The sequence below is a fragment of the Scaptodrosophila lebanonensis genome, unplaced genomic scaffold (genome assembly GCF_003285725.1).
Source record: "Scaptodrosophila lebanonensis strain 11010-0011.00,11010-0021.00 unplaced genomic scaffold, SlebRS2 tig00000053-arrow-pilon, whole genome shotgun sequence".
NCBI classification, from domain to species: Eukaryota; Metazoa; Arthropoda; class Insecta; order Diptera; family Drosophilidae; genus Scaptodrosophila; species Scaptodrosophila lebanonensis.
In genome coordinates, this window is record NW_022060548.1 from 4,322,073 (window position 1) to 4,466,251 (window position 144,179).

The 144,179-nt window shown below is 37.2% G+C and overlaps 2 protein-coding genes and 1 long non-coding RNA gene across 3 annotated transcripts; 2 read left to right on the forward strand and 1 right to left on the reverse strand.

The window, feature by feature from the left end:
• The first annotated feature begins 19,056 nt into the window (after positions 1-19,056).
• On the forward strand, positions 19,057-20,348 carry LOC115624154 (solute carrier family 25 member 40). Its single transcript, XM_030518751.1, has one exon. It carries the CDS (start codon positions 19,087-19,089, stop codon positions 20,281-20,283), a length of 1,197 nt encoding a protein of 398 aa, XP_030374611.1. The 5' UTR covers positions 19,057-19,086; the 3' UTR covers positions 20,284-20,348.
• A 13,329-nt stretch (positions 20,349-33,677) lies between these two features.
• Positions 33,678-34,123, forward strand: LOC115624296. The gene is made up of 2 exons (XR_003995448.1): positions 33,678-33,788; positions 33,855-34,123. It is a non-coding gene; the product is annotated as an uncharacterized LOC115624296 (long non-coding RNA).
• An 18,797-nt stretch (positions 34,124-52,920) lies between these two features.
• LOC115623821 lies at positions 52,921-114,733 on the reverse strand. Its single transcript, XM_030518365.1, has 14 exons — positions 114,655-114,733; positions 113,603-114,286; positions 106,585-106,782; positions 106,359-106,511; positions 106,112-106,300; positions 105,861-106,038; positions 95,773-95,904; positions 91,814-91,981; positions 67,185-67,374; positions 58,370-58,521; positions 55,822-55,937; positions 55,538-55,652; positions 54,673-55,435; positions 52,921-54,588 (listed from the first exon to the last, which is right to left on the reverse strand). Exons 1-14 carry the CDS (start codon positions 114,731-114,733, stop codon positions 53,107-53,109), a joined length of 4,599 nt encoding a protein of 1,532 aa, XP_030374225.1. The 3' UTR covers positions 52,921-53,106.
• Positions 114,734-144,179: the final 29,446 nt, after the last annotated feature.

Sequence of the window (144,179 nt, forward strand, 5' to 3'; positions counted from 1 at the left end):
AATGTGGGGAGATTTAGCAGGAATATTTACCCATTCAATTTGCCGCTCCACACAAAACTTGTCTATTGTATCTATCTGAATTTGGTCTTTGAATAATTTATATATTTCATTCAGACTATTTGCTGCGCCTATAAAATTCGTTCCATTATCGCAGTAAATTTTTTGTGGACAGCTCCTTCTACCTACAAATCTTTTCAGAGCCCCTATGAAGGCTGCAGAAGTCATATCTGACACAACTTCTAAATGCACTGCCTTCGTAGCAAAACAAACAAATACACACACATAGGCTTTGTCAACTCGTTTTCCTCTGATTTTATGATGAATGGCTATGGGCCCGAGAAAATCTATTCCAATATTCAAAAACGGACGTGTTCGAATTACTCGATCTTCGGGCAGGTTTCCCATAAACTGATGTATCTGTCTTGGGTGTGCCTTAAAACAGCGGATACAATTTTTTGTAATTTTGCTGACTATTTGCTTCCCTCTCAAGGGCCAAAACCGCTGCCTGATTATTGCAAGTAACCCTTGAGGTCCTATGTGCAAATGTTTTTTATGAAGTTTAGTTCCTAGGAGCTCCACCCATTTATCTGCATACGGCAAAAGAACTGGATGCTTGGCTTCAAAACACAACTGCGAATTTTGAATTCGTCCCCCTACTCTTATTATCCCTTTGTTATCTACGAATGGAGCCAAGGACTTGATATTTGACTTTCCTGGCAACTCCTTTTTATTCTGCAGAAGAGATAACTCCTTTGGAAAGTGGTTTTTCTGCACAATTTTAATTATTAGTGTTAGCGCTTCCTTTTTATAGCTTATCCATGTTTTTACTTCTGTTTTTCTGCACTTCTCTGTAAACATTATTATCATTGCCAGCACATTTTGTAAAAAATCAAAGTTGTTTTTGTGGTTGATCTCATGAAATATGGATCCTGTTTTAACAAGTAACGCATTATATGTAATTTTTTTTATTTCCGGGATTTCCTTTAATGTAACTGAATTATGTCGAACCTGGTGATTATTACTTTTTAAAAATAATGGCCCTTGAAACCACAGCTGGTTTCCTATTAACTCCGATGGGTATTTACCTCTAGCCACGATGTCCGCTGGATTCTGCTCTGACTCAACAAACTGCCAACATGCAATTTTTGTTTCTGTTTGAATAAAGTTAACTCTATTTGCCACAAATGTTTTTAATGACGCTGGGTCAAGTTTTAACCAGCTAAGCACAATCTGTGAATCGCTGTAGTAGAAAATTTTGCTGAATTTGATTTTCAAACTATCTCTAACCTTTTTCGTTAACTCAACTAAAAGTACTGCGGCGCATAATTCAAGCCTTGGTATTGTTAAAAGTTTAATTGGCGCTACTCTGGATTTGGACGCGGCTATGTTAATTCTAATTTTATTGTTACAATCTATTGATTTAATATAGATTACTGCACCATATGCTTTCTCAGATGCATCACCGAAACCATGCAACTCTATTGTTTTGGCGTTGTTTCCAATTAACATTCTGGGTATTTTCATTTCATTTAGTATTGGGAGTTCTTTTTTTATTTTTTCCCATGCCTTTACACTTTCTTCTGAAGGCGCTTGGTCCCAGTCTAACTTGGATTTCCATAGATCTTGCATCAGAATTTTCGTTGTCACTGTCACTGGACTTATTAAACCTAAGGGATCAAATATTTTCGAAATGTCTGACAGAATGCTGCGTTTGGTTACCTTACTATCACATTCCCAGTTGCATTTAATCGAGAAGTCATCCGTTTCTGGTAACCAGGCAACTCCTAATGCTTTAATGGGATTAGCTTGCTCTATATTAAATTCTACTTTCATCCCTCTATCTGCTACTGACATTGATTTTAAAAGGTCTACGCTATTTGAACACCATTTCCTTAAATGAAATCCATCTTTTTTAAGAGTGCCAGTTATTTGTTTTTGTACTTCTTTTAGTTCTTTTATTGTATTTGCCCCAGTCATTAAATCGTCCATGTAGAAGTCATTTTCAATTGCTTCAGCCGCCTTAGCCCATTTATTTTTTATTTTTTCTGCGGATTTTTTCAAACATTTTACTGCTAAATATGGCGCAGCTTTTGTTCCATACGTTACTGTTTGCAAAGCGTATGTATTTAAAGGCATTCCCTGTTCCCATCTCCAATATATAAGCTGATACTTTTGATCCTCTGGCTTAATCCAAATTTGTCTATACATTTTTTCTATGTCTGCTGTAATGACATAAGTGTGTTTTCGGAACCGAAGTAATATGTTAAACAAATCTTCCTGCAGTCTTGGACCTGCATGCAATACGTCGTTTAATGCTATACCATTAGACGTTTTGCATGATGCATCAAACACGACTCTCAGCTTGGTAGTAGTGCTTTCCGGCCGTAAAATAGCGTGATGAGGGAGATAATATTTTGATTCCAACTTTTCCGCATTTGCAATTATCTTCATATGCCCTAATTCGATATATTCTTTTATGAAATTTGTGTATTGTTCCTTTAGGCTTGGGTCTTTATTGAATTTTCTTTCTAATGCCGAAAAACGTCTTTTTGCTTGAGATTCAGAATATCCTAAGTTTTTCGGTGTATTTTTAAATGGCAGAGCAACAATATATCGTCCATCCGCTCCTCTTGACACATTTTGTTCAAATTCCTGTTCACATTCTACCTCCTCCTTTGATAATGTAATGTTTTCTGTCATTTTTTCTTCAATTTCCCAAAACCTTTTAAGTTGATGTTCAATTCCAACTCCAGAATAGGTCACTACTCGACCTTCTTTTGAAGGACTCTCTAACTCTATTTTACCGTAAGCAGCCCAACCAAAAAGCGTTTCTCGTAAACGCAATCTTCCTTCGTTCAATTGAATCTTTCCGGATTTTTCCGTTTCATGCACCAGATCTATACCGAGAAGCATATCAATACCTTGTGGAATGTTGAACTGTGGATCCGCTAACTCTATGTGATGTTGAATATTTCCAATTTCAAACCTTTTCTTTGGCATATTAGATACAATTTTTTTACTAATTAATACCTCAATTTCGGTGTTGAATTCTGTGGTTTTTGATCTAATCTGAACACTCATACCTTCGTTTATTTGAGAAAAGTTATCTGAAAACCCTTCAATTGTTTCCTGTACCTTTTCTGCCTTTAATTTTAATTTTCGCTTAAACTCTGTAGTGATGAAATTTACTTCTGAGCCACTGTCTAATAATACTCTACAGTTTTGCCATTTGCCTTCTCCATCTAATACTTCAACGACTGCTGTTGATAGCAAAACACATTTTTTCTCCTTTTTGAAACATTTTGAGCTAGTCACTACTGAATTGTCTATGTGTAAAAGCATATGATGTGGACCGCTGCATGTGCGACAAACCCAATTACAGGTAGCAAAGGAATGTCCCATCTGCAAGCATTTTCCACAAATTTGGTTCTTTTTTATTATTTGCCATCTTTCTCTTATTGTTAGTTTTTTAAATTTCTGACACTTATATACGGGGTGACTATAATTGCATTCCAAAACACAAGTCTTTTTTTCTATTTTGTGATATAAACTTGGCTTTTCATTTTTATTCTTCTGCGCATTGCTGTTACCATCCATTTGGCAAGCTTCTAATGCAGAACATTCATGCTCTAAGAATTTTAACAGGGGGTCAATTTTTTGAACAGTTTTAGGGTTTTCCAGGGATTTTTCATATCTAGTTCTAAGATTTTCGTTCATTTTTTTTGTTAGTAATGTGTTAAAAAGGCTTTGTAGGATGAGTTCTTCAGACAACTTCATTGCTTTTATAGCCTGAATATTTTTGTTAATTATGCATAAAAATTGCTTTACGCTGTTTACGGACTCACTAACCGAGGGAGCTTCAATTATGTTGTTCAAATAAATAGCCAATGTTGCTCTAGGGTTGGTAAACTTGCTATCTAACAGGGACCATGCTAAATCAAAATTGTTCTCTGTTGACGGCAAATTTTCTATTGTTGCTGCAGCATCGCCCTTTACTTTGGTTTTCAAGGCACACATTTTTTGTGTGTTCGAAATGTTTGCTGAGCCAATCAACTGCATAAAAAGTTCCTTGAACGTATTCCACTCTGTATAGCTTCCATAAAAACACGGTATTTCAATTTTTGGCAAGTCGAAGTTCATATTCTCCTTTTTTAATTCCGGATTCATATCCAATTCGTAATATTGGTCTGTTAACCTCTCAAACTTTTCTTCTAACTCTCCTATACCCCATTCATTTGAATATTGATAATAAAGATCATCTGCACGGGTTTTAGCTGTTTTGATTTCACTTAAATCTTTTCCATCATATCTTTTTAAGGACATCTTAAAACATTTTAATGCATGTTCTATCTTTCTAACAGCCGTACTTTTTGTATTATCTGGGCCTACTAATGACTGCGATTCTAGCAAATCAGCATTCCTATTTATCTGTTTATTCATTTGCCCCAATAATGAGTAAGTAACTGTAAAAAGTTCACTTACCTTTTCTCCAAATTTTTCTTTAAAATATGGTGATTTCAATATTGTCGCTGAAGGATTTTGCAGTCCGATTTTATTTGCCTCGAACTGGATCCTCAGCTCTTCTACCTTGCGGTTCCACTGGTCCAGCTGCTGACCCGATCCATCCCACTTTGCCGCTGCATTGTAAATGGCCTCCAAAACTCTTCCAATGCCCTCTTGCTCTTTTATTATTTGGGCTTCGTTTGCCATATTGATTTTTAGTGCAGTACTTTTAAATTTCCGCACAATATTTAATAATTTTATATTGGTATAAATGATTTTATTATTATTTTTATATATATATTTGGTTGCTGTTGGTACGGGTGCTGGGTGTTTAAGTCCACTATTTACTTTCTAGGGACACACGGCAGCACAACACAACACTTTTTAATTTTTTGGCTGAAATTCGCACGGGTGCTGGGCTTATAAGTCCTTCTTTTGATTTTTAAGGACAATATAAATACACACCGCACAACACAACACAACACTTTTTAATTTTCTTTGAGAGCTGGATGTTTTAGTCCACTATTTTAATTTTTAGGGACACAACGCAGCACAACACAACATAACACTTTTTAATTTTCTTTGAGAGCTGGATGTTTTAGTCCACTATTTTTATTTTTAGGGACACAACGCAGCACTTCTTACACTTGTGTCCTTTTTATTTTTTAAGGACAATATATTAACACAGCACAACACAACACTATTTAACTCGCGTGTACTTTTCGAGGGGTCACCAATGTATTGAGCGGAGCAGGATTGGTGGGAGGATAATAATACGCGACAAAGTTTTGTGGATGAATGAACAACGTCGATAGCTCGACTGCTTTATTTATATATAAATTCTTATCCTAGTTCTTATGCTATCGCCTACATACTATCATCGATTCCTTATCTTCTACCATGTGTGCGTACTTTATCAGGTAGCTCATGTTAGCCAGCCGCAGCATGCTCATCCAGCGCGGTGGCGAGCCTGAGCTAATGATTTGTGTACTTACACATCCTTATCTATTAAGCTGGCGCCTGCCAGCTACGAAAATGTTGGTGTTATGTTCGGCATCTAAGGCCGAACTCATTATTATCTGTATAAGAGAGCATGTCTGTTTATCGAGGTTTTATCTATAACAATATGATAATGTACCATTTGTGGTCTAGACAGAGCAAATCTAGCTTATCAATTAATTTACATTTACTTAGGATTTCGTTAGAATTGAACAATCATGAATAATATTTAATTAATTTTGATATACAAAAGCTCACGATGTTAATTTTTTTAAAAGAAAGAGTCTATTGCGGGTCTGTATCGATACTTAGAAAAAGTTTCTTGCCCGATCTAAGCAGCATTTAAAGTTGTCATGAAGCGCTGTACCTAAATACTTTCCACCCATTGGAATGCTATGAGCTGCTCGACCGCAAGGACCCACAATTGTTAAGCATTTTGCATCCCTGATATGAAAAAACAAATACATAAGTATATATAAACACAGCAGAGCATAGCATGGCTAGTTGTCTGCCCTTCTAAATGTCCGACTATCCGACTGGTACGTTTAATGAAATTGTTTTACACTCAATTGAGTTGCCCAACATTCGCAATGGGAAAAGAAAACATTTGAAAAAGAATGACAGCCGCCAACTAAATGAAAATCAAAATTACAGCAAGGCAGGCTATTGTTGTTGTCGCTCTCAATGCTTTTGTTGTTGCTTGTCAAAAGCCGTTGGCAATTTTCATGGCCTTCAACGCCAGCTAGCGACCCACATTCGAGTTGAAGTTAATCTTTTTTAATACAAAATGGCCGATTCGCTGATAACAAGCAACGAAGGCTGAGTTTAGAGGATTGGGGGCTTCCTCTGAGTTTATGCAAAGCAGTCACAGTTGATAGCGCCTGGCCTCTAAACAAGAGATGGGTGCGTGAAAAAAAAACTTATCACGCAAAGCAAACTGTAAGAAATGAGCATTAAAGTTTTGTGGAAGGCATTTACTATTGTGAAAATCTTAAATATTAGTAATCAAAAATTGTAGTTATAATTTGAAAGTCCACAAAATAAATAGAATTATTTCCTCATACTTCAATATAAGTACACCTCCTAAATTTGTTTTAATAACAATATAAAAAATAATTTAAAAAAAAACCATTTAAGCCCAGAAGGAACCTTAATCTGTACGGATCCCATTTGCCTTACTCAATACATTTATTTAATTATTTGTTGTCTTATGTAGGAATACGAAAATTATGACGAAAAATCGAACCAATTTGAAAAATATATAAATTAAAATGAATTTAATTTTGTTCATTTGATTCCGTAACTAAATTTAAATATAAAACAAATCTATTTCATACTAATAAAACATCTAAGAGTTTAGGGACTTTTTAATTTAATGTCAATGACCTAAATCGGCTGGAGCTCACTTTTTTTACACTACTAATGGTAAGAGTTGAACGGCTTGTTATTGAAAAGAAAGTACAAAAAAAAATGTAAACAAAAGAAAAATTTTTGAAAAAAGTTGTTAGCGGTTCTGGGAATTGTCTGGATTTTACTTTTATTTAAATTTAAGATTCATCTCATCCATCTCTATTCCTCACGGACCCGAAATTCCCTTTGCGTTTGGCTGACATTCGCCTTAAAACCCCTAAATGTTGCAATCTAGCATTGAGCTTAGCTTTGACTTTTACGATTATGCTGCCTTTGTTGGGGGCGCATAAGCTTCTTCTATTACATTTGCTTATCTGCATATGCGGCACATATGTGGGGGTGGCTCCACGTGTGTGTGTGTGTGTGTGTGAGTAGAAGTGTGTATGTGTGTGTCATTGTAATGCAGTAATAATCATTTGTTCGTTAGTGAAATTACTCTGGTGACCTTGTTTGGCAGGCAGCATCTACACAATAATTGGTTAGATTATTTTGAATTGGTTTCTCGCCTGACATTTGACGCATAAAACGCCAGAGAAACCGGCAATGCATATACGAGCTGGTGTGTGTGTGTGCGTGCTGACCTTGTTTGCAACAAAGTTATAAAGCGAAAATTGCTTGTCATACAAAATCGCACATTCAATTCGCCACACAAACACACCCACACACAAAGTGAAAATTATAAACTTTTTTGCAAGCGTTCATATGCAAATTCAATTTGAGTGACAATTTCTAGATAAAAAGGCAAAATGTATGTCTAAATGTGTGTGGGTTTGGTGGGTGTGCGCGTGCTGGGTGTCTATTTGACAAAGGTCAACGAAAATAAACCAAATATTTACCCAACATTCGTTTATTCAAATTGAAAAGATGCCGTCACTTGGGTCTCTTGTGCATATTTGATGTTCTTTGTGGCTGTCGTTTTGTAAAGCAGACATAAAAAATCTCAGAACCTAACGACGGACTGACGGACTGACGGACAGAGGACAGACCTACAGACCTATGTAGAGACTAGCGACTGACAGATAAATATCCGTGGCGTCGATTGCATTACGAATACGAGACGTTGGTAATAAATTTGCCTTTGAGCAAATGAAATGTGATAAAGCAGTGAAAACCGACAAAAGTGGCCCATGTCATAACAAAGTTCTGGTTGCGGCTGTCAATTGGGCGTGCCGAGAATTGAAACTCAAAGGAAAGTGGGCAAAACTTAGTTAACTGGAACAGAAATAAAACGGGCCAAGTGCCGGCTCCGAGCAATCCTGCCCATTAGCAATACAATTTATTTAATTTCAGTGTGAATGACACCCTCAGCTAACTTTTAAATTAAAGCGACAAAGCTTTAATTTGATTTAATTTTAAAGTTTAAAGCAATCGGGATGTCTTGAAAGCTAAAAGCTACCAATGGTGTTCCCATCCGTATAATCGCTTCATCTAATTGAGCTTCACTTCAATCGAGCAAAGCTAATTAAATGTAACAGCGCATACCTGATTGCAGTTTACTAAAAGGCGGGCATCAGGGTAATGGAGCATTGGGACAATCTTACCAATTATTTTTTTTTTTTGTAATGAATACTGTTTTATAGAAACACAAGCATCAAAGAAACAGCTTTACAGCTAATTCGCACAAAAACTATTTCTCATATTCCAATGAATACCGTTTTATAGAAACAGGAGCATCAAAGAAACAAGCGAAAGATCAATTGAAGATAGTTTACTTATTTGCAGCTAATTCTGCTAATTTGCACAAAAACTATACAATTATTTCTTAGATCCTAATTACTTTGCACTAAGTGCATTATAAACACTGTAGAAAGTGTAAACATACAGTGAATTGATAAGATTGCAAGTGACTTCAATGGACAAATAACTGTAGTATTAAGCCAACAATAGGTCGTTTCGATTTTGAAACCCATAAATCATATGACAAGGCATTCAAATAGGATATATTGTATACTTTGCTAATTAGATTTGAATTTGATTTCATATTACTGTCATAATTTAAGGAGGAATCGTCGCTGAGCCGCAGCTAAAGTCTTTTTTCCCCTGAAGTAAGCCCGGTACTTTAAATATGATTTATTATTTAATAATATATGCACTGAAGAATCAGTCATCATCCAGTATACAAAACAGATGGCGTACAAAGTTAACCCCTAACCTGAATTTAATATATGTTAAGATATTCCTGTGCCCTTTTATGGAATAATCTCTTGTTTGCCACTAGAGAACCATTTTACACCAAGCGAAGCGTAACTAACAGTTCGTGATAAGTTATTGAAAGTTGAAGTTGGATATAAGCGTAAATTAAGTTTCTATTTCAAATACTACTATATGTATTTGTATTCCTTGAAGTAACAAAAATCTCAGTTGACGGTTTTATTTGCCTACTCAACTAATTAAATTAATCTTAAGTAGAAAGCTTTGAAATGTTAAGTACAGAATTGAGCCACAATTGTGTTTCTTTTTCCTAGAGAGCAGATCTGTTGTGTGCATTCATCTGTGAATATGCCTTCATCTCCAAAGCCAAAAGGGATTGATTCATAATCTTATTCATACGCGATAAGCTTAAGGAGTCTGCAAACTTTCAGTGGCCCTTTGAGCATAAACTTTGGGAGACAAAACGCATTGGTGGAAATTCTGAAAAATTTACTTTTGTACGTTTTTCCAATCGTTCAAAAGTCCTTTTAATGCTATCGATTCAACAAGGACTGTTCAAAGTTCTCTGGAGACGAGAGAGGGATGTGTCGCCCTTCTAGTAAGCCATGGCCACGTTTCTGCATCATTTGCTCTGTCACGCTAAGCACATTGTAAGCAAGACAGCAATAAGTTTTATTCCAAAGGAATGCTTAAGACACTGGTAAATCGTGTAAAAGCTTTGCTGATGGCTAACAAGTGTCATTCTGTCTTTCATATGGCCAATTTAGTCAATAAGGATTTGCATGGCGATGAAATTGACACTTCGATACCTGAAAGAAAGAAGCGCTGAGGGAATTCCTGTGCTTGGGGATAAACAGAAGCTCAGTTTTAGTTTTGAAAATAGGATTATTGGACAAAAATGTTCCAAAATATTAAGGAATAACCGTTGTTAAAATCTTAATGGTGTTAAGTATTCATTCCTCTAAAACGGGTGCTAAGATTTCCATCAATATCAACTGCTTAAGGCTTAAGTTTACGATGCTCTAAATTTCAATTTGCCATTCCCAACATCCATAATATTGCAAACCATTTAATGCTTACGCTATTCATTGGGCTTTATTGAAATTGACAACCCTTTATATATATTGTGGCCCTGCAATTACACGAAAGCAATTTCGAATTACAAACATCCTCGTGTTTAGCAGTAAGGTCGTCAAGCGGCTCATTGAAAACATCACAAATATCAAAATGCTTGCCCAGCATTTAATTAAACCGATTAAGTGGCTATAAAATGTGGGCTAGATATGCCAACGGGCTCAGTAGAAATGCTGTCCACAGTAAACTGTTTATGAGTTTGTATTTAATTAAACATAATATATTGAGTTGGGTCAGCCAACCCACTGGGCCGGACTCTACAAAGGATTGGAGTGAAAAGCGCACTAAAGGGCTCTTCAAGGCAATGACTCTTTAGTGTACACTGTGCAGTAAAGTAAATGCAAATTATTCATTTATGCATAAGTACTATGGGTACTAGAAGAGAGAAATACATTTTTAATAATTATAGTTGGTTCGAATATATACGAGTTTGTTAAGGGGGGTTGTCGCTTTTGCCTTCCAGTTGAAAGAAGACGCACATATGACAGGGAGAAGAGTAGTAAGAAAGAAGTCGAATTCGACAGACGTGTTCGGTACTTGGTAGGCTGAGCCAAGCCATGCATTTTTGATTTGATGTTAAACTACTTTCAACGATGCAAATAAATTTAATTATATTCATTCACACATTTTCATTTAATAACAAGAAAGGAATGCTGAAGTCGAGCAGGCTCAACTCTTAAATACCCACAAAAAAATAAATAAATTTAATTAATTAATTAATTAAATTAAATATAAAATATTCCATACATGCATACATACATTTACATCAGAATCGTGTCTTAGCGCACAAAACTACTATAATATACCCTTCTACCCTTTGGGTACAGGGTATACAAATTGTATTGTGTTAAACACATCATACATTTTTTTTTTTGTAAACAAGAAGCTGAAAACTTAAAACATCTAGTACATATAAAAGAATAAAATATTTTGAAAGTAATTTAGTAATAAAGATTAAAATATCAGATGTAAGAGATTTACTTCCACCAACTGGAACTCAATTATAATGCCCACAGTTATATCCAGTAAACAATTAATTCTGTTCGATAGTGTAATGAATGCTTTATGATGTGAATGCTATGGTTGCAGCACTAAGAATTGATATAAGTTTCTGATGCAATCAAAACGTTTGCCTCGGGGCCAAGCATTAAGTATGCGGTAAGCCAGAGCGCCTAGGCGTATGCAACGGTTGTAAAGATTGCGAAAACGTAATCAGGAATGGCGAATGTAAATTGAAATGCATAATGTGCTGGCAGAGACGCCAATCTGTTACTTCATGGGGAATTAGCTGCTGTAGCTGCAGTCGAATGCATGTGGAGCCGAAGGAAGTCCAGCAGGATATGGAAATATACGCAGAGAATATCAGATATGTGAATACATTTATATATGTATGTATATGTATATTCACAATTGGTGCATATAGTTTTCCGTATATCTGCTTTTTTGCTTAAATCAACATGCATCGAGGCACGGACAGACAAAGGCAACGACACGATATGAATGGAAAATCTTAAGCCACGCCTGAATTTACACGTTCGCATGCCTGACACATACACAAAGACACACACACACACACACATGCATAAACGTACATATGCGAACAGACATAAATACATACACACACACACATATACACGTATATACACAGAGAAAAAAAGCACGTATGAAATTGTGGAGAACAGCAAAACGGAGCCAGTGAAGAAAATTGGAAAGGAAATGCGACGCTCAATGGCGCTTATGTTGTTGTGGTTGCTGCTGCTCTTGTTGTTGCTGTTGCTATTGTTGTTGTCAGTATAACTTGGCTGCTGCCGCTTTTCCATTTAACGGGATTATTTATTTTATTTCGTTATGCGCTGCAAACAGCTTGTGTAAAGGATTTAAGCGACTGTTGAGAGCGGCACACACTCAAACATATAGGCGAAGGAAAATGTAGGAGAGAAGAAGTGAGGGGGGGGGGGGGGGGGGGGCGAAGGGGAAGTGAGTCGTTGGGCAAATAAAATGAAATACAGAAATTCAACACCGACAACAACAAAAGGTATCTTTTAATATTAAATTCTGGCGTCAGGCACGGAACACTTGCACTCGCCATAGGCGCCAAGGCTCGGTAGCTGGGCCCGGAGATTATAACTGAATTGCCGCTCAGATAACGAGCAAAAGGAGAGCCATACAGTATAGCCCAGTGCTGTACTATACTATATACTATATACTGTATTATACTGTTTTGTACAGTCAGACAAGCAAAGGCGCTTTTAGGATAATAAAATATTATGCAGCTGGGATTTAAAGAAACGCATTGCGTCTTACAATGCTGACAACATAAATGGAGAAAAACTCAACGGCATATGGTCGTGTGGATGGAAATGGGTGTAGTGGGCGGATAAGTATGTGAAGTGAAAGTGCTGTCAAATACCTGTGATGATTGTCAGTCGTTAGCCAGGGGCAAACGAGAATGGCTTCCCTTTAGCTGGAACAAATCATTTTCGGATTGCCTGAAATTGGAAGCAAATTCATATTGTGTGCACACAGCTATGTGAGCAATAAAGCACAAGGTAGAAGATAAATGTGATATTAATGTGCGAGCTGGGAATAGGTATATCGAATTTAATTTGCTAATATCAACGAAGAAAAATACGTGGGTGATGTTCTTTCACTGAGAATGCAGTCCGAAGTCAACGAATTGCTTTAAGACGACCATTAAGATGATGAATCAGAATTTATTAAAGTCCAATTATTCTCAATAAAATATTTTTAGAATTATAAATACAGTGAAAGATGTGTTCAATTTTTGCGTTGACAAATAGTTCTCCAAGTCCAGAAGACCGGAGAATGTTAAACTTAGTTTCGATTTGTTTGTCAGCCTCTCTTCTGCATATTTTTCACAACATCATTTATGCGTTCTATTTGTGTGATTTAAAAGAAAATATTTTAAATCCAAACGATAGAGGCAGAAAGTATTAAATCCATTTAAACTATAATAATACATGATACAGAATCTAACTAGCTGATCAAGTTTTATTTAGTCTTCAGTCAGAATTTTTATGTTGACTTGGCAGTTCAATTGTGTTTTAGGCCGACTTGCTTACTGGAATGTGCATGAACACATTATAAATATATGTATATTATAAGAGAGTTGGTGTCTCAGTAAGCCAGAAACCACATTTGAAACAGCGGTGCAGAGTATCCATCAGTTAGGCTTCTAGTAAGCTAACTAAACCATCAATCTTCAATCAAAAGTAACACTTAATCAGCTTATAATTGTACATTATTAAAGTCTAAATGAATTTTATTTTTAATATCGATTCTTTAAAGTGGATTTTTTAAATCACAAGAATAGATTTTCCGTTCTCAACATCAACATCGACCTTAAATTGTTCAGTAAATCGACAACAAACGTTAAGATATAAGATGAACAGAGAAAGAATTACTGCGTTCGCTTCGAAATTAATTGGAAGATGATTTTCCAAGCTATATAATTTTCTGACTTTGACTTTTTCTTTAGTTTAATTATCATGTATCCGTTGTCGTTTTTTGTTCTTGTTGTGACAATCCAACTTCCCATCAATATCAATAAAGTCCACTTCAAAGGAAATTAATTGATTTTAATTATTGTCTTACCTATCGAGCTTTCAATTATGGAACTCCTATAGGTATATCGAATTTTTCAGCTGAAACTGAAATTTTGAAGCTGTCCGCCTGTAGCTCATTAAGATAAATCAAAAGCCAGAGTTCTGCGAATATTTAAGTCCTTGGATAATAATTAAAATGGTCTCTCAGCTGATTCAAATACGAATGCCGTCACGCATATGTATGCATACACGAGAATACATATGTATGTACATACATATACTCGTAGCATATACATATATCCACATTCACACTTGGCCATTGGCAACTCATTTTCACTTACTTATTGTGGAAAATGCGAGCACTTTATTATAACTGCACTTTGTGTGCTGGCCAGGCCACAGCGTCAACAGCAGTAATAGCAGCAGCAACAACAATGGCCAGGGCACTGGTTGTGGTTTATGGGTGGCACAAGTGAAGCAGAAAATGAACTACAATTTAAGATATTCGAGCACAAGGTAACTGGAGTGCTTAATAATTAATAACCGCTCGAAGTCGAACAGCTCGAAATTGCTGCTCGAGCAATAATTGTAATGATAATGCGAGGCAAGTCAGGCAGGACGATGTCCGTGTCGTTCGGCTTGGCGCACAACACCATGGCATGAATTGAACAATAAAATATTTAAATTTGCAAGCGTGCTCCAGAAATATTTTGCGAGCTCCTCTCTCCCGGCCCTCTATTTTATTATTATTATCATTGTTATTACTGTTTTTACCCAGGACCAACACAAAGAGCGCAGCTGCTGGTTGCGGTTCGTTGCTTGGTTTGTTCGACTCATCCTGTTGTGGCTGCCTTTACTGCCTGCAAAGGAGGTGCGCTGCCAGGATCTCACCTGTTTGGCTTGCCCTCAACAACATGCAATAATGGCAACTGTAAGTGTGGTAGACGAATTGTTGGAGCTGCAGGAGCCAGGCGGGCAAGGACATTGGAAAGTCTGAGGTTGTCTGTTGTGTTGGCCCACTTGTAAGAAATCAATTTGACAGTCTCCTGTGCTGACCTGCACTTTACGAGCAAGCGACAAAGGTTATGAGCAATTCTTTATGTATTGCAGTATATTATATTTAATGGGTAGTTGAAATTCATTATGACAGCCATAAAGCTGTCCAAACAATTCTGACCGGTGGGGATGGCAAACAAAATTGTCAAACAGTTAAATCAACAGTCGCTATCACAATGCCCGGCAGTCTATGATAAAAAACGAATGACCATAGCATGTATTTAATTAGCAAATATGTTGAAAATATTGTACTGAGCAAAAAAATGCAATATTTAAAGCTATTTAAGAGAAAATATTATTAAGAATATTATTATGAAAATATTAAAATAATACTTTAATAGAAGTTTAAACTATTTTCCCACAAGTCTTTCAGGTTTGTATTTAATGTGACTTTAAATGGAATAAAAATATATACTTACTGGGGCTGAAAACGTAAAAGTAACGTAAATAAACAGTTTAATTCTTCATTTAGTTCTATTTACCACTTTCACATTTTTTTATTATTAATCAATAATTTATTTCAGAAATTTTAAATTTGCACAAAAACTCAGCGAATTGTTAAAACCAATTGCAATTGTTTAGATACATTTCTGATATACGTAACTTAATTGCTCAAGTAGGCGATAGAATGTTCAAAAAAGGGCCACTATTTATTATTGACCATTCTGAAATATGCATAATATAATTGCAAACAATTTGATAACATTAAAATAAGAGCTTCGCAAATGTTTTCCAATAAACAATTGCAATTTAAATTCATTCAATGAACTAATACTAATAACAAAGACGAAAGACTTGAATATTTTCCTCTTAGCACAATTACAGTAAAACAGCATCGTGTTGCTTGGACTTTGAATTGCTCAGATATTTAAAATATTCAAATTTTGAAAATAGTTGTTGTGCAGCCTCGAGCATCATCTTGTTGTTTTCAAGCTCTGCACGAAAAATGTTTTCTTTTTGCATATTGTAGTGTGTTTTGAATAGTTGTAGAAAACCCCATGCTGTTACTGTTTTTGTTGCTGCCGGCCACAGGACGAGAAGCAGCCAACCTAAAAGAGGGATGGCACATAACTTTTATGCTCGCAGGCGAGAGTTCCACAAACAAAACATCCCGCAGCAGCAGCAACAACAACAACTTACCAGAGCACAATGGGCTGAAATGAATGCCAGCGGCAACAACAACAACAACAACAACAACAACGACTGCAGGTAGCTTCAACAATAACAAACAAGTAGCACTTACAATTGTAAAATTGCTTTGGTTAACACCTGCAAGTGGTGGTGACCGCCACATTCCCCTCCCCGACCCCTTTTAACCCATCCCTCGCCAACACAACACAACACAACCGACCGTGCAGTGGAAGCAATGCATAAAAATGCTGAAGGGAGCAGCAAAAGAGCTGCAAAATGAAAAGACAAACCATGAAAATTAATTATTTTCTCGCAAAAGTGAAAGAAATGTAAAGGCATTTACTATATACTTGTATGTATGTATGTATGTATGTATGTATGGGAGTGTTTTTGCGTTCAAAAGCGGAAGCGGAAAAGTGAAGTGAAGTGTGGACGACTGACAGATGCAGGCGGAAATTGTGTTGCAGCAGGATTTTATTGTATAAATTCAGAGAACATACGTACGACTATATGTATAGTATAGTAAGTATACTCGTATGTATGCATCTCTCTGTGGAAGTGTTTGTTGTGAAGCTACAGTACTTGGCTTCGGGCTGACGGTCAGGCAGGCAGCTGTTCGCAGCTCCCGTTGTTGTCAAAACTCATGCATTTTCCAGCAGCTAGATCGCAGGGTGCAGGCGGGCAGCAGCAACAACAACACTCAGGATGCCAGGGAACGGCAACAGTTTAACAGTTAATTGCCAGTGACGTGATGGAAATAGCGACACCACTACCACCTCAGCCCTCTCCACCAGCTCCCCACTTCCAGGTCAATGTTCCTAGCACCTTTCGTTCGATACACGCTTTGCTAATTCTGCAATGGATCCAGGCTTCCTTTCACTTTGCTGCCTCCAGTATTGTTTGCATAATTGAACCTTTTTGTGATGGATGCGCCGGGCAGTTGGATTATGTTAAGCAAAGACAGACAGCATGAGCAATTTACTTTGTTACTGTCACTTTTGACGCTCCTCCAGAGAGCCGGAGCCGGAGCGGGACTGGGGATGGGGATGGGGCGGGGGCCGGGACTGGATCCTGCAACAAACTGTCAGCGCGATAAAAGCTGTCACATTGTTTTGATTAAGCTGACATGAAATTGAAAAAGTAAAACAGCATTTTATGAAAAAAATTCTAAAAATTAAATTTTTTTCTTTGAAAATGGGTCAATTGAGGATAACGGGAGTTTTCGTTTTGTTTTCGATGACATGTTTTGATAAACCATTTTTGATTGTAACGGAATTTTTAGTCGAAATAGCAGAATACAAATATATTTCTTTTTTATAGAGAACTGTTCTTTATTTTATTAAATTCCGTTTATTTATAGTCCTTTTGTTGCATTAAAGCAAAATCTATAAACTTAAAGTCGTTCAACTTAGCTAGTTAAATATCGCCCCAGATACAATGAAATGATTCAAAATTTTTCCAAAATATCTATTTCATATAAATCCGTAAAAACCTGTATATATTAATGATGTTATATTTTACGTAAAATACTACAAAGGACTGTTAGTTTCCCTTTAATGAACACAAAACAGTTGGTTTGGAAAAACTGTATTTCTTTAAACATTCGCTGTAATGGCTACTATACCCATCGAATTGATCCATAAAAATGTAAAATGTTTATTCTCCTGCTCACTTTCAATCACTTTTAATTTAAATATAAGGTGTCTGTTAACAACCTTGTTCTCAGTCTCAAGCCTTGATGTAATACAATTACCTAAAGAGCAATTTGCGCCATTGTGTCCTGTTTAAAATGTGACACTATCATTGTTCCCCGCCACTCCTGCGTTAACTGCCACCGATATTGCTTCTGATGGCTCTATAGCTTCTCCCGATGCTGCCTGTCATTGCCATATGCGCGCCAACACGCTGGCGAGTTAATTAAGCCCGGGACGGGCAGTTAGGTGACAGCCATGCCCACATTGTTATTGTGTGTTTATTGTTGTTGTACATGAAGTTGCGCGTGCACTAGTGCCGCCGATATCTGTTGCCTTTGCAATAGCCAATACCGTAATTATCGGAAGGCCAATTTAATTAAGTTTTAAACGCGCAAAATAATCAACTTTATGCCATTGCCAATAAAATTGAATGGGGGGCAGATAGACGGACACCCATGAAGGCTGAAACAAAAACAGACATATAGAGTGATGGACAGACAGACACGCAGACAGACAGGCGGGCGACATCGATTGGCAAAAGTTTCATTAAAGTTTTGCCAGCTTGAAATCACGCGAATGTACCCTTACACGCCAACATAAGTATAAACAACATTTATTTTGTCAACGGATTTTGCCATCACTGAATACTATACTACTTGTATATAGTAAGAACGAATTTATTGTACTCGTATGTATGTATGTGCTGGCAAGTCCTTGGAATATTGAGTAGAGAAAGTTATATCAATAAATAAAACTGCGTTCTTTATGTTGCCGGGTTTTACGGTTATTGTCTACTACTTAGTAATTTGTTTAGTTAATTAAATTGGACATTTCAATACACTTACCTTAGGCCATCATCCACTTCTATGCTTTGCGAACATAACGTCGAGCGCTCATGTTTAATCCAAACACCTCCAGTAACGTCAAACATTTCGTCGAACCGAACAAATTGGGTTAACAAATTCGACTATGGATGTCCTGCCTTACTTAGCAACTGAAAGAATCGTTAAGGCATGAAAAAAGTGTTAATTTTTTTTTATTTCTTGAGGACGCTTTTCCTATTGCATTTCTCAAATCTGAAATGAACATAGATTTGAATAATATAGACTCATACATATATGTTTTATATGCCACAAAAATATATCGGTTTATGAAATGGTTTGCAATTGCTGTTATAGGCCATGTTATATAATGCATTCAAAGAGTATCGATAAACTGCTTTGACAACTAGACAAATGATCGATTATTTAATTCTATTCTCACATAGTTGCCATTTCCACAAATCACGAGAACACACAATTATCTGGCAACGTATAAAACAGAGAAATTTTGACTGCTAAACAAAAATGTGATATATCTTAGTAATTTTAATCGGTTTTCTCCGTATAAACAATCAAATTGAACACAATCAATTGAACACACACCCGCACAGAGCCCTGACTATGAGTATAGCCACCATTCCGCCCATGTTTGCTGTGGGCAGCGGCGATGGTGGCGGCGGCGGTGGAGGTAACAACAATAACCAGAAGCCGCGTCCCAAGAAGCTGCTCAACGATCCGCGCTTCCGAATCCGACCGCTGCAGCAAGTTGCCTCGGCCTGCATGGGTGCCATGATTACGGCCTGCTTTATGACGCCACTCGACGTTATCAAGACGCGGATGCAATCGCAGCAATCGCTGCGGCATAAATGTTTCCTCTATTGCAACGGCCTCATGGATCACCTCTTCTCGTGTGGACCGAACTGTCCCAATACGAAGCCTCCTCCGCAGTACAGCAGCACACTGGACGCTCTTTTCAAAATAAGTCGGACGGAGGGAGTTACGGCGTTGTGGTCGGGTCTGGGACCCACACTTGTGTCGGCTCTGCCCTCGACCATCGTGTATTTTGTTGCCTACGAGCAGTTCAAGGCACGGTTTTATCGCTTATATGTGCAGCACGAGAGAAAGTCGGCAGTGAGATCCTCGCCAGGCCCACAATATATGCCACTATATGTGCCCATGATGGCGGGTGTTACGGCCCGTATTTGCGCCGTCACCTTTGTCAGTCCCATCGAACTGGTGCGCACCAAAATGCAGTCACAACGACTGACATACGCGCAGATCCGAGGCTTTCTGCGCAGCATTATTCAGATGCAGGGCATTCTGGGTCTGTGGCGGGGTCTGCCGCCCACGATTTTGCGAGATGTGCCATTCTCTGGCATCTATTGGCCCATCTATGAGAAGCTGAAGAGTACATTTGGTGATGGCACCCAGCAAGGATCGTTCGGCTTCAATTTCATGGCTGGTGTACTGGCGGGCTCCGTCGCCGCCACAGTGACCACTCCCTTTGACGTCATTAAGACCCACGAGCAGATTGAATTTGGTGAACGCGTTATCTTCACGGACTCGCCTGAGCACGAAGTGACCAAAAAGTCCACATATAATCGCCTGGTGGAGATCTATCGGCTTCATGGACTGCGAGGCCTCTTTGCGGGCCAAGGACCCAGACTCTTTAAAGTGGCGCCCGCCTGTGCCATCATGATCTCGACCTTCGAGTACAGCAAGTCCTTTTTCTTCTACTATAACGTACAGCAACATAATGAAGCGCTACTAATGAGCAATCCAAATGCCAAGCTGGTCAAAGACGATGACATTGAATAGCTGTTGAATGGACGGAGTAATGATTTTTTTTCTTAAATAAACACTGTTCTTGCTACAAAGTGAAAGTCAGCCCGATGTCATTAAAGTTCTTGTGGGCTTAAATTAATTGCCAACAGAAATCAAATGAAATCTGTGTGGCTTAAAGGATACACACTGATATGGCCGTGACTGAGGCGTATCCTCAGCCTGTGCTCGTGCGAATATTGAAGCTTATAGTATGTACAGAAATTAAGTTGATTGCAGTTACATTAAGTTCTGCAATCCTCTGCTCACACTCCCGTTTGCTGTTATGGGATTACGGGATACAAATGTGATTGAGTATGAGACCGAGTGAATGTAACCGAATGAGCCGCAAGGATGCTTTGAATTTTAAGGCGGAATTTTTAACCGCAGTAAAGCAGTTTCAATTATTTGCGGGTTAATTGCTGTTTTCGCATTTGGAAAATATGAGCTAATTAATGGTTCACCGAGAAGATGGATGCACTTATTGAGAAGGCGTTTTTACTCTTAAGTATTCGATTTGGAGAGTTAATTATTGATATTATTTATGCACTACAAATAATGTATTTAGATTGCAATATTAAATTTAAATTTATTTATTATAAATATTAAAATGAATGCTTTATTTTCAATCTGAAATTGCTCAAAAAAAGTCCGATTAAGTACGATATAAAGACAGTTTTCGAATAAATAAACATATTAATTTATTTTTATAATGCTAGCTTAAAATTAAAATCTTAAAATTAACAGAAGAGAAGAGATTATGTTTGCAATGGCTTCTAGGGCCTTCAGCTAACTTCGTATGTACATTTTACAGAATTAAAGAAAAAAATAGGAATACATATGTACGAGGATTGTGCTTAGATTTTGTGGTAAATGCTTGTGGCTTTTAAATATTTTAATATGAGTTTAGAGTTTAGTATTGATGGGCTTGTAATTAAGATGATAGGGTTAATAAATAAACTTATTTCCTATTACTTGTATTACTCAAATGTATGTTAGAAAGTACTTATATTGCAAAACATTTTTATTAATTTATTTTAATATGAATCTGCAATCTGTCCTCAAGGCAATCTCAGCATACCAGTTCATTATTATAAGTTGCAATTGAATGCACTCATTAGTTCTTTTATATTTTTTGAATTCAATATAAGTTTCCCAACACAACCATTCATAACATAAATGACCGATCATCAGTCAGTCATTAAGATACTTTTCGGGCATGCCAGTCTATGAATAATGGAAATGAATGCACTCATGGTGCCATGATATTCTGTCCTTCCTCAAACGAACGCTCACATATGACAAAGTTGTGTGCAATTTAAAATGCCAAAAAAGAGGTTGAAAAACACTGCCGCAGCAGCTAAAGTCATTGATCCTTATTGGGCGCATATTGGACTTGCAATGGCATAGCCTTAAATCAATGCCAGACCAAAGAGCAGGCCTTAAAGCCCCAATTCAATATCAAACAGTTCAGCCCACACAATGTCAATATTTTATGCTGAAGTAAAAGAAACCGAAATCGTAGGAAACATAAATAAATCCTGGCATGTTCGAGTGCCGATGTTTGCGTGCGAGCGTGCGTGTGTGTAACTTTTTTTTTAATGCTACAATTAAATGCAAATAAAACGCAACAAGCAAAATGAAACTGTCTACCCAACTGACAAAAAAACACACACAAGCATAAAAAAACACAAACACACACACACAAAGAACGTCGAGCCAATGTTGAGAGAAAAGTGACAGGACATACAACAGCAGCAGCAACAGCAACAACAACTACAACAGAAACAAAAACAAAGGCACGCTCACATGCTGTTGAGCTCAACTCCCTGTCAACAACTTTTCTTCCATTTTTTTCTGTTTGTTTGTATGTCAGTACAAATATTTTTGAAGTTCGAAAACAAGCAGCACAATGAACACAATGTATTGACTATACAAGCCCTATCCTCTGCCGTCCTGCTGCGCTCATGCATCAGCAGGAGCAGTAACAACAAGAATTGAAAAAAAAAAAAATCATCTGGATACTGACACACGCACGCGGAGATATCCCTTTATCCCCGCATGCCGTTAACGTTAATATAATTTCAATTATTTAAGTGAAGGCATATTTTAATGCGCTTTATTGGCAATTTTTTACCAGCAACAAAAACCAGAGTGTACAAAACAACCAATGCCAAAAATATTTTGGGCATTAAACATTTCTTGCTAGCGACTTTGAGGGCTGAAAGTGGCAGGCCGTGTTTACTTGTTTTTGCTGCTTTGGCAATTTGTGGTTTATATATTGTAGTACAGGCAGGCGGGCAGGCGGGCAGGCAGGCTATTTGTGCTTTTCCATTTTCGACAGGGCACGTTCTGTATATTTTGGCTTTCTTTGCAGTTTGTTGTTTTCCATTTTTTAATTCATATTTTTTCTGCGCAATTTATGGTCAATTTTCCAAACTGCAATATTGTGTTCTTTGTCAGATGTTGCATTATTTTCTGGACTATTTTTCAATCCTCAAACTCAGGCCACAATTTTAATTGCATTTTTAATAGGCCTGCTAGACTGCTGGATGCTGGACTACCCATTTAAAATTAATTATGTTTAGATTCGTTATTCGGCTTCACAGCGCAAACATACTATATTTATGTGCATTCAACCACAAACATGCGGCGCCAAACTTCCATTTGCCTTTTCCGCTCTCATTGCTTGAAATGTTCAGTCAGTGAATAAATTGCATTGAAAAATCCTGCCTCTAACTATATTTAACAGTATATTCAGCATTATCTGAAACAATGCGTTTTAATTTAGAGACATGACAGCATTTGTGTAGCATCAATAGTACAATAATGTTGAAAAAATGTATGAATTTCTACTTTTTGTTTAACATTTCAGTTCCTTCTTTTTTTTTGGAGTACATTGTTAAGTCATTAAGATCTCTTAAGCTAAAGCACAGTATTGTTTGATGTGTGCAAGCCAAGGTCTTTGCATTCACATTATTACAGATTTTCTCAACTTTAGTTCATTAAATGCTGATTTCATGAATTCGTAATGGAAATATATTACCGCTCATTAATAATTTATCAATTTTATTATGTTAATTACTTTATGGGATTAGTCTATTTATATTGCAGCGTCTAAGCGATCGATTGGTTAAATAGCGATCTATGGCGATTTACACAAATATTCGAATATTATAGTCCTATTCAAGAAAACTACAAACCTTTATGAGAAATATACAAATATTTAATATCCCATTTGGAAAAAATCATAATTGTCACCAGCAATTATCACTAAGAAAATTTAACTTATTTGAAAATAAATGAAGCATAGACTTAAGTTTTGATATTAGCTACTTAGTTATTTATCTATTAACAAATGAATTAAGAATACGAATTATGTAAATGAAGCATTTACAAATCAAATGCCAAATTGAAGGATAACATTAGTAAAATATTACACACTCCATTGATCTTGTACGTTTTCAACATAATTTTCATAAATTTTGAGAAACAAAAGGCTGCCTTACCCACAAATAAAACCAAATACTTAATTCATTTCATAAGCAATAAGGCATTTATATAAGGAAGAGATAAAGTCCAATGTTATTTGTAAATGCTTTCAATTTGTTGAATAGATGTGAATTAATACATTTGAATGTATTCATGCATTAATAACTCATATGAACTCCATTGAATTCATTCGTAACACAAGCAATTAATTCTTGTATGGCTTTGCCAAAACTTTATTCGTTTAGAATTCAGTGATCCGACTGTCCCGATTTGCTGCTCAATATGCCACGTGCTGCTGCTTTATTTATTGAAGAACAATTTCCTTAATTGTTGAGTTTTATGCGCTTGCCAAATAGGCGGCAAACTTTATTAAAAGCACAATCCAAATGCCTGAAGCCAGTTTAGATTATCCACAATATATTCTGAAGTTTCGCATTTCACAATACGCACACTTCGTCCATATATACTTGTACAGTTCGTTCCTTAAACATCCGCCAACGTTGCTAGCAGCCGAGCCAAACAATTTCCGCTTGACCTTGTTGGGAGTGTTTAATTAATTTCCAGAAAATTCACGCAAGAAGTCGAGGCGCTGGCAAAAAAAGAGAGCCTGAAAGCAACAACGTTTATTTAAAAATACGGCGCATTTTTTACACAATTTCTACGCAGGCGATTTTTCTTGGGGATTTTCAGGATCTAGAGCGAGTTGTCGTCCATCACTTTGACAGGCGCTGGCGCTAGCGCTGGCGCCAACATTGAAGGCATCGCCTAGGTCTTCAAAGGTGTGTGCGCAATTTTTTAATTAGCGCAGCTTTCCAATCTTTTCTTTTTTTCTCGCTAAGATGGCGACGGCAAGTCTGTTATCCTTTCGCAGACTGCTGACATGCCTTGCACCTGATTGCGTGTATATTTATGTATATATGCGAGTATACCTGTGTGTGTGTGAGAGAGAAGACCTAAAAAGCGTTTTAATTAAAAAACACAAAATTGACAGGCGAAAAGAAAAAATGGCGTGTTTGTTTGTTTGCTCAAGTTACCCGAAAAAAACAAAGGGTAATATGCAACAAGGATACGCGCACTTGAATCCTTCTTAGCCCCCACTCTCTGGCCTTCGGTTTCGGGTTCACATTGAAATGCAGTTGATGGTCGTCGTCAATGTCGTTGGTCGCGCTTTTTGATTTCTAATTTGGTGCGCACTTTTGCTCGACTTTCTCCTTACCGCGTTCTCTTAATTATTCAGCATGGTCAATTTTAACATGGTCATAAATTTTTGCCAGCGTTTACATTTTGCCTTTCATTTTTTCCCATTTCGTAATTTTTTTTTTTTTTTGGTGTGCCGCAAATTACGCGCAACATTTCCTAACATTTTTTTTAAAATGCTCGCCATTTTTTTGAGTGCTGCGCCATTTTATTAAATTTAATTGCGGTTAATTTGCGCGCATTTAAAATGCAGACCTCCTTCCAAAAAAAGGAAGAAAAATAGGGAAATTGAAGTTCAGACTCAGGCGCATAAGTTTGCTCATTTTTCTGGCATTTCAATGGCGCCAGCAAAGCAATTTTCTTGCAATTTTTCTTTCCGCTCGCTGTTCGGCATTTGCCTTTGTTCTGTTCTGTTCTGTTATGTTCTGTTCTGTTCTGATGTGTTAGCCGGCATGCCATTCGTTTTCATTTTATTTTTCCGTATTTTTTGTTCGTTTGGCTTTTTGTTTCGACATTGTCTAAATTATTAAAGCGATAATGGCGCGTAAATGTCATAACTTCGTGGCTGCGAGTTGCGGCAGCACTTGCTTAGGACCAGAAGTTGCTTAGTGAATTAAACATGAGGCTGCCGCTCCGCTCCGCACCACTCCACTCGGCACAGCTCAACTCTCTTGAACGCTTCGGCGAAAACCGTTTTCTGCAGTAACCCAGTAATTGATATCATTTAAAAGGTTCTTGTCAGCTGGTGGCGGCTTAGATTGGAAAATAAGCTGCCTTAAGTGTGCTCGTCATAATTCTATTTTTATTAGGCGCGCAAATGGTATAATGATTAGGTTGAAATTCCACTTCGGGCAATTTCCGATGTACTATTAATAACAAGACAAATTGCTCAACTTTAAATAATTTAATCAGCTTTCTGTGGAAGATGAGCCGGAAGATAGAGTTTGTTTTTCCGCGTAAAAAGACTTAAAGATTTTTGTTTTTCCTCCTGGCGTCTTTTAGCCTGATGCCCTCCTTCATAATGAATAATTCATGAGGTACCTTCATAAAAACGCAAATGTTATAGCAGCTAGTCAAGCGTAAGCTAATAACATATGCGAATAATGTATGCACTACAATTTATATTTTGTAATCCTTTTTGGAACGGCTCTCTTTTGCATTTTCTTTCCAAACTTCTAGATTTCAAATCAAATCGTCTTGTGTTTTGCATTCCTGTTGGTTTCTTTAATTAAGCCCGTTCTGTTCATTGTAAAGTATCAGAAACATTGCTAAAAAAAACTTTTCTATCCAAGTATTGTTTGCAATGTCTCTCACTTTGTTTCTTCGCTTTTAATTGGCATAATAAAAGCCTTTTGGCAGAGCTAGTCTCTAGCAACTGTAAGCCCTAAAAATTAAGCTAAAAGCATTCTCCTAATTACGCAGCTTAATCCACAATAAATATTAATCAGCTTTTTAATGTCATAGCCTTCATAAAAGCGGATGTGGCCAACAGTTAATATGCCATGCCCTTCAAACTTAGCTGAAAAGTTGCTGAGAGCACAGCTTAAAGCGTGCGCCTCTGTGTCAATGTGCCGCCATTTTATCTACATACGCGTCTATGTAATATACAAGTTGTAGGTGGATGGGTGTGGTTGTGTGCGGGATTATGTGTGCTATGCAAAAACTTTCAATATGCGAACGCGAGCATAAACTTTAAAAAACTAAAACAACAAATAAAGTCACACCAAATGCTTTGGAAATTGTAGAAAAATATAAAATTTTTGTGGAGAAAAAAAGCAGAAAAGTTATGTAATTCTGCAACACTCGACATTTTTGCCTGAAATTCCTGGGAAAATTTAAAGTTTTGTTTGTTTTTTAGGTGTCGGTCGACTGCCCAAAGATGGAGAAATTAGTGGAATATTTCGATCGCTTAAACTTAATTTGCATATTAAGCAAATTTTTTTGTTTTTGGAACACAGCAGCAACAAACATATCAGTTCGTGAACTTTTAACCTTGCCCAATCCCAAATGGTTGTGTTTTTATTTTCGTATTTATTTTTATTGTGCACTCTGTCGAAAAAGTTTGCGGCTGCGTTTGTTTAATTTGCATATCAAGTAACGGCCTTGTGTTCTGTCCCTGCCAGGTTGTTGTTTGCATACATTTTTCTCTTCTTCCTGTATCCATACATACATGAAATTTTGTTGATAACTCGCACGTGGTGCACAAATATTTGGTGGCGCAGGTGTGTGTATGTGTGTATATATGTGTGTATGTGTGTGTGTGTGTGTGGGCGTGTATGTATGTTGACCGAAGGTAAAAGGGTTACACACGCCCATAACAGAGCCACAGATCCTAAAATTTTCGCGCCACTTGCTTCATTATGACAAACACCGTTTCATGTGCCTTGATAAACAGTAGAGTGAGCGGAAGTAATTAAATTTGAATGCTGGGGGAGGCTCCACGCACGCCTGGATGGAGGCGATGTTGCTGCGAAAGAAGGCTGCTTTTGAAGACCTCCTTGATTGCTTTCAGGCAATCGAGCTAAAGCCCATTCGCAAGTTGAGCAAAATAAATATAAATAATAATAAAAACTTGATTAACATTATTTAAAAATTAAAAATGTATTATACGGAATTTAATAATAAAACAAATCTAATAATGAGATCAACTGTTCACATTAATCAAATCAAACCGATATATACTCTGCACCAATTGCAGCTGTAGAATAAGCACTGGGTTTAGGTTTACACCTAATGCTAATTAAATTCCTTCTGACATACAAATAATATATAATATTTTGCAATGATGGCGATAGGGTCTAAATATATGTATTCTTACTCCCCTTTCTTGGAATGTGTAAGTCCTTTCGCATTTCCTAGCATTAAATATAAATAAATAATTATATAATCGTGTGCTTCAGTAATTCGACACGATTTCAAAATAATTGAAAAGTGCATCATTAATTTGCGTTTTTTATTTCATAATAATATCCATAAGCCTGGCCTTTGTCATGGCAATGACAAACAGGAACATGTCAATACATATGTAAAATATATAGCATACATATATGTAAACAGTTTTAATGCTGCGCACAAAAGATATGGCAGAGACAATAAGCTGTTATTAAATTTTACTTGCGCATTTTAATTGTATTTTTTTTCGCAGCTGTACTCGTATCATTGCCCTGTGTTCGCCCTCTTCTTGACCAGGCCAACTGTACTGCATGTCAGCACGTACATTTTATTTCATTTCATTGCAGGAGACAATGAAAACGTTCCAGCATAATGCCATATCATTTACCTTGACAACCAGCAATGGCGGCAGCGTCGCAGATGGCGTCGACGCGACGTCGACGTCACATACCATAAAGCAAACCGACAACGCCTCCTCAGACAGTGACATTCATAAAGACGCGCGACCAGGGTGCAGTTTGATGCTGATGAGCCATGACAACGACCAGCATCCAGCATCGAGAATCCAGCATTCAACATCCAGCAGCCAACATCCAACATCCAAGAGACAGTCGACAAGAGACAACAGACGACAGAGGACAGAGGACAGACGGTAGGGGACAGACGACAGACAACAGTCGACAGACGTTGTTGGCATCATGAAAGTGGCTGACAGGCACTTTTTGGGAGCGGGGAAGTGGTAGCGGCAGTCATCAACGCGTTACTTTATGAAATATGTTATGCAAACTTATTAAAAAATGTGGAAGGGCAGCCTGGGATCTGGGAAAGTGCAGGCCAACAAGGGAAGTGCGAAACATAAAGCCTTTATGCACCGACACAAAAATTAATAATAAATGTGACAAATTGAGTTATTTTTTTGTTATTTTTTAAGCGTAAACTCTAAATTTAGGGACTTCAACGTGTGTTAATTTTTCAGTAGAACGGCAGCAATTATTCAAGAGTAATGCCTAACAAAAAACAAAGAAGATTAAATTAGGGTCTCCTTTAATTTGCTTAACTGTCAACTAACTTTACTTTACTGTTTTACTTTAAATGAGAATTTAGCTTAATAGAATGGATTAATTGGCCATCAATTCTATCGAATTCAATAGAAGCAAATAATATTCAAATTCAGGGAATTTTGTCTAAGGCACGATTATTTTCCTTGGAAACTTGATGTCTGTTCTCACTGCCAAACTTAAGTTACACTGATGAAATGAAAGTTAATTTTATTGATTAATAAATTTAAATGTTTAAGTAAGCTTTCAGTCGCAGCTAAAGAAGATTAACTCAAGAATATGAATAAATATGTACGCTCTAGAGAGTGCTGAAGGAAAATAACAAAATAAATAATACAATAACAAAAATCATTAAAGAAACTCTGGCTTCATTCATCGCATAACTTATCATTTTAAATAATTTAATAATTTAATGTAAAAGGCTTTAATAAAAATGGATACGAAGAAAACGTTTTTAATACAATTTTAAAAAATATTACATACTGATATAAAGTGCGGATTTGAAATAAGAATGGTAAAAAAAATCCACTTCAAAATCTTCAAATTCATTTAATTTTGTAAATAAGAACACTCGAAGAACGGGAGCTGAGTTTATTCATGCTCTTGAGCTCCTTTTTAGAAGTGGACAATTAATTGTTGGAATATATTCTTAAACACTTTAAATTAAATCCTAGATTAATATTTACTTAAGAACTTTGACTTAAATCCTAGATGAAATATATAAATTGTTTCATTGTTTTTCAACTGTTCGTTCAGTTGTTGCAGTTGTTGTGGTTTTTCAATGCCCCAAAAAAGCGTAAGCGCCAACACGTTTCGTTCGTTGTTCGTATTTCGTGACGACCATGGGTCTGTTGCAAATGTCGACAATGACGCGGTTTCCTGTCAGTGAAAGTGTGGTATGTGTATGTGTATGTGCTTGTGTGTGTATGTGTGTGTGTGTGTGTGCACTAGACTGAGTTCCGACGACCATGTGCGGCCGCTTGGCGCTGTTAAAGTAGGATTTTGGCTTCAGGTTTTGGTGGCGTGCAAGCTCTAATCTCATATAATGCCTTTTTGCAGGCGTTGTAATTTAGTTGCAATCCCTTTTTCATGAAGCAGACGACGACGATGACGACGATGACGACGATGACGACGCGGACGGCGTTGATGACAACGGCTACAACGATGGTGACGACAACGACTAATGACTTTGAATTTGTTGCCCGGCAGCCAAATGAGCGTGTGAGTGGGTGGGATGGGCGTGCACGTGGGTGGATGCCCAGATGTTGTCGCACTGATCGCCATTAACGCAACACAAACGCTCGCTCCCCAGCCACACAGCGGCAAAAACTGCAACTTAAGTGCAACACCAGCAGAAGCGCATGAGGCAGCCACAAAAATCATTAAGCTGCTGCTGCTGCTACTATGGCAGCTGTTTGTCGCCCACACACATGCTGCCAAAGGAACGCAAATGTATCTTTTTGCCGCCAGACATGACGGATGAGTTACATACGCGTATATAAATTTCATGCCACATCACTCATACGCCACTGTTGCTATAATTGTATGCAAGAAAGGGTGTACTAGGAGAGGTGAGGATGTACGAGCTGGTATGCTTTCATTATGCTGTTGCTTTAAAAATTAATAAAGATTTCATAAAAAATTTTAGTTTGTGAAATCACTACAAATTGAGCAAAATAGAGAAATCTAATATTTCTGATAGATTTTACGTCAGCCACAGCATATAGTTTGAGGGTTAAGCTTCTACGAAATATGTAAACATTAAAGCGACAAAAGATAACATCGAGAACTCTGACAACTAACCACCAAACTAAATAATAGCGCATAAAGTTTAAGGGATAGTATTAATTTTGTTGGCTTAATATGAATAGTTTAAAAATGTCAACTGTTTCCATTACATAAATATTTCCACTTTTATAACTTAATGTTTACTTTTTCCAAGCGAAAATTATACTCAAAATTATATAAATATATAATAAAAGGTAGACTTTAAATATAATGGACTCTTCATCAAATTGCGATTAAATAAAATTGATGATCATTTTCAAAAATCTTGTATTTAAATTTCTCCTATTTTTAAATTGAAACTAAGGTAAAACTTCAACGTTCATTGTATTTGCCATCAACCAATATACTTGTATTAACAAAACTTTCGTAATTAGGATAATATTCAGTTACACATCATTAGGCTTTATTTAAACAAGTTTCTGGTGTTATAATCAGCCTAAAATCTTAGCTTAAGCCTCCTGCTGAGGTCGTATGTCAAACACACACACTTCGTCTTATTACATGCTGTATCTTCATAATTTGGGCTTATGAAACTGTTTACTGAGAGTCTTGCACAAATTCAAGTGAAATTTTGTAACCAATGCACACGCCATACACATATGGGCTTAGAATTTGTACATTTATTATGTTAATTGAGTTTTCCTCAATGAAAATAAACTATAGCAAGGCCATGCAGAACGTAAGCCAAGGTTGCAGTTCCATTATTATTGTGTATACGGTAATTTGCATATTTGTGTATTATATTTGTACAATTTTACATGCAGTGTAAGTTTCTGTCATGCATCAACAATTATGATACATTTGCTCACATTTCCAATTGTGCTGCTAATTTAAATGTGGCTGAAAGGCTTCATAATCAAAATATTACATGTATCGCATAGATTCTCTTTGCGGCGAATACAGAGTTGAAAACAATTCGAAAATAACATAATATTTGAATTGAAGATTGGCAGATATTCTCTTATATTTCCTTAGATTAGTTCTTCAGTAGAAATTAAGTCAGCTTGTACACTTTATTTATTAAATGCTTTAAAGCTTATCTTCTTTTAATGTAATAGTCTTAACTCTGTGAAAAAAAAACTTTCTGTTTGTCAAGACTCACCTCAGCTTTTACGATTCCATTTATTTTTTTGGCAGCTCCCTTTACATTTATCTGGCAAAATAATTAAAAGAGATATGGGTGATTCATAAAATGTCTCACACAGTGATTACAAAAGCGAATAAAAGTTAAATTTCAAGGACTTTAATTTATTTCATATGCTCGACCATAATCACAACAATAAAGCGCAACAACCGCAAACCCACAAAGCCTGAAAAAATAACCACTTTGCTTATTTACAATGCGCATGTAATGAACAACAGACGATGGCAACAATTACGTTGCTTTTAACAACATACAGCATACAATATACAAATAAAACACAGGCACACACTTACCCACACACTCATCCGCTCACGCTCGTACTCACACTCACGATGGCATTCATTTATGACACATTATTATAACACTTTTCACAACACGCGTACACGCGACGCCTAAAAGCAGGCAACAGAAAAAGTGAAGTGAATCGCAAAGCAAGCGCCGTTTGCTGTCCTGGACGATGTTGCTTGTTCTGTTGTTGTTGCTGTTGCTGTTACCGTTACCGTTCATGTTACTTTTGTTGCTCCCATTTGTGCTGACTGATAAATAACGACACAATTGACTCGAAATCGCACACGCGTTAGCATACACGTGCACGCACCTACAGAGATTCGCATTAGGAATGCGTGCGTGACAACAACACATTTTTAAAGCATATAGTGTTATAGACTGTAAACATTTACAATTAGTTGATATTGGAGTCAGAAATACAGCAATTCAATAGAAAGTTCGAATCAGTTGCCAAACCGTTCAACATGGCCGCCTAGGAACCGAAATACGGTTGTTCCACCTGAGATCTATAAGTCGTGCGAATGCAGATTTCTACTACATATTTTCATTTCTACCATTCGTTGTCAATTGTGAAATTGAATGCCCTGAATCCTTTTCAATTTATTTTCATTAACGTAACTAGTTTTTTGAATATATGACCAGCCTTATTTTGGTAAACATTTTGCTAAATTAAATCTCATATGTCTTCAAGACTTTTTTTCTTATCCCGAAGACATTTTCTGGGAAATTGAAGTTCATTCTTGCTATTTTTATTGTTTGTTTGTTTGTTGGAGACATTCGCATTTTTCCAAGAGTTCACGCACATCCTCAATAATACACGCCGGCAGCGATGCTGGTGTGACTTTTATTGTTGTTTTTTCACACACATTTCTGCTTATTTATTGAATTTATGCGCCCGGATCGCTTTTATGTCCTTCTATATTAAAGTTTTTTTTCCACAATAACGATTTTTCTTTTTATCAATATTTGCTTTTTGTATTGCTCCTACGTATTATTCGAGTGTTGATAAAAAAATTTTATTAATGACCAATATGCGCGACTTCCTTTTATGGCGAGTTTCCGCCTTTATTTAGTTTTGCGCGCCCTTCACATTTCTCCATTGTCTGCATTTGAGTTTTTCATGCCTGTTCGCTTTTATTGTCCCAGCGGGCGCATGTTTCTGCATTAAAAATTTCCAATTTAAAAGCTTTTTGTTCAACTTTAAAGTGCAAACGCAATTTTTTCAAAGTATTTTTGTCCGTTGCTGTAGACATATGTAAGCTTTAAATTTATTTGTGTACTTGTTTATTGATTGTAACGCATTTTCTCATGTCCAGCATGGAATTAATTTAAATGATTTATTTTGCTTAAATTATAAAGGAGGTGGGGTGTAGTGGAAAGTTTTGTGCTGGACAGTGGCATGATTGATGGCCCGCAGGCAAACAACACAGATTTAATTTGATTGATATGCCAGGGGCAGGGAATAGAAAATCGATTGGCATTTTGACCGGTCATGGCTGGCCTTGCGTATTTAAAATAATATATAGCAGTAGGCTTTGCTTTGAAGTTCTACCCAGGCCTTTCAAATCTTTTCATACTCAGTGCAGTCTTTTATCAGCCGCCTGTCAGCTCAGATCCTCTCCAACAAAAATATAATTGAAATGGTTCGTAATTTTGTAACCTAATTTCGAATTTTTCAAGTAACGCATATTTTGTCTTTTTCCCAACAGATTCTGCTATAGGTGACTGACATTTGACTCAAATGGCCGCCGTAGCAATAGACTAAATGTGAAATGCACCGGCGGCCTTATGCACACCACAAGCAAAGAACAACAAGGAGCCGAGACCCGAAATAAGGGAGGCACAAATTCTCACATGCCACCCGACTGGAATTATAGCCACGCTCTTACCACCTGTTCAATGATAATGTTATAAGTCTAATAGTCAGAAGGACTAAGGGAGGATTCTCCTTATACAAATAAATGCGAATGCATAAAAATTCGAAGCGTTTTATAAATTGTTCAGGGAATATTTTTGACAGATAGAATATTTTTTGGACGTTGCAATCGGTAATGATAAAACGATAGCCGCTAAGGAATTGCAATTTTCGATATGAAGTTAAAGCTGAACATTAGCTAGAAACGAATTGCGAATAGCAATGAAATGTATATACTTGTATGTAAATGTCTACCAGTTTCTATTTAAAATGGCAAAAAAGGATTTGAAAATAATGCATTCCACAAAAAACGAAATGTTAATCTGCGCTTTCACTCAAACGTTCACTGTACAATGTGCGAATCAAAATGTTAGCCTTAAAATTATGTTAAAATATGGAAAAATTATGTTGAATGTAGGCAATAATTGGGAAGCTATAATGTGGGAATATGGGAATATAAAATGTTGCAACAAATCACAAACAAATATACCAAATGGAAAAAATAATTTTTTTTGCCAGCATTTTGCAAAAGAGTTTCACAAACGTGTCAAAAATGCATAAAGAATAAATATCATTGATAATTATAATTATAAAATGAATCAAATGCTGAATAAAAAATTGACTTTTATAGTACAGAATATACTTGTAAGCAATATTATCGAAGCGAATAAATTATTTTTTAAAATCTGTAACCTTTATTTAAGATCTGTCCAAGGTTGGACAATTATTAAATTTTATGATAACATAGAAATTTGTATCATGCTCCTGTGGTGATGGTTGATTCGAATCCAGTGCCTGCTCAGGAACAACCTCACCTTGTGGGATTCCTTCAAGCTCGTAGAGTTATGCCAGGCCCCCAAAAAGAACTAAAATAAGGAGCCCAGTAATTGCAACACAGTAGGCTTTGCGTCTAGGTTCAATCTGTTACATTTGCAAATTGTGTGACTTCATTCAGTTGTTAACCTCAACCAGCACAGATCAGTTCAAATTCGTGTTAAACAAATCAAATAAACTTTTATTGGAAAAGAAACTTTCACAAACGAAATGATTTGCATACCCTGCTACCTCTTTCCACTTCTCTATCCGATACTATTCATCCTATGCTTCAAGTTGGTTAACAGAGTTCGCAACTGGTACGACGGAGGCAAAGCAAATAAAAATGAGCAAGCTGTAAATATCGAACGGGAGGCCGACAAACGCTCCGGAGACAACAGTGCTAAGCCAAAGGAGAAGAATAAAGGTACAATGACTGATGGAATACTGCACAAGGACCAGTCAATGCAGACAAAGCGTAATAAATAGAACGTACAAGTACTTCGCAACTTTAAATTCAAGCTATATTTGTAAAAAAAAAAGATATACCCCCACACTCAACACACAGCAATTTCCCCGCGCGAAGCGAAGCGAGGCAAAATGAATCGATTTCCCAATAATTAACTCGCATGGGAACTTCAATTATTCAACTACTTAGTTGTCTATTTACTGTAACCCTTGTTATATACAACAAATAAATGCAATGGGTTGTACAGAATGAGTCCGGTTTAGAAACTATTTTGATATCTATATCAGTTAATGAAAAGAAAAGAAAATAAAAGAAAAAGAGTAAGATTTCATAAATAGAATCAAAGCGCGTTGAATATTCACCCTCTACCCTCTCGCAAATATGAAGATATTAAATTATATATTTGTTTCAACAGTCTTAAAGCACTCCAGTTTTAAGCTAAGCACAGTATCTTATGTTGACCGATCATGAATAATTCAATCAGTTAGGTCATTATATAGATAAGGTATACAAAAATCACCAAATATAGAACAATGTATGAAAAACGAACCCATGTTAATGTTCCGCACCCACGCACTCCTTATCTTAAACTTATCAAAGGCTAGGAAGCGTGCTGCGCATTTCATTTATACTCGTATTGCGTTTATCCACACTCTGTATTCGGTATCTACGATATGCAATGCTTTTATGATTCTCTAATCGGTTCTCAGTATTCATTTGAGCTTTGGGTCACGCTTTATGCAATAACATTCGATGTGCGGTTCCCAATAATCTCATACATTTTTTTTTCAACGTGGCATTTCTGTCAACCCTCTATACTCCGATTGCCAACACAGAGACAGTGTTGTGTAATACTCCAACACGTACGGATATTAACAGCCATCTAAGTGCTGTTTAGTCCTGAGCATTACACTACAATTACCAGCATTGCTCCTTGGCGCCCTCGCTTACGCATTGCCAAAACAACGTGTCAAAATCTGCACACGCTCCACATTGACAACAACAGCAACACCAGCAACGAAAATAACAGCAACAACTATAAACCTGTCCTCCAACCAGCTCTCAAATACCAGCCTTGCCTTCTTCTACGCTCTACGTGCGCAGCAGCCGCTACGTGTCGAATTCCAAATAACGTTAGTCATAAATGTTAGACAATGTCTGGGAGCATGGTGGCATCTGTCGAGGTGTGGATGGAGCTGGAAATGGGAATGGGAATGTGCATAGGAGTGGGAAAATGGTGATAGTAAGTCTTGTGCATGTTGGCGTATTTAGCCAAACACACCTCCACTCAGAGAAAAATTACTGCATTTTAAAATATCGATTCGGCTTTGAAAAATGCGAGGATTTTTATGAACTAATTAATTAATGTCGGATATTAATCTCAATTTTATTTGGTAATATTGGAGAAAGTCTTTGAACAAAATTGTAGTATGGTGTGGAAAGAAAATAATTTGCTTAGAACTTATTTGAACTTCTAAAGTACATAATAATGTCAGTCCTTTTCACTTATATCGAAAGCAACAGCATCTCTCAGCGAAAACGATGTTTTTTTTTTAGACTTCTGGAATGGTTCTAATTTAATTAATTTGGGTGCACGCTAATAGCCTCCCTTTGCTCGTAGATTAAAACGGCGAAGAGCGGCCTTTTTCTTTAATTATCATTCCAAATAAAAGTCTTAAAAATATACAAAAAAAACTAACCTAAAAAAGAATAGAGACAGCATAAAATATAATTCCGTATTCGTACGTTTAGTTTACTTTTCCCGTTTTCTCTCAGTGCAAGGACATATGCCTTGCGCATAGGTGTTGGCAGCGATTCTTAGCCCTCGAAAACTTCTGCTCACTGGCTGTGTACAACGTAATCATATCAGCGCTACATTTTGCCAGTCCTTGCTGCTATGTTTTGCTTTTCTCCTCCTCGCTCTTCTCTCCACATCTGTCTTTTAGTTGCCTGCCTTGTTAGGCCAGCGTTACAAGCTAATGCCCTTGTATGTATGTAGTTGTTGCTGTTGCTGTTGCTTTTGCTGGTATTCCCTCTTCGCCTATCTTCTTGGTGAATATTCTACTTTTAGCTTAGTTGCCGTTGCAGGATCTGCTTTGTTTTGTTTCTGCGTTTGCATGGCAAGCGTGGCCTGCAGATATGCTAAATGCAGTTTGCAGAAGGACGATAAGGAAGTTGAATCTCGCTGAGCTCTCTCTTTATTTAAACCTATTTCAGCATTAGAATGATTAATGCAAACTCGATGTAATCTCTTCTAAGTACATGTCGGTCTCAATGCAAATGAGAGACTCCTCCAGATATACTACATTTGGATGAGATGTTTTTGGTACGAATTCTGAAGAAGCTAATGCATACGTTGGTGAACAGCTCGCCCTACACTAGTATATACATATATTCAAAATATTTATAATGGTTTTTTTTAAATTGGTTTTTGAATTCCTTTCATTCGTAAAGTACTGATTGTATTTAATAGGGAATCGGGAAACAGCTGACCATCCACAATTGAGGTATAAACTCAATTGTTGTATAATAAACTCAATAAACGACTGGAGATCGTATTCCAGAACTCCTACAATCCTTTAAGTCAATAGCAATTTATTTCATTTCAACCTAGCACCTAAATGAATTCTGAATATGCAATAACACCTCTCGTTCCATTTATACTGTGACCTTTTAGTGCCCAAGTAACCCGCTTTTATTCAATTGGTAGTGCACTCAATATTACAGCCATAACCTCAGTTAGTTTGTTACAGATCTGATTGATTGCATGCTTCAGTGGTTTTCCGACAGAGAGCTTGCGCAGATTTTTTGCATTTCATGCTGTGTTAATAAACAAAGTTTCTGTTTTTTGCGAGACACCTTCTCTGAGAAATCCACACATCACTTTGATGTCAATTATTTTTTGCTGGCAGTCACCATGTTTTGTGTAACCCTTCACAAATGGTTACAAAACATACATACAAACCCTTAAACATACACATATGCACATGTTCATTTGAACATGCAGTACATATATATGTATGTACATATAACAAGACAAGTTACCCGTCAAACACGACACGGGCAACGCAAAATGGAACCCTGACATGCGAACCACCTCTGCACTTTCACGAATGTGTGGGTGTTTAAATACCCTGCAGTTCTGCAGAGGCCAGCCCCGGTAGCATTCATAGTAAGTACAGGCGAGTTCTTCCAGTTTGTTCTGTTTCCTTCATTTCATCATCACAATCACTTTTCATCCAATTTTCTTGGAAGTTTGCGGACCAAAGCTGGTAAGCCACTGACCAACCACCCAACTTATTTCGCTTCCACTTCTCTCTATTTTGACAAAAATAATAAAACAATTTCACCTTTCAATTGTGTTTTATTTATTTAATTTAAATGGTTTTTATTATACACTTTTCTGAGCTTTTTTGCCGAAGCTAAGCCTCTTCACTGGAGGGTATGCATGTGTGGGTGTCGTTGCCTTTGGTTCTTTTTGCATGCGAAAAGCGTCGAACATGCGACTTCAATTGTCGAGGCGGCAGGGCGGCCGCGTCGGCCCACGACCCAGCGCCAAACACGCTGCTCTTTGCCATCCGCTGGTACCAGAGAACTCTCCCCACAGACTCATGTGGCACGTCGCCGTTATACGGTTGCCTCGTTATGGCTGTTAGCATAATAAACACGCTGCGCTCAACTGAAGCTGCAGCAGTGGTTGCCGCTACTGCCGATCTCGTTTTTTTTTTTTTTTTTTGCTGTTGTTACCATCATTGTTGTTGTTGTTGGTACTCCCTTTCCTGGTGCCGCCGATGTTTGTGTTGTCAACAGCTCCTAGAACGACTTTGAAATGGGGGAAGCCAGCAGCAGCAGCAGTAGCGGTGGTTGAAGCGATGGTAACTTCAGCAAATATAGTACACACGTTAATTGCCAAAAACAAAATGGAAAAAATTACAAGAATTGCAGCTGAAATGCATTAATGATTAAAACAAAGCAAATGTTAATTGCTTTCCAGAGAATAATAACGACGAGTCGGTAAACTATATTTGCTGAACTGATTTAATAGCATGGGACGATCCTGAATGGCTGTTCTTATTCCCCATGCCCGACCAATTACAATATTGACTCTGGCGATAAATTTAATTGACTCATGAAAATTATAACGATGCTGTCTGTTGCCGACAACTACGTTTACTACCAGTTTACAAAAAAGCGCCATATGGTGTCCCACTTTGAGGCACACAATAATGAAGGCAGGAATAATGCTCAAGTAGCTCAAATATTAACTTCTGACCTCATCATTAATCGTGAACGGAACATCTTAATACGTAAGGACGAACTGAACTGTCAGACAAGCCGTTAGCGTTGGCGGCTTTCTAGCCAACCTAATCACTTGGCTCACCCACTGACAAGCAAAACAATCCACAGACGTCTAAAACGACAAAGGATCTTCCCATTAGATGTCTCTCACACATTTAAAAACCATTAATCAACAGCAAGCTATTTTGTCTCTTCATCACTCATGCCATTTCCTGTCCCACATGTCGTACAAACCAAAAGATAATGCCACCCCGACGCTGATTAGCAAAGAGTTCAAATATTGTGGGGTGCCTTCATTAAGAAGCCAATTTAAATATTTGAGTGATTTTTTAAGACTTGAACATTAAATAGTTATGACTTGCCATTTTGTTTATAATTGTGCATTTGAGAGTCGCAAAGTTGAGGAGTTCCGCTATGGCCTTTAATATTTCAACTGAAATGATTATCTTTTGAGTGGGTTGAGCTTGTGAAAGATTTTCTATCAGCTATCATAATAAGGTACTACTGATTATTCATTCAACAGTCAGCTATTTCTGCGACAACCAACAATTTGTTATTCTTTATTTATTATCCCTTAACTTTCGATGCCCTTTTGCTTTCTATCCTCTTGAGCAGTTGCCATTTGCGCATATTGCTCTTGCCATTTAAATCTAATTTGGTAAGCTGCTCCCATTTGCCGTCTACCAGCCATTTGCATTACTCCAAGTTTTTGTTGCTTATTAAATTTATAAATTCAACATGCGTCAGGACGCGGGATCCTTGCACTGTGCTACCTTCAGAGTTTACAGCTACAGCTCCAACTCCTGCTGCCTGTATTCACGTCCGCTCCTGTGTACACGCACCCACACGAGATTTATGGCAACGTGCATTTTATTTATATTTATTTTTCTTTATGACTTTCGTTGTTTTCATATTTTTGTTGGCTGCCGCCGCTTCCGAGGAGGAACGAAATGGCTAAACCAACAGCTCTACCATAAATTGTGAGCTGCACAAAAACAAAAACTTAAGAAGGACAATTACAAGAAGCGCAAAACCGTCGCATTTATGTTTAGAAAATAAAGTACGAAATAAAATTCTAGAGCAGCGCAAGAAACTTGCTCGAAAGAAAAAAACGTGACTTGAAATAGAACTGCGAAAGCGTCGAGTTTGAGGACTAGCGGACGCAGGGACGAAGGAAGGCTGTCAGCGTTGAATTTTGCCAGTCGTTGCATTCACCTAGTAGCTAGCAATTAATGCCATGATATTGCGGTTTCTGAGCACAAACACAAAAACACTGTGGCACACAAGGCACGCGCCAAAAAGGCGGAAATGTAATGTGATTGAATGCGTCAATAACTGAAATAAGTCGTCCTTATTGAGAGAGTATATAAGCCATATCATAATACGTAGTGTGGTTTATTTAAAAAAAAAAATTGCCGCTTAATGGGAAAATTAAATCTGAAAACGGTGAACAGAAGGTAAAATAAATAAAATGAAGAACTTCCTTATACGTGGTAGCAAGTGCAACCACAACAGCATCGACTGCAAAGATATTATAGAACCAGTAAGATTCTAATATTGGCTTATACACCAAACCCTCTATAGTACAGTTTAAAGGTATCTAAAGGCAGCTCAATATGCGCTATTCCGAAGATTTTCGTAATACTTGTTAAAATCATTTTAATAATATGGAAGTTACCTTTAAATATATATGATCTAGCTTCATATTTACCGTTATCTGTTTGGATTTTAAAAACTACTTTCATCGTCAGGTGCTCAAATACAGAAAAATTCAAAGCAACATGAAGCTCACAGCACAAATCAACTGTTAACCAAATTTAAAGTATTCGCAGTTTATCGAGGCTTTAAAAAATGACTCCAATTACGTTTGATTGAAAGCGAAAACAAAAGTACATATGTATGTCGAAGTGTGCGCTGTGTTCAGCATGGGAGTACTATAATTTCTCACCCGCCCATCCCTATCTGTACACACCAGCAAACGTACGCACTGAGTGCTGCCTTCGGAAGCGTTAATGTGGCAAACGCGACGTATTGACAGGAGAAAGACGTTCACTGGGTGCCCGGGACTCTCCCGACACTCACAGCTTACATTGTCGTGCTCATCATCATCTCTATAGTCATCGTCATCATCATCATCAGCATTTTCATAGTCAGTATCATTTTCAATGGAGAAGAAAGCACGGCAAACGGTTGTGTGGCAAATTGTAAGTGTAGCATACTTTTCAGCGCCAAGCCAAGCTCTTCGCCCTTTGCGTTCAATTAGTTTATTACAAACTTATGCAGACGGCATCGTCATCGCTATCGTCGCTCCACTTTTAGCACAGTAGTCTGCTGCAATTTGCCTGACGCCATTTGCAACGAGGTCGCTGTGGCATGCCGCCTCTGTCACAGCCTCCGCCTCAGCCCATGCCCCTTTGGCCCACCCCTTGTTAATTTGCTACGAAAAGTCTTTGCGCTTGGGCGCGTAATTGTTTGGCACAATTGTTTTAAATGCTCGATGCGCGTACACAAATTGCTTTGCCGCAGCATTTTAAGTATTTTGAGTGGGCGTGGCTGTGGGGAGGCTGCAGTACTCACGTTCGAGTGCAGTGCTCAGCATGCCTCGATGTTTGAGTTCATGCACGCACACAATTATCGGTTATGGGGCTGTGTGCAGACGTGCATTCCATGCTCCTTTACCTCTCTGCTCCCCATGGCACACGCTAGCCAATAAGCAATGGCAAATGTTTTTATTACAAACAAAAAGCGCGCACTAGTTGATGTCTGTGTGTGTGTGTGTGTGTGTGTGTGTCTGTCGGCGTGGCAGCTGTAGGGGGTCGCGTGACAGAATTAGCTCACGAAAATGCGTTTTTTACAGCCTTAGATGTTCAATTTCAATCGGAATTTATTAATTCATTTATATCCGCGATGAACAAAGTTCTGCATGTATAAAAAATATCAATGCAATAGAGAACTTAAACTAAATAAAAGTAATGAATAATAAAGCTTAGATAATTAACAAATTGAGTTAATTTTAACAATTTTACTATCATAATAACCGTTTTAATCCAAACTAAAAACTCATAGTCTTTATTGCTCTATTTTTTATAGTTTTATTCCAATCTTAAGCAATAAACTCGGAAACAACTGCAATTTTTTTGTTTTTAAATATTTTAAACAATGAAGAGTTTTTAATATTGTGCGTGATTAATTTTATTATTTTCAAATATTTCTATTTACTTTGATTTATTACTTATTTACTATTGCTTAAAATAATTATATATAAAACTAAACAAATATTTTTGTATTGTACATTTTAAATTTTATGAAAAAACAAGCAGTTTGTGCCTTGAATCGCTTTTTTATCATGCTCGGATTTTATTTCTTTTGATTTTCCAACTATGTTTGATTATTTCATTGATTTTCCTCTTGACTCTCAGAACCATTTCTTATTAATATCTAAGTTTGTAAAATGTATTTCTTGTCTCTTGCTGATGTTTTGTTTTTCGTGTCTTTTGCTTGTTTTATTTGATAATTAAATTAAAATTCAGAAAAATCCAATTCTAAAACTCACGCTTACATTGCTCATCCATCTCTATTGCCGCTCTAGATTCTGCCGCAAAGGATGCGGGCATGTGTATGTGTATATGTGTATGTGTTGGTATTGGAACTTTTGCCGCTTCAAGTCGAAATCGATGCGCACCAATATTCAATATGTTGCTTTTACTTGATGCTGCTGTTGGCGTCGCGTTAGTTGCTACATCTTTCTCAGCATATACGCTGACTTTTATGCACGCACACCAGTCAACCAGCACGCACACACACAACACACAACACACCATACACACATTACGCACACTCATGCATGCATGGCAGGAATAGCAGCTGATGTTTGCTTTACGTAATGGAATTGTGGGTTGAATTTTGCCTCTTTTTTGTATCATTTTGACTTTTTGTCTGCGAATTTACTTGACAGGGCATTCGGATTCGCTAGCATTGTGTGTTGTGTGTGTATCGCTGTATGTGTGTGCGTGTAAAGGATTTTATTTGGCTTGTGGCATGCCATCAATGTTTCAACATTTGCTCTGCACATTTTCGCACAGCTCCAGTCAATTTATTTTCGATTTTAATTAAATAAAAGTATGCCAATGTTCCATTTGGAATTGTACTTCATGGCATAAGTAAGCTGATTATAAGTAGTAGTTATAAATGCATTGAATTGGGTGGTGATGTGGGCATAACATTTCTGAGTATTTGCCTATGTTGACTTTCTTAATTGGCAAACACATAGAGCTATGTATTAGAAATGCATTTGTTCCGAAACCCCCCAATCGATGTTATAGTTTAATTGTGAAAAATCGTAGATATTTTGTTACTTTAACTGCCTTTATAACAAAACTTCTTTAACACTGTAAAATGCACATACAAAGTTAGCTGAAGGCCCTAGTAGCCATTGCTAACATAATTCTCTTCTGTTAGTTTTAAGATTTTAATTTGGCAAATCTGTTACTAATTTATTTGATTTATCTCAATTACAAAGCAAACGAAATTGTTGATGTCTGTTGATTATATATAGACTGGCAAATTCATATTATTCCAGTTCGTATTTTATTTATTTAATTTAGCTTTTTTATTTATTTTATCATTTACTATTATTTCTTGTCATAATGAGTCATATTTTAGTGGCACATCCCTTCATTAATATAAAAAATTTTAATGACTTTGGAATTAGTTTGTAATCATAGAAAATATATTCAAAGCTAAATGGGATGCTATAGATGTATGTAATTAAATGCTGTTAAATGCTGCAATTTCGGAAATCATTTGCCACTAATTCGAGTTCAATTACAATTTCACCATTTCAATTTTTTTGTACCATTTCCCAGCTCACAAAAATTTCACAGGCCATTCAACTGGCACTGGAAGAAATAAATAAACAAATTATATAGAGCGATGAAATGTGAAATGAGTTTTGCGCAAACATCCAAACAGATGCACTTCAAATGTAAACAACAACTAATTAAATTTAATTAAATATTTATGTCACTACTCTGCCTTTTGCGGATATTGTGCATTTCCCCATGCAAATTGATTGCACAAAAACTTAACCGCAGAATTACATTTAATTACTGAAAACGTACAACTAACAGTGATGCAGATTTCCTTTTAATTTGTTGCTATCCCAGGTTTGTTGTTTTAGGTGTTGTCGCTTTGGCTGCAAACATGGGTTAAGTCTGCTGTGTTATCAGCGGCAAATGTAATTAATTACACATTTGATATTGCTGTAACCAAATAAAGTAACATTTGTGTATGATGGCTGCAATTTATGTTTGAATATAATCTGCTTAAAATTTGTAGCTGCGAATTGTGTTTGGCAACTGTTTTTTTTTTTTTTAATTTTTTTATTTAACATATCGCATCGGGACTTCCATATGCGCATTTGTTATACCCTGTATCAAAGGGTAAAAGGGAAAACTAGTTTAGAAGGAGGCAACACAGACCCCGCAAGGAATATATGGTCTTGATCAGTATATATTTATATTCTTGATCAGTAGGATATCCAGACTATTCATTCTCCTAAGTCCAGACAGGTTTTTGTTGTAAATCTTATGCAGGTTACAGCCATACTTGTAATCGCTACTCAAGCTCTGTCCGCAGCTGTTGCTGCTATTTTAACTCATCTCTGTACAGAATTACAAACACACACACACATACACGCATAGACACAATATAGATGCAAATGAATACTGAAAGACTACTACTCTATGTACGTTTTATTAATTCTTTTAATTAATTTAATTTCAAATAGTTTGAAAAATATAAATAACGTTGCTTTTTTCCAGTGGGTACAGGGTATTTAAGAGTTGAGTACACTCGACCCTAGCATTACTTTGTTGTTTTAAATGAGCTTCTGAAAATCCGTGTTTTGTCTATATTTATTATGGCTGTCGGCAATTTAAATTTGCAGGCGAATTCGGAGTAAAAGCAAACACGTTTTTAGATATTTGAAAAAAGTGCTGCAATATCAGTTGTTGATTGGAATTAAAAAGGATTACAATTTTGGCAACCATCGTATAAAAGTAAAAGCTTGTGTGGAACATTTTGGGAGGTGCTTAAAAAGTAATATTTTATTTAATACGCAAATTAAAGAGTTTTCACTTCAATAAAACTGTGTGATTACCAGTTTTTTATTCATTTAAATAAAAAGAAGTAAGCACACACAAATTAAAAATATTGAAAATGAAACAAAAATTAAAAAGTAATAAGTTCATTATTGTAGGAATACTTAGCAATCTTTAAATGAGTTCAGTCGATATATTGTGGAAATATTTAATTTAATTGCGAACGCACAGAAATAATTTGAAATAGTTAAAAAAAATCAATTTAAGAATAACTCCTTACTTTTTATGAAACATTTAAAAATGTAACGAATGTTCAAAAATATTTCAGCCCATCGATTATACATAATTTTTCATAATGATTGTTTTTAAAGCCGAATTTTTGTTAATAAAACATTTTTTACTAAATATTAAATGCTGTTTATTTTGCGGCAACAATAACTTGCTGGCCTTCCATTTATTTAATCCCACGTTTTAAGGCTACGCAATTGCGCATTTGTTTGGATTTCTATTTGGCGTTTTAAATAATTAAAACATTCATTAAAAGTTCAACAAAGTGGGCAGCAACAAAAATGCACGTACGCTTTGCATATTTGTTTTGTTTTCATTGTTTACGGTTTCCACATAAATGCACTTGATTTATTTTTTCAGCTCTTCCACTTATGCATTGTTTGTGTTTTTGAATACACAGTTGCATTCATGCTATTGAATTGTTGAACAATGTGATGATTTTTCTCGCATCCTTTTTTATGTGAGGGAATTAATGCAATTGATTTGAAAATTATTGAAATTAAAGCTATCGGAAAGGTGCGGCTTGATTTAATTTGCTTGAATGTATATAGGCACGCATATTCTTGGTAAATGCCCAAATAACACTAATTATAAAGTGCATTAATTAGTCAGGTTGTTTTTAAGCCGCTTAATTAACAAAGTAAATTCGCGGAAATGCAAATCATTTGCATTTATTATTAGGCATAATTATGTGTTTGCGGTAATGTTTGACATTATTATTGTTATTGTTATGGCTATGTTTATTGTTATTGTTGTTGCTGCGCTGTGCCGTCGCATTTAATTAGCGCAATTTATTTGTTAAAATGTATAGTTATTTTGATAAATTTTTTCTGTTCATTACGCTATTAAATTTATATTTCAAATGCAAAGCATTTCCAAACACAATGCAAATATTTTAGCACTGGTTAACCGCATTTTGCAATCATTTTTGGTTTGGGCGGAAAAACTTGTAAATACAATTATTTTATATTTCGTTTCCCTGCACTTAGATTTGTCATAAGTTTGCATTTGCATTTCTTCCTGCTGCTACACTTTCCCGGCATTGGTTTCCTTTTTTATGGCCCGAACACAAATACCGAAAATCTGCTCAGTAAATCAAATCAGAAACTACCGCATACACATATAAATACTTACACACTGACATACATATATACCTAGTCATCGTGTGTACAAACTATGTAATAAATAGTTCGTATTAATGCATGAATTGTTGCCCATCTGACAGATCTGAGCTTCGTGCCTGTTGTCCTCCACTCCCCATCTCCCCAACTCCCGTACTCGCCCCTGAAAATTATTCCTCCTCCACTCTTTTATTCCAGTCGTTTATTTGCCTGCTGGCTGCTCTATATGCCGGCATTTATAGAAGGTTTAGGAGTATGTAATGCAAAACTCGGCTTTAATATACTCTTGAGTTACACTAATTTGTGGTAGTCAGCAATTTTCGTAAATATTTGCTGTTGGGTTTGTGGGGTATGTGGCTAAGGAGCCTCCTCTCCTGCTGATTTTGCTTCTGTGTTTCAGTTCTCATATTAGAGTCGTATTTTTGTGTAGAGTGGTTGGGCTGCCTGGCAACTTACAACTTTGATTTGCTTGGCCAAAATATTTGGGCTTGGATATTTTGGTTTTATTTTGCCGCATGCGTATGAAATTTTTGTGTCGTTTATGAATTATTTAGACAACGGATGCTGCATTGGACCATGAGGGAGATAGGAAATTATGCTGGCAATAATTGAAATTTCGGTTGCTTGCGTTTAATGTTTAATGTACGAGAAATGTTTGTGATAGTTGCTGGGACTGGGTAAATACTAAATGCTAAGTGGTTATGGTTAAAAGGCCAAATGCGCACTTTCAGACTTAAGTTGCATATCCTGGTCTTTTTTTCACTTTGCAATCGTAACAACAAGTTGTTGCTTCAGGCAACAATTTTCGCTTTTTGGCATTAACTAATAAGTATTTTGTTGTTTGTATTTTACTGAGATAATTACTTTCTTTATACCTGCCAAATGCCAACCTAATATTTTTGTTACGCCTCTCTTTCTATAAACGATTATCTACTTTCCATTTGCCAACTTGAATAATTTTGTTATATTTTTCTTTCAAATATGTCCAACTGAATAGAAACAAACTCTTATCCTCAATTTAATTATTTATATGTATATTTTATTGCATCATTATTTATCTATCAAGTTGAAGCTTTTTCTTCAAGATGTCGTTAAAGAATAATCAAACAGATGAAGTCCTGTAAATCTTTGCCTGTACAAATATTTTTGTAGACTATGTGGGATAATCGACTGAAATTCTCATGAATTTTTGATTAAAGAGAAGTGTTACATTTTCGCTTTTGCACGCATTTACTGACAATATTTTCATGCATTATTAAAGAGTATGTTACATATTCAACCCAAACGCGCCGAAAGTCGTTTATTTCTTCGTGCTGGCAAACTTGCCACATTTAATATTTACCTTGACAGCTTGGCAGGTTGATAAACAAACGGCTTGTGTAAGCAGCTCACGGGTTGTCAACAATATGGACGAACAACTGTCAAAGATATTACATAAGCAGTTTTCAATTTGTTTTGCCTTAAAGTAAACAAAACTTCAATTTAGCGCTTCAGAACTTTGCCCTCTCCACACACTCTCAATTTTAACTTCCACATGAGAAGGAAATGTTGTTCTTCTCAAGTCAAATATTAAAGTAATCCACATGAGGGAAAGTTATGAAGCCCATCTTGGGCATTTTCCAATGCAGGGTAATTACCAGCAGCAGATCAAATAAGAATGTCGATTCACATACTATGGATATGTGTATTATTGCAAACATATGAATTCGTTCATCCGCTTATATTTGCGTTCTTGTTTTCGCAACTCATTTCCTTGCTCCGAAGTGAAAATAAATGTCAAAGTTGTCGACACTTTTGCGCCAGAGCCTGTCAAGGCCAATGGCACACCACATACCAACTTTCCAACTCTCCAACTTACCAACTTTTCCATGTCCAGAACAGAAGAAAACAGGACAGAAGCTGCCGCCACATTCATATCAATTTTGTTTTGGGCTCATGCGACCATTATCGGAATTTATGTGCTTCATTTTGATCAGCCGAGCTGATAACATGTTGTGTACACAGTCCAAGAAAATATGTTTGTTTCCACATTTGTACATCGCATATAGAAAATATATATACATTTACAGTATATATCTGTGTTTGTATGTGTCGCGACGCAATTACTTTTGGCCTGTGCCTGGAACAAACTTTTGATCTTAATGAAGCGCCAACAGCGTCGCGTAATGAACTCCTCCAAAGGTCTCAAGTTACTTTATGAAATTAGCAAAACAAATGTTTACACGAGAACGTAAGTAAACATCCTTGTAGGAGGCACTACTATACTCGTACATTCATTGAGGAAAGCAATGGTGCACACCTTGCTTGCACTCGTCCTGTTAAGTCTCTGTTGAGTGGAAAATTTAATTACAAGTCCGGGCCGGGTACATTTCTCCTGTTCTGTTTGTTACACACCCGTAATATTGCTGTTTGTCCAGAGCCTACGCAAGTGCGGCAAGGATTTATAATTTTACAGTTTGTTTTCACTTTCTTCCAACTTTCTCACGTTCCCTCAACGAGTGAGCTCAGCAGTGACCAAAAGTTTTTCACTTTGTGCCCAACTTTGACAACCTGGCTGTGAAAAAACATATAGAAACTGTAGTGGAAACAAAGTCAAGTTGACTAAATCTGTTTGAAAGCCATTTACATAAAAGGGCGCAATGGGAAAAATTGCTCAACTGCCTCAATAACTCAATTCGTAGCAAAAGCCAAAAAGTAATGATGCACTAAAGGACGATGTGGCCACGCTGGGGGAGCATAAAGGCTAAAAACTTTCGCAGGGCACACTAGAAATCCAAAGAATGGAGCAGAGAGTTAAGCGGCAAAATGTTGTGAGCAACTATTTTGTGGTGACAAAGGCGAAGACAAGTTTGATGTGGGCGGGCTTTATGGAGTGCGCTGCGTACGGGCGGACGGGGGCGTGTCAATACAAATATTTGAAAATTTTTTAGCTACACAAATGTTGACGTTTTCCCTGGTTGTGTGCAATAGTTTCAGAAATTCGTTGTAAATTAAGTTGGCAGCGCCACAAAATTGGTTTTGGCTTTCACTCCAACATCTCTTTTTGTTGCTGTTGTTGTTGCTATTGCTGGTATTTTGTATTTTGTCAGTTCCCTCCGCTGCGGGCTTCATCTATGCAAAGAATAAAGAAGCTTTTGTCATGAAATTGATGGCACAATAGTTGGAAGATTGCATTTATGGTCCAATTGAGCATTTCCAGCAGCACGACTTGTTTAGGGGAAAGGCCTGGCATTGTACTGGGGGTCCTACAAGTAAGTGTGTGCCAGCATATTAACGTCTGAAAGAAGAGAGCTATTCATTGCCTCTGCAAATCTAGTTACAAAGAGTGCTCAGAAATAGTGATATAGAATGCAACTAAAAATTATTTGTTGTGATTAACGGAGCAACCATGACATAGCAAGTCTCCATCTAGACGTAAGCGAAAGTAGTAAGTAAATGGTTTTAATGACATTTATTAAACAAGATTATCTGCCTTGGCAGTATGAGAAAAACACTTCTTACAGACGCTGTAAAAAAGTAAGTGGAATAATATAATGGATGAATGAATGGTGTACAATTCAGCACCGATGTTAATTAATTTGCAGAGTCGATTGGAAAGAATTCTTTTTCAAATCTTTATAGGTTTTATGTAAACATTCGCTGTAAAAATACTTAAAAATGATTCAGAACCTGCCAAATATGATTTGATATTAAATCAAGATGGAATTCAAAATTTAACGAAAAGGATTGTTTAGAAATATATCGGATTCCAATGCTACAGCATCGGCTCGTTAGGACATCTTTAAACAATCACCAGCTGTGTCGATCTCAGAAACAAGGTTAATTATAATTCATTAAATCATTACACAAGTATTAATGGTAACAATATCAGGTTCAACTTTTAATTCTTTATAATACAATGGCATCTTTTTCAAAACAAAAGTTAATAATTAGTATGAATACCCTTAGGAATTACTCCATGTTGGATTTCGAATTCAAAATTAAAATGCGTTTGCTGATATCTTCACCTACCGCTGCATTTGTTTTATTTACGGTTTATATTTTTCTCAAATCAAAAATGTTTACTTAGATTCTAAATTACTACTATTATGTTATATATACTTGTAGTTCGATTTTAAATTATTTGATTGAATGTGTAAGTTATTGGTTTTCAAAATTGTACAAACGAATAACAATTTTTGACGCCTGTTTTTAATGTAATTATACAAGTATACTTGAATAGCATTTAGTGTAAAAAGTAGTTTGCTTGCTAATAGTTTTATTCACAATCTTATTTATTTGGTTGTTGAATATTTCATACATCGACTAAGAATTAATTGCTATTATCAACGAAGTTGTTATTTTCTCATGTAAGCTATCGAGCAGCTTAATTTTTAAGTGGTGTTATTGCTTTCTCTCGGAAAACTTGCTGTTAACTTTACAAGCAACTTTTTGTTACATTAGGTATTCGGTAGCTTATGGATAATGTATGCCTCTTTTTTGAATTGATTCCAGCATTTTGAAACCGTTTTTAGCGCTAGATGGTCTATGCACTTTGATGGAAATTCCTGCAAAACTTGTAACTAATTTTGACATTGCAAACTTGAGGCAAACGAAGTGTTGTCCTTTCTTAGTGCTAGCGGCCACAAGTCCTGTCGCCCGCTAAGACAGCGTCAGCTCCAGAGCCGACCGCCAACATCACCCACCGCCAAGTCTAAGATAAACTTTCCATGAGAATTTATTATTAAATTTTCCCAAACACTATAAAATTCAGACAGGCTATGCGTAAAAGCATTTCCCATGGATGAAACCCCACCTTGCTCCTGCCAATTCTTCCTTACTGCGCACAAAATGCGTCAAGCATGGAAAAGGTTTTGGCAGGCAGCCGTGCTGGGCAGGACTTGTGCGGCGATGTGGCACAGCAGGACGGCTGCCATTGCCGCATAAGCCAAAGGAGGAAACCCGCTATGGATGCGTTGTTGACGAAGCGCTATCGCTCTCTGATGGCGTTAAATTGAAGTGGTTATCAAAATACACTAGACAGAGGTTCAATTATTTTGCCAGACAACTTGTCAGAGCCGTATTTCAATATTTGGAACTTTCGAATCGGTTTCAAACACATACAAGTATATTCATGTGCATCAAAATCTTGTTGAATATTAAATGAATACAATGTTTGTTGTATGAAGAGATGATTCAAATCTTTACGGATGTAAGGCGAATTTAATTTTATAGAGAGTGTAATTGCTCAGTAATAGCAAGAACATTTTTAATGAAAGTTCAGAGGTTGGCATTTGTCCAAATAATGCTTTATCCCTTTATTTAAGTAAAAATAAATCAAAAAACTTTTGAAGAAAGCTTGACATCATAAACTTGTTATTCAGCGGCGCAAAAAAGCAAACACATTCTTTTAATTAAATTTACCTTAAAACTATAACCGATTGCTATCAAATTCTGTATGGGTTCTAATTGTTGGTATTTGAAAAAGGGAACGGATTATTTTTGAATATATCATTGGTGATTAATATTAATATTGCAACTAACTGCAACCGCGTTCTTGGTATATTGATATGTTTTATTGATACTCAAAATGATCGGATAAATAAGATATCTTTATTTAATTGCTCGACAAATACTTTTACTTAAAATACACTTCTTTCTAGCTATGAAAAACACCTTGTTACCTTAAGAACTACATCAAGTATAGGTATTTGTAAATATCAATTAGAAGAATGTATAATATATTAACTATAGCTTATACCAAAATTCTGAATCAGAAAGGATCTTATGCTAAAAACTTATATTTCAGTTACGCAACTATATAATTACTGATTTTTATTGTTTACAAATGAGTTAATGTACATGGAAACAACACTTACGCGCTTATCAAAAGTCGGTTAGGGTATTAAGTCTTTGCCATGGTGAAAGTAGCATTGTTTCTTCGTTCCCTGCTGTTGTTGTTGCTGGCTGGCTGACTTATATATTAGTTGTAATACTTTTGCTTGGCTGGTGTTGACTTTGTTGCAGTTCGGTGCGCACCGTCCCCGTCGAAGAGGAGGACGACGTGGAAGCTGTGGAGGAGCAATGGGAGCTTGAATTTGAGGAGCACCAAGATGATGTGGAACCGCCTGATATTGCGGAGACGCTGCGTGCGGCATTCGTTTTTGGTGTTGTTGTTTCTATTGCTGTTGCTATGGTGGTTGCTGCGGCTGCAGTCGTACCCTTATCCTTGGCTGTCTCCATTGAATTGCGCTGCAGCTGCGGTATTCGTGTCTGTGGCAGACACACAGCTGCCGCTGTAACTCTTGCCTCTACTTCTGCTTCTTCCTCTGCTGTTGCTGCTGCCTCTGCTGCCCCTGCTGCCTCAGCTTTGTCAGCTGCAGTCGCTGTTGTTTCTGTCACTTCTCCCCCTGCCTGAGCGTCCCTTTCCCTGCCCGCTTGCGGTAGCATTTTGGGTATGAGCGACGTCTTCGAGGCAGATTTCTGGGGCTGTGCATAGAGAGCCCCATTTGGCGCTGGCCAGTTGGGCGTTGTGGGCGTGGTTGGCGTTACTGCTGGCATTGTTGCTGCTGTTGTTGTTGGTTGTATGGCATAGATGCGTTCGGTACGCTGCGCTGTTCCTGGCAACATATGCGGAGGCGTTGCTTCGTGGGGCGGTGGTACCGATTCAAACGATTGAAAGGAACCACTAAGCTTGCCACCAGCTGCGGGCTGACTTAGTGTTGACGGCACAGGCTCCGCTCGCATTGTCGGCGTCTTCGGCGCCTTTGTTGATTTGGGGGACTTGGGCACAATGGGTCCCACGATTAGAGTGTTCTCTGTTATTTTCACCTCCCCACTGCCGTCATCCTCACCGCAATCCTGGGCGAGCATTAGTGGCGAGGTCGTTATATTACTGCTATCGCGTCTGCGTGACGTCTGGCGACCCAGAGTGCTGCTGACGCTCCTCGGGGGCGGCAGTGGCGCTCCAAAACTGTAGCTTTGTGGTGGCAAGGAGTTGCGTTTATAGCTGCGACTCAAATCAATGGTCATGGGCGGCGAGTCGCTGTCGCGTTGGGCGCCACTTGAGGTGGTTGTGGGCAGAACTTTTGGATAGTTGCGCTGTCGAAGCAGCTCGAGCTGCTGGGCCGCTGTCAAAGGCAGGACTTGTTCTATTTTCGAATCGTCGCGGCTTGTCACATTGATGTCCACATCATCGGCGTGCACGAAACTGGTGACCTGCTCATCGGCAGTTAGATGTTGATTCAATATCATGTCTACAGGATCAGAGCGAGAATGTTGATGCTGATATTGCGGGGGCAGTGGCACATCACTGGGCTCGGTCAGCGCTGAGTTCTGCCGTTGAAGGAGCAGTTCATAGTGGAAATTATGCTCGCTCTCGTGCATGTGCTGGGGCGTGAGGAGGTCGGCATCTGTCACTTCAATGTCCTGGCAAATGATGATGCGTCCATCGAGACACTTCAACTTGGTCAGCTCAATGGGCTCCTGCTCCAGAATGCTGCCAGAACGTGCCTGTGGCGTGGAATCTATGGCCACACTGACCTGCGAGGGCTGTCCATGCGCTGGCTTCGAGGCAAAGCTGCCAGAGAGCGAACTGAAGGCGGGCGATGAGGATTTGGGCAGAGTATGGCCGCCAAGGCCATGTCCTGACATCCACTCACAGACCTTCGTGTGGGTGTCCACAGTGGAGCTGCTCAGCTGCCTGGTGATACCATAACCATTTATGGGCGAGCGCTGCGCCGTCTTTATGGCCTCATAGGTGTTGGTCTTACGGACCATATCGAGTATATAGCTATCGTCGCCATCGTGTGACTTGCTCGCCGTGCGCTTTAACTCATCATCGGTGGCGCCATCGTAGCTTAAAATGCCTCCCAACTTCCGCTGAAGGGAGGTGACGCGCTTGCGTCGCTTCTGCAGCAGAAATGTGGCATAGATGACGAGATTTAAAACAATGAAGACCGCAATTAGTGCAATGAGTAATTGCAAGGTGGTCTCTGATTTGGCCACTGGATCGGAGCCCGTGGCACCACCATTCTCTCCATTGCCCACCGAATCGTCAACAGCTGCCTGCGATTGCTGTTCCACATCGCTGCTTGTCGTTCCCTCTTGCTGCTGATGCTGTTTGTTGACGTGTCCAAAGGTGGGCGGGGCATTGTACATATTCTCGGCGGCGACTGGTGTGAGCTCCCCGTCCCCCCCTGCCAACGGATCTTGCAGCAGCAATTTGAGCGTTCGCACCGGATCCTCGGCGCCATTGTCACGTGTGCCGTATTTGCTCATATGACCCGTAATCACCTCACTTCCGCCGAGGCCCAATCGCTGACCTGTTGGCTTTGACGGAAACGTGGAGAAAGTCCCGTCAACGTTTGTGGTCAGCGGGCCAGAGCCTGTGCGGTGCTTCAGAAATGGCTGCTGATGCTGCTCCTGTATGGCCGCAATTTGATTTAGCTCGTCCGGTAGCTCTTTGTTCCAGAAATTCATGTAAATTTGCCGGTATTTGTAGCCAACAGTCGGTGGTATGCCTGCGAATAATTCCCGATTGAGAAACGTGTGAACAATTTCGTTTTGGAATGCCGTCAAATGTGTGTTGGCAAAAAGAAAGGAATATGTGTGTGTGTGTGTATGTGTGTGTGTGTGATGAGTGTGTATGTGTGTTTGTGTGTGTGTGATGAGTGTGAGAGTGGTATTTACCTATATTCAAATAGGCCTGTCCTCGCTTATTGAATTCCGGCCAATCCAAGTCATATCGGTCCCATTCTAAGGCATGCGAATTAATGAAGGTGCCCTGCCAAGGCGCTTTCGGATTGCTGAAAAGTTAAGTGGTTAAAAGGATTAGGAGACAAATATTTAATATGACGAAAAATTCTTTACAATATAATATAGACGTGCAGCCCTTACAGCTAATATATTGGGTGCATCTCATTACTTTCGGTAACAATCAGAATATAAACATAATAAATATGTAGAGAGAGGTTGCTTTCAAAACTTTAGTTTATCAAATAAGAAGTAATTCTCAAATCCTCTCCATTCTTATCAATAAACTCAGAAAAGAAGACAATAATCAATATGGACTAGAATGCATTTAGTTAAAATATACGTATAATGTTCCTATTATGAGCATGATAATTGCAAGCAATCTTCTTTTGAGTGTAATGCGATGGTTCGTAAAAGAATAACCAATAAACGTTGGATATTTTAAATCATTAAATTCAATTAATTTTTTATTATAACTAGCTTAAAAATGTATTTTACAAATAAAATTTAATAACATATTGAAACGTCAATCCAAAAAGCGGGTTCGAATTATTTTGTAAAAATATTTCCTGATAAAAAAACACATTAAGCAAATATGTTTTGTCGAGATGATAATTTATAGTACATTATTTGCCTTCATCTACTAATATTTCATTGTATACCACATTTTTGAAAATTGCAGCTTTCCTTAGTTCACTTCATTTTTCTTCTTTGTATTCAAAATTTTCTGACCTCACCAAATTGGCATTCATCACGTCTCATAGTTTTTTAATTTCAATTCATCATTCTGTGAGTCTGTGAATCCATCTTGAAGTGCAATTATTATTCTTCCCATTGAATTGATGCGAAAAGTCACATCAATGAGATTGTCTTCTAGTTGGCTTCCATTCAACAATCCTGCAACCTACGCTATTCATGGCGTCAACTTTGTCGTCGCTTTGACTAATGTCTCGCTTTATGAGTTTTTGCCTCTTCGCTCCATTCAATCTCATTTCCTTTGCATAAGCATAAGCCGCATTAGGAGTGCACACGAAATGCAATCACAGAGCTGCAATTGCCACTGCCAGGCTGCCATGGCAGTGGCACTGCCAGTGGTTGCCATCATTGGCCAATGTGCCATTCATTTGCTCATTAAATGCCAAGGCTAAAAAACCTAATAACCGCAGACATAAGCCTCGCCAGAGGACGCAAATAGCCGAAAGGAGAATGGCGGGAGGAAGGGAGGGACCTGACATGCAAACCAATGCCAAAATGTCTGCTAACGATCTCTGATTTCAGTTTTGATTGCCATTTTTCTAAAGCATGGGCAGGCAGTTGCTTCAAATAATAATATTTGTTGTTGCTGATAGCTCGACTACTGTTGTTGTTGCTATGGTTGTTTTTGTTTTTGTAATGGTTATGGCTATGTCTAAGCTGGCTGTTGTTGCTATTATTGCGGCTACAGCAGAATAATAATAAAAAGCGCAGTAAAAATTCTATTCATTTTACTGTCCAAGCGTTGCAGATTGCAAAACGTGCCGCAATCTAACGGCGACGGCACGAGGAAAGCGTCATGAAATCTTTCGCGCATACACGCACACACACACACACAGATACAGATACACTCATACAACGAAGCGGTTTAAAAATCTCTTAGGGATGTGCCTGGGACGTGCTCATAGGTGCGGCAAAGGTGATAAATTTAATTTTATTAAATTGTTTTGAGTCTAAACTTGATGAATAATTTACTGCGAGATGAATTTTTAGTAAATTGAAATGTTTGTTGTATCATACGTCATTTATTAAATTTGTTCAAATTTCTTGTCTTTTTAACATAATTAATTGTAGCTATTCGATATGGACGTACTTATTTAATAAATAAATAATTTGAAAAAAAAAAAACACCGAAAAATTAAATTAGTCCCAAAAATTGCCGCTTTTCAATTCAATACATAGTTCTTCAGCAAATTCGTTATTAAAAAGACAAATGCTAGACAAGTTGATTAAAAAAATAAGGTCATTTTAATTCATTGCAATTCTTTTATAAAGAACCCATATTGAAAAACAAAATGCAATTTAAAAAGTTTTACATGTAGTTTTAAAAAATGATGCCCCCACAACAAGAAGAAATTTACATATTTTAAAACTTATTTGATCAAGCTGAGTTGTTTTCAAAGCTGTTAAACTTTTTCAAATTCTAGTCCTAGTCTTCTTTTTCCCCATCTTCCCCATCTCCCATCTCTAATGTGGTATTACGAGTAAGCCAGCAGCGGCTTAAGTCTTTGTGTGTATGTGTTTGCGAGTGTGTGAGTGCAACACTTTGCATGCGAAACGGCTCCACACCAGGAGATGCAGATGGAGATGCAATAGTATGAGGAGTAGCGGCCGACAGCAGTCGCAGCCTTAACTTTCTCCAAATGCACTTTTATATCCGCTTTTGACTGCACTTCCGCCCATCAGGCCGACACGATGCCGTCGGCTTTCGTCGGCATATTCGCTCACTTACCCAGTTTTCACGAAATTCGTCCAATATGCCATTACCGCTTCGGATAGCAGCTTTTCCTGCACGCTGTAGTTGTGGCTGGAAAACGGACCCGCAGGCGCAAGTGGCGCACCAAAGATAAACGCCAGCTCCTCGCCCATAATGCTGTGTGGCAGCTGCAAGTACATAATGTGTTGAGAGCAAAAGAAAATAATAATAATAAAAAAATTGTGTCTCAGTGAAATGTCTTCAACGATTTTCGTGCCGTTTGGCCAGCATCAATCTTGCCACGGTTCCTCCATCCTGCATAAATATTTAGTCAGTCAGTCAGTCGTTTTTGTTCAGACCAGCACCTCCAACAGCACACCACCCCCGACCTCAAACCCTGCCCTCCGGTTCGTAATGCTGTGTGTGCTTGTAAGTAGGTAATAAAGCAAAGTTTTTATTGTTGTCAGGGCTGGGAGCGTAACAAAGTCACAAAGCGTTTTCCTTGGCGCCCTCGTCAGTCAGTCAGTGTCCTTTTTGTTGTTCTGCTTTTCCCGCCTCGATTCGACGCCATTGTCGTCCTACTTTGACATTCATGAATGATGAATATCAGTTTTGATTTTGCAATTGTGCGAATTTGATTAAATGCGCATCTACAGCATACGACATACATAAAATATTGAGCACGGTTATGGCTAAGTCGATTTTTTATGACTGCGTTGGATATGTTCTCAGTCCAATAACCTTGAAGAATACCGCAGTAAAGGATATTGATTTTCTATGCATATCACAGCTCACATACTCATCTGATGTGTTGATGAAATTTCTTGCTCTCCTCTTCTGTACAAGTATGCCTCCATTGCATGAAGTCACATGAATAATTTTGTTTACAAGAAGCAAAATCAATCACAATTTTAGATTTGTAGATGAGTCGAGAGAGCAATAGATGCCTTTTTTATTAAGTAGCTTATAAGCATTTGAAGTGCTTAGCAACAAGTGACAATGGTTGACAAAAACTGGTTGCAAATGGGGAAACGCCTATGTACAGAGAACCCTACAAGTAAATAATTTAGCTGCCTGTTTTTCTATTGTTTAACTTCTATTTATAACAGGTTCTGGCTTCTGTGGTAAGTTATTAAGCTATTTATTTAATTCGCTCATCAGAAACATCAATTCTTGTGTTCCCAAATATTTAATCTCATTGATTTAAATTTGTTTTTTTTTTAACATTCGTTACATTTTGAAACATAAGAAAATAATTAATGGGATTTTATTTGTTGTTTATGTTTCTAGATTACGTAATGTTTTGCTTTCTAAAATAACCAGCAAAATCAATCAAAATGTTCAATTTATTTGCCAACTGATTGTTTTCAATATTTTCGAATCGATGTAAAATGTGTGAGCAATAATAATAAAAAATCGGTGTATTTAGAGCAAAATATATAATAGTTCAAATTAAAAAAAGGTAACTTAAATAAATTTAAAATGCAAAAGTACTTTTGTTCTAAGTATTTACATAAAATTAACATTAATATCACACACCCAATAAATTTTCATTTTAAATGAGCGCCAATTAAATTTTGGTTCGGATTTTAATTTATAGGCATGCATAAATTTTCATTGCTTGCTTTTCATGTTGTTGTTGTTGTTGTTATTGTTTTATACACAGATACGCATACCGCATCGCATCCTGTCACAAATTATCATTTGCTTTGTTATTATTAGTTTGTATTATTTAAAGTTACTAACAAAAACCTGCGGAAATTCAATTTTGAATATAAAGGCATAACTTTTGTAATTTATATTTTGTGTTTGCCAAAAGCGGAAGCAACAATTTGACTTAGTTTTGGGGCTCGTTCCTTCTCAGTACGTCTCTGGTTTCCGTTTTCCACCGAATCGTAATCAGCTTAATGGAGTTAATGGGCACACGCCTTGTGTAAAATGTTTTTAAAAGTGCTTGCCAAATTGGGCTAATAATATAAAGGAAAGACGGCACGCGCTGCGACATCTTTGCACTTAAAAAATTAACTTACTTCAATTTAGATAAACAAATGAAATAGGTAAACATTTTGTAAACTTATTTAACCTAATTAGATATTCTGATATAGAGGTTAACGTTTACCAATTTCAACCAACTAAGCATTTTGAGAAATAACAAAGTCTGTTTTTCAATATGCATAGTTTTCGTCACTTTTTTGGATAAGTGTTGAAAAGGTCGTAATTTAGAAAAACTACTTTGTTTATATCAAATTGAAGTGTATTTTATATACTATTATATTTTATTCAGTTTGTAAAATTCCTCTACAATACTCCTATTTCTGTAAGTGTAGAATACCACGTCAAGGTGTTCAATTGTTGTTACACTTATTGTTGCCGGTTTTGTGGGTGCGCCACACCCTTCTTCGGTACTTTATAAGCTTTTAAAAGATTAAATCGTTGTCCTCCAAATCTTCGACTTGAAGCGCTACGCAGCAAACTGTTGCTAGTGCATCGCATTTCTCTTTTAATTTGGGACTAAAATTAAACTTTGCTATTTGTTAATTTGAAATTGCTGCTCCGCCAGCAAGCCCACAATGGCCAGAGCCCCCACGAACTTCCGTTTAGTTTTCAAGTTTTCTGTTGTGAATTTTGCTGCTGCTTCTGTTTGCGCACTGTTCAAGTTAGCGTCTTCCCTTCGGGTCTGCGGGCTGCCCAAAAAAGTATGCTATACATTTGGCGTCACGTCAGAGTTTTTATTATTTGCCAAAGTCTTCAACAAAAATCCTTTTTGCTACTTGATATCTTCTTCGTGGTATTTTTATACCCTGTACCCAAAAGGGTACAAGGGTATATTAGTTTTGTGCGAGTGCACATGGAACACACAGAAGGAGGCTTGGTAGACCCCACAAAGTATATATATTCTTGATCAGCATGACAAGCCGAGTCGATATAGCCATGTCCGTCTGTCCGTCTGTCCGTCTGTCTGTCCGTCTGTCCGTCTGTCCGTCTGTCTGTCTGTATGAACGCAAGGATCTCCGAAAGTATAAGAGCTAGAATAACCAAACTTGGTATACAGATTCTCCTGAGACCGAGAAAGGGCGAGTTTGATCATTTTTTCTGATCCACCCCCCACTCCACCCTATTAACGATTTTCTATAACTCCCGTAATTCTTGGAATTTTGAACTAAAATTTGGTAGTCACATTAGGTTAGTTATTATATAACCGTATACCAAGTCTCATTATGATAGAATGATCGGAAAGAAAGTTATAGCCATATAACCAGGCCCAATGCACACATACATACATATGTACAAGTACACAAACACGCATAAGGCACGATTCTGATGTAAATGTAAATGTATGCATGCATGCATGGAATATTTTATATTTAATTTAGTTAATTAATTAAATTAATTTAGTTAATTAATTAAATTTAATTAATTAATTAATTTAATTACTTTTTTGTGGGGTGGTACAGGGTATTTAAGAGTTGAGCCTGCTCGACTTTAGCATTCCTTTCTTGTTTATTCTGAGCTCTGGCTGCGGTCAAAAAGTTTTTGCCACTGTTTCTGCTTCCTTTACGAGTATTTTTATATTCGTCTGCGCTTCAAAAATAAAATTTAAGTTTCGGTTATATTTATTTTATTTTCATAAATTTCTTTCCTTCCTCTAACATTCATTTCGTATTCTTATCGGAGCCGTGCTTGGGGCCTGGGTGCGGTCTAGGCCAACGCGTTGTGCGTGTGTGCATCGCTCTGCGCCGACAAAGGAAAGTTTCATGAGAAAAGGCTCCAAAAAAGGACAGCCAGGAAATGCTTGAAGTTGTCGCTGCCGTGAAAAATTGCTCGCCCATAGGAATTTAATATGTAAAATTTATTAAGCACGACAAGGAATATGTGTGTTTGTGTGCGCGTTTTCAGTACATGGGCAGTCCTTTCTCTTTTTCTAAGTTTGTGATTTTTCTATAAATTGGTCAATTGAAATAGAACGTGTCTTGGAAAACTTTTTGTGGTCGCTCCGTTCGATGCTCCCAGCTGTCAAATTAAATTGCACACGAAAGTTACAAGCAGTAAGCCGAAAGCAATTTGTTTCGCTCGAGCGCTACACAGGGCTTGGAAGCTACTGAGAGGCGAAAACATGCTCATTGAGCATGATATACATTCTTACAAGTCTTTTCATAATATAAACATAATTGCTGGACCATGCATGTGGCTTTTCTAGAAACCAAATGGTAATTGTGACCTTTACTTTTTATAGATTGTCTTTAATGCCATGAAACCCTCTATAATAATGCTAAAAAGTATATTTATCATATTATGAATTTCATAAATCTTTTACAGGTATATCAGTTTCTCTTCAATTATACATATAATGAAGTTAAATACCTTATTTTTTTTACTATAATAAAGATAGGCACACACTTAGTTTTTATTCTTCTTCGATCACCAAATTATTTATGATATTGAAACTAATTTTCAGAACTCTTTCTGTAGTTCGAAAAAAAAAGTATACAACTACTTCCAAAGTAACCTAATTGCATTCGATTTTTCGTAATTATATAAAATATAAACTTCAAACTACAAAGGTTTCTCATCGATCTTTGTCTTATTCAATTAGAAAGTTCAACACATCTACCAATGAAATGTAGTTAAAAAGTTTGCCCGGAATATTTCAACTTTCTGCATTGGTAATTGGAAAGAGTAAATTGTTTCATGTTATTTCTATAGATTGCCAAAAGCAAAAAGTCTATAAAGAAAAATATTTTCTCACTTGCTGTCTCAGAATTTCTTAATGCTGCATTCAGTTTAGCCCCAGCTTTTCTAGGCTAAGCAATGCTTACACTTTAAACGCTACATATCAGATATTTGTATAATTTTCATTGCACTTCTTGAGTCAGAGCTGCCAGCACCCGCGCCCTAATGCAAAACATGCAAGACATGTGCCAAAAAGTTTTGCAATATGCCAGTGGCTATAGTCAGACAGTCAGCAGCAAGCAACTTAGTCATTCACTCAGTGAGTCACTCACTCACTCAGTCATTCAGTCAGTCCGCCAGGCAAGTCACTCAGCTCTGACTAGCTCTGACTAGAAAAGACTGTTTTTTTTTTTCGTTTTTTTTTTTGTGTGTTGAGTTTGGGCGTTTTTGGCTCTCAGTGTCAGCTTCTGGCTATCTGTGTATCTGTGTGGGAGTGTGTGTGGGTGTAAGCAGCCTGCTTAAGCATCAAGTTGGCATGAAAACAGTCCAAATAGCAAGTGCAAGCGCAGTTTATGCACAAATTTTCGCATTCAACTGGCAACAAAGAGAAGTGAAGAAAGAAGTAGCGAAATAAATAAGAACAAAATGTCAAGCGGGAGAAGAAGCGAACAGACAAAAAATGCTGCGGCATTGTGTTTGTTTGTTCATAGCTTTGTTTGCTCGTTTGCAGACGCCCACATCAGTACACTGCGAGAAATATTGAGTGATATCTAAGATGCAAATGATCGATTTGGCCTTGCAAAAATAATATCTTAAATTGTAAAAGAAAAGGCAATTTATTCAAAGAAACTCCAGGATATCCTTTTTATTTATTCTATTTATTATTTTAGGTTGAAGTTGTAATTTTCAGATTATTGCGTATGGACTGCGTATGGTCTCTGAGAATGTTTATTAGCATGCACATCGATCGAGGTGGTGGATATTGTGGCATTCAATATTGAAGTTCAATGATTGAGGATACTCAGGCACATCAATCAGTAATTGTTGAAGTAATTTGCAGCTGGCACAGAGAAACAAGAGCACCATGGCGAACATGTGGCTGCTGCAAAGCATGTGTTGCAGTATCTGACAAAATCGGACACTATAGATATGCAGCTGAACTGTCGTGCATGTGACGAGGCGGTGATAGGCAGATTGAGGTGGCGACGTGAGAAATCGTAGGGCAGGTATCTTAATACGTATTCTTCTTGGCAGGTGGGCCAGTGTCTGTCAATTTGAATAGCAGGACTGCAGATTTGCAGCCTACAAAGGCAGAGTGTAGCGAAGTATCAGGTGGCTTGGAGACAAGCTAAGTCCACAGAATTCTGCCAACAACCCCGTCCATCACGACAGTTCAGTTTGGTGTATTGACAGCAGACATCATTGAATCCGGAAAGTGCTACATTGTGTTTCAACTAATGACAGCTTATGCCTTCACAAGGAATTTTTGAAATTTAATTTTGAATAGTAATAGATACACAAATTGTTTCTTTTCAGAGAAAGAAATTATTCTGCAATAACTTTGCCAAAAGGAAACATTTTCTTTAGGTGCATTTATTGTGCGTTTGTCGCTTGCCTCGTGGCATATTGTGCGCTTAGCACATGCTGAAATCTCTTGGCAATGATAATAATTTGTAGGCACATCCGTGCCTGTATATCCCTCGGATCCCTTTCATGTTTGCTTAAGCAGCCAAGCCGTGTTTGCACTTGTCCTTTGCAATTTGCTGTCGCACAGCGACACTAACACAGCCGCCGCCATTAAATATTTAAATGTATTTAATTTTTCATAATTTATATGCTCAAATATGTCGCCGGCAAGGACTGCACGCATTTGTCTTCATATGCGCTCAACGCACATAAATAAAAATGTCACCGTGTGGGGTGCCAAAACGCCAGAAAGCATGCTTTGCAAAATTTCTCATCCAAGCGACATTTTGCCATGCCAAAAGTTTTTCAATAAGCTACGCTGGAAAATGAATAATAAAAAATGAAGAGCAAAGCGTAGATACTATATGTTTGCATTCGAGAATAATTTCCATCATTCTTCTGGCTTATTTTCATGCTTTAATTGCAAACTATTAAAAAGTTGTTGCACTCCCGGCGATTACCACAAATCGTTTTTCGTTGCTCTTGTCACTTGTTGTTGTAGTTGTAGTTGTGGCTGCAGTTGTTGTTGTTGTTGCTGCTGCTGCTGCTACTGCATGGCTGTCACTTTAGGTTGCCGTTCGTGCACATTTAAAAAGTCATTTCCATGCATTATGGCCCGTGTAGAGGCGACTGCCTCAGCTATTTCGGCTTCTATGTAGTTTATTTCACTTGGCTTCGGTTGGTTTATGACCACCGAACTTTGTGTTGCGTCGCTCGTTGTGGTTATACTTAGAAGGGGGGAGGGATGGAATGGTAAGAGTAGAGGGAACCCATGGTGCGGTGGCTATAAAAATGCGCTTAACGCTAAGCTGGCGCTGCCAAAAATATAATGCGAAATAATAATTTTTTTTCGACTAAATGTTCTTTTTTTTTGTTTTGTTGTGTTTAAGTTTTCATCTTCATTATTTTTGCGGTCGTTATTTTTGTTTTTTGTTTTTGTCTGGCACTCTTTGTTTTTGTGGCTGGCTGGCAACAAATTTTGACCATAGATGACTCGCTGTTTGAGGCTTTCTAGATGCTGTTGTATATGTGTTTATTTTGTTGATTTGATAGCTTTCACGACGAAAGAAAATGAACAACTTTATTTACCAAAGCGTGGCATTGAATGGGAGGCATACGATAATACGAGTATTCAAAAAGCCTTTCACATTTGATAATGTTGTTTATTTACTTGTCCAAAGATATAAAGTTGAAGCAGAACCAATAAAAAAGTTACAATGAATGTTTTTTAAAAAATAAGCAAATTGAATGACATTTTAATTGTTATTAAAATAATCACATAAAATTCATAAAAACCATATAAAAACTGTGATTTTTTATATAAATAATAAATTCATTTTATTGCAATGTATGTAACTTTATAGTTTCTGCTTTGACTTGAAACTTAAAATTGTTTTTAAATTCAAAGTAATGTTGTTAGGCGGCTGCATTGTTACTGATTTTGTTTATAAACAGATTAAAGTAATCTCACAATTACTAAGCAACTAAACTATAGAGAAAACCAATTTCAAAGAAACAAATCCTATTTTAAGTTGCCGCAAGCTTATCATCTTTATCAACTTACCAACCTCTTATTATTATGAGTTCTTACAATTATAAATCGATACCTCCATTAAACTGCTGCGAAGCGCGTCATAGTGACAGAAGCAACAACAAAACCAGCGATGAAAGAAAGAAAATTCTCAGGGCTATCACAAAGAGGCAATCAGTAACAAATCCATAAGCATGACAAAGCCATAAAGTCTACTGGCAAAGAAAGCAGCGAAAACAAACCGAGCCATCAAACAGACAAAACAGAAGCACAAGCCGAGCAAAAGAAGAGAAAGAGGCGCAGACACAGCAGCAGCGAAAGCACCAACAACAACAAAAACAATAACACTCAAACCCAAATTTGCCGGCAGCCATAAATGAAGCCCCCCCCAAGTCTAGTTGTCTGCCAAACAAAAGTTGTGTTTTTATTTTTGTATTCCTGCCTCGGTCTGATGATATTTTTTAGGGTTCAAGCGCAGTTCATTGTCTTGCTCCTACAACTCTAGCTGCTGCTAATAATCATCATCATCTTTGGGGTCATCATTATCGTGTTCATCAGCTGGATGATCATATGGCACACAGCTGCAAACTTGCGAATTGCTTTGCTAAAAAGTCCAAACGGAGGCCAATGATACAATGACCCAATGTGCTGACCGCACGCAAAAGTTTTGTCGTTGTTTTTTTCCGCCAAATTGTTGGGAATAATTGTCCTTTATTGTATTACTACAACGACAGTCACAATCACAATGACTGCCATTGACGCTGACGATGGTTACTAGTAAATAAAATGCCATTAAATGCCATTAAATGCCAACTCATGCTGTTTGCTTAACAAAATTCGAACCGCACAACATTTGAATGAAAAGCGCAGCGTAATTGGAATTGGTATTTGACGAGCTGACAGGACGAACAGGCGAAATGCCGGATGCTGGATATTTGGCTATTGGTTGTTGTCTCTACTTACATTTGCATACGGTCCTGTGGCGCTGTTATGGCCAAAAACGTACATATAATTGCGTCGATTCACATCCGCGTGGAACAGTCCTGTTTGCAGCAATGGCCCCACAACACGCGCATCGGAGAGTATGTCGAGCACAACGTCACGATGCTCCAAATTAGTGGCATTAATCGGATTGTTGTACATGTCCTGATATCTGAACATTCCAAATATAAGAAGAAGAACAACAATAAAATTAGTAATGGTGGAAAAAAGCCAACCAAGCCAACATGGCGTATGCGCAATGTTTCTGCTTAACACGCTTTGTGTGGTTAGCCGTTTTTACTGCAAATCTTAATTATGCCGCTCATTTCTGTTATTGGCAGTTACTGCTAATGCACACACACACACGCATACACACACACACACACACACACACACACACACCACGGCCCATTGGCCTTAATTTAGCAAATGCTGCCAGACAGCCAACAAATTATGTGGAAACCTTTGATTCCACCATGTATAGTTTAATTAATGAATGGAGTGGGCCAAGCTGGATTCAGTTAGTTGGCTCGTGGGGAAAATAAATATGTGCATGCTTTATTCACATAACCATTCTACTTAGAGTCCTCCGCCTTTCAGGTAGGAAACAGTTTGCACAACCAGCGTTAATTGCTTTTATAGTAATGAAGTGCATACTTGTAATGATTAAATAAAACAATATTACTACCGCAAATGTAGATTTGATGATACATAATCCTGGAGCATCCAAACTCAATTTAAATCAATTATTCAGTTAAGGAGTTAATAACAGTGTTGCTACATTTTCATTTTTATTTCGTTCAAAATGCTAGCTTTACCTATTTCCTGCTAGCAGCTAGAATTTGACTGAGCCGTGATTACGCGAAAAAAAACAATTTTATTTTGTTGGATTTAAAATATTATTCCCACGCAACTTCTGTTTCTGGAATGAATTTGCCTTAAATATTTAAACATTTACTTAAATATTTATAAACTTTAACACTTTTTGGTTTGTGTTCTAACAAATTTGTGGCTTTATTAAATTGCTATGAAAATGAAAATCGTCCGTAAATAGTTTGGAAAAACGCCAGAGCAGCAAATTAACTTGAATTTTAAAAGTTATGAAAAGTTCTGCATGTTCGGGCTTATATAACTTGTCTCTGCTAGTGTTATATAATCAGAATAACTGAAATAGTAGGATTTCTTAGTTAATCAATAATTTATATATTTTTCAGAGCGGCAAATTATTTAGTACCTTTATTAAAAAATAAATTAAATAATGATCCTTGCATTTACTTTTAATTACTGTTAAAGAATAAAGTTTGCAGTTGGATATTGCCAATCAATGTCTATTACTCACTTTCACACTTTGCTTAATCTACTTGATTCAGTTGAATTGTCAGGGTTACGCTTTAATTATTAGATTATCATTGAATGTCTGCAAAGGAAATAGCTATACACACACACAGAAACACACGTACACACACGTATCATTGTCGACTGTAGTGTTCATTTGCATTTTCTTGGAAGGGACAAGGCAACATTTGTCATAAATAATCAAAGTGTGCCAGAGTGGCATTATAATTTCCTAATTAGATTCTTTCACGCCCCTCACCAAAAGACACTCGCCGACACTCACACTCACACACACACACATACGAGTATGTGTGTATTATTGTGGCATATAAACAAGCCCTCTGTTAGATGTCGTGTATGGACGCTGCCGTAAAATCAACTCAGCGTGAAATTATAGCGCACAAAAAGCAGAACCTGCCGGTGTACCTACTTACTTGTGTGTGGGCGTGTGTGTCAAGCACAACACTTGGCCTTTTGCTGGCAGCTGTTGTGGCAGTCAAGGCACATACAAGCACAGCACAGCACACCCCTCTATTCCTACACACGTACACACTTACACACCTACATATACAGAAAATGGCCGCCGGAGGCGTTTTTCAACGTCGTCTTGGCCTGCGCTTAGACATACAAATAAATAGAGCCATATTTTCTCACATTTTCAGTCAGGATTTTCCTCCTTTTTTGCGCTGTTGTGTTATGCATTTTATTGTCGGCTACTTAAGTTATGCACTTTGACCTCAATACAGACAGCAACCCCATGGCGCCACAGGGGTGCGCACTCATGAATGCCACTTGTAAGGGCGCTCTCGAGGTGCAATGCGAAATGTGCGCTGCCTTTTTTATTTCCTCTCGCTGATGTCCTTATAAGCAGCACATTGCGCGGGTGTCTTCGTACATACCCGTGCATACAGTATATCGTACTTGTATGCTTGTATGTCGGTTGGAATTTCGCATAGAATGTTGCTGAAGCGGAGACACATGTGGCCATGTTTGTATGCTGGCTCTTATTTGTATAAGTTCGCGTATTTGTCAACGAAACTCATGTGGAGAGACATGCCAGAAATCATGGATCCATCAGCTCCTGTTCCTACCTGCATATACACAGACGTATCTGTGTATTGTATTTATTTGCGTATTTTGTTATGTAATCCGAGACACTCGAGCACAGACTTAGCTCCGCTTGGCACCCCTCAGGGCAACGATTTGGTATCAAATGACTGACTATTGTCTGTGCGTAATCGTCATAAATAAACTGTTGATTTTTCAAGGAAACAAATATTAACTCGCTGACTTTCGGGGGCACAGCGATGGCTAAGCCATGTGGGAGGCAATATAAATTTCTAAATATTTTAAAATAATACTTTTTTATTTAATCAAAAACTCTGTCCTGAGATAGACAATTATTATATTTTTAAAGTTAAACCTTGACTTATTCTTATTATAAAATTCAATTTTTTTCTTCCAATTTTCTGAGTAATGTGTGCTTCTTTGTCGCTTGCAACTAAGTGTCGGAGAAAACATATTTATAAAATGAAAAAGAATTTATACTTGTATTGAAGAGGTCGTGCTTATGGAATTAAATAAAGCATAATAAAGAATTAAATTTGAGTGCATCACTAACCTGAAAAATGCTTTAAAAATCTTTCAGCTCGCCTCCAAAACCATTTTAAATAAATGTTAAGTGAAAACATTGTATACATTTGTATTTTCGTTTGCTGCTGGCCTTGCAGGCAATAGTTCCATTAACACTTACATTCTTTAAGTCTTAAATTTACCAATGGGAGTAAGAAAAACTTTCGCAAATATATCCATGACTGTGTTATACACTCCATTACCATCGCCATTCTTGTTTAATGCAATTTTCATTTAAATTGCATTTTATTTGCAGACTTCATTAGCAAACTCTTCAACAAATTCATTACAAACTGGTGGAGCACATGGAAAAATAAAACAGGAAACGTAACATGCACCAGCTCTGACAACAGCAGCAAGAGCTGGCCTCACATTTACATTAAAGCGTATTAGAGAGCTGCAGATAAGTCTATGGGGCATAAACGAGGTGGTATGACTCAAATATGTTAAAGAATGCAGCTAAAAACAATATTAACAGCGAAGAATTATGGGGTATCGATTTTGAATGTAATTTAAGCAATTTAAAAAAATGCAGCATTTTATTTTTACGTTGCTAGTTTGAGCAAAAGTATTATATTTCATACAAGAAAAAAAAGGGAAAAAATGTACATATTGCATACACTTCGTACCTTAAATAAGTTTAATAAGAGTTGATACTTAATTTCAAATAAAATGTGTGGCAAACTTTAAATAACCTTTTCAACAACCTTTTTTGGTTTCTGTTTGCTTTTTGATTTGTCAATTAAATAAAATCTTCTTATGTACTTATGTTCATTTGTTCAGGATTTATTTATAATGCGATTCATATAAACGATTCTTTAAATGTGACAAACTGATGAATTCTACACGCAAGCCTGAGCAGATGTGAAAAGAGTTGGAAAAGAGTTGACTTTCCCGTTTCTACTCCCCTCGTGCATCCCTCTAATATGTGGGTAAGCGCGCATTTTCTCGTATATTTCGTGCCAACGAGACTCCAAGTGGCTGTTCGAGTGCGGAAATATTTAAAGTGTCACACACGCTGCTCGGAAATTAAATGTGAGAATGTTGCTTATGCTCGGGTTGCAGATGTGGGCAGCAAGATGTGGATGTGGACGTGAATGTGGCTGCGACTGTGAATGTGGATATGAATTTTGGGGTTGAGAGTGCGGTATGCGAATACAGATGCCGATGCCGATGCTGATGATGCCACCGACATTGCGGTTGCTTATCTGCCAACATTTTATGCACTCATGTGTGCTCGTGCTCGAGTGTGTGAGTGTGTGGGTGTATGCTGGCTATTTTCGTCGGCTTTCCACAGAGACCAGAGTCAAGGTGGGTGCAGAACAAACCAAACCAAATCAGGATGCTTGCTTGCCTGGCTTTGTGTTTTTCATTGCATACTTTGAAGTGTTTGTTGTGCATATTTTTGGGCGCCAGACATTTGGCCACCAACATGGGTGCTTGAGGGTTCTGCGGTTTAGTTTTGAGTGTTTTGACGCTCTCTCTTGCGGCGCATTTTGTGGTGCGTATACGTAATATCGCCACACATCCACACATACATACTCGTATATGTATTTAATTATAATGCTGACCAATGCCATTGTTGTTTTTGTTGTTGCCTGCACTAAAATTTGATGCCTCACTCAGAATGTGCGCACATTTTTATGGGCTCCCCAATGCATTTGCAAAACTTTTAATTAGCCATTCGAGTATTTTGTTTTTGCTTCTCTTGTTGACCGAATGTCGCATCTGGGATCTGGTGGCCGCCTTATAGCTTTAACCACAAAAAAAAAGAGACATGTTTGCTTTGGCGCTCGTTTGATTTTGAAATATTTTTTCGCTCGTCACATTTTGACGGTTTCTGCTCACCGAAGCGAAATGTGTTTTCGTTGCGTTTTGGCACTTTCTGTGTGCATTCGAAATTAAGTCTGATTCAAAGTGAACTCCCTGCGCCCCCAGCTGCGAATTAATATACACATGATGGCACTCCAATTCGTTTTGTATGCATGATTTCTGGCTGCATTGTGGTCGTCTATTTAAGAGCTTATTAAATTGGTCAGACGAAAATAATCGCTGACCGGATCAAATAAGTTGTTTGCGAACATTTGAGAATGACCAGCAAATATTGAAAAATATTTTAAATAAGTAGGTGAACCATTTCTTAAATTTCATCAGCAAAACAATCAAATTACTATTTTACTATTTTTTTAGGCTAAAAGGAGCAACAAAACTTTTTAATAAATTCGATTAATGTATTTTAATGAGTCGAGTAGCATTTACATTAAAAAACATAAACAATTATATTCATAAATTTGTGTTTTTCCAATTTTATGTAAATTTTATCATGAAGTCCATATTTGTTGCAGCTTAAAATATCCAGATCTTTTTTATTACTATAAGTTTATCTCTTTTTCATTCCAAATTTCTTGGAAATAGATTGTACAATAATAAATATTTCCGACTCGGACTCGTTGAAGGAATTGTTTGGACTTCCCACCATCTAGCCAACTATTTATTTAATTTCATTTTATTTTGCTAAATTATATGTTTTGTATAGGATATTTATTCTTATCACCCTGATTTAATTGTTTAGTATTGCATTTAATTTATCAGGAAAGTCTTCATTATTAAGTACTTTATCTAGTGACTATAAATTATATAAAGAGGGACAGTTCCTTGAGGACGCCTCCTACATATATCTATTGTTACGCTTCGCAAACCATTCTTTTTAAATAAAAATATATACATATTGCTTCTTTATTGTTTCCATGTACATGCCCAGCAATCAAATACTTATTATATGCATCTGTGCCCAGCTGGCCTATGCCATGGCTCTAGAATCCGCTTAGGGGCTGCTCATATTATAAGGAAACTTTCAAGTTCTTTTTGCATTTTTTCAGCAGAACTTTGTGCCTCTCATAATTTCAATTATCCGGTACCCAGCACCTTGCCCCGATTTTCATTTTGGCCCAAAGAGTGCCAGCTTAAGCATCCTTGACTGCTGCTTTTTGTGCCATTCTAGTTGTCATTTTATCTGTGCACGCTGTCGCAAGTTTTAAGGCCAACATTTTAACTTGTAAGCACCATGCACATTTTTTCCTACACTTTGCTTTATGCTTTTATGCCAAAGCCCTCCATTTTTTTGGCCAGGCAAATAAAAAAGGCAATGGCAGCTTCCCCGACCGTCCTCCAAGTCCTCACTAGCGACCTCGCTTGGACGCATAGCAGCGACACTTTTGGGCAGCACCCAGAAGGTAAGGCGAAGAGAGCAGCCTGCTGCCCATGCGGGAGTGCTGCGACCCTTTTAGCATGTTAGAAACTGTTTTCATGCTGCATTTAATGGCCGCCCAGATACAGTTACAGATAGTGGGCTGAAATAGCAGGTATTGCCACTCGAGGACATTCGCTTTGAAGGTGCAGGGCCTTGTAATGCGTTTTGTGTAAGCGTTTGTGTATTGCATGCCCAAAGTACAAGGCAGACTGTTTAGGACGACGCAGCTGTGCGGGCCCTCGAGCTCGTGCGCCTAAATTACCAGCTTCGACATCAAAAATGGCAAACAACATGGGAGAACATGCTAAGCACCTGCCTTGTGGACAAAGGCCAACAAATTGGCTATTGGAGATGTGCAAATTAGTTCTCAATTAGCCCCGGAGTCGATAAAGATAGCATGTCCTATAGGAGTTATTTGTTTTATATTCCACAAACAGGCATACCATACCAAACAGGCAGCCTATATTTCAGTTGGTATTTTCTCTCTGTAGATATTTCATAGATATTTATAATTGGAAAATATCCCACTGGGATAGGGTGGTGGACTGCGAGGAATAGCTATTCGAATTTGAGACTGCATTCTGTCTTCCTACAACCTTGTAGAGATTTGGTAATGGCCTTGTTTTATGTACGATTATACTGGAGAACTTTTTGTGTAGTATGTCCCCATTAAATAGTATATTATTTTGGTTTCAGTAATAATAAATTAATTAGCATTTTTATTGAGATATCGCTAACAAGTTTTTATTAAACATGACTTAGTTTTAGACTAAACATTTTCTCACTCTAACTTTATATTTTAGAGATAACATTTTGCTTGAACCAGTTCCAATCGCTTATGTACAGCTCTACTTTTTTTCAATACGAAGTCATTATCTTTCTGTGGCTCAGCATGTTAATGGCGGCAGGCGGACAGGCAATTGCTTAAAATTTTGTTTCCAACCCATTGCTGAATTTGTTGCTCTCAATGCTCTTGGCTCGTGTAGCTGTTGGTTGTAGTCGTAGATTTAAGCCGGGCTGCCATTTAATTGCGAGTGTGTGAGTGTGCTGGTGTGTGTGTGTGTGTGTGCACCTTTTGATTTACACTGCCATGAAATTGGCCATTTTGGCATTACAGGCATTCTGTCTTCTTTTAAAGGGCACATACAAACACACAAACGCAAACACACACACATATAGGCAAACATTTAACATTCAGGCAGGCTGACAAACAGCGACGCAGATTTATGGCGCTTAGAAAATGTCTAGCTTGAAACTGAAAGGCAATTATTTTGTGCTGGCATTCGATGTTGTAATAGCTGGCTAATCCAAAAGATTGCCGAATGAGGCCAACGTCGAGATGGCAGTTTTGTGCAACGAAAATTGATGACTTAAAGTGCAGGTAGAAAATACAACTGAGGAAACAAACTTAAACAAATTGGAAGTACTCCGAAATTTGAAGATAAATATTGCAAACTTTATTATAAATGTATTGAAGATAATTGCTACATAAAAGCTGAACTATGAATTAAACGAGTATTTTTAATGACGTTTTTATGTTCTTGTCTAATTTATCTTTATAAGTGGCTTAGCCCTAACGTAATTCTCCCTAATATACCGTTTATTACTAGAGTAAAAGTGATACAACAAAGAGGGACTGAGCTCACCCTTTTTTAACTGCCGCAGGCATTAGGCATTTACGAAAATATGTAAAGTATTTCATACCAACAAATTGACTTTTTGTCTTGTTTGTTTCCTATTTCGGTCCTTAAAAGGTTGTCAACTATGACAAATACGTGTAGCTGCCCCAATAATCCTCGGCTTATCTGGACACAAACCTCCTTCACCAGACCCAGACCCCGACCCCGACCCAGACTGAGACCCAGACCCAGACCTTGACCGAGCTCAACAATTGCTGACAGCTCTATTCTAATTTTAATTTCGCCAATTTATAAGCCCCCGTGTCGAGTTTGTAGTTGGCAGTCGTGCGCTTTAATTAACATTACCACCTAGCCACAAAATGCTGTTTACTTTGCCGGTCGACCACAAGACCCAAGAACACAGATAAAAAGCTCAAAAATATGACACAGCCGGTACAAGTTGTATACTGTACGTGTTGTTGTAGCCAGTTGGCCTGCTGACCCGCTCGACGTGACCAACGACCGAGGAGGATGGCGACGACGGGCTCGACGAGCTCGACGAGCACGACGACAAATGCCACAAGCGTGTGCTAACAGACGCTTAATAGCACAAACTTATTTATTGTAATATTATTTATAAAAATATGCAAAACAACGTAGAACATATTTTAAAACAGCTGGCGGGCAGCTGAGAGTTGGGAGATTGCAGCGACTGTCGGCCAGGACTGGAGAGGGGCAGAGGTTGGGGCAGAGCGGTAAGATGAAGGCAGCTTTGGGTTATGACGACAGAAGGCAGACAGCTTGCCACAGTGTGCTGCTTAATTTATGGCCCTTGGGCTCGGCCAGGAAGTAACGTACATTATGAGAGAGACACACACACACACACATACATATATATTCGAACACATGCAGCCATTGGGACCGAGGCACGCGCCGATACAAAAGCCATAAACTTTTAAACTGCGTTATCCCAGACTCCCACAACCCCGTTATTGTAATGCTCGTCCCTCCTCACATCACCCTCCTACAAACGCAATTTTTTTTCCTTAAATACGCCGACTAAATATGCACTTTGTTTGCATACAACTGACGCCCAATATGTGCAAGTGTCTCTATGTGTGTGTGTGCTTTCCATATGCATGTGTGTGAGCTCCCATGTGCATAAGTGCTGAGTGCCGACTGTGGCTTAATACGGCAACAACACTCATCTGCATCGAAATAGATGAAGCTCAACCGAGACTCACAACAATAAAAAAACAATTTATAAGTATTTACAAATAAATGAGCATATTGAAAAGTCGAAAAGTTGCAAGAAAATATAAAAGAAATATGTTGTTGGAACATTTGAAGACCCTGGCTTGAAGACTAATGGGTGTAAATAATAAATTAAGCATATATACAAGTAGAAGGATTGAAAGAGGTAAGATTGCATATTTTCAATATAAAAGTACATGCTCTGAATTCGAGCACTTTAATAGGTTCAAGGGAAGGAACACGAAATGATACTTCTGAGGTAATAGGGTAAATAATCGCAGTATAAGCTTTAAAGTTTCTTCATAAATTATTAAATTTTTTGAAAAGATATCCATCGTAATGCAGTTTAGAACCATAAAAATGAAGGCCTTTTAGAAATCTGCAGCATTCCAAGCATTCCAGAAGCATCAACTCAGAGCTGTCAAAAATCGATTTGGATTGGCAATTTATTAACAATTTATTTTTAGTTGACAATTATGCAATATCAATATTAATTAAAATCTGGAAATCTGTGTTAAATTTGAGAGCTAACATCTGTTATTAATAAAAAAAACATTTCTCCCTACATTTATTTTAATAGTTTCCCATAGGTATTAATCACTAATACATTTTATTTTATTTCCAACTTTCGAATTTCGAATTTCGGAATTTCCAAAGACCGTAATGTCATTCTTTAAAAGTAAATAATTAAAAATTATAAGCATAGTAACTAAAATACGTAAACAATTGAACTTATTCGACTGCTCAGCGCTGTACTTATGTATGTAGATGTGTGTCCGTTTTGCATGTATTGTACGAGTATGTTTTATAAAGTTTTTGGCTGTTCGGCTGTAGAACGTGTTGTTTGCGCGTTGAAACATCATAAATAACACGCGTGCCTTTTGCCACACACACACACACACACACCCACACACCCACACACCAAAACTATAACAACAACAGTACACCCGCCTCTTGTGTGTTGCGCTCAAACTCAATCGTTCCGCCCCGCCTTTTTCCACAATTGCCGTTCGCCGCTGCAGCTCACATGCAGATACAAAAGTTGTTCAACTGTAATATTCAAGAAAATAAGAACATTTCTGAGATCACGGCGGCTGTTGTGGCCGCGCTCAGCTATGGGAACTCATATATATATGTGTATACATGTGTACGTGTATACTATATGAGATATAAATGCGCGAAATTCCAAATTTTAATGTCGAAATTTTATTCATGAAGTGCGAAACGCCAAGGGCAGATTTTCGAGCACGACGCGGATGGAGCAGGCTATGTGTGAGAAATTGCAGGAAGCTGTACGCAAACAAACACTGCACAACAAATCGAGGGGTTTGGAAACCATGCAAAGTAGAAAGTTATAGGCAATAATTAAGGATTCTCCCATAAAACTTAAATTTTGAACTAAAAAAAAAGATGTTTCTACACATGTTATCACATAAAGGAATAAAGGAATTAGGAATTGGAAGCACTTCAAATCTACGTGCAAATTAGTAAAAACTTTTTTCAACTCGACTGCAGTTCTGCTCTATGCTTTTGTTGACAATAATTAAATTAATTACGAATTTTTGACTTTTTCTTTCTGAGCTGTAAATCGCAATGTGTGCAGTGCAGCAGGTGTTTTAATTATATAAAAAGGAAAATTGGAAGCCTCGTTGTGCTCAAAGATCCTCTGTTGACCAATTTCTACATTTCAAATATCAAATAACGTATCGAAAGTACATTTTGAATTAATTCAATTGCTTTCGAATTGCAATGCAGTACATACTTGTAGTTAGTTGTGCGGACTATTGTTTTGATTTTGGCATCACATGCATTTTACAACAAATTTTTGTTGTATATTTATCTTGTATTGAACTATTGAACTTTGGCAATTATTTTTGTTGTCCTGTGTACTTGGAGAAATGTAATAAAATGGTACTTATCGTATTGTAACGGACATAAAATAAATATACAAAAGCCCTCTTACATCCGCATACATACACAGACACACTCCCATATAGTATATAGCGAGCCGGACAGTGCTGCATTCATAATCGTTTGTCAGTAGTTTGTGGCAATGTTGTTCGCATATGTTTACAACAACAATGGCAGCAGCAGAGGCAGAGGCATGGGCGAATGGCCACCACACCCGCACAGAAGCCAACGTTGCCAACGTTTTAGACATAAAGCGACCACAGCATGCGGCAAGCAATTTTCTCTAAATGGCGTCGGTGTTGGTATTGGTGTTGGTGGCGTATGCGTAATATTGTACAAATTTTACACCACGCTGACCGAAAACTTCAAAACACGCAGCGCGACGATAAATAATTAAATTTGCTTGTAATATTGCTGTGAGTGCATGCGGTAAATATTTAACAATTACACAAATGCGCGCCCACTCTATTAAAATTGACGCTGGCATTTAAACGTTGCTCCCACAGGACTGCGCCGCCATTGGGACCCCGAAAGCCTGCCTGCTGGCAGACAAACGAGCAAGCAACCTCCCAGACTATTAAAATCATAATTTATTTGATTGTGCCTCATTATGCGGCTCATACACATATACGAGCATACAGCAAATATGGGGCATGCAGCCTAAGCGGCGGCACTGATTCGAGACTAAAACGGGTTCAAGTGGCAAAAAGGCATCAACTGACACAGACAGATAGACAGACAGACACACGCATGGGCGCCCACACCAAACACCACCCACACACTCTGGCACACCCTTTGCACTGTGGTATAGGATTCGAACACAAATGAATGGCTTATTTATATTATCGTCCATAATTCTAATTTTCATATAGATACTTTTTAATTAGACGATGGCCGATTCAAATAATGAATATGAGCATAGCTTTATTAGCTATAAAATAAAACAATACCATTAGGGGAGTACGATATTTCTTAACAAAGCTTAAAGGGGCTTAGAATTCGCTTCAATGTTCCAATTCGAAACGTATTCACAGAGCAATAAATAAAGGACTCAAGTTTGTTTCAAAATACACTCGTATATTAACTGCAGTTTAACTGAACTTAGTAAGCCGAATAGTAACATTCATCATTATTTTACAATGTAAATACTAAATTTGTCAAATAACTATGGAAAACCACTTTAATTATTGATATACAAAGCATTTTATTAAATTTTTAATAAATAAATAATTAAAAGGTAACAGGACGATCCCTGAGAACTGTCTGGAGTTGGAAATATATTGCTTGTAAAATAATAAAAATTTCAGCAAATGAGGTTCTTTATTTGATTGGTCCCAGAAGCAGACTAACCACAAGTAAACAGATTTTTTTTGAAACTATGGTTTTGTAAGGGCGGGTTATTGAAGGGAACTCTTCTGAGAATTCGTGAGAATTCCATTGATCTGAACGTCAGCTAAGGAGTTTCATGGATATTTTTCTTGGCACTAGGATGTTTTTAGAATTTTGATTAATGAACCACACCACTGTGCATCATCTGATTTATCTTGCAGGCATTGGGCCACCTCTTTTTAGTTTGGCATTCATTTGCGTGAAATCCCTCCGGCGCGTGTTCACTATTTAGCTAAAAGCGAAGCCTTCACGTAAGAAGTGCTGCCACAGCCCAGGCAGCCAGTTGGTCGTGCCATTCGAGCTGCCGCCCCGCGGGTGGAGTTGCGTGGAATCCATGAACCGAACCGAACCGAACCAGGAACATGATAGCGTAACAACCCGAGCCCCATTAACATTAACGCCTGCAAGTGTTTTGTGTATCGAGGCAACTCTTTAGTTGGTTTCCCTTTGACTTGGTTTAGGTTCAAGCCCTCCCGACGCTGTTTTATTTTCGCAATTTGTACAGGGAGTCTTTGGAGGCTTCCCAGGGCTCTCGGTCACGTGTGTGTGGTGGCAAGGAAGGGTAACTTGAGCTAAAATGGATTTGATTTCTTGGCTTGCCAAGTGCTTAGCTTTGATTTTATGCTAAACATATGCATAAATATGTGGTAAGTAAATGTGAACAAGAGACTTGTAATTGGCATAAAGGGATCTCCACAGGAGTCTCCATGCAAACGCTTCACTGCCGAGTTTTTCCCCTAGGTATGGGATATTGGCCAGCAATAGGCTCAGGCTTTATTGGCAGCAGTAGGGGGAGCTCTCGCTCTGCAGAATTGTTTACGCATAAGATGTTGGCCATAAAATGGTGTGAATTATTACTGCATAAACAAAAAATGCCTTTTAACCCAAAAACAAGTTGTTAGGGATCCAGCCCTAAGGCAATAAATTTGTTAAAGGGGCAAGTTTTATTACGGCATAAACACATAAAAGTAATTAAGAGTTCCTTTTAGATGCTGCTACTTGCTTGTGAGTAACATAACTGTTGAATAAATGTATCGCTTTAGGGGAGAGCTTACTGCCAAGCCCCAATCTGTCTGCAGCGCAAGAAGCACTGAACTTTTTGAAAATTCTTACGAAAAACCTTGACACCCACTGTTCAATCCTAACGAGATCCTAAGTAAATGTAAATTAATTGATAAGCTAGATTTGCTCTGTCTAGACCACGAATGGTACATTATCATATTGTTATAGATAAAACCTCGATAAACAGACATGCTCTCGTATACAGATAATAATGAGTTCGGCCTTAGATGCCGAACATAACACCAACATTTTCGTAGCTGGCAGGCGCCAGCTTAATAGATAAGGATGTGTAAGTACACAAATCATTAGCTCAGGCTCGCCACCGCGCTGGATGAGCATGCTGCGGCTGGCTAACATGAGCTACCTGATAAAGTACGCACACATGGTAGAAGATAAGGAATCGATGATAGTATGTAGGCGATAGCATAAGAACTAGGATAAGAATTTATATATAAATAAAGCAGTCGAGCTATCGACGTCGTTCATTCATCCACAAAACTTTGTCGCGTATTATTATCCTCCCACCAATCCTGCTCCGCTCAATACATTGGTGACCCCTCGAAAAGTACACGCGAGTTAAATAGTGTTGTGTTGTGCTGTGTTAATATATTGTCCTTAAAAAATAAAAAGGACACAAGTGTAAGAAGTGCTGCGTTGTGTCCCTAAAAATAAAAATAGTGGACTAAAACATCCAGCTCTCAAAGAAAATTAAAAAGTGTTATGTTGTGTTGTGCTGCGTTGTGTCCCTAAAAATTAAAATATTGGACTAAAACATCCAGCTCTCAAAGAAAATTAAAAAGTGCGGTGTGTATTTATATTGTCCTTAAAAATCAAAAGAAGGACTTATAAGCCCAGCACCCGTGCGAATTTCAGCCAAAAAATTAAAAAGTGTTGTGTTGTGTTGTGCTGCCGTGTGTCCCTAAAAAGTAAATAGTGGACTTAAACACCCAGCACCCGTACCAACAGCAACCAAATATATATATAAAAATAATAATAAAATCATTTATACCAATATAAAATTATTAAATATTGTGCGGAAATTTAAAAGTACTGCACTAAAAATCAATATGGCAAACGAAGCCCAAATAATAAAAGAGCAAGAGGGCATTGGAAGAGTTTTGGAGGCCATTTACAATGCAGCGGCAAAGTGGGATGGATCGGGTCAGCAGCTGGACCAGTGGAACCGCAAGGTAGAAGAGCTGAGGATCCAGTTCGAGGCAAATAAAATCGGACTGCAAAATCCTTCAGCGACAATATTGAAATCACCATATTTTAAAGAAAAATTTGGAGAAAAGGTAAGTGAACTTTTTACAGTTACTTACTCATTATTGGGGCAAATGAATAAACAGATAAATAGGAATGCTGATTTGCTAGAATCGCAGTCATTAGTAGGCCCAGATAATACAAAAAGTACGGCTGTTAGAAAGATAGAACATGCATTAAAATGTTTTAAGATGTCCTTAAAAAGATATGATGGAAAAGATTTAAGTGAAATCAAAACAGCTAAAACCCGTGCAGATGATCTTTATTATCAATATTCAAATGAATGGGGTATAGGAGAGTTAGAAGAAACGTTTGAGAGGTTAACAGACCAATATTACGAATTGGATAAGAATCCGGAATTAAAAAAGGAAAATATGAACTTCGACTTGCCAAAAATTGAAATACCGTGTTTTTATGGAAGCTATACAGAGTGGAATACGTTCAAGGAACTTTTTATGCAGTTGATTGGCTCAGCAAACATTTCGAACACACAAAAAATGTGTGCCTTGAAAACCAAAGTAAAGGGCGATGCTGCAGCAACAATAGAAAATTTGCCGTCAACAGAGAACAATTTTGATTTAGCATGGTCCCTGTTAGATAGCAAGTTTACCAACCCTAGAGCAACATTGGCTATTTATTTGAACAACATAATTGAAGCTCCCTCGGTTAGTGAGTCCGTAAACAGCGTAAAGCAATTTTTATGCATAATTAACAAAAATATTCAGGCTATAAAAGCAATGAAGTTGTCTGAAGAACTCATCCTACAAAGCCTTTTTAACACATTACTAACAAAAAAAATGAACGAAAATCTTAGAACTAGATATGAAAAATCCCTGGAAAACCCTAAAACTGTTCAAAAAATTGACCCCCTGTTAAAATTCTTAGAGCATGAATGTTCTGCATTAGAAGCTTGCCAAATGGATGGTAACAGCAATGCGCAGAAGAATAAAAATGAAAAGCCAAGTTTATATCACAAAATAGAAAAAAAGACTTGTGTTTTGGAATGCAATTATAGTCACCCCGTATATAAGTGTCAGAAATTTAAAAAACTAACAATAAGAGAAAGATGGCAAATAATAAAAAAGAACCAAATTTGTGGAAAATGCTTGCAGATGGGACATTCCTTTGCTACCTGTAATTGGGTTTGTCGCACATGCAGCGGTCCACATCATATGCTTTTACACATAGACAATTCAGTAGTGACTAGCTCAAAATGTTTCAAAAAGGAGAAAAAATGTGTTTTGCTATCAACAGCAGTCGTTGAAGTATTAGATGGAGAAGGCAAATGGCAAAACTGTAGAGTATTATTAGACAGTGGCTCAGAAGTAAATTTCATCACTACAGAGTTTAAGCGAAAATTAAAATTAAAGGCAGAAAAGGTACAGGAAACAATTGAAGGGTTTTCAGATAACTTTTCTCAAATAAACGAAGGTATGAGTGTTCAGATTAGATCAAAAACCACAGAATTCAACACCGAAATTGAGGTATTAATTAGTAAAAAAATTGTATCTAATATGCCAAAGAAAAGGTTTGAAATTGGAAATATTCAACATCACATAGAGTTAGCGGATCCACAGTTCAACATTCCACAAGGTATTGATATGCTTCTCGGTATAGATCTGGTGCATGAAACGGAAAAATCCGGAAAGATTCAATTGAACGAAGGAAGATTGCGTTTACGAGAAACGCTTTTTGGTTGGGCTGCTTACGGTAAAATAGAGTTAGAGAGTCCTTCAAAAGAAGGTCGAGTAGTGACCTATTCTGGAGTTGGAATTGAACATCAACTTAAAAGGTTTTGGGAAATTGAAGAAAAAATGACAGAAAACATTACATTATCAAAGGAGGAGGTAGAATGTGAACAGGAATTTGAACAAAATGTGTCAAGAGGAGCGGATGGACGATATATTGTTGCTCTGCCATTTAAAAATACACCGAAAAACTTAGGATATTCTGAATCTCAAGCAAAAAGACGTTTTTCGGCATTAGAAAGAAAATTCAATAAAGACCCAAGCCTAAAGGAACAATACACAAATTTCATAAAAGAATATATCGAATTAGGGCATATGAAGATAATTGCAAATGCGGAAAAGTTGGAATCAAAATATTATCTCCCTCATCACGCTATTTTACGGCCGGAAAGCACTACTACCAAGCTGAGAGTCGTGTTTGATGCATCATGCAAAACGTCTAATGGTATAGCATTAAACGACGTATTGCATGCAGGTCCAAGACTGCAGGAAGATTTGTTTAACATATTACTTCGATTCCGAAAACACACTTATGTCATTACAGCAGACATAGAAAAAATGTATAGACAAATTTGGATTAAGCCAGAGGATCAAAAGTATCAGCTTATATATTGGAGATGGGAACAGGGAATGCCTTTAAATACATACGCTTTGCAAACAGTAACGTATGGAACAAAAGCTGCGCCATATTTAGCAGTAAAATGTTTGAAAAAATCCGCAGAAAAAATAAAAAATAAATGGGCTAAGGCGGCTGAAGCAATTGAAAATGACTTCTACATGGACGATTTAATGACTGGGGCAAATACAATAAAAGAACTAAAAGAAGTACAAAAACAAATAACTGGCACTCTTAAAAAAGATGGATTTCATTTAAGGAAATGGTGTTCAAATAGCGTAGACCTTTTAAAATCAATGTCAGTAGCAGATAGAGGGATGAAAGTAGAATTTAATATAGAGCAAGCTAATCCCATTAAAGCATTAGGAGTTGCCTGGTTACCAGAAACGGATGACTTCTCGATTAAATGCAACTGGGAATGTGATAGTAAGGTAACCAAACGCAGCATTCTGTCAGACATTTCGAAAATATTTGATCCCTTAGGTTTAATAAGTCCAGTGACAGTGACAACGAAAATTCTGATGCAAGATCTATGGAAATCCAAGTTAGACTGGGACCAAGCGCCTTCAGAAGAAAGTGTAAAGGCATGGGAAAAAATAAAAAAAGAACTCCCAATACTAAATGAAATGAAAATACCCAGAATGTTAATTGGAAACAACGCCAAAACAATAGAGTTGCATGGTTTCGGTGATGCATCTGAGAAAGCATATGGTGCAGTAATCTATATTAAATCAATAGATTGTAACAATAAAATTAGAATTAACATAGCCGCGTCCAAATCCAGAGTAGCGCCAATTAAACTTTTAACAATACCAAGGCTTGAATTATGCGCCGCAGTACTTTTAGTTGAGTTAACGAAAAAGGTTAGAGATAGTTTGAAAATCAAATTCAGCAAAATTTTCTACTACAGCGATTCACAGATTGTGCTTAGCTGGTTAAAACTTGACCCAGCGTCATTAAAAACATTTGTGGCAAATAGAGTTAACTTTATTCAAACAGAAACAAAAATTGCATGTTGGCAGTTTGTTGAGTCAGAGCAGAATCCAGCGGACATCGTGGCTAGAGGTAAATACCCATCGGAGTTAATAGGAAACCAGCTGTGGTTTCAAGGGCCATTATTTTTAAAAAGTAATAATCACCAGGTTCGACATAATTCAGTTACATTAAAGGAAATCCCGGAAATAAAAAAAATTACATATAATGCGTTACTTGTTAAAACAGGATCCACATTTCATGAGATCAACCACAAAAACAACTTTGATTTTTTACAAAATGTGCTGGCAAGGATAATAATGTTTACAGAGAAGTGCAGAAAAACAGAAGTAAAAACATGGATAAGCTATAAAAAGGAAGCGCTAACACTAATAATTAAAATTGTGCAGAAAAACCACTTTCCAAAGGAGTTATCTCTTCTGCAGAATAAAAAGGAGTTGCCAGGAAAGTCAAATATCAAGTCCTTGGCTCCATTCGTAGATAACAAAGGGATAATAAGAGTAGGGGGACGAATTCAAAATTCGCAGTTGTGTTTTGAAGCCAAGCATCCAGTTCTTTTGCCGTATGCAGATAAATGGGTGGAGCTCCTAGGAACTAAACTTCATAAAAAACATTTGCACATAGGACCTCAAGGGTTACTTGCAATAATCAGGCAGCGGTTTTGGCCCTTGAGAGGGAAGCAAATAGTCAGCAAAATTACAAAAAATTGTATCCGCTGTTTTAAGGCACACCCAAGACAGATACATCAGTTTATGGGAAACCTGCCCGAAGATCGAGTAATTCGAACACGTCCGTTTTTGAATATTGGAATAGATTTTCTCGGGCCCATAGCCATTCATCATAAAATCAGAGGAAAACGAGTTGACAAAGCCTATGTGTGTGTATTTGTTTGTTTTGCTACGAAGGCAGTGCATTTAGAAGTTGTGTCAGATATGACTTCTGCAGCCTTCATAGGGGCTCTGAAAAGATTTGTAGGTAGAAGGAGCTGTCCACAAAAAATTTACTGCGATAATGGAACGAATTTTATAGGCGCAGCAAATAGTCTGAATGAAATATATAAATTATTCAAAGACCAAATTCAGATAGATACAATAGACAAGTTTTGTGTGGAGCGGCAAATTGAATGGGTAAATATTCCTGCTAAATCTCCCCACATTGGGGGACTCTGGGAAGCATGCGTGAAGTCCGTTAAAAAACATTTTACGCGTTCTATAGAAGGAATAATGACCTTTGACGAAATGACCACACTAATGATAGAAATAGAAGCGATACTAAATTCAAGACCATTAACTCCGCTGTCAGAAGATCCAAATGATCTTCAGGTTCTAACCCCAGGGCATTTTATATTGGGAGAGTCTTTTTCTACAATAGTAGACTCAGTAGACAGTAAAAGTTATAAAGGGTTGCGAGACCACTGGAAGGCAGTTCAAGAAAACAAAGAACAGTTTTGGAAAAGGTGGTCGTTAGAATATCTGTCCGAATTGCAAAAGCGTTACAAGTGGGATAAAGTAATGCCAAATTTAAAACCGGGAACCCTTGTATTATTAAAGGAAGAAAATCTGGCCCAAATGCATTGGAAGAGGGGCAGGGTCACAAAGACCATTGTAGGTAAAGATGGCCTTTGTAGAATGGTAGAAGTAAGGACAAGCAATGGAATATCGCTGAGGTCGGTGCACAATGTTTGTCCTTTTCCTGCCGAAGACGAGGATAACTCGTCAACTGCGGTAGTTACAACCGCAATACAAACAAGTAACCCAAATAAAATACAAAATAGTTATGAAAATGAACAGTATAAACCCAAGCCTGTAAAGTTAAAAAATAAGAATGTAATTTTATATATTTTAACATTTTTGTCGATATTTAACAATGTTAAGAGTCAAAAAATAGAATATTTAGAAAATAAGGCAGGGATATTTTTTGAGAACGTTGGCGACGTGGGATTAACGCGGACATCATGGAATATAATTATTCACGCAAATCTGGATGAGTATTGGGCATTTAAGCATCGAATAGAAGCATCTTGGTCCGTATTACTACATCTTAAGGAGAAGATTCAAAAAGACACAACTCTAGACTCAACGATGAAGCTGTTAGAAAACAAATTCAATAGGCTAGAACAAAATAATGACATTATTGTTCAAAATCAGAGGAGCAAGAAAGAACGACAACCTCGAGCGCCGCTCAGTTTCATGGGCAACGTTTTCCACGCCGTATTTGGATTAATGGATGAAGACCATGCGGACGTATTGCTCAACAAAATCAACCAGAGCAGAGACAACGAGGAGTATCTCCGGGACCTAATTCGTAACCAGTCATCAGTGCAGGATTCTACAATAACCATTATGCGGAAACAGAATGAAGTCATTTGGGACAATTTCAAAGTTATTAACAACACGATGTATACGTTGTCAAGTGCTATAAATAAGAAACTAGACAACGATAACATTCTTTCCGCATTAGAAAGCTTTTCAATTGGAATGGATGCCTTCGAAGAGTTGCAGCGGGACATCATCGCAGTAGTCTGGAACACTAAGGGGAATTTTCTGGGGAGCTTGATGCCGTTGAAGCAATTTGAGCAGCAGATTCAAGTCATGGCTCTAAATATGCCTGAGGGCGTCCAATTACCAGATACGGATCCCGTCGAGCTGGGTAAAATTGCAAAAATAACGACGAGGGCTACAAGTACCTCACTGTTATTTAACATAAGAATCCCATTAATAAATCACAATAAAATGAGAGCTTATGTAATCTATCCATATCCCACATTACACGATGGAAAATTCGTCAGTATTCAGCCCGAATTTACTCAAATACTCGTCGATGACAACTCAGCCAGTTTCTATGGACTAACAGAAGGAAATCTGAATTACTGCCAAAAGATGGAAAGGCTGCTATTATGTCCGCAAATCCACCCAATATACAACGTTAACGCTGCTACAAATTGCGACATATTACTTATACAAAAAACAAAAACGCTACCGCCTACCTGCCAGGTAAACGTGATGAACCCGCGAAATTATTGGGCTCAACTTCACAAGGCTAACTCCTGGATATTTTCACTGCCAAATAAAATAACAGCGGAAATGCATTGCAAGGAAAATAGCACAAGCCTCACCATATTTGGTCAAGGGATCCTTCAACTTAATACAGGATGCTTCCTACAAACTGAAGAAGCCAACTTGTGGGCATACGAGGATACTACTATGGATGTTAACTTCCGTCTACCAACAGTAAATCTGTCCAGCCATTTGCCGGAAATAAGCCATATGCAGATAGAGGGTGAAATCAAAACATATAAGGTACGCGATATCCCAAGGATCAAAACAATCTTCGATTTCCCGATTCATCTCGATACGCATCAAATGGCACTTTACGGTATCAGCATCACCTCCTGGATTGTCGGATTTTGTCTCATCGTGGCGATCGTTATCATCTTTAAAAAGATGTGCCAACTTTCTACCCAATTTCTACCCGTAACATTTGCCTTACCACGTTTATCCTAAAAACTAAGAAAATATATGTAATCGTGTATAATTAAAATTAAACTTAAGAAACAATACTAGTTGAAAGGGAGTCCTTTCAAGGTGGGGAGCATGTTCAATCCTAACGAGATCCTAAGTAAATGTAAATTAATTGATAAGCTAGATTTGCTCTGTCTAGACCACGAATGGTACATTATCATATTGTTATAGATAAAACCTCGATAAACAGACATGCTCTCGTATACAGATAATAATGAGTTCGGCCTTAGATGCCGAACATAACACCAACATTTTCGTAGCTGGCAGGCGCCAGCTTAATAGATAAGGATGTGTAAGTACACAAATCATTAGCTCAGGCTCGCCACCGCGCTGGATGAGCATGCTGCGGCTGGCTAACATGAGCTACCTGATAAAGTACGCACACATGGTAGAAGATAAGGAATCGATGATAGTATGTAGGCGATAGCATAAGAACTAGGATAAGAATTTATATATAAATAAAGCAGTCGAGCTATCGACGTCGTTCATTCATCCACAAAACTTTGTCGCGTATTATTATCCTCCCACCAATCCTGCTCCGCTCAATACACCCACGGCATAAAAAAAGGTTATCGTAGAATTCCTCTAGACTCTAAATGGTATAAAACATTTGGAATATTCGATAGATTTTCTAAAAGCTTTTATTCGCTTTTCATCATGCAGACATATTTGTGTGTGCCCTTGAAAGCTAAAGCTTAAAAAGGTCCTTCAAATTGTTTACGGGTATCTAAATTATTTATTCTACACAGTTTTGCTGTCATTTTAAACTAAAAAGCCCAGCAACGCATAGCAACGCAGTCCGGAAACAATATCAACATTTTTTTAATGCCTTGCACCAGGTGTGGTGTAGACAGGAATTCCTGCGAGAGGAGCAGGGGCGAGGTAGTGGAATGGGAAGTGGCCTGTCGAAAATGTCAGCTCAGAGGTGGCCATTTAATTCAATGACTGACAACAAAGAGTTGCTATTGCGTTGCACACAAGCGGAATGTTGGGGCAGCAACAACAAAACCAGCAGCAGGAGCAGCAGCTGTTGTTTGACAACAATCAGACAAACACACGCACACATACATATGCACACACACACACACACACACACAGTCAGGCATACATGCAGGGAAGGCTCGACTTCTGCTTTCTGTGTGCGTCACACAAAACAATTTCCCTGGAGTCTTGTTCTGTTATTCGTATGTGAAAAAGCGCATCTGTTGTTGATAGTGCGAACTTCCTTTAAAGCATTTGTTTGCTATTGTCGTTGTTTTTATTCTTGTTGTTGTTGTTGCTGCCAAAATTGTGCTGCAATATTTGCACATTTTTGTTGCTATTTTTGTTATTGCTACCGTTATCCGCTAGCAACGGCTGCCGTTTTGCCTCAATTCACATGCCCCGCAGCTGCAGTTTCAGTTTTAGTTTCTATATCTAATTTTTTGTTGATGTTTTTATTGCTCTCTTTATTGTTGTTGGTGTTGCTGCCGTGCTCTGCACTATCCTGCTCGACCACTGAGCTTGTAATCCTTGGTCGGGCGTCTTTAGAAACAATTGTCTTTGTGCAAATAACTTTATATGTGTCGCTTTTTCCAACCCATCTCCCTGGAATGCAATTCAACTTCAGCTCCCACACAAACACGTGGAGAAAATTCAGCAAAAACTTGGACTCTAAGAGACCCAAAAGGAGGGTGGCATTGTGCAATTTATTTATTACATGCCCCGTGTTGTGGCAGGACACAAAACTTTGCTGCCTTTTAGGCTGCCTGCCCGGCCCAGTCCTGCTCTGTCTGCATGGCCCAACTTGTCCGACTGACTGTTCAAAATGAGATAGTCGCTGGCATTGTTTTGTTCAAAATGAAATGAAGTGTGCAACATAATGTATATATGAATGTGTGTGTGTGTGTGTGTCAAGAGGGACTTCGCTGGCAGTAGTAACTAACTAACTTACTTGCCGCAATGGTGAGGCAAATAATAGTTCTTTATTATTATTTATGTGATTTTTTTTTTTTGAAGAACAAGCTTTTTACAAAGAGCTGGACATAAATCATATTATTTTGAATTACGCTCGCAAAAGGGAATACGTTGTTAAGTAAACTGACAAATAATTTAGCCTCAAGAGCTCTCCAAGACAGTTATTGTGAGTGACTAGCTAGACGTTTGTTTTCAGAACTTTAAGTTGAGAACATCAGCTTCAACTAACAGCTGAAGTAAAACGAATTCTTATACTAGCCCTGATGCACGGCAGAATCGAAAGATTTGAATCACAGACAATTTCTTTAGACGCTTTTTTGTTGTAAATTGGAAAATGTCAAAAGTACAATTTAACGAAGCTTTGTATTAACGACTGTTTCAATATATAGATTCAAGTGTCTTAATTCCTCCATCCGGTATATATAGTATTGGTTATGCATCAGCAGAAAATATGCCATTACATATGTACAAACTACTTCTACAATTAAATCCCATTTTCAATTAAAAACGGTTTAGAGTGCAACTTTTCGTTTATCTACTCAAGCCTTTTTAACTTAAATGCATTGCCCAAGGCTCTGCTACAATATGAGTATATAGCCTGTATCTAGGCACATTTCGGTAAAGCTGAGATTATTTATATTGTCGATAAATTCAAATTTAAACAGCGCTGAACCAAATCGGTTTGTTGACGACAATGTGCGCCCCTCAGAGGAATTTCTCGACAGTTGGCAGGGTGGTGCTTAATCCGCAGCACTTTGCAAACAAATTGCTACCATAAACAAATCTAATTGAGATAAACGATATGGATACATACACATATACTATACAAGTATGTGTATGTGTGTACAATCACACGCACGCCAGAGCACGTGGACACAGTAATGCATTCCCACTCCAGCAACTTAAAACTTTGCGACCCAAAGTGTTAACTGCAACTAAGTTAAAACTCCATCCATTCGGGCTGGCAAACAGGTTGGAGAAGGTGGTGGCTCCTCTCACGCCCACTTAATGCCACTTTGCAGTTGCCATCGGGCGATAAAATAGCGCATAAATTTCACTTACTTCTTTAGTGTGGCAGCCAATGCCAAATCGGGGCGTACATCAAAGCGACTCTTCATATAGCGGCGCAATAAATTATCGCGTTCATTTTCACCTAATCCTTTCTCGAGTGCTAATGCGGCCAATGTATGATAGGACTCCGACTCCGTGATGCCGAATAATAAATCATAACTGCAAGAAAAGAAGAGTGAGAGAGAGGGGGGAGAGTCAGAAGGATGCTTGATAGTGCATTGTATACAAAGATGAGTGGGCATAGTTTGCGATTTGGGTTGGGCAATGAATTTTTCTACACCGAAGGGTATTTAATGCACAGAGAGAAATTAAACTCCAATTAAACATACCAAATCGATATTATTGCCTACTTTTATGGGTCTCCAATCGTCCACTGTAGTTTCCCCGCTGTTTTACCCGCTCTAGTACGTACAATAACTAAGTGCCTGTATTGGCTAATATGCACACCTCTATAGGAAAGGAATTCCATAGCTTTTCGATATTGGGGCTCAGCGAATTCGTCCAAAACTAATTCAATTTTAAGAGGTGGAAGTCAGTTCTGATTATAATATGTACAATAATGTCGGTATAGTTCTTATTTCATAGCCATTTCGATTAGTTATCGAGAGAACTATAGTTCTAAGCCACAGTCAAATTTTTTGGAAACAAACCCATCCAATGATTATTTTGTGTGCATTTGCTCCATCTTTTATCTAACCTAAATAATTTAATAGCATACTTGAGAAAGACGTCTGATATATCTTCTTGTATTTGTCTGACAATTTTGTCAGCCCTTAAATATTTTGTTGCGCACTTTGAAGAATTTTCTATTAATTTTAAAACGGCAACTCACATTTTCTGCCTATGTAATTTCAGCAGCATTTTGAAATTACTGGCTTGTCTTAGGGAACGGAACAGAGGAACTGCTATCGATTATTTGAGATGCGTGGAGTATCACTTAAAATTCCAATAAATTTTATATGAGCTAGTCATGAATAATTCATAACCACTTACAGAATCTAGTTATAAACGCCCGACTTAGACACTTTGTTGCCTACTTTTAGGTGTCTTTAAAGTCACAACTTTAATGAATTACCGAAACTCGAGACTTTTTAGTGCAACTGTGAACAGTTTTGTCTTAAGAAATGATGCCTTAGCACATAACCCCATAAACGGCGAGGAACTGCTTTTGTTTTTTATGTTTATGACGTCAGGACATGTCCTACCCCACTTAAGAGTCGCGTCAACTGCTCATAACTTTCGCCATGTGTAATAGACAGACAAGCGTGCATAAAAAGCGCTCATAAAAAGCAGTTAAAAGCACTAAAATAAAACGAAGTCCTGCGGTGTAACTTGTTACGCGGCCTGATAAATGTGCACAAAAAAGGGGCGGATTGTAGGAGTAGTCGCCAAGTGCGGCGCCACGAGTGTACAGCACTCTCTGTCCACTTTGGCCTGTGACGCTATTAAGGGTCCCCTTGGTCTGCTGTTGCTTCTGATATCATGCGCAACAACAATGCGCATTAAAAGTTATTAGTGTCGGTCTCGTGGCCTCGTCATTGAGCCCAAGGATCCTCCATCCTGCAGCACTCCTCATCGTAAAGTTTGCCTTGTCGATAGAAGTAAATGCAAAACTTGTTAAATTGAAAAGAAATTCCTAAGTAGAAGCGAAAAAAGGCAGCTATCCGAACAACTTGAGTAAAGAGATATTGAAAAATTGCTTTTGTATGCAACAGTTGATGTTGTTTCTACTCGCATACTACTTCATATTGTTGTTGCTCTTATCCTGCCCTGTCCTGTAGTGCCTTTTCTCTTCCGTTCTATGCCTTATTTATATGCTGACAGCTGAGCTGCTTTAATCTGCAGCAAATTCATTAAAGTGATTAAAAGTGGAACCCAAACTCCCAGCTCAAATCGTGCGAAACGTGCTGCCATTTACTTTGCCGACTTTACGGTTTCGCCACTCTCTGTTTACCTATCCATCTCCTCTGCCCTCCCCATCCCCATCTGCCACCTCTACGAGCCACTCAGGACTAGTCTGTTTGGCGTAATTAATGACTCTTCCTGCTATTCGTATCATACTCCTTTCGTGCTGCACTGACAATGCGTGTCTGCAGGAAAACACGTTTGACTCACAAAGGGATAACAATTAAAATCAAATTAATCACGCATTTTATTAGACAATACCGTATTATGTTATGTTGCCTCCCAAATACCAAAATCGTACGTGCAGCATATGAATTGAACGCGATTGCTGTTCCCCTTCTGAAAGGCTCATATTTCGGCTCCGAGTTATTTTTGGGGTGTAAAAAGCAACACTAATCTACGGGGCAGAGCTTACAAGTATGGTGGGAAGAGAATGGAGTGTGATTGGTTTTTGACAGGCCTTAGAAACGAAATCCAGTTAGGGTACGTTTCGGGTTCACTGCCAACCTTGACAGCAATTACTTGTTGAGTCCTTTGGTTTCCAATAATACGAAAAATATTAAATAAAATAAAACGTATCGAACCGCTAATAAGTATTTAATGAATGTTTAAAAATAAAATTGTTTTCCTATATTTATCAAGATTTTAAGTTTATGAGAAAATACCGTTTTATGTGGTCCACGGATATCGCGATGTGGAATATATTAAACATATAACACGAGTATATGTGTTTCAGAATTGAGACTAAAATATCATGAACTGATAATTGTTGTTATCGCACTGATATCGTATCAACATCTCGAAGCGTTAAAGTCATTTGAATAATTCGAAAGCTCAAAGCTTGCTGTACTATATGTGTGTTTTAATACCATAATTTTCAGTCGTCCCAATGACTTAAGCAGCTTTTAATTTGCATCTTGTTTTCCACATTTTTGCTAAAGGAGTTTTCTTACCAGTCCTTTCCTTTGATATATGTAATACGTTTGCATAAAATCCATCGATAGAAAATTGGCACAATATAATTTAATTGCATTTTATTTTCTTTCTTACGGTTATCCATTTTTACTTTGTATCTTCGGCAGATCAGTTCATATTTAATTAAGGTTGCCTTATCTGTCTAGCGTTTGAGTGCTAATACCTTAATTGAAAGTGTTCAGTTTTCAATTATGTCAACTGTTCCAATATTCGTATCCCTTAGGCATCTTAATAGCGAAATGGTAGCTTTAAGCAAGCTTTGGTCGTCTTTGTACCTATTTAGCTCTCAAGTATGCCAAGTGTTGTCACACTTAACCCATCTCCTGTCTATTTGGGTGCTGCCCAACTCAAGTGGCCACTTGACACTTTTTATGCAACCTTAAAACTTGACCGCACTTGAACCGGACAGTCTATACTCGTACAGCCATCAAATAGGCGCTATTTGCCGAAGTGGTTATGGCTCGTCAGCTCCTAGAATCGGCATTAAAGAAATGTAATTTGCTTGATGATAACTAAACCAACACAAACTGCCATATCAAATGAAATACCTATTAGTTATAAGCAGGCTGGCTGGCTGGCTGTCTGGCAGGCTGGCAAGCTCTGCCATTTTACGGTTGCACAACAACAATGGCAATGGCAGTGGCAACAGAAAATTTAACACGGCTAAGGGCCACTTTGATTTCACAAGCGATTTGAGTTTACCTGTTGACCCCAACCAATCGAGCAATCCAATCTCCGAAGGCAGGCCGAAAACGCAAAAATAAAATATCAGACGTCTAATCAACTATACAATAAATACATAGCCTTGCGCGCTGTCAGCTGTACAGGAACCCCGTGGTACAAAAAAAGCAACCAAAAGTCGAAGGAAAGTAAGAACTGAAAAGACGAATAAATGTCGAACAGGAGCTGTGAGGAATGTTTGACGGTTCCCCACACTCCTACGGAAAATAGTGAGACGTGGGTGGTGGAGCTGGGTGAGATGGGTGAGCTGGAAGAGGAGGGGGTGGAGGAGTAGGAGTTGAGAGAATTGTACAAATAGCAAGGCAATGGGCAACAATTGCTTAACAAACCGGCTGAAATGCTCCGTATAATGTCCCATGACCTTGTACGGTTGATTTGGTATTACGTGTCCATCGACAATTGGGCCCAATGATGTTGAAAATTGTTGAAATGTTGTTGGTATGTGCAAAATATCCTGGTAGCTGAAAAATAAGTAGAAGAAGAACATTACGTTAGTGAAGGGCGTAAAAAAGGTCATATAACTTCTTGGCCTGACAGCGGCCACTTTTCACATTGATTTGAAATTTCTAATAAATTTTATGTGTGATTTGTTGCTGCACACGCGCGCACTTAACAGGCCCCACAAACACACATACCCGTACACTCGTGTATGGTACACACATCCATCCATATCCTTACACTTCACCAGCACGTGCGCCACATAAAGATACATTCAATAAGATACACATATGTTGTTGGTACACGAACCAGTCCTTGAATCAACGCCCCACCTAACTAGGCGGCCAAAAATGCAATTTAAAGATTTATAGAATTACAAACAACAACACCAGAAACCGAAAATTGTTTGTGTAATGCAATTTGTACAACTCAGGGCCCTGCCAGTTATCAGCTGAGCACAATTGTGAGAACTAAGTCTAATTTAAATGCATGTCGTCGACGCCCACTAGAGATGGGAATGCAAAAAATATAGACAACTTCATAAATAGAAATGATCGTTTAACTAAACTCTATCCATTTTGGATATGATCAAGGCATTGAAATAGATCAGTTGTTTTATTTTAGTTGGTACGAAATAAAAATAGCTTAAAAACGCTTACTAGAAATAATTTATGGAATCAGATACATATGTATAATAAAGTTGCCTTCAATTATTAATTTTCTTCATATTTATTTGAGCATATTTAACCAAATGTCAAGGTTTGAGAATCCAACGTAGCAGTAATGCAGCTTAAATTTATTATCTAGGTTTTTAAAATATCAATTTCATACCACAACTGATTATACCTTTAAAGTTTGATGGAAAATTGAGATTAATATTCGAAAAATTCGAAAATAAAATATTAAATATAATAAAAAAACTCTTCGTCCGTTTACATCGTATATGAGGCTGTGCCAAACTTTAAACTCCCATCTCTCTAAGAATTCGTATTTATCTTGCTTATAAGTCGCAATGATTGTGATATGATATGATACTGACTCGGTGCATGCTTCCAGTTCCAGTAAATAACATTAAGCTTGCATATTTAGGTTTTCCACTCACTTCTCGCACACATCTCTAATGCACCTTTTCAGGCACTCATAAATAGCAGTATATCAGCATATACCCAAGGCATCCATATCAAATACAATCAACGCACATGCAATTCCTGCTCCCGATGCTACATGAAAAGCATTTCAATTTTGGCATACCCATGCATATACCTATATAATACATAAATATGTGAGCATGCATGTCTGATTGTGGGGGAGTGGGGCGCGCAATTTTGTTGGTCTGTGCATTTTCGTGTTCACTCTTTTTGAGTTTTGTTACTTTTTCGCAATACAGGTTTTATGGATACAAAATGGCGCCATCAAATGGCACTGCAGGGTGCCGTTGCCAATGTAGTTTGCATTAAAATTCCCATTCAAATGCAGAAACGAGCTCAGAAATTGCCACGAATTAAGAAGGAATCAAGAAAATATTGCTTGGAGTGTTATCAGACGCATGCAGCAATGCGAAATTGTGGCCAACATTTAAATTCAAATTTTTCAAAAATTGCAAAAATATGTTCATCTCTGCGAGATTATAACAACGCACTCAATACGATAGTAACCTCAGTTAAGCATTTAACAATTACCAGTTGGCATCAATTCCCATTTTAATAAAATAAAGGGCAGAGAGGGAAAGCGAGAGAGAGAAATTAATGAAAAATGAAAGCAAAGCCAATTAGAAGCAATGATTGCAGTGTATATTGCATAGACAACATTTGATTCAATTTATTCTTTTAAATTGTGCATATTTCTTTGTTGTCAATTTTCAGAAAAACGTTTTAGGCTTTAAAAACATCTTTTGGTTTTAGCTTTCTTTCCTTCAATTTAATATTAAATTCATTGAAATGATTGTAAATTGGGATTTTGATTTTTGTTTTACAATATGGCTAATTATGTGGCTTCTATATGTGCTTTTCCTACAGTCGCTTTTCCAAATGAAAAACCAACCCAATGAACGAATTATTGATTGCCACCCTGTTTTGAATCGCAAGTCACTTTTTTGCTTTTCTCAGCAAAAGTAGAAAGCTATGCAAAAACAAGAGAGAACGCTACAGTCGAGCAAGCCCGACAGTGAAATACCCTGTACCCAGGTAAACTTCCGGCACTGAGGTATATGCGCCTCTAGCAGAAGCTTGTGGGCGTATTTTACCGAAGTAAAATTGTTTCGCTAATAACTTTTCTTAGAACCAACTGATTTAGATGAAATTTGAAACAAAAATAGATAAGTTTGGTATATAAAGTTTGGTTAGGGTAGCTTTTGAAATGTGTAGCAGGTGAAGAGGGGGGAAATTCCAAAAAATAAAATAAACTCGTCCTTTCTTGGACCTAGGAGATTCTGGATACCAACTTTGGTTATTCTAGCTTTTATAGTTTCTGAGATCCTTTGGTTATTCTAGCTTTTATAGTTTCTGAGATCCTTTGGTTATTCTAGCTTTTATAGTTTCTGAGATCCTTGAAATTCATCCAGACGGACAGACGGTCGGACGGACATATCTAGATCGATTTCTCTCGTCATGCTGATCAAGAATATATATACTTTATGGGGTCGGAGATGCTTCCTTCTGCATGTTACATACTTTGCACAAACCTAATATACCCTTTTTATGGGTACAGGGTATAATAAATACCCTGTACCAATATACCCTTTTACCCTTTGGGTACAGGGTATAAAAATAAATATCAACAAAACAAGTCACAACTTGTGAATAATGGATGGGGAACCGGACAAAATACGAATATGTAATATAAACTGATTCGTTGAAATTTGTAGCACAGCTGCGCAGCCTAAAACTCAACTTTTTTAATTTCATTCTAAATTGGGAAATGCCTTGTAAGCTGCTTTATACTTGTAATAAGCATACTTGTGCATATGTATACATGTATTGCTTACATATGCATAGAATTCATGGGCGATTGGAGTGCATATAAGCAGCTTATGTAAGTGCATCCAATTTGTCCCTTTACGTTGATTTCCCTTTGTTTTTATGCAAACAATTCATGTTGCAATTTATCAATGCGTGTAGAGGAAATGCAGGATTCATTTCAAAATTCGCTCCGAGTAGCTGCAACCAACAAATTTAATTGTGTGCATACTAAAGCGCCTTAAAATCTAAAAAATGCTCTTAGCCCGAGTGCAAACAATGCAAATATCCCAGAGCACAGCTGTGGGGAAGCGCAAAAAATAGCTCTCTGCTAAATAAATACTTGGGAAAGGCAAGTAAACATTAAGTATACGCACTCACATAATCCATATACATGCTCGTTTATTGTTAGTTGGTCGAAAGATGTGTTTGCATTGTGCAAGCTGAGCGCTTTTAATTGACAAAATGAAAAAAAGAAGAGTAAGACCATATTAAAAATTCATTAAATAGAAAGCATGGACAAGCAAACAGGCAAACGAAAACAAAAGACCAGCCGCACGAGCTGAATGAACCGAGGCTGCTACTTGTAGAAACACTCGAATTTGCAACGCCATCATCAATCTTCGTTCCTGCCACATACACACACAAACACACACACACACACACACACACTCACTCGAATATCTGCAGTTATGCACACAATGCAAAGAAACTCTGCGTAACTTGAGCAGACAAATTTGTGCAATGTGAGCAGTTGAGTTGTTTTCCTAAACTGACAAAATACACAATATATACTATAGTACGGTTACGCCGAGTAACAATTCGGCCGCATGCATATATGCATATATTGTGATATAACTGCATGCAGCTAACGAGTTAACCCACTGAAGTCTTTAGATCTTACTCTGATGTGAAAACACGAGCTCAATTGAGATTATCCCCGATAAACATGGTTTAGCACCCTACCTGTGGTGCTATTAGATTGTTCTTAGATTGTTGAATACAGATGTATATCTCGTAGTGCTGCTCACAGCTGCTTCAACTGGCTACTTCTAGATTGCAGAAAATAAACATTTCCGAGAGCACTTCACCACATGCAGGTGCAATTACACCTGATGGCTTTAGGAAGCTTTGCAGATATACAAGTATATATAAGCCATTGATAAACTATTTTTATGCATTATTCGTTTTATTAGTATGCATTGTGAAAAAACTCTATTATTTTTAGTAAAAGAAAGGTTAACTCGTATTTCAACAATATGCGTGAAATCAATGATAAGCTTTCAATACTAATTGAACAAATTATGTTTTGAGTTTTGTATTTATATTCTGAACGTTTATTTGTTTATTCATAATGTTACTATATTATTTTTTAAGGCTTTCATTTTCTTAAAATATAATTGAGAAACGATTATTTCTAGATTCTTCGTGCAATATGATTTAAGGAATGAAGACCTCTGCAACCATTGTATTGTACTTATTGCATCTGCTTCATATTAGTAGCTTCAACTTACAGCCTTGGTCACTATTGGGTTATTTGAAATGTATGCAACAACCGGTGACAATTCCTTTGTCAAAGCCCTGGCTAATAAGACACAAGACCGAATATGAAAATCATAAATCACAGACTTCAACTGACTCGGCAACTCGGCAACTTGGCACAATGAAACTAGAAACTAAAACAGAGCGCAACAAACTGCATGCAGCTAACGAAGTTGAATCCCAACTTTGTTTCTGTCCCAGTTCAAGGCAATTTCAAGTGCTGCCCACAAATTTTGTCAACGACAAAACAAAACTAAGCAAAACGAAACAAAGCAAAGGCCGAAAGCACTTGCCACACACGTGGCTGAGTTCGGTCAAAGTTATAGCAGGACAAGGCTTTCCAGGGTGGTGACCAGGACGCCCATCTCCTCTGACCGCCAGACCATGTGCTGCAATTGACAAAGACGCTGCAGTCATGGACCAGAAGGAAGAGACGGAGAGATTGGGAGAACGAGAGCCCCTTGTGGCTGACGTGCCTCAAAGTGAAATGCCAGCTTGGCTGGCGTTTGTGGCTCAAGTGTTCCAGTCAAGTTTAAATGGATTACGATAGTGTCGATGCCGGATTACTTAGAGCAACGGCTGGGGTAGACAGATGATTCAAGAGCGCGTGTATATACGAGCATGTGTGGAAATTGGGAAAACCATTCGGCTACACTTAATAGTCAAAGTGAATATTGATTCAGAAGAAGTTCGAGTCATGCCCCTAGAAACTAAGTTGCTAAAAATAAATGCTTGCTTTTTTAAATTTTTTCTGGGTTTAAAACTATTTCAAAGACTTTAATGCAGTACGATAGTTATAAATGATTACATTTGATTTTTAATTTGCAATACTAAGGGTAATGAAATGATAATGAAATTGATTTTGAATTTCAACGAAATATAAACTGATAGTTAAAAATTAAAACTCATTTGAAAAGCAGCGTAAATTAGCATTGAATTTGATAATGTGGCAAAATATTTGGTTGTGATTGCGTTCGTTGTATATTAGTATGACATAACATTTTAGTTAAAATCGTTTTATGTTTCAATAATTATTCTATGTAATTAGTTGAAGCATTTGAAAAATTATGGGTTTCAATTATGAATTCTATTGAGCGGGTCAATAAATAAACACTTAGTAAAAATGATTGAATCGAAAACAATTAAAGCTACTTGTATTTAAATTGGCTTTCTCAAGCCCATATACTATTTCTTTAATGAGCTAAATCCTCAACAACATATATTTTGCGACCGTTTAAGCAAAGCTATGAATTGAATAGTCATTCATTGGCCAATCAACAATAACTTTGAAAATAATGTTAATACGATTTGCATAAATTGCTTTTAACAACTTGCTAAAATATTCAACTATGTATATGTAAACTGTGTTTGCAGGTAATGTCAATGGTCGACACCTGGCACACATTTTTAGCAAAGCAAATAAGTTCAATAAAATTTGCATAATTTATTCATATTGAGCACATTTTGCGCTTGCAATCAGCCAAGCTAAATATTTGCGCTTTCTATACTCAGTAAATAAACAAAGGCACAAAATAATATGCAAAATATGCTCACTTAAAGGAAAAAGAGCCATAAACGACGGACTATTGCGACAATATTTACATTTGCATAAAACGTCAATAATTAAAGTAAATATTGCTACTTATGTACTGTGTAGTACGGCTAACCTTTAAACAAAAGATCAAAAGCAATATTTACTTCGCATTACACATAAATGGAGAAAAGAAACGAGAGGGAGAGAGAGATTTTCATAACTTATTGATGGCGAAAAAGAGAATTAGGGGCAAAGAAACGTATTATTAATCATTTAGAATGTTTAAGCTCTCTGGCAAAGGAAATATTCACACACAATCAAATGCACATGCATATGCAAAGGTATTTGCGACTACTGTCTGTGTGTGTGTTTGTGAGTGTGTGTGTGTGTGTGTGTACATGTGGGGATAACTGCTCGTATTTACAAATGCCAGTGAGTGTGCGTCTAAGTGTGTGCTGGACAAACAAATGTAACTGCGGCTTCTGTGGCTAACATGTTTGCCTAAGTAGTTGTAACTCGCCTCGTTCGCCTGCCACCGCCTTGTGTGTATGTCAGTTGGTATGTATAGTATGTATCTGCTGATATATGTATGTATGTATGTGCAGTTACCTGTTTGCGGGCAAAACGTTGAGCACATTTACACAGTAATTCATACATAATTCATTGCATTCATTTAACACTCACACACAGCTGCCTGCGACGTGCACTCAGCTCGGCTCAGAACTCAACTTGCCACTGCTAGTTAGTCATTCATTTGAGCATTCACATCCGCCTCCTTAACACTCTGACCAACAAGCGACCTATATAGCAGTACGAAAATTAAGTTAGGAACAATGCATTCCCTTAATTAAATTGGAAATGAAAATTGATCTGCAGTATATTTTCTACGAAATTATTTCAGTTGCATTCGCTTTCTCTCTCTTTTAACCAAATAAAAGCTACAGCCATATACATAGATATACTAGATAAAATCATCTATAACAGAGAAAATTCAGCTAATTTTCGAGCCTCAAATTACAGAATAAAACCAAGCAATGAGAACAAATAATTAACATGTTTTTAGTGAAAAAGGCGAAATATTCGATTTGTCAACTACGTATAAGGAGAATCAAGCATACTTATGAAGCTATTTTATTTCCTATTTACGCAACTCCCAATTCTTCAGTAGGTAATCATGCTACTAACCATATTTGTTTGATATGTTTTCAACAAATCTCAACAAAGTTTTTACATATTTATTGTTGTGCTTTGGAGGACTTGCGGCTCGTTGGAGTTAAATGGCATGCATTTTCTGCTCCTGCTCTTGTCGCTCGCTGCTCATTCATTAACACATTTTTGCTTCCCCCTCATTGCGCACGAAATGCCAGTTTCAACAACAGCTGAGAGAGGGGGGAGGGGGCATGCAACATGGCATCCGTTTACACAACTTCCTCTGTGTCAATTTGTTGGCAGCGCCATGCGAAAAATAAAGTTTTTAAGTACTGAGACATGAAGAGACACACCCACACATTGACACTTCACACACTGTTGCACAATGTCGCCATTTTGTTGGGCAGACATACTGCATGAGTGTGGGAAAGTGTGTGTGTGTGCGTGTGTGTGTGAGTGTGTGAGGATGTGTTTTAGTGTGTGCTTTGCATAATTAACATAATTACTATTATTTTGCTGTTGTTGATTTAGTTTTACATACTTATTTAGTTTTATGCGCTTTTATTTCATTCTGTATGCAAATTGTTTTTTAGTTTTCTTTTGTGCCATTTTCAGCTGTGAAAAGCATACAAATGAACTTGCCGCAGGCACGCAAACACGCACACACGCACACACACACACACTCACACCACACACATTCGCACATAGTAAAATAACAGACTAACGAACGCATTACAATTGCCATGTAATGTAAGGCACAACGCTTTTTGCGCGTGTTTGTTATTCCCCCTCCCCCCCGCTCCCTAGGGGCTGCAATGTTTTTTGTTGTAATATATTTTACATAAGTCTGAAAATGCACACCCTAACCGAAGTGGCAGTTACTCGAGGCAATGTGCAGTGCATTTAGTGGAGTGGGCGAAGGGGCTTTTGTTGCAATCGCGAGCAAATAATAAAGGGAGCCACACACAATGCGGACTGCGATTGGAATACTAATGCAAAGGCGAATTAGGAACTAGATTAGACAGGACACGTAGCGAGTGAAAAATGAAGTTGTAACTGACCGGAAAAGGATAACAAGTCAGCTATGTAAGTAGAACATACCTAAACATCGTCTGTAAATATTTGAAAAAATGTACACATGTAAACGTTAGTTAGTTTTCAGCAGAATATATTCTTAAAATATATTTTTAGTTTTAAACTACTCTCATTCGTTATAACTAGTTGAAACATTAAATAGCTGATTATGAGATTAAATATATAATACCTTCCTTATTTTCTGATGCAACGTGATAAACGTGTTTTTTTTATTAATTAACTAACTCACGATAGTTTCTATGCCAACAAAATTATCCAAAACTTTCTTAATTTATTAACTACAAATATTAGTATATTTTTAAAACTGTGATCAACTATCAACTGTTACTGAGCTTCATTTAATCTCAAATGTATATACGAATAACTTCCACAACAAAGCTGTATTGTTACTAAAAGCACACTTTAGGAGACTGCTGAAATGCATATGATATATTTTAGTCATATTATTCATTTTAATTGACTAAGAAGAGCTTATGTCGCTATCTTTGTAGCATTTGATGATTTGAATTTAATGCCATTGTTATGCCAATGCTTTTGTTTGTGTTTGCTGTTGCTTCAGCAACTGAATACTAAATAGTCGTCGTTGGACAAAAACTCGTCTAATGGCAGTCAATTAAGTTTGTATATGTAGCTCCTAAAGTGAGGCAGTCAAAAAGTGATTAATTGAAAAGCAATTAACATGGCGGGTGTTTTACAAATTACCGAGGCCCAAAGTTTTCACGTTATTATACGCGTGCCAAACCACCCGACTCCCTGCCCATCAGACTGTCAATATCCCATCCAAAAATGGACACAAGAGATTACAGCTAATCTAGATGCAAATACGCAGCGCACTTTACACATAAATAGGCAGAGAAGACGGAGGCAGCCGACAAACGACCAACAAGGATATATGCAAGCGCGATTAGTTATGGTTGCTAAATGAGTGCGAAAGCGCGAACTGATGTGGTGAGGGCGTCGGGCGCGTGGTAAGGCATTTATGCGTCATTGGCGCGGCATAACAAACTCGTAAATTTACCGAATCATTAAGCAGCAGCGCACAAAGAGCAACCCACTAAATGAATCAGCGTCCCAGAACGAAGTCCTATAGGACGCACAGCGGCCAGAGGACAAACAAACCGCAGCTCACGAGCTGCAAAGATGCGAACCCAAATTAAGTTTGCGCATTCACGACCACAAAATCGCCAGCGTTTATGGTCCATGTGCAGGCAAGACCACAAATGCAGGGCACTAAAAGCATTAACACGCATTATAATGGTCAGAATGTCCACACAAATTGGAGCCGATACCTAATGTGTTTATGCGACGCTCATTTCACTTTCTAATCAACTTCATGAAGTGATGAAAACAGGAATAGAAATGACTTAAATGGATGCTTTTCCTTTGATTTAATTGCATTGAAATACTCAAAACAAATACTATATTTGGTTTCAAATTGGATGGCATTTAAAAATACTACTCTGTTGTATAAAGGGATGCCAGGTAGAACTTTTCCTGAAATAGGATTGTGGCATTATTAGGAAATACAACACATCACATACAAAAAACTAGAATATCTTCGAATTGATAAATTATTCTACAGTCACAGCCTATACAGTTTCGTTTCCTTAATCAGATGCTCTTTAATTTTCAAGTACTCTTTCGCAGCACTTGAACACGGCCTCGATACGCACTTCCACATGAATAATTGAATAAGTTGACTCACCGACGCTGGCGCAGGCATTCGAGCAATGCATCATCATCATCGTCTCCAGCAGCCCCATTACCGCCCAGGGGACAATCGAGTGAGTGAGCTATTTGCATTGTCAATTCGAGCGTCCGATTGCTGGCCGCCCAGTCGGACATGGCCGAGCCCGACATGAGTATGGCGCGATGAAAGAGACCTACATACGAGTATGTGACAACAATTGTTGAGCTCGCTCTTAATATGGCTATAAATAATGCAATTAGCCCTACCTGAAGCGACTGGCGATACCATCAGATAATTAACGCACGCGGCCCCTGTGCTGTGGCCCATCAAGGTGACGCGTGAATTGTCGCCGCCAAATGACCCAATGTTCTCCTTGATCCAGTGGAGGGCGGCAATTTGATCGAGGAGCGCATAGTTGGCAATATTGTGCTCATCGATGCTGGGCCGCATAAAGCCTGCCGGGTATCAGCTTAATTAGTCAACTTTCCAGTCCAAATGCTTGTCACAACTTACCCAAAACCCCCAGTCGATAGTTGACAGTGACAACAATGACTTGGCCATAGCTGGCGAGCACGGAACCATCGTACGCATTGCCGCTGTTCCACTCAAAGGACTCGCCGTGCAAATACACCAGCACTGGATGCAGCCTGGGCGTTGCCAGGAGCTCTGAAAGCGCGAAAATTGCGTTACTACCGTTGGCATATGGAAGGCGATAAACATCAGCCATTAACTCACTCACCCTCGTGCGGCACATACAGATTCAAATACAAACAATCCTCGTTTTCCGTTTTCAAATAGGGCATCAGGCGTGTCAAGTGCCTGTAACGTCCACGCGACATATTCACACTGCTCTGCGACGATATGTCCGGCAGTTTTTGTGGACACACGGGCGGTAAATGGCGCGCTATCTTCAAACCTTGCCACGGCAATGGAGCACCTGAAAAAAAGAACAGAACAAAAATCCAAAAAAGAAAATTGAGAACAGAGCGACAATGCAGTTAGATGGGCTATGGGCCATGCAACCAACTTCCCAGGTGGCACAGGAAATCGATGCCATAATATTCGTACAGTGGGTCAAACACTAATGAAAATTATGGAGGCCCACCTGATAAAGCTCATTCAGAGACTTGGCAAATGTATTTGAAAATCTTTTTTTATAACATAAAATGAGCCACGTTTTGAAAATATGAATATCATATTGTGCGAACAAATTTAAATTTGAAAATTCAAAGTAAATAGAAAACACAGTAAGACTGTAAGCGGCTTTAAAATAGCAAAGCAATGATTAAGGTCTAACTATATCATAGTTTAGAGATCAATTAAATATTTTTTGCTTAAATTTGTTTCTTTTTATTTTAGTTGACTAGCTCTATAAATAAATACTATAATGCTATCACATTAGTCATTTGAATTGCTAAAATAATATTTCTACTTGTCTAATTACAACAAACAACAAAATAAATTACATTAAATAAAAACTATTTAATTAAATAAAAAGAAATGCTAGAGCTTTGATGTTTTAATCAGAAGCTATATATAATTTTAAAAAGAGATTTTGTTTTTCTTTCTATGAACGAGAAAAGTTGATTTAAACAATTTAAACAAACAAATTAGCTTAGAGTTTTCTTTTAAATAAATAGTTCTACGTGAATGTGTGAATTAATGTTCGCCCGTGATGGTAAACTCCTTTTTCAAAAATGCGTTTCGAAAATTGTTTCGTATTGAAATTGTAAAATGTATATTTTTCATTATTTTTGACACACGGTGCGAGATGCTAAGTGGCTCTAAAAGGCATCAGTTATCGTTGCATATTGCCAAGAATGTAATTTTTCGTTTTCGTTTTCATTTCCAGTTTCCTCGTTTCCTGCACATCGTGTGTGGCCAAAAAGTCAATTTCGTATTTATGTAACACGGTCAATGGCTCTTAGATGTGCCGTAAACAAGCAGCCCACACATGATTGTGCATGTATGTGTGAGTGTGGTTGTGCTTGTGCTTATGTGTGGATGTGAGTACTTGTATGTGTTTGGTGGCAGCAAAGGACACTCTACTCGTCGTTGTCGTTGTCGTCGTCGTCGTCGTTGTAACCAAGCTCGAATGCGGTTTCTGTTCTGCTTCTGTTTCCGTTAACGTCAAACCGTATATTGCAAATCGTAGTGAAATGCTAGCCACGACTTGGTCAAGTTAGTTGTGGTGCATGGGCGACGCATTGTTGCATATGTGCGGTTGATGCAACCGAGGTTGTTATGGTGTCCAATGCACAGATCTAAGCATATATATATGTAAACACACGGTACATCTTCGCTAACGAAAACTCTCAGGAAGTATTGTATTTTAAAACATTTGGGAGCTGCCTTGTTGTCTATGAAGCTTACGATAAAATGGTGGAGGTGATTTCTGAGCTTATTTCACTTTTTAGAATACCTTATTAGTTTGTTGTTTGGTAAGTTTGATAATTCAATTTAATTGAAATTATCATTATCTTCTTACAACTCTTAATATTTGTTAACTTATTATTAATTGTAATATATTCAAGTGGAAAAATTGTTCAAGTGACTTGCTTCGAATGAAGCCAAATAAACATAACTGTATCTAAATGTCAGCTGAAAGATGTTTGATATATTAACTGTTTTGTTTGACATCAGTTTTGGCAATGAGAGAAAATGATTTATTAATCTTCTTTTCTCAAAATTTCAATATAAAAAGAAGGCTTTGCTTTTGCTCTCAGCAAATTTCTAACTATGCGGCTAACAACCAGACCATGGAGTATGTAGATAGTCATTCTATAGTTGCTAAGAAAACTAGCAGAAGCAGCTGTAATTAAAAAACCTAAATAAGTAAAATATTAGCAGCTTCTTAGAAGGGAACTAATGGTTCACAATCTGGAAAAACAGAACACCCATTACCCAGAGACTTCACATCTTTGATTAGAACAAACGCATATGCGACTGTCTTCATATTGAGACTCTATTGTAAGTTTGTTTGCACAACGCATTCGGTTTGGCTTTCAAATTGCTTACACATTTTAACACCACATTTGCTGCCGTTTGCTTGTTTTGCGGCTATTCAGTGACAATATTTGTCTGGCATTGAAGTGTTGGGCTAATGCCAGGGATTTTGATTGGTATGCAAATGTTGATTATGTGCTGCAAATAAGGAAATGGCTCGCACTCCTAACTATGGACAAATGAATAGACTTTTGCATAACGCATACATTGACAAATTTCCAATTTCTGAATTGTGAATGGGAACTATTTTCAATTTAATTATTTCACTAATGTGGACGCTGACCAAATTCTGTTGCTTTATCTTCTAAGTCTTCTTCATCTGCTTCTATCTGCTATGCTATAGCCCAACTAATTCAAATTGGCAATAAGATGAAGCAGCATTTGGCAAATTAAAGCAACGGAAATCCACATGCCACCAATTCATTTTTGTTCGTTATCAACGCCCAGAACTATGCGACCTTTGCACTTCCTTGAACATAAATTTCAGATCTTGCCACGAATGACTTGCGTTATTGGCACCATAAAAGCGGCAAAACTGACACCCACATGCATTCAATATAGCGAACAGGCCAATAACAGTGCCAACTAGAAGGACAAGGACATGTGCAGGAGGAGGCAGCAACATGGCCAGGGTGGTGTCTTCGCTCAGGCACGTCATATGCGCGAGTTTTCGCACACTCTGTGCTATTTGCATTTTGTTATTAATAAATTTTCAAGCAGCCGCAGCAGCAGCAACAGGAGCTACGAGAAGCTGCCAGTAAATAAATAAAATGAAAGCTGCACGCTTGGCAAAATGGCCAAAGACAAACGCAAAAGTCGAACAAAACGCGCGAAGAGCGCGCAATACACAAAACAATTTTAGACGTGTTTTCCAAAACTTGTATCGTATGTGTGTGCGTGTGTGTGTGTGTGGCTATGTATGTGTATGTTTGTGAGCACTTCTGATTGCCTTGTACAAACAAACGTTGCTCTACATGTCCCCAACACACATTACGTATACGTATTTGCATTGGCTTCTATTTGCCTGGCAATTCCACGCGCTGTTGCAGCGACAGCTGAATCAAATGTGTGTACACACACCCACATACATATGTATATATAAGTACAACATAAATATACATACATACATACCAATATTGTTGGTACAGTCAAACATATATAATTCAAAAGGGTACTGCATGAACGTCTTCAAATGAACTTCTCAAAACTCAATTTGCTTCAAAGCCCTACGACAAGGAGTTTGAAAAGTCAAATATTTTGAACAATATCTAATAGCTTGGAAAATAGTTGCATTTTATTTTTAAAAAGATGAAGCGTGGACTGATATTAAAGTACGCTTTTTGAATTGAATTTAATTAGGTTTAGTAAAATCTGCAAAGCATTTCTTATTATCAAAACACCTATGTTTAAATTCTTATTTATTTTGAAAATCGGATATTTTATATTCCGAAGTTTTTTTTAATTGTCTACCTTTTAAAACGTACTCTCTAACAAGAAAATGTCAAAGGTTTGAGTTTTTGAAATAAATTTTAAATAAGTGCTAAATTCTATTTATAATGCTGTGGACAATTGCTTAAAAAATAATTAATATCATTATAAATACCTAATTTTCTATACTTATTAAAATGTTTACTGATATTCAATAAAAACAGCAGAAAACATGGCTTTGGTTCTAAATTCCTCCTAAAGTTTCGAATACAAAAGCATACTCAAATATTTGAATTAAATTTTCTTTAAGAACTGTACTAATATAGACAATAATCAAGTAGTACTATCATTTATGAGAGGATTCTTCATTTTTTTACTATGTTCATGAAATTAAGAAACAAATTAGGAACTTTATTTTCCCCGATGAAAAAAGTACTACCAATGAAACATTACAATTGTTTTTAATTCAGAGAACATTATGCCGCTTAGAACTCAAGACTTTAGTGTTTTAAGAGAGGTGCCTGAGAAGTTCAACTGTTCATATGAGGACGTGTGTCTACTTATATCTGTTTGTATATACTTGTATGTGTACGCTACACATACTATACTATATACATATGTCCTATAGGAGCGAGTCTGCGTTGCCATGTTTGCCACAGCAAACAACTTCCGCTGACAAATATGGCGTCGCACTTGTCTCTACATGTGCATTGCAACAATGTTACAACACCCGTTTAGTCTTTGCAACTGTTGCTTTTGTTATTGTTGTTGTCGCCACTACCGCCTTCGCACGCATTCGAGAGTTCAGCGCGCTGCCGCTGTGCTGCTTCGGATTGCGTGCGTGCCACTCAAGTGCTCAATAAACGGAACCAGACTCGTAACGCTGCCATCGCGCACAGAAATCGTGACAAACACTTTCGCCGACCGTCGGACGCCAACGGCAAGCACAACAGCAACAACGACAACAACAACAACAAAGACAGCCATAACTGTTGCCATAGCAAATGGCAGAGGAAGCGACATGCGTCATAATTTATTGTCCTTGCAGCAATGCACATACACGCAATCACATTGTTGGTTGCGCTTTGTGTGCAGATACGAGCATTTTGCAAGCATTTGCCAATGCGTGAGCGTAAACAAGAATGGAATGGAGGCTATCAGCAGAAGGAAGCTCGAGTGGCTTCAGCAATTCCAGTGCCACAATTCAGCACCCATTTTGTGTGTGCAGGGGGGGGCTGAGCAACTAATAACCAATTGAACGATTCGTTAACTAAGCTTACACTAACAGCACTCTGTACACATGTATGCTAATATTCTCAATTATGCATATCTGTAGAAAAGGTGCTTGTTGCGTGTTGTGCAACACAAATGTGGCAATAGCTTTATGCAGATCCCCACTCCTCCATCTCCACATATTTAAAAGACTGAACTACAAGTACGACTAAAACATAATAACTGCATAAGCTGGGCACACAACAGACACCACTCATTGGCTCGACAAAAGTATTATGACAAATTCTGTCCACTAGAGGTGTTTAAAATGAATTCAAGGTTAGTTTGAAATTTATTCTATGCAATTGTTAAAACTACTATTTTGAATGTTATCGTGCATTTTTATTAATTTTAATTTTTGTTTAACGTTTTAGAAGTGCAAACGTTTTTAAATTTACATAAACAATTATGTTACTATCTTTCAGATTGAATTAAAAATTCTAATCTTTCAGCTGATATCGCTAATAAAATTATTTTGAAATCAAACACGTCAATTGAACGTATACACGTAGTATATCTATGTACTCGTAAATTTATTTTATTTATTTATATAATGCTAGCTTATAACAAAAATCTGAAAACTAGCAGAAGCGATTATGTTAGCAATGGCTTTCTAGGCCTGCAGCATATACTCGTATATACATATACATATATTAAATATGTATTCTTGTTTTATTTAATTGGGTGTTGTCAAGTTGATTTCATTTGATAGAGTCATATTTTTGTATACTATTTTATGGTTTTCCTATTAGCCTCGACAATTGATAATAAAACTTGAAACGCTCATAAAGACTAATTGATATCTATTTTTTTCATCAGCTATGTTTATCGGTCTCGATCATTTTTGAAATGCAAACGTGCAACAAATTTGGACATTAACTGATATTCCACCTCTCACATTCACTTTTTGTTATAATTTTGTGTTTATTTCTCCAGGTAAGATTTTAGCTCGAAAGGAAATGCATTTGTTAATGTTAAAAGATAAATGCTGGCCGTTTTTCCTATAACTTGTCAACATACTTATGGCAAGTGGTGTACATAGCAGCGTGATCTGTGTGTCCATTGCATACTTTTGGGCGCGTGGCAGCCGCAATCGTTTTGTGGTCTGTTCAGGTTTATGTGTCAAGTTTTGAAAGCCTAATGGCCTGGCTGTGCAAAAACAAGCCGAACGATAATTGCTCGAATTGCAAGCTTAATATGGACTGCCTGCAGCAGACAAAAGGACCATATCTATGAATATGCACATGTGAGTTGGTCCAGCATGTGTGGCCAATCTCATGTTGGGCACTGCTGGTAACACTAAAGTGCAGTAAGTGGCAATTTGACACCATATTTGCGGTAGTAAAGTCCTGCCGGACACGCACAGTTAGCACTGCTTAAGTGAAATGTAATGGAAAATTCTAGTACAGATAAATAAAACAATACTCTGCAGCTGCATAAGAAAGTTCAAACACTCTTTTGCGAAATATGAAATGTAATTAAGCCAGATAAGAAGGAACATATTTTGACTAAATGAATTAAAAATACATGCGTTTCTCTGAAATAAGGTTATAGGAAAGAAACAAATATGTTCGACTGACTGGCCTGAATTTTCCCCGAATTTTTCGAATTTCACAAATATTTCTGGAGTTCCACGGTTTCTTCAGTCACGGGCAATACAAAAGCAATTGTTCTTTTTATGGTATTTATGCAAATTTATTCAAAGCTATGTTCAAACCAAATTTGTTAAATTTTCTGTTATATTTTAAAAAGAAACGAATTGAAACCATCTATAAATATAAATTAGCTGATTCTTTAAGTATAATGTACAGTTTAAAATAAATTGAATTTTAGTTTAAACTTTCTATGGATGCACACATGTCCACCAAATATGTCGCGAAACATACTATATATTTAAGGAAAAATTTCTATTGTAATTCAAAAATCTTGAAAAGCTAACTTGATGATCATTTATCAATTATGTATTAAACTAAAAAAATAAAATTACTGGGAAAACCACAGGTAAAGCAGATATGCCCTTAAGCAGCCTGCTCTGTACTTTTTGTACTCACCCGGTGGCATAAAGCGACGACTGCCAATGGGAGATTCTGCATAGGGCAGGCCTAGATACTGATCCACATCGCGTAGTCCTGTTGTCAACTGGAAGCGTCTGGTGATGCCCATAAGACGACCCTGTTTGATTTGTATCTCCTTGGTGTACTGCAGCTTGTCCGGCACTGCATGTCGACGCTCGGGATGATGGGTGGTGGATGTGCTGGACTCTTTATCGGTATTACTGTGGATGGTCTCCGCCTCCGGTGGCTCCTCTTCACTGGCCAGCAGAAGAGCCAATTTTTGCCTGAGGTTCAATTCAAATTTTTCGGGCTGTTCGCGTGGCTTGGCCTGCTTAAATAGTTGATGGACTATGGAGTTGCTTGCCAGGCTAGTTGCATCCGGCAAACTTGTTGTTGCTGCTATATTTATTGGTGTTGTTGCTATTGTGATGTCCCCAATAAAAGCATTCTCTTGCTTTGTGGTCTCACGCAATTTCGTTGCATTTTCCAGCTCATTTCCTTTGTGTGTCTCAGCGATTGATTTTGGTGGCACTGCTGTCGCTTCTTCTACTGCTTCTACTGTTGTTGTTGCAGCTGTGATGGCAATGGCGCCGCCTGCCACGCCCCTCAGCAACGAGCGCCCCCGGCAACAATCAGCGCCTAATTGCTTGTGATTGCCCGGCAGCTCCACGACGCCAACAACTGTCAACAGAAATAACCAAAATGCTTCCAAACGAAATTTCATGGCGCTTTTCCTTTCCTATTCCTTAGCTGTTGCTTTTGTTCTTCGTTCGCTGCGTATTTTCTTGTTATTTTCAATTTTAATTTGGTCGTGTGCTTTCTTCTCGCTGCACAGCTTCTCCTTGCAACTTCTCACATTGCTTTGTCTTGCTTACTTTTGTTGTTAATTGTGTTTTAGTTCTGTTCTTTATTTCGCCCAAATCGCTCACATTTTTTGCACTTTGTTGCACTGCACAAACACTTTTTCCTCAGCTTCGGCCTGTTCCTGTGCCTGTGCCTGTGCCTGGCCTTGCTTTTGTCTGTATTGAATAGTTTCTTACTTTATTTACTTGAAATGTTTAGCATGTCGCTTTGTCCAGGCTTATGTTGCCCGCGTTCTTCCGGCTCCGGAGCACGATTGCATTCCATTTGCTACAATGCGTACTTTCATTCACTTTATCGTTGGACCCAAAATGGGGGGGGGGGGGGGGAGAGACAAAAGACAAAAACAAATTAAATGAAATACTAAAGCCCCTAAAATGAATTGAATGCAGCATTCTTTTATTCCGGACATTTCCCGTGATGTTCATTCTGATATCTATGTGTTTTTCTATGCGCATTTTTGGAATGTCTGCCTTTGTTGGCCATAGAAAATATTAAGGTATTGTGTTTATATTGAATAGTAGAATTTACGACTCCCAGTACCGCTTACATTTATTGGTTCGTGCTTTTGTGGTGCACTAGGTTGTTTTTTAAATTCAGTGCACTATACTGCAATTAAACTTTGACTTGAAATAAGCAACAAGCAATAAGTTATTTATCAAACACTTCTACCAACTTGTCAGGGAGCGAAAGCGCAGAAAATCCAAAACTACACTCTGCTAAGTTTCAATCAGAATGGCTTAATCAAAGAATCTGGGAACCATCAAGGAAGTCCCTATCTCACGCCCTGAAATCAGCTGTAACTTTTTAGGTACTGTTTTCTAATCTTCTATGTTTCAAGTTATGAAAATGATCTAAACATCATAGAATAATGTTCTTAGACATTTTTGTAATCCAATCAAATTGATACCGCTATTAGGAAATCGATATTGAATTGAAATAAAACCGAATCTGAGTAATTTTCGGTTTTTTTTTTTAATGGCACGCTCGATGCATATAGACTAACCTATCAATCATTCGTTTGCATATTATTTTCAACTTCAATTTGAATTTTTATGTGGCAAACATATGTAACAGCATGGCTGCCATCACATAATAAACACATCAATAGAATGCTCAGCCAATATTCCTGCCTACTTGAAGAAGTCAATTATGCCCGCAAGACATAAATATATTTATAGACAGCATACACAACGTACATACCATACATATATTGATAAACCCTCGCTTTCATCATCATTGTCAAAATGCGGACATTTGATGAACTACCGACCGCACACTCAATTAGAAACATTCTCAAGTGAATGACGCTCTAATAGAGCGTAAGAACATGCCATAAAAGCGACTTTGTTGTTGTCCGTATGAAAAGCGCAGCAGAACAAACGGCCGTCATTCATGGCCGCCCCCTCCCCCTCTTTCCCAGCATGTACTCGTATGCCAAATGAGTTTTCCATGGCAGCTGCTTTGAAATTTTAGTGCCAGTTTCTTCTCATTTGGTTCAAAATAAACAAAACCAAAAGCGGCAGCAACAAAATCTCCCATGACGATTAATCATAAAAATACCAATGAAAATTCAATTAGTTTTTCCCATTCTCCTCAACGCACAGTAGCTGTGGCGCAAGCTAATTTTATGATAGAAGCGGCAAGAGCAAACAAAATACGCAATGCAAAAATAAAGAGACAAAAAATAGAGAAAATGAAAACTAAAAATACGCAAAAGCCAAAAGGCATTTAAACTTTTTTACGAGCATAAAAAAAAACATGCGGGACACATGTGTGGCAACTTAGAATGTGTGACGAAGTGTGTTTGTCAGTATATGTGTACATATAAAAATATATGTATGTATGTGTGTGTGTATATATCAAAATAAACATAATGCTCACGCGCACTAAAAGCATTTCCCACAACAACAACACAACGATTACAAATGAAATACGTAGAACAAGTAAATTTAAGAAAAATACAAGCGAATAGAAAACCTTCCTTCTGTATGAAAAGCAAATACCAAAAGGAAACTAAAAAGAACGAACGAAAAAAATGTGTGCCAAAAGGCAAACAAAATAAAATTCACTTAAATGATTTTGTTATTTATTACACACTTCTCTATTAGTGTGTGTGTGTGTGTGTGGGCTTGTGTGTGAGTGTGTGTGTGTGTGTGCAGCACATGAGTGTCAAGGTACATGGCTTGCCAACATTAAATTGACCTTTTTAGGTGTTAGCCAGCAGTGGGCGGGCAAGTTTTTCCAGTACTTAAGCAACCGTGAAAATGGCTATCGAAATGGTCGAACATAAATTTGACACACAATTAAGTGGTTGTACTTTGCAGTGTGTGTGTGTGTGTGTGTGTGTGGTTGTGATTGTGAGCTTGTATATGCGGCTAATAAAGTCAATATTGACAAATGTTTGCCTTCTCTACACTCTATCCATTGTAGTGCTATTGGCATTGCGCCCTTGATTGTAACACCTTCATAAGCCAAAACAGGCAGATCAAACAGAAATGGGGCGATTTATCGATTCACAAGTCGAAAACTATCTTCAAATTTTGCCAAGACAATGTTTTAAAAATATTTAAATACAACTAACAGCAGACGAGATTTGTTTAAAGTAAAAAATAAATATCATTTATCCAAATCTAAATATATTTATGACATCACATATTTGCTTCGAAGGAAAGTAAGTTACTTTTACATTTGAAGATATTTTGCACCATAGATTATCGTAAAACAGAAGTATTTTATGTGTATTAACTGATTTCACTGTTAGACCTATTCCCTACCCCCTAGCTCTATAAGTACATATATTAAGTCTTTTCTTAAAAAATCAGAAATGTTTTCCAAGTGCCTTTGTATAAAGCGTATATTAAAGTCAACATTCGAACATTTTGTTCTTACAGATTTGCTACAGATTTCCAATGCCGCCCTCCCACTTCCCTTTTGATATTTATAGCTTTAACGACAACAACTTCATAGAATTGAGCGCACTGCTATAGAAAATCATGGGGCGTTGAGTCGTTATTTTCTTTTTTCGTCATATAGCTGCTGTTGCACTACAATTTGAAATCAGCTGTTGAACATGCTCGCTAAGTGAGGAGGAAAATTGTCTCTGACACACAATTAAGTCAATAGCTAGAGGCCATAAAATTCGAGCATAAAACGTTAGAGCATCAAATGAAAATTAAAATGAAAATAAAACCGAAAGTGCAACAGCATTAATAGCTTGGTGTAAAAATAAAGTCAATAAATAATGGATAAAACGAGTGCATGGCATAGACAAACTAAATGCAAATTTAAACAAAACATACACAAAATGAAATGCGCAAAACAATTTGTGTTTTCCCGATCCCCGTCCCCGTCCCAGTGCCTGTCCCCTTCCCTGTCCACAGCTTCCTCGCCCATCTGACCATTTAAAAAAACACAGCAAATGCATAAAAATAAAAGCGGCAAAGTGGAAAAATATTCGCGGAATGTCGTTATTGTATCGCCGCTCCACAAAATGTCGTCACCAGAGCGAATAAAACAAAAATAGTGTATGATAAAATAAAATTATATAAAAATAAAAGGAGGCAGCGCGACCGACAGCTGGCATAAGAAAATACGAAATGGATAAACGGCCATAAAAAAAGAAGCAAAGTGGAAGAAACGCAGCGAACTCTGCGTAGTGCAATTGGAATTTAAGCAAAGTGATTTCCTCTGCATTTTTCTGCAGTCGTGACTCGCCAGCGACAAAACAATTTGAGAAATGCTTTTCTCGCTGCCGACACTGATGGACGACGGATGTGGCTTTTCAATGGAAATACGCGCTCAAAGTGGAAATGTACAATCTGTAATGAGCCTTTCGAGTCAATTAGATAATGGTGGAAAAGCATACACTTGTCCCTTATATACAAAAAAGTGTTTAAGGTGATGGCAGGAAATTTTTAAAATTCCATTTCAAATTTAAAAACAAAACTCTGTGCTAAATATACAAAATGAACAAAGGAGTTAAACGATTTACCAGCCAGAATACATACAATAGAAAATATTTACATAATTTTAGAAGCAAATACTTAGCTTGGTATAAATGAAACAATTATTTTAATTAGATAAAGATGAGGATATAGATTTTTATCTACTTGGTAACTATAAAAATGCTCAACATTCAAATCAGAAAATTAGAATGCCAAGCTAAAGTATTCGGCCTTGAGCCACATCACAAGACTCAGATCTATGTTACAATAACACATAAAAACATTATCGATTCGACTATACAAAAACCTGTGGGCCTCATTCTCACGTCACGATCATTCCTTTCCAGACAAAGATCTAATTACTCAGCCAACTCATATCCCATCTCCGTTGTCTTAAAATTTCGTTTAGAAAACAAAGAATGCAATGCGCGAAGAAAAAGAAGAACATTTTCGAAATAGAAATTAAGATATCAATCAATCTTAATTAAGTAGCTTACATTTTAAGCTAGCTTTTATTTAAAAATAATAATAATATATTTTCTACTAAGATTTTTTTTTAAATGGAATCCCCCTAGGTAGTCACAGCGATATATTATCCGTACGAGAGGTGTCAGCTCACACACATCTGGATAGCTATTATTTAGTAATATTCACAAAGGAGTAATGTTGCAAGCGTTGCTCAACAAATAAAGTATCCTTAATGCGTGTGGTGAAGCATTGCAGCATCAGCTTCTTTGCTACTACAATGGACTTCAATGGCTAATTTGTCAATACTCGACTCATTCGAAATCGGCTGTAAGACCAGGCATGCCTAAGAAGTCAAATCCGCACACAGTTACCTTCTACTGTCAGTTTGTTTTTGTTGCATGCTACTAAGAAACTAATTCACATTTCATTTGCACTGCCAATGAATTGAATAAGAAATAAGCTAAATAAACATGCAATATACTATCAGCATGATTTGCTTTTACAACCATTAAATTAATATGCAACGGTTTCGTTGAGGAAAATGTACAGCAAATCTTGTCTATCGATTATATTGCAGAATATTAAATGTTATGAGAGCAAACAATTTATTTCCAATAATATTATGTAAGCAGTGTATTCCCGATTTATTTGCCTGTTTATTAGACAACTGTTTCCAAGTTTTAAAGCCATATCCACATCAAGAGTTATGTTTTGAATGGCTGAACTTTTTACTAAGCGTTTTCCATATCTGCCATTTCTTCCGTATTGCTGTTAGGCGTGTAAACAACTTTAAAGATGCTCATGCGTAATACGGAATTTTATGAGGAAAACATAAAAACGCAACGACCATAAACTTGCATGCAATATAAAGGCGCAACAAGCAGCGTAAAAACAAATATGAATGTGTGTGTGTGTGTGTGCATGTGAGTGTGTGTGTTGCTTGCGACGTCACACAATATGTCACAATATGCTACACTTCGACCCGAATTTAAATAAAATGCATTTTTATGACGCTTCCACTCTGAACTCATGAATAATCAATGCCAAAAAACCAAAGCCGTAGAGAAATAAATTCAAAGAGAATGCCAACAATTGTCACATTTTACTTTCGTAAGGAAAAACGAAAAGTGTTGTCTACTTCTATTTATTTGTTGTACTCGTACGCGTGGGTCATAAATCATATTGAACAAAAAATCACACTCACTCACTCACTTCCATTTGTTATGTAAATGGCGCCAAAAAAAGACCACAAAAGCAGCAAAAACCAGCAACCAGCAAGCACCCAATGACAACCACGACGAGTGTCCCCCCGGGAAGGGCGAACGACACCAAAATTTGCATAATTAGTACAGAATACGACAACGACGCCAACAAATGCATTGAAAGCTGTCACATTTGACATCCGAGGGGGGAGTCGAATTCTGCACCCAAAACTGAACCCAAAACATCGAAATTTATGCAAACAACAACAAAAATGACAACAACAACAAACCAACAAATTGCTTCCAACTAATTTTAGCCAACCAAAAAGAAAATAACAGAGAATCAAATGCAAAAATAAAATTGTTTAGGGGCGCAATGCGAATCTACAAAAAAGTTCAACAAACCCGCTAGAAAATGCGCGAGAAATAATTTCAAATTATGCGGTTTATTTTTGGGATCCGCACCGCAAAAGTGCAGCGATGCAAAGGAGTGGGCGGGCATTTGCCAGGAGGGGGCTGGTGGGGAGGGGGATGGGGTGTGGCTGCTTGCAAGCAGATCTGGCGCATTATCATGCAAATTAAGTGAACACTTATTTTTAAAGTGTTTGCTGCTCTGCTCCGACAAGTATTTTAATGCTAAATTCTATGCTTGAAGTGGATTTGTGTGTCGCCCTGTTATCGGAGACTTATGGGGATCTTCACGAGTACTCGTAAATGACGTTTTCTGCTTCCCAAAATACACACACACACACAATGAAGTGATGCAAATGTGCATATTGTTGATGGATGTTGATGTGCCTCATTTGAGGCAAAGCAAAACAAATATTTGTTTGTATCTGCATATACGCGAAAATGTTTTTAAATGGGGATGCATGTAAATTATTTTGTGATCTTTTGGGAATAGAACTTATAAATGTACGCTCATGGGGATATGTGTTTTTCTTATATAAATTTAATGTACTGTACAATAATAATACAATTCACAAGTAAGCCTCACTTATTAAGAGAATCTTCAAATCTCCATCAAGGCGGTTCTGCAGTTCGTCGTGTGTTATGAGGAAAATAAGTTAATCTATAAACTAAGTAAACCCTTTTGTGAACATTTAACAATTATTTGTATCAGTGAATAACACAGCACGTATAATTCTATTCAATAAAATTCATTTATTTATGTACATATATAGAGAAAATTGGTCTTATGACTATTTCAAATTGTAATTTTTATCGGCACTGCAAAACATATCGTTCCCCAACTCAATTTCTCTAAATAATACTCATATGCAACTGAAACGCTTCTATAGTAGTTGTTATTTTCTAATTTCATTAACTTTACACTCTTCTTTACATTCATTGTGGCCTTTAAAATATAACCCATATCTTGTTATTAGAACCTTTTATATGGAGATTGTGTGCTAAAATTATATTGTTGAAACGGAAGTCTCTTAACAGGTCACATCAATGTTTGATATTTTATAGGTAGAAATGTATGTGTTTATTTTTCGTTATCAAAGCATTATTCTAGGACGGAAAAATCCAAAGAATTAAAAGACACTAGCAATATTTATTTGATTATCAGGGGAAAATGCTTTTAGCTACTTTAGTAATAGTGATATATTTGTATACCTATTTCCTCTGAGATCCGTAAAATTAATATTTATATGACTCAACTCTTCATAAATGAAATTGATGTATTAAATTCATTTTTATAAAATTAAAGTAAGACAAAAAAAATGCATTTTTGAGAATTGGAAGATTAAGACCGCCTATTAATCACACTATTTTGTACCTTGTACAAGTGTTGACCTGACCACGAAGTTAAAGAGAGATCATCCAGATAAAAGAATGCCTGAGAAAATTATATCAGTACTAATACACCGACTTGTCCAATGGATTTCCCAGTCTTTCTCCATCTCCCGCTCTACATGGCACTCTAAAAGTTGCTTGTTTGATAGTATTTCTTTGATATTACAAGTAGCTATAATAGCTCATTTTATTATAAGAAGAAGAATAGTTTTAAAGAATGCCTTAAACTTCTTTCAGCCTGTAATCCAATTTAAGAAAGGCTAGCAAAAACGATAGAAACGAAGGCTCACAAATCACACAACGAAGCACGTACACTTTTCTCATCACACTTTGCGGCAACAAAATCTGACACAATCTGGTTCACGTAGCTCCAACGTGCTCTTCTTCTTAATATCAATTTAATTGAATTATTGATGCGTGCATTTTTAAGTGAAAATACATTTTCTCACACCTTTGGCTTTCAGCATATACGTCAGCGATGTTACTACAATATTTTTGATTTCACCTCAATTTACTGCGACAATTTTTGCAATCTTCATTTATCTGACACTTTTAATGAGTATCATAAAAATTAAGTGAAAACATGTGCATGATTAATGCCACCAGCAACTACAACTACAACAACAACGACAATAGTAACAATGTAAGGGAAAACCACATAATTTCCACACATTCTCGCAGCAGTTAATGCGAAAGTTTTTACATTTTTTTTGTTGCCATGATTTCCATAATATTGGCCAGAATTATGCATCAATTAATAAAAAGTGTCAGAATCAAAAGGCTTTCATCGATTGGTCGCTTGCTGGCGAACGGTTTTTGCTTCGATAAATGAACGGTGCTATAGAAATTTAAATGCTCAATTAACAATAATGCAGGCCAGCAAAATATCTGTCATGGTTACTTAAATGAATGCGATTTGATTTGATTTTTTTTCCATCATTCTTTTAATACGAATATTTTATTTATTTACACAGTTTCGATTAAGCAATTGGCCTAATGGTTGCGTGCTTGATTTGTTTATTATTGAAAGGCGCTTTGATCTGCAGCTACATTGAGCAACGGAGCAAATAAATTTGACAAGAAAAGCCTTTGGCCAATTCCTAGTGTCGTATTTTTGTCACTTTTGATAATTTACACAAATAAACATTTTTCGTTTTCCCTCTGTTTTTTGCACACATTTCTGAACATAAATAATCTTTCACTTCGAGTAATTTCCGCTTTTCTACGTCACATACGAATATGGCTAATAAATTGCCAATGCTCTTATTCCTTTAATTCTCTGTTGCTTTCCCCATTTTTGTTTTGTTTTTTATTTTAAATTTCATTTTCACTTTTTGTACACCGCTATTGGGGCGACCCTACATTTTGCACTCACGCCTTAGCTGTCCCCCTTTGCGACACTATTGGGGTGTTTATTTTTAGACCCGCAACATATTTATCTTGTAGCTAAGTATTCTGCTAGCGTATTGCCCAAGACTTTGTTCACGTGAGCGTTAAAGGCGAGCGGAAGACACAAGCGACACGATCGACGTTCAGACTGCAACTGTTGGGGACTCGGGTACTTCGTTAGGCCATTGGGGTCTGATGAGTGCTTATCCGGCTCTCTCTCTTCTGGGCAGCCGTGTCTCTCGACTTTGTAGAGCATGAAAATTTGTAGACTTCCTTTCGACCAACAACTCTGAAAAATTGGCATAAAATTGCTCTCAATTATCTGTTTTGATGGGATAAATAATTGCAAGAAGCTAAGCATTTAAAAGGAAAGTATATATTTTTTACTTCCTCTTAACAAATGTATGCTGTGAATAAAATAACAAAGCGGCTATAGACCTTATTAGAACTAAAACAAGAGTTTACACATTTAGTTTTAATGAAAATTAAAAATATTTCCTTAAAATTTTCAGATTTCTGGCCATTCCAACTAAGACTAATTACAATTATGAATATAAAAGTAATACTACTTGTGTATACAAAAATATATAAAATTCTAATAAAACTCTTAATAATAACATACAAGAAACTTAAACAAAATAAATGTAAGCTACATGAATTCATCTTTAAAACTCATTACTCGACTCAAGAGTGAGTTTATTTCTCTATTCGGTTCAATTAGTGTTTCCTAAACTTAAATAAACAAACAGTGCTTAGCAATTGTGGTTTATTAGCAAAATAAATAAATGAATGCATAATTAAATTAAAACGAATGAATTACAACAGTCAAACAAATTTCACTGAAACTACTTTTATTTTAACTCAATTCGGGTATATAACAACATGTATTGCCAATTTTCTCATTCATAGGATGACCCCAATTTTTCTTTGAAACTCTAATCGAGCAGCACGAAATAGTTACAGTTTCACGTCCGGTTTGCTTAAACGTCCAGCCTTAGCTCTTCCTTTATCCCGCCTCGGCATCAGCATTGCAAAATACCCTTTGATTTCTAATTACCAATTCCCTTTGATCGCCGATGGCGACATGTCAGCTCCGTTTCCTAAAAACCACCACTGAGTAATGCAGAGAGGAAATAATGCAGCAGTCTGCTGCTTATCACTAACTTCCTGCCACAAAATCTATATCGCACTCTCATCCAACTTAAGTGCTTGGGCAGTGACAAAGAGCAGTGTGTGTGTGTTTGTTGTGTGCAGCTTTAAAGATTCGAATCAGTTTAGTGGAAAACTCACTTTTTATTTTCCATTGCCATTTTTTTCCCCTCTCACAGGGGCAGCTCAGCGCTTGCGGAGGAAGAGAGGTTTGCTATTTTTTTCCGCATTTTCAACCGACTTTTGCATCTCTAGCACCACTAAGTGACTTGTTTGACTTTCTTTATTGTGTGTCTGGCATGCTTCTGCACTCTTTGTTGGCTGCTACTTCATCACCCTTCTTACTATGGAATGAGATTGTATATTGGTTTCCCAAAACCCAAAGTGTAACCTGAGATTTCACATATTCCTAAGAAAACTGTGTTACTTATTTGTGATACAGAAAAGCAATACTCTGTAAACAGTAAGGAAACTAATAACAATTTGAATTCACTTCGTTTAAACTGGCATAAACGCAAAAAACTGGAAAGTATTTTCCGCCCAATATCGTTCTGCAGGGGTTTATTAGCAATTACAAATCGTAGAACAGTAATCGCTAATGACAACAATTAGTTGTCTGGACCCTGTAGTTGCGGCATTTAATTATTATTACAAGGTAAGAAACTGCTACCTTTGTCTAATAAGCTCATTCAGTAGATACAGGTATGATATGTAAATCAACAATTTGGTAAAAATTTAATTCATTAAACCAATATCTTAAGTCGGTATTTCATTCTCTTGAGTTGCGCAGAGAAATGAGAGACTTTGTGACCTTTTAGTTGAAATACGAATGATTAGATCTAATACTACGAGTAGTGTTTCATCTATAAGTAAATTATTCATTTTGCATTAGATTTTTACACTACGAGTATATTTTGAAAACATCTGGTACTGAATGATGATTTTTCGAGCAACAGATCACAGAAGTAATTATTTTTTTAAAATAATAATTAATTAATATAAATAACTAAAGCTTTAGAAGAAACATAAATAAAAGTTTGTAATATCCAAATCAGTCATATAAACCATAATGGCCAATATTTCCATTATTTAACCCATTGTTGGACAAAAAAGTGGCTTAAGGTGATTGCCAACTGGCATTGCAGTTCTATCTAAGCTCGTTCACTTTTTACGGCCAATTCTGTTGTTCACACTCTTCACCGGAGAGTTCGAGTGAGTGGGCGATTGAGTGCCGGAGGAGTGGGAGTGTGGATGAAGGAAGTGTGTGTGCGGAGGGCTGTCAGTTGATTGCAAAGCACGTTACTCATACGCCACGTGTCGGGGTGCTGACATATACAAAGCTGTATGTGTGTGTGTGTGTGTGTGCATTTGGGTTGGTGCCGGAGCTTGGGTTTCAGTTCCCTGAAAATCTTCGTAGGGCGTGTGGTTAAAATTTATTTGCGCGCCCCTAGGCAGGCCGACTGACATTTTAAATGGCAGAACGTTCGACGTTAATTTACAGCCATCAAAGTGCGCCAATAAATTTCCTTTAATTGCAAGTTAATTAAAATCGAAGGCCTCATGCTGCTAGAAAACAAGTCGCGTACATTTGGCGCACTTGAGCGTCAGCAGCGCTGTTGTCGTCGCTGCCTCAAAGCGTTGCACGTTCGCGTACAGAGCAGAGCCATTTCCGTAAAAATAGAAATCTTCGACGTCAACAAGACGCGCACACTTTTATTTATGCGCCAAAATACCAAATATCATAAAAATACCCAAAAATAGCAACTGCAGAATGTTGTGCTAAAATTTAGAATGTTGACTATATTGTAAAAATCTGCAAGCAAGCTAAACCGAATGGGTATATAAGTATGTGTAGTATTTTATTTCATAAGTGTATAGTTACTACAGAATTTGTTCAATTAAAGTCAGTAAAAAATGTATAGTAAAATATAGATTAATGCTGCAAAAAACATCTCTAGGGTTTACTATTTGAATTATTTTTCATAAATAGGACTACAAGTATTTCGTATGCAGTTATGTCTGAGCTCAGGCATACCTATCGACGTTCTTCTTCCTTCTAATCTGCAGGATCGTCCAGATCGATTCTACCTGTGGCATTATTCTTCTTTTGAATGTATACAGCAAGAGCAAACGAGAATATTGGAAATAACAAAGTCCCTCATCGAATTAATTTTTCTCTTTTTTATTTAACAAAATTTCTATTGTTTGAACATCTTCAAATAAACTATAAGCAAAAATATTGTAAACACAATAGCAAGGATTTTAAATTGGTTAAGTTCCATTTCAATATAAAGGGGCCAATTCTAGGGTTTTAGCTAATAAACTTTTAATTTTGAATAAATAAAGACTGAGAATAATAATTTAGCAGGAGCTGCAAATGAACAAAAGCTGCTACAAATATTGAGAAAAACAATTTGGTTTGTAAATAAAAATGTTCGTATACAGTCCAATTATTTTTAATAATAGCTACAAATACTATATTTCTGTTAAAAAGTATTTATTTCATGTTGCAATATTGTTGCTCGACTTAAACAAGAACATGGCAAATAAAAAAACACTAACTATGTATATTTTATATTCAATTTGAACTCATGTGCTTGTAAGTGTATATGAAAAAATGATGGCATAAATCCATGCTCAATGAATTTTGTGCATTTTTTGCAAATTTAATTCAAATCACATGCTAAATCAAATGCATAAAACTGTTGTTTTTTCTACTTGCTTTAAACTGATAAATCCCTTGTGATTCTCTCACTTCTGGTCAAATGCATATATTCATGGACAAGGTGTCAAATTCTACACATACATATGTGCAAATATATCTGCAGACTTTGTTTACAAATTGCAGAAATTCAATTTTATGGCCAGCCGAGAATCAAATTTGAGCTTCACCTTGGCTACATTTGTTAAATGGATGACATTTTATATTTGGTGCAAATATTTAACCAATAAACAAATAAAAGCAAATGGCTTATGCTATAAATTCGGCAACGTTGGCTTAATTTAATTGCAGCTCATGAAACTAGTGGCCCGAAAGAGGATAACCAAATAAAATACAAATGCCAGACTATAGAAATCATAAACATAACATTAAACAGTTTATGGCCAAGTGCTCGAGTTCCCAGTCAGCGCTTAACAGCAATAAAGTTCATTTGACAAAAATTGTCATTTTTACAACCCTTTCAATTTTTTGCTCTACTAATTCCTTGCCACACAATTTGGCTTATTCATGTCATGCCATGCTCGAACAGGGATTACAATTTGCTCTCCACAGCTACGACCTAATTAACTTCGATTTCTCTGCTGAAGGCATTTACATAATTGCATTACGCAGCAAATAATTTCCAAATCCAACGCCCACGGTCAATGGGGCCTGAGGATAAAAATCAAGAAGAGCGCAACGTGAAAATCAAGCTAACAACGAACCAAACTTTCAGAGCGCGAACAAAAAAAAACCCAGACCATCGAAATTAGAAAAAATGAAAGCATAATAAAGGCGAGCAAGAAAAAGGATTAAAAGGAATGTGTAATTGTGTTTTGCTGTTGCAATTCCTTCGTACAGCGACAGCCCAAGCTGGAGCGCAAAAAAAAACACATTACAGAAATTTTAAAATGAAAAGAACCAGAGTGTCATGGCAGTTTCCGTCCCAAGCGTGTCCCACCGACCAACACCCACCATCCACCATCCTCCAGCTCTAATTAAGTCAGCAATGAGCAACTTAAAAATCGGAAAAACGAAAAAGCTGCGAAGAAAAGAAATTTTGGTCAAAATTAGTTAAAATAAAATCACATCTTGCTCTCGCCACAAAATTCCAAGAAAATTGCAGTTTAGTGAAGGGGAGGAAAGGGAGATGATTTAAATGGAGAACGCAGAAGTTGTTTTCCTTTACATATACCCTTCCGAGGGGTATATAAACTAAAATAGCAACAGGTTTGACAAAATAAAAAAAAGCTTTCAATATTTATTTAACAATTAATTAAACAACAACAATTAAAATGTCTGCAATTAAAGAAAATTCTAGACGAAACAAACAACTAAATAACTACAAATCAACGCAAAAGGACCCAATACTACTCGTCTACTCTTTATTAATAGATTAAATTATTTCAGCACGAAATGAAATATTTTATTTAATCATGTGTTTTGGTTGGCATTTAATCAAGTGTACAAATTCTCGATTACTATATGTTGTGTATTAATAGTTTAAAAAAAAACTATTTATTTTTACTTAAAAGCAATTATGATTAATGTAAATATAACGATAAAGGTCGTAGATCTACAAATTGTTCTTATCAAGCTTTAGTTTTAAATGATTCCAGTCTTTAATTTCATAATCATTAATTCCTTACAATTGACAAACGCTGAGCGTCACAGGACCTGCAGCTTACGATAACAGTAATTTACAAGAGTATACAAACTTTAAGTTCAAGAAGAAAAGTCCCCCTCTTCATATTTTTTCCCATTCTGGCTGCTAATTATGGAGGCTTTGTGCTAAAATGCTATTTAAGACAGAATTATGAAGGCATTAAGTTGCGCTTAAGTTGCCTGCAATAAAAAGTATGCACCAACAGTTGTAGTTTGAAGGCAAGTGGGGGGGCGAGTTAAATGTTTGCTTAAGTCAAGTGCTAATAAATTAGCTGGAAAAAAATAACTAAGAAATGTTTCGGAAATATTTTCAAGCGAACTTCGCTGATAAGTATGCTTGTTTGTGCGCAAGTTGGCGGGTATTTAAGAAAGAAGGAACATGGCATAGACCCACACAGACATTTAAGGATACACATTTTTGCTACTATTGCCATTACTGTTGCCGCCATTTTGGCAGTTTGTTCGCTCAACTTGAAATATTTATTAGCATGTTTTGTTGGTTATAAGGGAAAATTGCTTCAATTACGCGACTGGCCCCGACGAGCTCAGCCGACTCAGTTGCCTCTTAAACTATTGCCGCAAATTGAACGGCAATTCAACAACAACTACAATAATAGTAACTATAGCAGCAGCAAAAGTCGAGTGCTGTTAGCCTGGCCAGTAATTTTGAACGCAAATCATGGCATTGATTTGTACAAGCAGCCAAGCATAAAAACTCGCTGAACCTTTGAAAACTAAACTTGAAACTCACTCGACTAACTGCAAACTACTGTACTTTGCTGTCCAGTATTTGCAATGGCTGACCAACAACCGGCACAAGTTCGTTGTGTGTATGCAAATAGACCAGAGAGAACTTTAATTTGTTAGCATTTCAAATCTCCAGAGCACGTCCAAAGCACACTCGCTTTAACACACACACACACACTAGCTAGTAGAAGTGGATTAACAAAATTATTTAGAAAAGCAGACTTATAACAAATATTTTTGTAGGCATAATACATAATAGGTCGTAAGAAAATTGCTTAAAATAGTTATTTGTTAAACCTATTTAACGTTTTTATAAAAAAAAACTCCAGGCAGACTTTAAACATTTTCAAAATAAATTTTAAAATTTTATTTATTTTTTATTGCCAAAAAATCGTTGATAGTATCAAATGAAACATGAAGTATTGATTTTAATTTAATATTGTTAATCACTTCAATTATTTAAATATTCAATAAGACCTTTCGATAATATTTAATATATTAATTATTTCCAAAAAATCGTTGACAGTATCAAATAAAACATAAAGAATTTAATTTAATTTAATCATGCTCATCACTTCCATAATATATTAATTATTTCCAAAAAATCGTTGACAGTATCAAATAAAACATAAAGAATTTAATTTAATTTAATCATGCTCATCACTTCCATAATTAAAATATTCAATAAGACCTTTCGATAATGTTTAATGTATTAATTATTTCCAAAAAATCGTTGACAGTATCAAATAAAACATGAAGTATTGATTTTAATTTAATAATGTTAATCACTCCAATAATATAAATATTCAATAAAAACTTTCGATAATGTTTAATATATTAATTATTGCCAAAAAATCGTTGACAGTATCAAATAAAACATGAAGAATTTAATTTCATTTAATCATGCTCATCACTTCCATAATATATTAATTATTTCCAAAAAATCGTTGACAGTATCAAATAAAACATGAAGTATTTAATTTAATTTAATAATGTTAATCACATTAATAATTCAAATATTCAATAAGACCTTTCGATAATGTTTAATATATTAATTATTGCCAAAAAATCGTTGACAGTATAAAATAAAACTTGAAGTATTTAATTTAATTTAATCAGGTTAATCAAATAAATCAATTAATTAATCAGGTTAATCATTTCAATTATTTGAATATTCAATAAAAATTTCGATATACTTGTTTTCTTGTTCATGGCTGTAGAGTGATGGCGTTGTTTATTTTTGTAATCATCACAGTTGGACAAAACTGATGTGCTTACATTTCTCAACGCAGGGGAAGAGTATGAATCGTGCATTTAAAGCACAGTCCTGCAAAGGTTGTATTGAAGGTTCTTCCACATACAGATGCCGATCAGTGTGCCCGCAGTTTATCATTCGAGCAAGGAAGGCCAACAAGGAAGTACTTGAGGCTTGGAACTTGGGGAGCACAAAATAAATGACACTCGTTTACACTTGTCGCCTTAGTGGACGAGTGAAAAAAGTATTATGTACATGTTAAATAAACAAAATCTGAGCAGAGAGCAAACTAAGCGACTGACGTAGAGTGCGACTAAATCAAAACGAGTTTAGAGTGTGGGCGTCGAGGCGGGGCAAGAAGTGCGCAAAAGTTTTGACGGTCGCGCGTGTGCTAGAAAGTTGTAACACAAACACTCTGACACAGTTACACATATATACATATACATATATATATGTATAGGATTGAGGATTGTCCACTTGTATTAAGGGAAAACGCCGCAGGCATTTTAAGTGTTGTTAATGCTGCTGCGGTTCCACTCGAAAGTTTCGTTTCGCTTCTTGTTTTTTTTTTTGTTCGTGCCTTGGTGGCGCCCAAATGAAACAACTTTCTTCCATCTATGTACATATTTTGCACGTTGTTGTTGTTGCTTTGGTGCACGTGGCAGCCCATGGCCCATGGCGCGGTCACTGTGGGCCAGCAATAGCAACAGCTCCAAATTTTTTATGCATTTTTATCAAGTCATAAAAAATATAAAAATCCAAAGCAAACGCTAAAAGGCGGCGAGAGAAGTGGCGAAAAAAACACAACGAAAAAGTTGCATCATTTCGCGTTTGGCGCGGTTACGTGTTTCGGTTGCTTTGCCAAAGTTCTCGAAATCGCAAATGGCGTCTCTTGTCGAGAAATGTTCCATTAAAGTGGTTTAAGTCGTCGCCAGCGCTTCGTATGTAAATTGCATGCGGTTGGCTTGCTTAACACCCGTATTCTGCTGCTCATTCTTTTTACTTCACTCCCAACTCTAGTCGAACTCATCCAAAATTGGCTCTGCACTCCGACTGGAAAAGAAGCTGGGAATGCGGATTAAGTCACGCTTTCAATTCGTCGCCGGATTTGTTGGTTTAGTTGGTTGCACTTGATTTTTGTTTAGTGACAATTTGAGCTGACTGATTCGCACAATGGGGTTTTATGTTGCGGAAGAAACAAAAGATAAATTGCTTTCTATTCTTTGCTAGCGGATTTTAATGGCCACCATAAATAAAAATAAAAAACACACGTAGCCGTAAGTGTTGCTTTGACAAAACCAGAATTGGCACATAATGCGCTTGGGGGGATTGCGCTAAAAAATTGCCAATGTGTTGCCAAGTCCAATGCCATCAGGCAACGAGGATTTTCAGCTTAAGCGTAGGAAGTCTGATTTCGGTGAAATAATAGATATTTTCTACAATTTCGAGATTGTTTCCGTAGTTTGTTGTTCTCGTCCAAAAGTTCACTTTTCATTTATCAATTAGCTTAGGGGAAAAAAGTAAATGTGCAGCCTTTGCTAGTTCATTAAAAAGCCGGATACGAGGCTGTTTTCTTTTATTTAATACATATATGTGTGAGATTTTATTTGTAGAAAACTTGCCCTCATCCTGATTGAATTTTAACGAGAGATTAATTAGATTAATATTTTCAGCATCAAATCAATTAAATTACTTTTTGAGTAAGCCATACATACTTTTAATTCTCAAACAGAAACAACAAGGCACAGAAATAACTTATTTAGTTAAAAATATGCAGCCTTTCGAGCCTTCCTATTAATTTAATTTTCCTCGATTGGCCTTGAATTCCACAACCTTTACTCAGTGGCATTTAAATTTGAATCATTATTTTATCATCCAGCTCTAGGGTCTGCTCCACTTACCTGGTCCCATCGCATAGCTTTAAAATTGCAGAAGCAGGTCTGCTGTATTCACTTCCTGCACCTCTAAGAGGAGATATACGAACGGCTTATGAAACAGAACTTTTATCAATTGTGCGATTTTCATAATTATGGCATTGCAGTTGCCCATGGCAGACAGCAAAGGGCGAAATGAAATGTGAAAAATATGAAAAAGGGGCATACGGCATGCGGCAGGCAGCTTGGAGATATGCGCATCTGTTCCGCATTAAATATGTCATATCCTGTTTCCTGCATACAGAGGCATACAGTCTTTTTCGTATAAACACGCCCTTATCAGCACTTTAGCTGTGCCGTGGCAGGCACAGTTTGTGCTCCTGTCTTCAAGGGTAACATGCAACATGCAACTGTGGCAGGTGGAGACGGAGACGGAGGCGGAGGCGGCGCTGGAAAGGTAGGAGCTCAACTGAAACTGAAAATTGGGGCTGAAAAAGAAAAGTACTTATATCCGATTTTATATTACGGCAACCGGCCTTTATTGTAGATATGCTCTACACAATTGCGGTTTATTACAGCCGGTTGGGAAGTTAGGCAGCAAATCAAATAATCGAACAGGAAAACACACAAGAAGCATTTTGTATTTACAAGTATTAATGCCAAATATCTTTGGATTTAAAGTACTTTACGTGATTGTTATAAGAATAACATTGCAGTGGGAGATATTTAATTTGAAAATATTTGCATATTTCTGATATACATTTTAAGCTATTTCTATTTTCAAAATTTGAAATTATTAGCATTTTCCTACAAGTTTCTAAATATGAACAAAAAGCAATCTTTAAAAACATCTTTTTGGCAAGAAAGCGATAAAATCCATCTAAAATCAATATTTTCAAAACATCCTGTTCTTCTCGCTTCAAGAACTAACTTATCGCTTCATTGGACCGCTAATGCCACCATTGCTTTTGCTGGTGTTGGCTCACAAAGAATTGTGCAAGTAAGTAAGACGATAAGAACACTTTGTTATATGCATATATGTAGAGCGACAAGATACAAATTAGCTTGGCAACACTTAGATGCGTATGAATTGATCAGAATTAATACAATACATAAGAGATTCCTTTATTTCCACTATAATTCAGAAATCCTTCCCCAATACACAGCTATATTTTTATAAAGGTAGATAAGGAGTGCAGCTTTGTATCGGAAAGTGTATTACCACTTCTGCTTTAGGGAAAGGAACAACTCTTTGGAACACTTTCAAATTGTTTTGTTGTGCTTTTGCACAACGACCATTGTTGTCTTAATTGTTGTTGTGTTTTTCTTGCTGCTGCGTGTTTGTCATCTTGTTGTTGTCATTGTTGTTGGCATTTTTGTTGTTATTTCTGTTGTTGTTGTTGTAGGTGTGGCAGTGCCTGCTGCCAAGCCGACTGCTCACTGTTCACTGTTCACTGCTGACTGGTGATGTCGACTGAACAACACACACTTAAGTGCACTTGAGCGTTTTTAATTAAAACGCAATTCTTCAACAAGAGCCCGGACGGTGCGGAATAGCTCGTGAGTGAGGGAAGATGTACGCAAAAATAACATTGAGATGCTGCCACAAAAATATGGCAAGCTGTTGAATAAAATATGATGAGCTTAGAAAATGGCGGCTCCAATAAATTAAATTCCCTCGCACGCCATTAGTTTGGTAAGCATTTGCATAATCTCTTCATTGCGTTAGATAGATTTGAGTTTGTGCCACGACGTGGTTTGATATTGAAATATTGAAATGCCAATAAAATGAATCACTCAATAATGCAGTCAAGTGCTCATCAATCATGAGGAAATTTCAATGCATATACACATAACGAACGTGAATACATAGTCTGTCAGTCAAATGCGATCGTTATACAAGACCCTGACGACCGACTCTACCCCTGAACTACTATGCTACACAAATGCTCGTTTAGTGCGCAAATGTTCTTCTTGTTCTTGTTATTTTTGTTATTTTTGTTGCTGCTGCCCCACCACATAATCAACGTCATCTTCGTCAGTTAGTCAGTCAGTCAGTCAGTCAGCCAGACAGACAGAGAGTCAGTCATTCAGCGAAGGAAAACAGCATCAGCAACTTTGTCGTCGACTCCTCTTCTGCATATTTCGCCTCTGCCACTTCCTTACTCTGTCCTGCTGTTATTTATGCTCTCGTCCTCCACGCTGATGACATTGCAGCAGTGCAAGAGCTCAACCCTTTTGGCTTCCACACTGACTTCACTTGCGTGTCTGTTTTTACTTCCCGACCCACCTCGCAGTCTCTTCTCAGCGCCCGCAGCCTCGCTGCCTCGGTGCCGCGCAGCCTCGTGTTGTGGCTGCTCCGGCAATCGCATCCATATCAATGCCACATTTACGCGTTGCACTTGCCACGCGAACACTCGCACACGCTTGCCACCGCCGCACGAAAATAAACAAATTTGCCGCACATGTGCGTCGAATGAACTGGGTTGGCTAAACAGCAACAACAACAACAACAACAACCACAGCAACATCAACAACAACAACAACTGTGGAGGCAATCTTCGCTACTTGACAGTGCAATTCCCTGAATCCGTGCAAAGTAAAAGTGTCCCATAATAAGCCAGCTCGGTTCTAATGGATCGGTCATGTAAATATACTCGCAGATATCTTCATTGGTTTGCTGAGATAAGTATTGCCGAAACGTACATCATTATTTGTAATTTTATTTAATTATTTTTTTTTTCATTAAAAGCTCGACTCACGAACAGTAGGAAAAGGCTATTTGTAATACTCTTCAGTTTATATTTAAATTTGTCTCTATAAAATGAATCTTCAATCATTTACTTGACACTTTAATCTCCTAGCGATTTTCAAAGAAATTGGAAAAGTAATAAATATTGAATTCCATTTGAAAGCCCAGCTAGCCTAGCTTCATTTACAGCACATTTGCACCTCTGATAATAAAATATTAACTATACTACTTATGTCCGTACTATCTTTTCTATAATAAAGTATTTTTTCATTTCATTATTCCATAATAAATTCGCCCTACTGCAGAAGGTTCTTCAACCAAATTATAATTCAATTCAATTTTATGTAATTAGTTATTATTTATATTATATATTATATATATATATAATATAATATATATTATATATATTTATATTTATAAATAATTATTTTTTTCTCTGCTCCAACTGTTTCTTCTTTTATTAATACAATTTACTTAATATCCGCTTGTGTGCTTGCAGGTCATTTGCATAAATAGTCTCAAACATCCACTTCAAGCCACAGCATTACACACATAACTTGGCAAGCAAACCTGCAACTCTTGAAACACTTTATTAGCACCCAATCGGCCGTCTTCGATTGTAACTCAACCAATATATTGTGGTCTAAATGCCAATTCAAATTAATCCAAATTCCAAAGCAGGGTGAGAGGTTTTAGAATTGAATATGTACGAGTCTTTGACATATCTTGAAATTGGACCCAACTGGGCATCACCACAAATCCTAGTTGTTGGTCAGGGTGTGCGGTTTCCACACTGCAAATGGCAAATTAACAATAACTAATTAGGAGGTAACGTCCAATGGGGCCGAGGGATATAGGACAACAAACCGAACCGAAATATGAGCAATAACAGGAGCAGAAACAACAGCAACACACAGTAGCCAGGAGTGATATACGCTAAGCTGTCTAGCAGATATTTCGGCATAATGAGCCCCAAGCTGCAACACATGCAGGCAAACACACATTCCTATATATACGTGTATATGCCCATGTTCCTATATCATTGGGCCTAAGCATATTGACACTAGTGCGTGCGTGCGTGCGTGTCTCCGAGCCAGATACTAATATAAGAGTGACAGCTGCACGGCAGGCAGCCCATGTTGCCCATGTCGCCCATGTCTGGAAGCAGACTGACATCTTCTGCGTGTGTTGACTCTTGTAGTAGTTGTAGTTGTACTTGTTGTTGCTGTTGTTATTGTTATTGTGCGTTATGCGAATGTGCGAAGTCATTAGACAGACATATTGCCAAAGGAGGCAATTAGAGAATGATTAAGCTCAATTTTCATGTGATTAAAAATGGCGGGAGGGAAAACGACACTCATCAACAATCTTGGCATGCACAACACGAACTTGTTGAGAAAAGCAGACTCACGTAAGAGCGCTCGAAGTCAGCTTAAGGATAAGCAGAATTTAAAATACAAGTATACTCGCGAAAAAGCAGTTCTTAAGCTTTTGCGACTTTTGACAAAATCTATGCATGCAATATTCAGCGAGAAAATACTGAGGAAAGCGGCGGAAAGCAAAAGCCTTATTTCGATTTTAATGTTAATGTATTTTTTAAGCAGCCAGCATACTTATGTTTGTAAAAAAATTGAAGTTAAAGCAGTTCTTATACTCGGCATTCAAAGAGTAAAAATGAAAAATGAAAACCATGAATGTTTATTTAACTATGTATGCCTAAATCTTTAAATTAATATTCCAGCGTCTTTTTTTGATTTTCTGCCAGAGAAGCTTTTTCGGATGAGAGCGCTACTAATCATAAGACACATCGTGCACATCTTTGCGAATAAACATTTCAATTGATTCATTAAATTTGTAAAGGCCAAAGGGAATTTATTCCACGATAATGAACACTAGTTTTATACTTTTATTTCATTACTCGTGTAAGTCTGTCAATTAAAGGAACTTACATACATATTCAGTAGTGCAAAAATGAGGTCAAACCAATCATAAAATATACTTTTACTCAAAGGTTCAAAGCAAAAGCGAACTCTCAAGAGCTCATGACGTTCGGCAAAGCCAACACACGAATTTATTGAAAGGCTATTTCGATTATTTGTTATTAAAATGTTACCCAAATAGACATGTAAGAAAATTATTCCACTAACTGAGCCTAGCGACGTGATGAACATAATTGATGAAATATACATTTATTTGACAGAGTTTCTTTGCCTTTTCGATTACCAGCTGCATACTGAATAAGTATGTTTTATGTTGCCCTTTTATATAAATACTATTTATTTAATATTTTGTAAATATCTCAAACCATACCAACCAACACTTTAAATAAGACTAAGTACATTTTGGGTAGAAAATTAAATAAAGTTCGCATTCAGCCGTAATTCGAAAAGTTAAAAAGCAATTTCAATGAAGCCTTCGTGTAAAGTTTTTCTTAAAGTGAGATAAAAAAAAACTATGTAAAAAATAAAATTATGCTTGAAATAATAAATTCACCCTGCTCTGATAAAACATATGCATCATTCTTAAATGCAATTTTATATAATTAATTATAATTTATATGTATTTTATTCCATTCTCTTCCACCACCGTTTTGGGGACTCTCTTCCATTTTCTGGAACAAAAACTTTGCTTTGTTAGTTAATATGTTTCTCAACAATTTATTTAATATCCGTTTCTGTTCTTGCACGTCATATGTTTCATATTCTATTATGTACTGTTAATTTAATATTTTGCAAATATCTCAAGCCATACCAACCAACACTTTAAATAGTACATTTTGGCTAGAAAATTAAATAAAGTTCGCATTCAGCCGTAATTTGAGAAGATTTAACAAGCAATTTCATGAGCTCTTTTAAGACATTGCGCTCAGAGTGGCAAGTAAAAGATAAAGGGCGCATTTGGAATTTTAACATGCGAAACGTGTCGCTCCCAATTGATTGACAGCCAATGAAGTGAGCGAAATTTAAGGCAAATACGAGTAAGATCCCACAGGCTTACATGAATATTTGCGCAGTAAAGCAGAACATCAGGGGCTTACAGCGTAATGTCAGCAACCACTAATTAAAATCGTAAATAATAAGCTCTGCGTCTCAAACAGATGAATGCTTGAAAGCATTGCCTACTTCTGTGCGCTTCCATTTCATTCTTTCCCCGTTGCCAAGGTGAAAATTGCACTCTCAGGCGCAGCACTGACTTCATCGCCAGAGAGTTGGGGCTTCGATGCCTCAGCATAACTCAAGTTGGCTGGCAGTGATGTTGAGTTGCGTGTCCTGACAGCAGTTAGCATACCGTTAGTTACGAGAGCGGCGCGCACTGCCTTTTCACTGTTTTTGCCAAGGCAATAATGTCGCGCTGCCCGCGAACCACACAGCCCTCGCCACGATGCTCCGCCATTTTGTGGAGTGACAGCAGCAGCTGCTCTGACAGTCGTATCCAGTAATGGCTGTTTTGCGGCTTAAGTGGAGCAATGGAAGGATGCAGATGGTGCAGGGAACTAGGATGATGATGATTATGATGACGAGACGACGACGACGTTGGACAAACAAGACAAAGTAGCTGCGGGCTATTTGAGTTGCGCATCTTCGAGCGAGTCTTTGACTAGGTTACTGCTTAAAATGTTGGTCAACAAGCTGCTGTGGTTATTAGAAGCTTAGATTGGCATTAGTTACGCCCTACTGTCAGTACGAACAAATGGGGATATGCTAATTGTTTCGCTGTGTGTTTATCCATGTGGATTGCACAAAGCCAAGTCAGAGGGTAACTAGAAAAGAAACATTGATTAATCAGCAACAAACAAAAACAAGACAGTTGGCAGAAGTAGAAGTAATCAACATTCCCTTGTCGGCTTAAGTCCAATTGAAGTGGTAATCAGCCACATTAACGTATTAATGAACCTTTGTGATAATTTAGATGTGAGCCAAATAATGAATGAACAAATTTTGCAGCTGAAATATGCATACACGATATATACGCGTGCTTCTTAAATTTCAATTTAATTTCTTAAGAAATAATTGCATTTTCTTTTTGCAGGGCATGAAATGGTGATATTTTTACCTCCAAGTAATTAAAACCACACTCTGTTTTAATTACAATTAGCTTGGTTTACTTCTGCAGTATTCCATTCAGTGCCTCCTTTGTACTGTCGTACTTGGTTTAAGTTTCTTTACGACGAGCACACTTTTGGCAAGACTGAATTTTTTATTAACTCAAACCTTGTATCTTTGTAGCGGTTATTAAATAAGGAGGGCTACTGAGTTACTATTAATTATGATACAATATTAATAAGTTTCAACTGCCACAGCTATATAGCTTACATATAGGAACAATAACGTACTGCAAATGCACAAAATAATTGAATGACAGCTTAAGTATTCATTTTTGCAGAGCAAAAGACTTGATGGGCCATTTAGTCGTATGTCTCTTACTTAATTTGGCATGATGCCAGAATTTTGTGCAAACAGCTGCGCTCTTCAAACTCGCTAATAGGCCCGAAGCATCGGATCACCTTCTTTGAAAATAATTGAAAGCTAAAATATAATACTAGTTAAGTTTCTAAAATTACTATCTTTTGAGTAAACTCTACAAGTTAAGCATATAGTACATTCTCTTCTGATAATGACAAATGAGTTTTCAGTGTTCCTCGAACACAGTATTATTTTACACAACTTTTATTTTCTTTGTACGGCCTTTTGTGAGGAATTTCAACATCAACGACAGCACACAAGGGCGAACAAAATAAGCGAAGTAAGCACATCACAAATAAAAGGACGAACCAAGCTCAGGTGCGTCTGGAGCATCTGATTTCAAATATATAGGCTAAAGAAATGATAAGCGAATACATGATTTATATATTTTTTTCACTTTTTGCTTGAACTAAATAAAACTGTATCATTCAGCAGGTTGTGCCTTGAGCTCTGGCTTTAAAATATAAAAGAAGTGTACTACTTATTTGCTTTTCAGAGTGTTGAAATATGTTACTTTATTAATGTACATACCTTAATTATAGTAATGGAGAGCCGTAAAAATATAACAATCTCGTGCTCTGCTCTAGACAGCAACAAAATGCAATCAGTGTTAAAGCCATTTAAAGGCATTGGTAAAGAAATGTAAATATTTTAAACAGTTTATTGCGAAATCATTTTACGTTCATTTAAAGCTCTTTAGCTCCACTTTTATGTGCAACATGTAACATTTGCAGGTCAAGGTTGCAGCCGAGCAGAAATATTTGGGTGTTTTTACTCTACATACATACATATGTACTATAGTATATAGTACACATACTATAGTGTGTCTATATAAATGTGTGTTTGTGCAGAAAGTTAAATCCCACAAAGCAGTTGAAATCCGCCTGTCAATGCTCAAAGTTCGCAGCTCGTTCAGTTTATTTCCGTTGCATTTCGAAACCAATTGCATTGTTAATAAATTTACCGTGCCGAATTCTTTGCCAGCTTGTGCACCGAATACTGCATCCCAGTTCATGTTTATTTTATTTATTTATTTTGTATTTTTTGCATTTTCGGGCATTTTTTTACCATCAGCACAGCCTTTCAATTGTTGTGCGGCTGAATGCTGATGCGGCTCCACCTCCACTTGCGACTGTCACCACCAAATTGGAATCAATTTGTGGCGTTCAAGGATATGGGTAGCGCTGATGAGCCGCAGCTTGGGGGCGTACAAGTATATATATGTATGTATTTGCCGACAGGGTGCTAAATCAATCACTTAACTATTTCAATACACTCTCCTCTCAAATTTATTTATTCGAGCAAGCCAGCGTTAAAAAATGAAATTTATACGCGTCAAGGGAGAGACAGAGACAGAGATAGAGATAGAGACAGAGGGCATATATGAAACTTTTGCACATTTGCCACATTTTTTCGATTTTTTATTTCGGCATCTGCCGAAACATAAGCCAAAATTCTGTACTGCCGCATGTTGTTTTTATGTTGCGCCCCCAATTTCAGACTTTTCATTTATATGCTTTGCAATTCGCTAGCTGGCATACTATATACATACTATACTTGTATTTTTATTTTGTTTGTGCATAACGCGTGCACATATTTGCTCTCATCTCTTTTTTCGCGCATTTTATTCACAGCCGGCTGATACTTTTGGTAAGCTTTCAAATAGTTTGCTTTATTCACAAAATATTGTATATATATATGCATATAGAGTAAGTATATATATATATATATATATATATATATATATATATATATATATATATATATATATATATATATATATATATATATAGGTAAATGGCGTGCGTGGGCTGCATTTTTTTTTGTTAATAATAATGGAGAGCTGCTGAAAATGTTTGCCATGTGGATTAGTCTGGTTCGGTGATGCTCTTTTAATTGAAAGAGTATGAACTGGCATATTTGCGTTACAATTTCACAAATGCTTTTGGTTTGAATTTTTTTATTTTTATTTTTAATAAACAAATGTTAAAAGCATGCCATGCAGTGGCATTGTGTGCATGCAATAATTTCGACATTTTTAAAAAATCCGATGTAAATTAAAGTAATGGATAGAAATACGTTCGAATATTTAACCAACTACATTCAACGACAAATCTGTTGTTAAAGTGGATTGCACGCGAACGTTATACTTTGAAAAATCTAAGGAACAATTTAACCTGGCAACATTAATATTGTATTCTAATACTTGCACGTTCTTTCCTAAGCTGAGAACACATTTTATTCTGAATTCTATATTCAGTTTTCAGTTAACCATCACTTATTTTACACTCTTCTTTATTTCTATTCAACTTTTAAAGAAGTTAATGAAATGTCACTCTGATTTTACTATGATTTGAAATGAAAACCACTTCCTTTCTTTAATTTAAATTTTCAACTGACTTTAGTCTTTTATGCAAATAATTAGTTCTTATTATATATCTGGGCTGTAAGTACAAGTGTTGTTTTTTACTTACTTAAAAGTGATTGTAGAATGTTTTGAATATTTAGTGACATTCATTTAAAGCATAGTGAGGGGCCTTCAACTAACTACACTTCAGCATGTTTATATTTAAGGCATTAATTATGCATTAATTTATTTTGAATATAGAATTCAATTACACGTATACGGATTTGTAATATATTTTATGGTTACGATTCAATCTTTTAAATAACTTAACAGATATTGTCGATAAACATTTTTAAATTAATTTATAAAACACCAGCGAATATTCCTGAAAATGTTGCGCACATACAATTTTCAAAATTCACAACTATGTCGTCATTGAAAGGCTAAAGTGAATTGATTTATTATAAATCATTAGAACGCAATTTTCGAGATTATTTATTTGTTCGATTGGATGATCAAATTGATTTTCTATAGTTTGCATGTTTTGGACAAATATTATCTAATATGAATTCTTATTGAAATGTGGTTGTTTCTTGATGCTGCTCTTTGTCTCGATTTCCAGATAGTTGATTGTGATAGTTGATTGTGACAACACGTTAACATTCTGTTTAAAAATTTTTTTTTATTTATTAAGGAATATATAGTCGTGTTTATTTAAAAAGCAATCGAAAAATAAAACAAAACTAAGTGCGACTTGCTTAGCTCTGTAATATTGATTCAACATTAGTCCGAATACAGCTTTCCTTTTCCACCACTCGCTCGTTTTCCAGCAGTTTCCGTTCCAACCAACCGTTTAATATTTAATTTTGAAATTATTATTTGAACGAGCATCCATATTATTCAATATACAAGTTTTAACACGCAGTGTGTCTGTCAGGTCGACACTTGGCTTGGCATCGTGTTTGTATGCGCTCTTTAATTAACCTGCAAGTGGTTGTAAAGTGGCAACGATGTGTGGCAAATCATTAAATAATTACCGATAGGCTTTCAATTGTATTTGCAGCGCATCCACAAAAAGTTTTAAATTCAAATTCACATTTGCTATTAAATGCAAATTTTGAACATAAACTCTAGTGCACTGTAGTTGTTTTTCTGTTTGCTTTGTCTGTGCTTTGTTTGTAATGTAATCAAAATATTGCATATTTTATACAAATTTCATATTGATTTTGATTTTCTGTGAGCTGTGGCCCGCGTGCTTGATTCTTTTTGTTCTCCTACACTGCATATTTCATGCTATATTGCAGTTTTATCTGAGCGCTTGACAGGCCGCTGTGCATTTCATGCCCCAAACAGAAAACAGAAGCATGGAATGCCATTACGTTTGTGGAAAATTAAATTTACAAACCAAAAAGTAGCCGTCATTGGGATATCATGAAAAGTGTGAGCGGGTAACCCAACAGCCGGACTAAAAATAACAAATTGGCGAAGCAAATTTGAGGAGTGCTGAGTGGAAGAAAACGAAGTAAAAGCGAAGAAAAGTGTGCGGGAAAAATGCGTGAGTGGGCTGCAAAATCTTGTTTACCTTTTCCTCGGCAGAAGCGACAAAAATCAAATCAAAACATACTCCGCTCACAGTTCAAACACCCCGAGAAGTCGAGGCCCTCAAGGCAAATGAGACGCGACCTTAGCGTAATGTTCGCAGCATAACGGCATAACAGCATCCCAGCTCCCCAAGCCCCCATTTTAGGCGCCCTCGAGATGATTTCTGTTGGCCTCCCTGCTGTTATGCTAAATTTAAAACATGTTGTGGTTGCCGCTGAGATTAGAATAAAGACGGGCGCGTGTTGCACGCTCTGCGGCGACATGTTAGCACCAGCCTGGGGTGCTGCCCCATATGGAAATTTGACGGCGACATCTTCCAGCTAACATCTGGCGTGGCATATCACACGCA

Coding starts and splice junctions, on each gene's coding strand:
- LOC115623821 (XM_030518365.1), bottom strand. CDS start 114,733: ATGGAATGCAATCGTGCTCCGGAGCCGGAAGAACGCGGGCAACATAAG. Junction 91,982..95,772: donor TATACGGAGCATTTCAGCCG/GTTTGTTAAGCA, acceptor CTTTTCTTGCAG/TTATGATTTATTATTCGGCA. Junction 55,436..55,537: donor CAGGAGCAGCATCAGCAGCC/ATTTCTGAAGCA, acceptor ATTGGGCCTCGG/CGGAAGTGAGGTGATTACGG.
- LOC115624154 (XM_030518751.1), top strand. CDS start 19,087: ATGAGTATAGCCACCATTCCGCCCATGTTTGCTGTGGGCAGCGGCGAT.